The sequence below is a fragment of the Astyanax mexicanus genome, chromosome 22 (genome assembly GCF_023375975.1).
Source record: "Astyanax mexicanus isolate ESR-SI-001 chromosome 22, AstMex3_surface, whole genome shotgun sequence".
In the NCBI taxonomy this organism is placed as follows: domain Eukaryota; kingdom Metazoa; phylum Chordata; class Actinopteri; order Characiformes; family Acestrorhamphidae; genus Astyanax; species Astyanax mexicanus.
In genome coordinates, this window is record NC_064429.1 from 17,737,365 (window position 1) to 17,881,543 (window position 144,179).

General features: G+C 37.9%; 1 protein-coding gene across 2 annotated transcripts; it reads right to left on the minus strand.

Annotated features, from left to right (window-relative positions):
- Positions 1-5,016: 5,016 nt before the first annotated feature.
- gc (GC vitamin D binding protein) lies at positions 5,017-100,755 on the minus strand. Of its 2 annotated transcripts, XM_007257701.4 has the most exons (12): positions 100,542-100,754; positions 99,373-99,442; positions 96,120-96,252; positions 73,965-74,176; positions 37,378-37,510; positions 31,196-31,284; positions 30,273-30,399; positions 28,402-28,604; positions 19,016-19,148; positions 11,410-11,504; positions 7,732-7,843; positions 5,017-5,207 (listed from the first exon to the last, which is right to left on the minus strand). In XM_007257701.4, exons 1-12 carry the CDS (start codon positions 100,609-100,611, stop codon positions 5,166-5,168), a joined length of 1,419 nt encoding a protein of 472 aa, XP_007257763.3. In that variant the 5' UTR covers positions 100,612-100,754; the 3' UTR covers positions 5,017-5,165. The 2 variants fall into 2 exon arrangements, with proteins under 2 accessions (XP_007257763.3, XP_022520586.2); XM_022664865.2 differs by lacking the exon at positions 11,410-11,504 and having other exon boundaries at positions 100,542-100,755.
- Positions 100,756-144,179: the final 43,424 nt, after the last annotated feature.

Consider the following 144,179-nt stretch of genomic DNA (forward strand, 5'->3'; position numbering starts at 1 on the left):
GATTTGTTCTCTCTTGAACTGGAACTGTCTACATCAGGGGTGTCAAACTCATTTTGGCCGAGGGCCACATTGGCATATTGGCTGTCCTCCGAGGGCCAGATGTAACTTATAAATGTAATAAAATGTAACCAAATGTAATATATGTAAATGAATGTAATTACTCCTTAATGTTAAATAACTCTCAATATATTATTTATTCAATCAAATATTACAGTAGCATGGAAAAAATGTTTGCTTGTTGCTCTATTAACATAAATCCTTTTAATTTGTCATGTCATGAAATCCAAAAACTCCATCAATCAAGAACCAAACTATTCAAGTGAATAGAAATGACATGACATCAAGTTATATTAACTTTGAAATTATTAACTGAAATAAGGCTTAATAAATATAAAATCAAATTGTGAGCTGTTAAGAACATAGCATTTCCTCAGATTTAGCAGTTCCTCATCCAACCACTAGTGGGAGCTGCAGCAGCAGCACCACAAGTCCGCAGTCTTTACTGAGTCAGAGCTACAGCCCAGCCACGGGTTACAGGGCTCAGCTCAGCCAGTCTGGAGCGTTTTTAAAAATTTTAAGTTCTTCTGTGTATGAAATAAAGATTTTTGTAACCGAATAATACAGCTCTCTACAGTTCATCTTTCAGCCCAATCACCTAACAGCAGCCGTTTAGAGCATGAGTCACTGCTGGGATTACATTATAAACAGGTCAGTTAGCGCGCTGCTAACCTCAGGATGTTTATAACTACGGAGTTTAGTGGACACACCACGGCTGCAAGGTTAGACTGTTGAAGGCGACTGAAGACTATTAAAGGCTATTGGAGGTTATTGAAAGGGTTATTGAGGGCAGAAATTAGTAAAGGCTGGTTAGATAAGTGATTCACGTCCTCGTACTTTGCTGCGGTGAAACTGCGACTAGCGCTGTCCCAGTGATGTTTATTAACGTCATTAAAACAGATTTTGTCAGCTATTGTTTTATAAATATTTACACAGAACTTATATCTCTCCTAAAAAGCGTTTATTTTGGTCAGTAACACTCTTCGTAACACAAAAGGCATACCGGTCTTTCGCCTTGAAGCACAGCCGTCCGTCTGCATCAACTTCTCTTTTTCTGGATATTATGGGATAAACATGTCTCAATTCCACCCGCGAAGTTACACCTTCCCTCCGGCAGGGTTTCCACATCAATGACTACACTGCCGTGTAGTGGCAGTAAGCCGTAACTTTGCGGGTAATACAATCGACAAGCATTGTGGGAAATGTATTTTTTGGTCAAAGAACGCTTCTGACTTATTTATTATAGACACTAAGATCTTACAAGCTCTCGCGGGCCACATAAAAAGACGTGGCGGGCCACATTTGGCCCGCGGGCCTTGTGTTTGACACATGTGGTCTACATGTTTCAGAACAGAGCAGAGCAGATATACACTTGCTTACGCAGCCTTGCTAATTTATTTCTTTAGGTGTGCAATTACTCTCATTACACAATAGCTCATTTTATGTCTGAAAGAAAACTGTTCTACAAATCATAGTAAAAATATAAATCACAATTATTGTTTATAAGTGATGCAACCGTGCCCTCTAGTGTTCAAAGATCAGTACTGCATATATTTAGAATAACACGATCACATTTGTTGATTTTTTTAGGACTGAAATTTTAAACATATCCTGTGTCACTAGATGCAGCTCCAATGCAACTTACTGTGTGGGAAACTGGATATTGCCAACTAATTTTATACAAAAACCTCACATATGCTTTACAATTAGAATTCATATAAAGTCAGTTTAAAGTCAGATACTTTGATTTAAAAACAGTGCCATTAACTATTATTATAACGATTAATGACAAATTACACCAAGTAGTTATAATTACTATACAGCTCTGGAAAAAAAATAAGAGATTGATTCAGAGTTTCTGAATCAGTTTCTCTGATTTTCGTATATGTTTGAGTAAAATGAACATTGTTGTTTTATTCTATAGACTACTGACAACACTTCTCCCAAATTCCAAATGAAATATTTTTTTTTATTAAGAGCATTTATTTGCAGAAAATGAGAAATGGCTGAAATAACAACTAAGATGCAGAGCTTTCAGACCTCAAATAATGCCCAAAAATTCAGAAATCAATATTTGGTGGAATAACCCAGGTTTTAATAACAGTTTTCATACATCTTGGCATGCTTTTGGATAACTTTATGCCACTCCTGATGCAGAATTTCAAACAGTTCAGTTTGGTTTGATGGCTCGTGATCATCCATTTTCCTCTTGATTATATTCCAGAGGTTTTTTATAATAATAAAAAATATGGCTGAGGAAGACGTAGGTACAGGCACTGGACAGTTACTGATTAGTCAACTTTATACTGTAATATTTGCTGATATTTCTAGTGTGGAAACTAAAATCTTTTCAGCAGATCTAAAGATGATAAGAAAATTAGTTATTACCACTCTAGAAGTATAAAACTGTGCAATTATCTCAGCATAAAAAGTTCTTTACGTCACTTCCAGATCATTCAGTTCATTTCCTAGAAACTCAGACACATAACTGTCTGAAAACCTTTAGACGTTTTCAGACAGGTGCTTTAAAGATGAATAACTGCTGAAGCGCACGAAATATTCTAGACAAGGGCACTGTCTGAAAGGATCTGACAGAGAAGCTGAAGAATATTTTTTTAAAAGGACGCTATGGCAGGGGAAAGGTCAGGAGCACTTTCTTACATTTAGCCATATGATACTGAGAAAAAGAAAAACTAGGGCTGTAATAGCTACCCAAAATGCTTAATCTAATATTTCACTAATAACTGTAATAACTCCACAGTCTTTCAAAGCTCACTCAATGTCAAATACAGCTTGTATGAGAGGCATGTGAGTCAAATGAAGAAGCTGCAGGCTAACCCACCTCGTGGCCTGTCTGATCACATTAGGGGTTGTCATAAATCAATCATTAAATAAATAAATAAATACTTCAGTTTTTTCATGCAACCATATAAAAAAGGTTTTAGTTATAATGTTCTTCATTGCACATTAAAAACTCACAGAATGAGAGCTGAAGTAAAAAAGTGAAAACAGAAGCTTTTAATCAACTGGATAATAGTAATATTGGATAAAAGTACTTTTTAATAAATTCTTCAAATTTAGTTTAAATAACACACTTATATTTTTTAAGTTTTAAATAAAGTTTTGTTCATAATTCAAGAATTTCAAGTGATTTCTAGTGACATTAGCAGCGAGCTAGCTTTTAGCACTAGCTAAAATGACCCAATGTTGTTGTCAATACTACACCTTACAGCTAAAGCTAATTTAAACTAAATGTATTACTTTATATGTGTATTACTAAATGTATTACTTTAGGCTATATAACAACATTTTACCACAAACATAAAGTTTATAAGCTATTTCTGCTGCTAATAGTATTTTAATGTTTGGGAAAGCCAGCTAGCATAGGTAGGTAGTATTAGCTAGGTTAGCTAATGGTGCCTGTTTAAATAACACACTTACAATTTTTACGTTTAGGTTTGTTTATAATTTAAGCAATCTATTTAAACATATTTTTATTAAAGCTTCAGTAAAAATAGACTTATTGTTGAAATTATCAGCAATACAGCTCAATTCACACACAAACACAAAATCACACCTTATTATTACCTTATTCTGATGATTTACACTGAATAATATCAGCCAGATTTTGCATAGTCTGGACAGTAGCTGCTATTGAATTATTTTCATGTGGGAAACTGATTTACATAAGTAGGTTGATCCACAAAATGCTGTCAGATTTGGCACATTTTCTCATGTTTGGATACTTTTTTTCAGCCAGCAAGTTCCAAAACTGTCCAGCAGATTTAAATGTTACTTTGCAGAACTAAAATTTCATCTTCCAGAGCAGATGGTTCCATGTGATATAATTTCTTGTTCTTCACTATAGCACGACTCACCTGGAATTTTGCTTTTGAGCTGGGCTTTGTGAAGATACACTGCTGAGCACTTAGCTCTGATTTTAGCTCTTTCACTTTTCTCCCCAGAGCTCGCTTTTGGGTGGAAATTAGTTGCTGTACTTTGTGTGAACTGTTCGAAGTGCGATGGATACCTGGCAAATCAAGCAGATGCATTTGGAGATTGAGATCATAAAAAAATAGTCCTCTTTCCACTTAACATGAAAATGGTAATCAATAAACTTCTATTTTCTGGTCTATTTTTTAATAAATAAGGCACACCAGATTATGAGGCGGATTTTATCAGCAATAGTAAGGAACAGGGGTGTCGCTATTTTTTTTCCTTCTAATTCAGCAGGTCTTGCCGCTGAGGGGAAAGCACCTAAATAAGCAAAACTGTATTTAAAAAAAAACATTTCTTCATTTTTTTTCAAAGTCAAACGAGCGAGTGATGTTAATTCACACAGATTTCTCTCCTGAAAACTGTTAATTTGGGTGAGTAAAGCGCTTCCGTTTATTTACAGTAAGCTTAGATTTGCAATATTTTCAACAGCATGGTTAGCAGCAGCACTAGCCGTGGTTAGCAGCAGCGCTACACTGAGGAACCCTGAGTGTTCCGGTAAGCCAGGGCAATATTAGCTAGCTGTTCATACCATGTAGCTTGTTTTACCACTGTAAACATGCAGATTACAGTCCAATATACTCACCTCTGAATGGTGAAAGACCTAGTGCTGTGGTTAGCGGCTAATGCTAATACTGGCTAATGCTAAAACTTCAATAAAACTCCTGTATAATGCTGTACTTCAGCGGAGTGGCTTTACTGCTCCTTACAACCTGACTGGTAGAATTCATATATAAGGAGCACTGATGATTTTTGACAAAATTAAAGGATTTTAAGTACACCTTATAGTGCCAAAAAATCAGTACTTATAATAATAATAAAACTGAGAGAAAAAGTCTCTGTAATGCAAATAGAATGCAAGGCTCTTCACTAGGTAAACAACCTCTGTGGCAACATAAATGCAGCTGTTTTTGGAAGCACCGCCTTCTGCAGACGACAAGAACAACACTCGGAAACCAAGCACACATGCTTACTCCAGTTTATTCAGAGACTGCAGGAACAATTAAGTTCGCTAGAAGCCCGTTTTCTATTTAAGGAGGAATAATTAAACGCTTTGTGTTCATGATGCTCATTTGATTACGCCCAGGATCTCTGATGGCTCTGATGAATGTTCAAGCAGCAGCGTCATCCTCGTGCTTAATGATCGCCTCTGTCTGTGAAAGGCAAACAAAAACGCAAATGAGTGGACATGGAGAAACAGCCCTCTATTAGCTGCTGCGGTGATTTGGGAGCCGTGTTGACATTTACTTAATTGCGGTTGAATTTATTGGTGGCTGTGGATGAGCTGATTCCAGATGTGTTTTGAGAACAAACATTAAAGTGGTGACTAATATTCTGGCTTTGTGGCTTAAGAATATGGGCCAGATTTAAGCTATCTGTAGGCAAGCCGTCAACCGCACACCGAGCAGCTTGATTTAGGCTGTCAGTGTGTCTTCGCTATCGTAATGACGGGAAAAGTACACCGTCGTTGCGTAGCTCAAAACACACAGAATGCATATAACATGCAATAAACCAATCAGCGTGTCATTTGCCTAACATTCCCTTTATGAGCCAGATGAACTCTGACTTTGGCGTATTCCTGTTTAATTTTTGCCTGTGCTGACAATTCACTGCCAAGATAGCAATAAACGTCTTACTGTTGACATCTGCTTATGTTGTTTTCAGTCAGTTGTGCTCCCGTATTTTCAGTTGCCAAAAAATCAATGTCATAAATTCAGGTTTCATACACATTTTAACTAATAAATTATTTTTCTTTTCCTTTCCATGTCTTCAAGGCAAAAGTTCATGACTATACGATTTTTAAAGCATCAGTGCAGACATGGACAATAAAACCAAAAGTCAACTAAAACTATAATTTAAATTGATTATAATAGGTTTAAAATAAATCTGATAAAAATGTTGACACCCAAATGTTTAATAATAAAATGTGTGACAGATCCTGAGAGCTCTGTTGTGTAGGGCTAAATTACTGAATTAACTCTGAGCTGACGTATATGTTAGCTCAAAATAGATCTTCTTTATTGATAAACTGAAACACAAAGATTTGTAGACCAAATTTCCAGGACTTTTCCGAAACTTTCTAGGTGTTTTTATTTTTCCAAAACTTATCCAGACCTAGAAATTGCTATTTTCAAATTCGATAACTTTTAATTCAAAGTTCCAAATTGTCTTCTTGTTAGTGATTATGATTATGATTGGCTGCAGCAGAAAGCTTCTCTATGTTTAAATGCAATGTATTCTTTATCATTCATTGCTTTGACCTTTGAATATGAAACAAGTACTTGTCTACCCTTATACTATGAGATTATACGATTTAACTTCAAACACTCTGTGCTGAACCTTGTGATTCAACCTTGCTGCCAGAGTTTGAGCTGGCAGTGAAAGAAGAGTATCCTGAACTAGTGAACCTTACAATTGATGTACTTTTGCCTTTTGCTTTAACTTTGCATCGCTCACATTTTCTAATGGTGAAAAATTATTTAGGACTGTGTCTATAACTAATACAGACAATAGGTCATCAAGTTTCCAACAGAATTTTACTAAAAACTCTTTGTATATTTTTACCCCCTATGTAAAGTGGTGTGAAAACGTGTTTGCATCCTTCATGATTTTGTTTTTTTTTTGCATGCTATTATCCCCAAATGGTGAGAATGTGAAACAGTGGTAAACCTTCCCTGGAGTGGCCGGCTGACCAAAATTACACCAAGAGTGCAGTGACAACTCATCCATGAGGTCACAGAAGAGATCACAGGCCTCACTTGCCTCAGTTAAGGTCAGCGTTCATGACTCCACCATAAGAAAAAGATCATAAGAAAAGAGTGCCAGGAAAAAAACACTGCTGACCAAAAACAACATTAAGGCTTGTTTCAATTTTGGCAGAAAACATCTTGATGATCTCCAAGACTTTTGGAAAAATACTCTGTGGACTGACGAGACAAAACTTAACGTGTGTGTTCCATCAAATCTGGTGTACAATTAACACAGCATTTCAGAAAAAGAACATCGCACCTCTAGTAAAATATAGTGGCGGTTGTGTGATGGTCTCGAGCTGTTTTACTGCTCCAAGACCTGAAAGACTTGCTTTTGAAGAATGTCCAGTCATCTGTTTGTAACCTCAAGCTATAACAATCTTGGGTTCTACAACAGGACAATGACCCAAAACACACCAGCAAGTCCACCTCTGAATGGCTGAAGAAAAACAAAGTAAAGGCTTTGGAGTCTTGACCAGAATCCTATTGAGATGCTGAGCTTAGAAAGACGGTTCATGCTCTAAAACCCTCAAATGAAGGAGCCCGACCAAGTTTGTGTTTTCTTGTGTTGTCTTTGACTAATATTTAAATTTGATGATCTGAAAAATTTAAGAGTAACAAACATGCAAAAAAACAAGAAATCATGAAAGGAGCAATCACTTTTTTACACCACTGTATAATTTTCCTCACCAAATTACCATTAAATGCTGTGCAGTGAAGGTTCAAATCATGAGCTAACCCTTTCCTTGTCACTCCTTAACCTTTCTGTAATTGTTACTAAACGTTTTACCAGTTGCTTGTTAACCCTTCATCAATCATTAACGTTCTACCCTGTGAAAACAAAAAAAAATTCTCTCTGCTGACACTCAGCCTAAATAATGTCATTGTTGCTTTGAGGAAGCTCCAAAGCAGGAGGTTCCTGACTCACCAGCTTTTGGCACAGCTGTGCAGGAGAGTGCTGGGAACAGCAGGCGGTGGCCAGCTCCACCCACGCCTGGCCTCGACTCTCGGCCCCCTCCCCTTGGACCTCCTGTTGGACCCTGGAACACACAGAGCACATGAGCCTTTCATGCAGAGGCAGTTTTAGCGTCACTGCTGAAATGTTAAGCAAAAAAATCACATATTTGTTCTTTTTTCTCTTCATCTCAAATGTAGATGATCAGCCAAGACATGCTTAGACTTCTTTTTTGATACTTTTTTCCAATTCAGATTTATTTTCCAAAATTAGGACTCCCTCCATCATACAGTTCTGCATTAATGAGAAGATGGCAGCGGAGGGGTGAAGGTTAAACACGCTTGGAGGAGAATACTAATAGCCAATTCAGTTACGTCGACTAACAGATTGGTCAACACTTAATCTGTAGTCTGTAGATTACATCACTTTCATCTCCTCAAAATCCCTTCTCCTCAGTGCTCCACTACTCCATCACCCTACCCCATCTTCTGTACGCCTTATTGCTCCATCCCATCTCAACACTACTTAACCTCACCTCATCTCTTCAACATTCCATTACTCAACACATCACAATCTCATCAATTCTCCATTACTCCACCTCATATCCTCAATGCTCCATTACTTAACCCCATGTCCTCAATGCTCCGTTACTCCATCCCTCTTTCCTCCTCATCACTCTATTACTCCACCTTATTTCGTCAACTTACTCCAAATTACAACAAATTACTCCAGCCCATTCCTTTAACTCCTTATTACTCCATTATGGCTTCTTAAAATGTCATTACTCCATTGATCCTCAACACTCCATTACTCAACCATAATTTCAATGCTCAATTTTCCATTCCCTCTACATTCCTTTTCTCCACCCTATCATCTCAAAACCACATTACTCCACCCCATCTCCTCAACACTCCATTTCTCTACCTCACCTCCTCAGTGCTCTATTACTCCACCTCATCTCCTTCTCCATCTCCTACTCCATCTCCTCAACACTCCATATTACTCCACCATGGTTCTTCAACACTTCATTACTCCACGCATCTTCAACACTCCCTTACTCAACCATAATTTTCATCTTCATCTCCTCAACACCCCATTACTTCACCCCAACTCTTCAACTCCTTATTACTCCAACACATCTCCTTAACAAACCATTACTCCACCACATCTTCTTAACTCCTTATTAGTCCAGCCCATCTCCTTAACACTCCATTACTCCACCCCATCTCCTTAACAACATAACACTTCACTCCCCTATTGCTTTCCTCAATCTTCTTAATGTCCCCATCTTAATGTCTCATTACTCTCTCCCATCTACAAGCAAAGTAATGCTTTGGTGATCCTCCTTTAGATAAATATATGTAAAACTGCTTTGCTGCCGCTAACGATACTAGCTAACACACACAGGTATCACACACAGTGATAAACACAAGGGAGCTCATTACAAAGAACTATCAGACCGTGAATACACTCAACTAATCTCACTGCAGCAAATGGATACGATCTGAATTCTAAGCATTTACAGCTTTATAATTTCTCTATCAATAAGCTAAATTTTTGTATTGGGCAGCAAAACAAAGCAGAGTAAATTTCTAACACTATCATACCTCTCAAACACAGAAGTTTAATGAATGTTCTGGCTAAAACCCACCTGCTATACCAAGAACAGTTTGTAAAGTATGGCGTGATAAGGTGATAAAAGTTTTGAAAGAGGTGTGTTTTGTGGTCTACACTCATTATCAAAGAAATGATGAAATGGTTGCACCCAGAAGGGAAATATTGTATTACAGTGCTAAAAAGAGGATAAAGGTAACCAGGAACAATAAATGATTAAAGAATGTAGACTGACATAGGCAACCCTGGGTCATACTAATTGTGCTACACATACAGAAGTATGTAATACAAGTATGTAACATAAGTGTAACACAACATACAGTACCAGCCGTCTGAGCATGAAGTTCCTAATGGTGTCTTGCAATAATCTATCCCATGCAGCTTAAATTTCCATGCAGTTCCTGCAGATTTTGCAGTAGGGGTGGAGTGTTGATAGCCTGTGCAATGTCTCTCTGTTACTATATCTTTATGGCAAGCTCTTAAGCTGACAGCAGTATGAGGATGAGAATTGTCCTTACTTTATTAATATAAAATTGGGATTCCATTACATTACAGTGTCTGTAATTAAAACAAAAGGTGATCTGATATCATATGGATGTGTGATGCATGACAACAAACTGTTAAACAAACCATTGCAAAGACCACAGTGTCTCAACGTATATGTTGGTTATCTCCACCAAGTCTAAAGTGGGACTTGTTACAGAAGATGATCTGCTGCCATTCTGAGGAACTCCATGATGGTCTGGAACAACTACCCACCAAGTTTCATTCCTGTCAGTTGATTCTTTCAGGGTGCAACTATTTTTTTTTACAATTAGTGTATGTAATAAATGGAAGTGGGAATCAAAAGGAGTTTAAATTGCTCCAGTCTTATTGTGTTTAGGCTAGGTTTCTACAGCTCTGGAAAAAAATATTAGACCTCTCCTAAAAATGATAAGTTTCTTTGATTTTATCAAATTGGAAGGTGGATGATCACAACCCATTAAACCAAGCTGAACTGCTTGATGTTTTGCACCAGGAGTGGCATAAAGTTATCCAAAAGCAGTGTGTAAGACTGGTGGAGGAGAACATAATGCCAAGATGCATGAAAACTGTGATTAAAAACCAGGGTTATTCCACCAAATATTGATTTCTGAACTCTTAGAACTTTATGAATATGAACTTTTCTGTGCATTATTTGAAGTCTGAAAGCTCTGCATCTTTTGTGGTATTTTAGCCATTACTTTTTTTTCTGCAAATAAATGCTCTAAATGATTATTTTTATTAGGAATTTGGGAGAAATGTTCATTTTACTCAACCATATATCTATTAATAGCAAAATCAGAGAAACTGATTCAGAAACTGAAGTGGTGTCTTAATTTTTTTTAAAGCTGTATATAGTGCTGCAGATAATTGTTCACAAATCATCTTTTAAACCTACTTTTTGTTATTTTTTTGAAAACGCATGTTATGCATGCAAAAAAAAAAAAACAATATGGCTGCTATTTTCCAAGATGAAGAGAGAGGGTGTGGAATGGCTGTGGATCAGAGCTTAGGGACCTTTCCTGAAGGAGTGCATGCAGTTTGCCAGGTGAAAGAAAGACTAGGGTTTGGTAAGGGTGAAAAAGAATGGGAGTCAATGGGAGGAATGAGAGATTGATAAATAGCCATCATCTTGGATTTATTTAGGTGGTTAACATGCTTTTCTGATAATGTAGGTTCAAGACATTATTCATGTCAAATATGGTGCTTGTAGCACAAAGTGAACGATTCTTCTGGAATATAAACTTAATCCGCAGCACTAATAGGATTTCAGAAGTAATTTCAGAAGTGCAAGAAGTGTATGAAGCTTATTTATACACAGCACAAATATGTCTTTTTGTCTAAATGTCTCTCCTCGGGGCATAAGAGAGGAGGAAGATGTAGGTGGAGGGAGCAGACTGCACCGTGGGCATACCACTAAAAAGATATCCATATTCATTTATTTGAGGCTTGACATTCAAAGTAAATGGAAAGGTAATTGTGGGTCTCATGATGAATATTCATAAATGGTCTCACATTGTTTTGAAGGAAGGCAACTCGAGCTTGAAGTACTGCGAGCAGAAGGCGTCTGTCTTGGACAGTAGAGCAGCTGTCTTCTCCAACTTACTCTCCTGCAGGATGAAATAGTCAAGAGAATAAAGTCATTCTCTGGCATTCTGACAGGCCTGCATTAGAAATGTCAAAAGGAAAATGATATGATATGATATCTCTTCAGAGGAGAAGTCACTGGTACTGAGCGCTGACGAAGTGATTAGAGGGGGCAAAATTGGCCCTGACACTCTCGTGTAGTGACTGAAGAAAGTAAGAGTAGTAAGTTGAATTCTGATTCAGTGTACTGCACTCATTCTTAACAACTGTGGGAATGTTTATGGGATGTGCTCGTCCCTTTATGGACTGCATCTTTTGAGGGATTCAGTTTGTAAAAAAATACTTTTCATATGTATTCTGCAGTCCTCTTTCTCCCCTCAAATACATGTCTGCATCACTTTCTGAGTGTCTGCCAAACTGAATGTTCATAAACATCGATCTTTATGTAGGTTGTTGCTCAGCATCATTCATTTATTTTGCTTCAGGGATACTAGAGTCTAAATAAACAATATTGAATACTCAGTGTCATCCAACTTTTCCACATCTTGTTACCCAACAAACAATGTTTGGGTGGTAGACTTTTGTTTCCTGAACAAACTGTTTTTGGAACATTCAGTTCATCAGGTATTTAAGTATTTATTCTCACAATTGAATAAATGCTTTTCACATTTGTAAGCCCTTTTTCAGGTAAGCAGTAAGTATGTCTTATTAATAAAAAAAATTATGAAAGGTAATGAAAAGTCATCATCTCAATGCTTTTATTCCCTTGTGAAAAAAGTAAACTTAAATTATGCTGAAATAGGTCTGTACTTTTTATTTTTATAGTTATGTTTTATTAGAACTACTACTTTGTACTTAATTACTACTTGTTTTAATTAAAATGATATAAATTTGCACTACATTTATACTGAGTACTAGTCGTATGTTATTTTCATCACTATTTAATGCAATTTAAATATATTTGTGAGAGCTGTCCAACGGAACATTAAAAAAAAATAAAAGTGTGATTAAAGTATAGATTTAACCTAACATTCATTTTGAGGAGGGTATATAAACTGGTAAAAAAGCAAGATTTCTCATTGGTGCAGAATTAGCTGTTAAAGTTATTTTAACTAAACTAAACTAACTAAATTAAACTTTTTAAGTGTAATTTAAGCCATAAAAAAATAATCAGCACAGTTTAATTAGTATGAACAATACAAAATTAATGTTTTGCTATCAAATTTGACTGAAGTACAGTTTTATTGCAGAAAGGACACATTAGGACACATTTCCTAAAAGTATAGTTTTATCATAAAAAAGCACAGTTTTATAAAATAATACCAAGTATATATATTTTTAATAAGTACCTCACCAGTGCAAAATTAGCGCAGCCAACTAAAGTATACTTTTTCAAAGTATATTTAAATACTGCTTAATTAGGTATAAGAAGAAAAAGTATACTTTAATTTTTGTGTAAAACTTTTCACAAGGGTTATCAGTGTAATTAAAAAAAAAATATTGCATCCTATTGTAACACCTGGCCCTGAATGCGCTTTTATTTCTTAAACACTTGTGTCTATTAGTGGTGTCCCAGCTCCAGATTCTATTGCTCAGAATGCACCACATGTTGACCTGAATCACCTGAATATTTACTTCACCTGTTTTACTCACTATATATATATACCCCTTCACTTTACTTGATTGGTTCCGTCTGTCATTACAAAGTGTTTCTCTTGTCTGTGTTTTTGTTACATTATGGGTATGACCCCTTTTCCCTTTTTGCCCTTTTCCCTTTTTGCCTTGCCCTCTGATACTGCCTTTTTGTGTTTTTATCTGGACTATCTAATTCTCCTTGGTATGTCCACTACCTTATGTTTTTGATCTTTTGGTTTTGACCCTGCCTGTTCCTGACCACAATTTTGAATAGTCCCTTTTGAATAAAGTCTCTTTATTTTATCTACGCTTGTCACATTCCTGCGCCTGGCTCTGACACACATATGTTTAAATAAATACGCAAATTTTGCAAAACATTTTCTGTCATATTTAATATGGTGTATGAGTTTTTCATTTTTATTCTTCCATAACATGTTTTTTTCTAATTGATAATGTTGTGTAAGAAGTGATTTAATAACTTTGTAATGCACAACATAATTACATCACACGTTTTTAGAATGTTCTTGGAACATTATTTTTGTAACATCACAATCTAAACAATCTAAAAGCAAATTGTACTTTTTGGAATAATGTAGATTAATAGTTTTCTTAAAAGACAGTAGTCCCATGTGAAGATTAAATATCTTACACAATTATGTTACAAACTCATGATAAATGGTTCAAATGATACATTATAAAGTATTGGGACAGCTGTTTTTTCATTGTTTCTTCTGAAATTAAATTGTATTAAAATGTACTTTAGAGAATTCTGTTGGCAATAGCTATATGTACTGCAGTGGCGATTGCTCTAAGACTGCAAGGGAAGCTCAGCTTCCCCTAAAATGTAAAAAAAATAAGTGATTAAATATATACTGTTGTGTGTACATGTCACTGATTAAATACGCGCTACACCTCGCTGAAATTAGTTCAGAATCAGCTTCTTATCACTGGTAACGCTGCGGCTTTCCTCTCACTCATTCCCGCAGCTTCACAGTGCTTTAAACAGTGCGGACGCTGAGCGTCCACAGATTTCAATAGCAGAGCAAAGCGCGCAGCAAAACGAGACGAGTCATTGGATAAATGCTGGGCTTTATCCCGCCCATCGGACGCTCAGCGTCTCTGGGGGTCTATGGAGCAGTGGGCGGGCCTCGGCCGGCCCGGACGCTCAGCTTCTGCATGATGATTGGATGATCTGTCTGAGGCGGAGTCCCTTTTTGATTGACAGCGAAATAAGCGAATCAGCTATCTTTTAGTGTAAAACTCTGTGATGGGAGTATTTTCATTCTGTTCTGAGTTGAACCTGAGACTTTTCTAATCCTTATAGCGGCATTTTCTTTATTAAAAACTACTAGCGACAAATCCAGCTTCTATTTCTGGTGCTTTTCTGATTAATTTGGTGTAAAAGGTGGGGAAAAGTAACAGGTATTTTTTAGCTGTCCTGGTATGATAAAGTGAGCTGGCTGACTGGAAGTGCTGCAATAAATAAAATGTACTGATGGCCATTCCTCTTGATGAAACTATCTCAGGACATAAATGAACAGGGGCCAGTAGTAAGTATTGTGTTATCATTAAAAATAATTTAAATCATTTTAATTAATAAAGGGATTATTCAAGGAAATTAAAATTGTCCAAAAAGGAACTAAATTTACCTGCATTTTTTCCTTTACCAACTTTAAAGGTTTTGCAAAATGTTTTTTTTTTTGTCATAGCGTCTTTTTTACGTAAGTGTTTAATGTAAAGAATGGGTATTTTTGTTGTCTAGTGAAAACTTGAAAATAATGCCTTTTGTTTACAAAAAAAAAAACACTTCTCAGCGAGAGTAGAATTTTTGTATAAATAAAACAACATATGTTAAGATGTAGGCCGAAATTGAGCTTCCCCTCCTTGAAAGACCAGCATCCGCCACTGATGTACTGTATGCATTTGTCTTTGTCAACAATATGTGCAACATAAAGTAAATGAATGCATTAATTAGAAAGGGTGTCCCCAAACATTTGGACATATAGTGTAGATAATGTTAGATTGTACAAGCTAAATATGGAATAATGTGTTGCGATTTTATGAATTTAAGTTTAAGTTAAATATTTATTTGCTCTTTATTAGACATCCTTATATACCTGCATGTGGACGAGCCTCCTGCAAATAGACATTAATGAGATATGAACTAATGGCTCCCAGTGCTGTGAAGCTGCAGCTCCAGCCAACATTTGGCATAAAAGTGGAGGTAACTGGGGAAATTTTAGGTGAGATGAATATATAATCACGGTTAAAGTTGTAGTTTCTGTTGCTTTCTTTTGGAAGTGGTGCTGCTTTCAGAAAATGCATTGTCATGCAGACGTATGCCTCATTAAAATACACATGCTGATCATTTCAGGAGCTGTCAACTTAACTGCAAATTATAGGGAAGCCATATGATGTAAACAACCTTACAATAACAGACAGGTCTTCACTATCAGAGAAATCATCACAGAATAAGAAGAAAGTATACAAGCAAGTGGTGATTGCTGGGGTCCAAGAGCATATTAGTGTAATGAGGCCCGATACATCAGAATAAGACCCTTCCTGAGACAGAAGTAATGGTATATTGTGTAATTTGTGTAACGTAAGAGAACGGTATTACGTACACTTCAGTATTCCGTACAGTTGAGCATTTAAACAATAAAATACTAAATAATAAACTATTGTTATGTTTGAAATATAGTCTGGGGTCATTGTCAATCCTTCCGCTTTCCATTAAAACAGGTCAGTGACCATCCACGTTGTGTGTTCTCTTGAAATTCCGCTAGGTAGGGAGGAACCGTCCGCGTCGCCGAAAACGGGTGGGTGGGGAAGGGTTAACAACGTTGAGGCTAGGGGGTGGGGAAAACTTTATCGACTAGTTCACGTAAGGTTTTACCCACTTTTAACATCACATTTCACCCAAAATGCAACGTTAAACATCCAACTAACAGCATCCTTTGTAATATTTGATTGAGGAATTAATAATCATAGTTTATAACTTACTTTAAAAACGAGCTTACTCCAGCTCCACTTCACCACTCACAGACAGCTGAGATTTTGTGCTGCAGCTTCAGCACATTTTTTTTTCAATTCATAGACAACTTATCAAATCCATTTGACAAACACTTTACTAAGCTTCTACGTCAGTCTAAGCTCATATGTTAAAGGTGGTGAACTTTTGTAAAATACAGCCACCACGAGTGGAAATCTGAGGTGTACGGAACACCGTTGCCTGTTTGTTGGCAGGTGTACGGAATACTGATGCACACTGGTGACAGGACTGAGGTCAGTTTTTTGGGGTTTTCTTTAAAACTATTGGTCCAAAAGTAACCAATCAAAATTTATTTTGGTTGCTAGGCAGATATTCCATAGTTTAGCCAATCACTGCAGCCTATTTGAACTCGGGTATTTTCGTAATATCCACTCAAACGCGGAAAATACCGAAAATGTGTACGGAATACCGTTCTCTTACGTTACATACAGCATTAAAACTTTGGTCCCTGATTCTCCACCAGTCAGTGTGAAGATAGTTAAGAGGAGAAGATGGTATTGCTGCTTGTTAGGGGACCTCCTGCTGCAGGAATGTGACAGTATTGTTTGGGTGGAGCTACTGCATTTTTCGCACTATAATGTGATTTTTTAAGGAGCACTATCAATAAACATCTATTTTCTGGTCTATTTTTATACACAAGGTGCACTGGATTATAAGGCACATTATGTGACACTAGTAAGGCACAGGGGTATCGCCATTTGTGTGAAGCTAAGCTAAGCTAAATTAAGTAAACAAACCTGTAAACAAGCGCTGGATGTAAATGTACACAGATTTCTCTCCTGAAAACTGTTTATCTGGTGAGTAAAGTAAAGCAAGTAATGCTAATGCTGCTCCAGCAGTGCTAGCCGGGGTTTGCAGCAGGCTACAGTTTGATAATACTCACCTTTGAACAGCGAAAGAGGTAGCACTTAGCGTGGTTAGTGGCTAATGCTAATGCTGCTCCAGCAGTGCTAGCCAGGGTTAGCAGCAGGCTACTGTTTGATAATACTCACCTCTGAACAACGAAAGAGCTAGAGCTTAACGTGGTTAGCAGCTAATGCTAATGCTGCTCCAGTAGTGCTAGCCGGGGTTAGCAGCAGGCTACAGTTTGATAATACTCACCTCTAAATGGACGAAAGAGCTAGCGTTTAGCGGCTAATGCTAATGCTGCTCCAGCTGTGCTGGTTGGGTTAGCCGCAGGCTACAGTCTGATAATGAGAACCTCTGAACAGCAAAATAGCTAGCACTTAGTGCTGTTAGCAGAACCAAATTTTCGTCTCAAAAAATATTGGGACCCGAAAAAATTTCGCCACCAAAAAAATTTGGGACTAGAAAAAACTTTGTCACCAAAAAAAAATTGAAACCCTAAAAAACTTTGTTACCAAAAAAATTTGGTACCTGAAAAATTTTTATCTCAAAAAATTTTGGGATCCCAAAAAAAAATTGTCTCAAAAAATTTTGGTACCTGAAAAAACGTCTTCACCAAAAAAAATTTGGGACCCGAAAAATTTTCATCTCAAAAAATTTTGGGACCCAAAAAAACTGTCACCAAAAAATTTTGGGACCTAAAAAAATTTTATCTGCAAAAATTTTGGGACCTAAAAAATGCTATCTCCAAAAATTTTGGTACCCGAAAAAATTCCGTTACTAAAAAAATTTGGGACCCAAAAAAATTCCGTCACTAAAATAATTTGGGACCCAAAAAAACTTCGTCACCAAAAAATTTTGAAACCTGAAAAATTTTAATCTCAAAAAAAATTTGGTACCCGAAAAAAATTTGTCTCAAAAAATTTTGGTAACTGAAAAAACTGTGACCAAAAAATTTTTATCTCAAAAAAATTGGGACCCGAAAAATTTTCTTCTCAAAAAAATTTGGGACCCAAAAAACTGTCACCAAAAAATTTTGGGACCCGGAAAAACTCCAACACTCGAAATTTTTTCAGCTCAAAAAAATGTGGTACCCGAAAAAATTCCGTCACTAAAAAAATTTGGGACCCAAAAAAACTTCGTCACCAAAAAAGTTTGAAACCTGAAAAATTTTCATCTCAAAAATGTTGGGATCCTGAAAATTTTTTGTCTCAAAAAATTTTGGGACCTGAAAATCTTCGTCACCAAAACTAAACTTAAAACTCCTGTATAAGGCTGTACTTCAGTGCAGTGCCTTTACTGCTCCTTAATATCTGACTAATAAAATTCATACATAGGGCACACCGGATTAAAAGGCTCATTGATGATTTTTGGAAAACATTTTAGAATTTTAAGAGTGCATTATAGTGCGAAAAACACAGTATTAAAGATGACACAGAGATACATTAAATGTCTAAATATTTGTTGACACCACTATACAAAATGTATACATTCAGCCTCTGCTGACACAGATGTGCAAATGCACACACACAGCTCATAAAATGTCAATAACGACTGACACCAAGCCTAAAGCCAGATGTGGATTAGTGGGGTATTACAGTCTGTGCAATATTTAACCATAATATTAATATTTCAAGCAGCCTAAACCACTACACAAAAGTGTCTTCATATTCCAAGTGGCTGTCAAAATTGTTAATGAAAAATAGTAGTAACTGAAAAAGCTTGACATGTGATGCGTAAAAGTGAATCTGTCTGTCCAAAACCATTTCTCTCATTATCATACACATCACTTTTTCAGTGGCAAGCTTGTGTTTTAAGTTTTTAACCATTTGTTCCACCCGAGGACAAATGAATGTCCAACCCAATCCATCACCAAACAGTTCTAACCACTGAGAACTGCACAGAAGCCGTAATGACATCCACTGTGGAATCTGTTTAAGGCGGACCGTGTAAATAAGACCATTCATCACTGTGCTGACACGCTGGATGATGGAGTTCTACCTTTTCCTTCAGACAGACTGTGGAGTCGGCAGCTGAGCAGCAGGCAGATACTGTGCTCCTTATCTCCTCTTGTATGGTCGTCAGCACCGGGAGCGAGACTGATGCATGCTTCACTCCAATCTGGAACAAATATCTGGACACACACACCCACACACACACACACACATACACACACATACACACACACACACACACACACACACACACACACACACAGAAAACAAAGTTTACTATCCTATTTTTAGAATTTAGGCAGTCACATTGACGTCACTGTTACTGTAGCAAAAAATAAATAATTAAAATAAAATCACAGACTATTACTCGGGTAGAAGTACAGATACTATGGTTTAAAATACTCACCCCCCTCCTAAAAAAACAAACACATTTTTCTAAAAGCCATAATGAATATAATGTTATATTAAAATGTTAGTGTTGATCATTTTGGGATGCACTAGGCTCTCTGTTTTAGCGGCATAAATGCACTTGAAAATGAATGTATTTTAGTACAATGTAAATATATTAAAGACATTTAGGATGGAGAGATTTATCTGGATAGGTTTTTTAACAATGAGAAGCCAGAATGAAAACAAGCCGAAATTAAGCTTTTTGAGCTGCTGTGCATTGATATCAGCTGATGTTCAGCATATCAACAGTATTAAAGGGTTTATTCCAACATGATCTTAAATAAAATATCTTATCTTAAATATCAGTAATTACAAAAACAACATGTAAAATGATTTCATCAGCATGTTTTTATTATAAATGTTTTTTGTGTATTGTCTGATGGGGCACACAAACCAATGCAATGTAATTACAGTAAAAAAAGTAATTACAGTACATAAAAATAAGCTTGCAAGCAATGAAAGAATTAACTACTCATACATAATAACAAACACAAACACTGTTCATTCAAACTTCCATCAGCAGGACTAGCTTTGTCTCTGCAAGCTTAGCGTTAGCTATCTACAACACTGATAAGTTACATTTCCAAAGTCTTAACACTTAGTTGTTTATTCCACCCATCAAAACACAGTCAGAATTTACTCCATGATCAGCTCAGAGCTGTACTAACCTTAATTCAGAGCTCAGCTTGTGTGTTTATTGAGGGTTATTGTATTTTTCGCACTTTAAGGTGCACCGGAATATAAAGCGCATTATGCGACACTAGTAAGGAACAGGGGTGTTGCATAGTGGTGGGTAACTAAGTTAAGTAAAGCTAAGTAAGCTAAGTAAACAGAACAGAATTGCTGGATGTTAATCTACACAGATGTCTTTGCTGAAAACTGTTCATTTGGGTGAGTAAAGAGCTTCCATTTATTTACAGTAAGCTTAGATTTTCAGATTTATGCTGAGTGCAGCAGCATTAGCGTTAGCAGCTAACAGTAAATGCTGCCCGACAATGCTACACTGAGGAACCCTGAGTGTTCCGGTAAGCCAGGGCGCTATCAGCTAGCGGTTTGTTCCCATGTATCTTGTTTTAACAAGATAAACATGCAGCCTACAGTCCAATATACTCACCTCTGAACATTGAAACAGCTAGCGCTTAGCATTGTTAGCGGCTAATGCTAATACTGCTTTAGCCTTAGTGCTGAATACACTAACCTGAAACTCCTGTATAACTCTGTACTTCAGCGGAGTGACTTTACTGCTCCTCACAACCTGACTTACTCAGTGAACTACATACAGTACTCTCTCTCTCTATATAGCGCAACACTAATTAGGGAGTAGGGAGCTGTTTCAATCACAGCCCTGGTCTCCACAAAGAGCTGGTAACACAGCGCACAGCCACACCAGCTGAATGACTCACGAAGTTCATGTGCTATTTTGAATCTGTTGCTCGCATTTGCAGGCAGTTTGCATGGCCTTTAACTGGAGGCTGTGAGAGATAAACATGATTAGCGTTAACTGTCTCAAACAGGTTTGTATCAACAACTCACCCATGAGGTTATAAACCCCGCAGTCTCGATTAGCATTTTAGCCACGCTTCGTGATGACGGGGAGAAAAGCACCATGGCGTGAATAATTGAACTGGGATTGGGTTCATTTTACAGTACTTTTGGGATCACAATGGGTTAATTTAGCCATCGACCACTAGGTGGCAGAGTTGAACAGCAAATCTGCAGAACACGTCTTCCCCCGAAAAATAGTGTGAAAGGATACAGTATGTAATAGTCATTGCAGTTAAATCCAAATCTAGTTGACTTCTAAAAATCACATGAAGTAAACACATGAACACCATTGCACTCTTTCCAAAATATATCCTCTAGTTCTTTTGTAAGCCCACACAGGAACCCAATTATGATTTTGATCTCCACACAGTACATCAATGTGCTTGGTGCTACTTAGGGAACACTTATATAATCTCAGACCTGGTCTGATACATAGGAATAATAGCAAAGGTTTCAACAAAATCAGAGGCTCAAGCTGCTTCTCTCTTCCCACTATAGAAGGTAAGCCATGTAGAGAGGCCCATCTAATTACAGGCTGGGATAAATTAATCATGGCCTCTGCATGAGCCCGTCAGACTCTCAGCATGATCTCCTCCTTTCTTGTCCACCCAGGCACGCAAGTGGCTTTATCAGCCACACACAGCACATCATATCCCACTGTGTGTATTTGCACTAAATATTGTGTGCCAGGCTTACGTGCTGGACAGACACCAGCAACCAGCAAATGTCTTATACTGGTTGTTGACCATTGTAGTAGAGATCAGTCTGGTTTGGTATTAGCGTACATACCAGGATTAGAGCTTTACGGCAGATGTAGTGGAATATTATGAAGAAAGTTACTTTTAAAGTAGCAATAAATAGGCTATTATGGACAATTTGCAGTAATTTCCCCATTACTTACTTACTAAAATCTGTTTGTGTTTTAGAACCCAACCACTGCTGGCTATTCCCCAGTCCTATTTCCACATCCCGGGTTGCCAGGTATGAAAAACTATAGCATGGTGCAACACAACACAGCATGCTACAGTCTGCCCAGTTGGCACACAGTTATTGTTTTAATGCTGTTTTAATGTTTAATGTTAAATGGCTGGGCAAACGTTGAAATTCTAACGTTGAATCAACATAAAGTCCATAACTTTCTTCCTTTAAAATAGCATTTTAAATTTTATCACCATACAATTTCAAAAAATGGTTGAATGGAGGGAGAAAAATGGGGTTTTACTTACATTAGCAGTAATTGCTTTTTAATTTGGCACCAGTTCTTCACCATACCTGAGGTAATGTTCATTTGTTTTTTCTGTTGCGTTTTTGAGATCAGATCTTGAATCAGATTGGTAGTGGTGGGTAACTTTCTTTATACTCAGCTTTACTACAGTGATGTAAGATTATTGTTTACACTCTGTTAACCATAGGATTTTCTAGTTTTAGCTACTTGTTTGTAGTTGTACAGTTCCTTCTTTTAAGATATGTACTGTATATTCAGACAGAGAGAGAATTAAAATAAAATTCTAAAATTTTCCTCTTCCATACAATTCTAAGCTATGGTTTATTAAAGATTGAACGTACGATATTGAAACAACATTGCCATATCAACGTTGTTTCACTTTTCAAAATCAATACCACATCCAACATTGATTCAACCATAGCATCAACGTTGACTAAACATTGAAACCCGAGCTTGGTGGGTATCCTTTGAATCCTTCTTAAACAAGCTTCTTGAAGCTCTTGTGGGTTGCCAGATTGTTAAGACACTGAACCTACAAGCCTATAAACAAACAAGAGCAGGACCAGTTTCGTAATGGCAGTGTATGGCAATCACTTTCATTGCTAAGCTGAGTCAACATAGAGTTTTCTGTCATATATTTTTCCATCACACTGGTTGCTGCAGAAGTAGCCAGTTAACAGATGTGACCCATCTGCTCCTCCATTGTGACTGACAGCAGATCATGTTAGCACGTTGTTTCGTTACACATTACAGCGTTAGCCAGCAACAGTCTGGGTCACTTTACATATTTACAAGGGTAAGAGGTGAGTAAATATTAGCAATGTTGATAGATTAAAGGAGAAATCCAGTGTGAAATGGACTTGAAATATGAAATATGATAACGAGCATGAACTTTTGTTGAATATCTCACCTCCCTTTGCCCCCAGCATTCTGAAATACATCGCTCATAATATGCTCACAATGCAAACAATAAGGGCATAATACTGCCCATGCAAGGAAATAACATATTATTACATCATTAACAAGCTTAAAATAGCTCCACACGTCATTGGTAGAATTCTGAGGGCTTTTACAATGAGCTCTCCAAACCATCATTGACCATCAGTAAAGGTTGTATTTCATTTGGAAATCAAGTGACCAGAGTCTGGAGGAAGAGTGGAGAGACACACAGTCCAAACTGCTTGAGGTCTAGTGTGAAGTTTCCACAATCAGTGATGGTTTGGAGAGTCATGTCATCTGCTGGTGTTGCTCCACTGTGTTAGATCAAACCAAAAAGGTCAGTGCAGTGTTTTCCCGGAAAATCTTACAGCACTTTATGCTTCCCTTTGCTGACAACTTTTACTGCCCACCCTGCCAAAAGTACCAATTGATCTTAAGCCCTATCCAGGTGGGATTACTGTAGTTTCTTAGGGGGAAGTCTGTGAAAAATATTTCACACTTCTACTCGGTGATAAAACTCTTGCATCCGGACTGCACTTGAAAAAACAAGAAGACCAGTGAGTTTATTGGCTTTCACGGTCATGTGACATTGTGTTCAGTAGCTCCTCCAATTCCACTCTGTTTACGTGGATCTCTGTGGAAACGCGCACGCAAAGTCAAATAGTTATTTTATTAAACACAAGGTGACGAAACACAGAGATGTATGTCCGGACCAGGCTAAAATTACCGGAGGACCACAGAGTTCAGCGAAAAACAGTAGATAATTCAGCCTGTAATTTTCTCAGAAGACATACATTGTCGTTCTGGACGGGAATAAAATCACAAAGGACCAAAAATGCCTTCATTTTCTGAGACACTGATTTTTGGGTTTCCATTAACAGTAAGCTATAATGATTAAAATAATAATAATAAGAATAGTAATAATAATGCTTAAAATAGATCACTCTGCGTGTAATACATCTATCTAATATATGAAATTCAGTGTCTTTAGAGTCTGGCAACCCACAAGAGCTTTGTGTTTAGAGAGTAGTGCTCTTTCCAGTGTTGCAGTAGATATTTTACAAGCTTGCAGTCATTTAGTACATAGTGTTGAAAGTTGACTGAACCAGTAGTTCACTGTGCAGTTTTGGGCATTTTGAGCTGGGCTGAGAATGTATTCTATTTATTTATTTATTTGATTAAAATGTGCAAATAATGAATAAATAAACAGGCTGTGTGCCAGCATTTCAGTTGGCTGTATGTGCGAAATGAATTGGAAGGTGGTGAATATAATGCTGCTTTTGCAGATTAGTTGCAAACCTGAATGGAAGCTTTAGGTTAATCTGGTTTATTTGAATATTCAGCATGTGTGAGTATATATGGACAGAAATATGTAATTTTTGGAAGGAGGGATAAAGGTTAAAACCACCGCAGGGGATTAGTAAGGTGACATTTATGTAAATCAAATGAAATGTGTAAATGAAGCGTGTTGCTAATACAGTCAGACTCAAACAGTATCTTACAAAAGTGAGTATACTCTTTACATTTTTGCAGATATTTTATTATACGTTGTCTTGGGACAAAGATATGACAACCATTAATGTGAAAACTGTACTTTCCTGATTAAAAGTGGACAAATTGTGCCAGAACTTCCTTAAATTCACTAGGACTTAAAAGGTTGCCACTGAAATCTTCGTCCACTTCTCCATGATGACTTCACAGAGCGGGCGGTGGATGTTACAGACCTTCTGCTTCTCCACCTTCTGTTTAATGATGCTCTTGCCCTTAGCTGTCTCTGTAAGGCAGTTGTCATCTTGGCGGTGTGTTTGGTGTCATTTTCATGTTGAAAAACTTCTATGGGGCCCAGTTTCCAAATATGGAGGGTCATGCTCTGCTTTAGAATGTCATAGTGCATGTTAGAATTTATCTCTTTATTCCCTGGAAGCACTTATACACCTCCAGAGCATGCTTGACTGTAGCAAGGGACAGTTGCCTTGGTACTTGGTACTACATAATGGACACCCTCTGAGACATACAGTAAAAGTGTATCTTGGTCTCATTAGACCACAGTACATGTTTCCAGTAATCCATGCTCTTGGACTGCTTGTATTAGGCAAACTGTTTGCAGGCTTTCTTGTGCATCAGCTTCAGAAGAGGATACCTTCTAGGAAAGTGCCATGCAGACAAAGTTGATGCAGTTGATGTGTGTTGTTCTGAGTATGTTCTCAGCACTGCTAGATGATCTCACTCTTCTTCAAGCTTTGCAGCAATGCTGGCAGCACCCATGAATCTATTTTATGAAGCTAACATATTTGTAGAGAGCAACAATTCTGTTTCTCACATCCTCACAAAATATTGTGAGATATTGTAAGTATTTGTACAGTGATGTAAATTTGGAACATTACTTCAGCAGATTAGTAATGGAAGTAATTAACATTTGATTAAGGTGTATACTTTCAGCCTTCTGCTATTATGGACCATGATCAATAGGAGAGGTTTGGAAGGATTGGTGGGGCTAAACTCTACAGTCTATTTGGCTGGGGTTCAGGCTGCTTGTGGAGTGTCCATAAGGCCTGGCCCCCTGTAGCTTAGAGAAAAGATGACACAGGAGGAAAGAGATGGAGTGGTGGTGGATGCGTTGGAAGTTGTGTGTCATGAGGTTGAGAAATAACTAGTATATTACTATATAACTATAGTATATAGTGCTGTCAGTGTTAACATGTTATTGCATGCACTTAAGCTGGAAACATTAACAAGCTATTATTTTATTTTACCAAGTTTGCACTCAACCCCCTACCATAATTAATTCCTTTTATAGAGCCTGGTGACAAACTCAGCAGTCTATCTGGATGGGGTTCAAGACAGCTTGTGGAGTGTCCATAAGGCCTTCTCCATTTCTAAGGTTGTGCAGACATTCAATATTCCTTGTTCCACAGTGTAATGTTTTGTACTAAAATGTACTAACAGCCACTAGTTGTGTGTCCCATTACTTTTGACTTATTGCTGTAAACTGACAGCACTGCTGCTCCTCTGTGAAATCACGTAATCCCATTGGCTGCTGATTTCTTGAGAAGTATCCTTCTGCCCCCTTAGCTGTGAAACCATAAACCACTTATACCTCAAATGAAACCATTTTCCTTTTACAGTTCCCAAATCAACTGTTCCACAATATGACCCACAATTAAACAATATGAAGACAACAGGCAGCGGTGGTCTGGCTTCAGTTCATTTGTGCTCTGTTTAGAGGGGTATTTTGATGTGTTCACACATGCAGACAATCTATGACTTTGAGGTGTGTAATCACTTAATAGCTGAAATAGGCAAGTTTGAACACACAAGTGAACTTATGAAGGAAACTTGGTCCTCCCTAGTTTTGGTTCTTCTCTAGTCTTGGTTCCTCTCTTGTCTGGGTTCTTATCTAGTCTTGGTTCCTCTCTAGTCTTGACTCTTCTTTAGTCTTGTTTCCTATCTAGTCTTGGTTCTTTTCTAGTCTTGACTCTTCTCTAGTCTTGGTTCCTCTCTAGTTTTGGTTCCTCTCTAGTTTTGGTTCCTCTCTAGTTTTGGTTCCTCTCTAATCTTGATTGTTCTCTAGTCTCGATTGTTCTCTAGTCTTGATTGTTCTCTAGTATTTGTTCCTCTATAGTCTTGGTTCCTCTCTAGTCTTGGTTCCTCTTTAGTCTTGATTATTCTCTAGTCTTGATACTTCTCTAGTCTTGTTTTTTCTTTAGTCTTAATTCTTCTTTAGTCTTGGTTTTTCTCTATTCTTGATTCTTCTTTAGTTTTGGTTCCTCTCTAGTCTTGATTTTTCTCTAGTCTTGATTGTTCTCTTGTCTTGTTTGTTCTCTAGTCTTGATTGTTCTCTAGTCTTGATTGTTCTCTAGTATTTGTTCCTCTCTAGTCTTGGTTCCTCTCTAGTCTTGGTTCCTCTTTAGTCTTGATTATTCTCTAGTCTTGGTTCCTCTCTAGTCTTGATACTTCTCTAGTCTTGTTTTTTCTTTAGTCTTAATTCTTCTTTAGTCTTGGTTTTTCTCTATTCTTGATTCTTCTCCAGTCTTGGTTCCTTTCTAGTCTTGATTCTTCTCTAGTCTTGGTTAATCTCTAGTCTTGATTCTTCTTTAGTCTTGATTCCTCTGTAGTTTTGTTTCCTCTATAGTCTTGGTTCCTCTTTAGTATTGATTCTTCTCTAGTCTTTGTTTTTCTCTTGTTTTGGTTTTTCTCTAGTGTTGATTCTTCTTGGTGTAAATGTATTTTGAAATACAGTTGTGTACACTGCCACAGCAAGTGGCTTAAATGTGTTGGAAGGTGCTTTCACACCTAACTTGTTAGTTCTGGACTTTTAGACTATTCACTTCGGTCCGAACCAAAATAGCAGGTGTGAAAGATTCTGGGAACTACAATCCGGACCAAAGGGACAACATTTGGTCTAAACAAAAGAAGCAATCTCTAACAAAACCAACTGAACCATGGTTCAGACCATTAGCAGTATAAAAAACTTTTCTAGATGAACCAGTTACAGAAGGTTAATACAGGCTTTTGTCATCCGTTAAGCAATAGAAGAAGACAAAAGTATTTTCATACTGGTATTTTGCTAAAATCCTGCATGTGCATTTATTTCATGCAGACGTTTGGGCATAAACCTTAAGCTTGTGATTCCTGCATCTACTGTAACTGTAGATTAACCCTTATTTATAAATCCAAGAGGAAATCCACAAAATAAAAGGGTTAATCCCAGGTTAATTCTTATTCTGCTGCATGACACACATGCACACAAAGAGAGTTGGATTTCAGTACAACACCAGTTCTTTTTCTTATTCTATTATGGTATTGAACAGGTGATGAAAGCCTGAAACCTGAAAAGGCAACAGTCAACTCACATCATTCTACAAACCAATCAGTGTCAGATATAGGTAGGCACGGCTTATATAGATGATGATGATAATGATGATGATGATGATGATGATGATGACAGGTAATAGGATGTATTATTGGATGTACTACCTAAAATAATGTGAAACTTAAACTAACCAGACTTAATGTTATACAGTGTAACAAACACGTCAAGCTCAGATCACCACATGTAGTTTTAGTAATTTAGATTTGTATCTGTTTTAAATTCATTTAAACCTTAAACTGTTTAAACCTTTACCTTTTTATATGGCCTTGCCTTATCCAAAAATAATTCTGATACTTAAGATGGACAAAGCATCCAGGTGTGAACTGGATCAAAGTTCTATTCCACAGTGAATGTAAAAACTTTGGTTGTTCTTTTTCATGAAACATGTTGAACTGGGCACCTGTCAGTGTTGTTTGGCTGGTTCTTCTCGCAGAGCTGCGCTGTAGTGACTTCGGTCATGTCCAGAGATGTCCGAGGTTCTCTTTTCAGATTGTCCACGCAGGTGAGGGTGTCTAGAGGGGCCTTGCTGCAGCACTTCTGGAATTCCTCAGACATGGTGCCAAGTATCGATTCCTTGCAGAGGATCTTTTGGAAGCTGGTGAACTGCCAAAGATCAGGAGAGCATATAGGGAATCAGTCTGGACCTAATGTCATGAATAAATCATTTAATGAAGCCTCCAGTCACTGATCTGAAGGAGAGGAACCTGCCACAGCCCCTATCCTGCTGATCTGATTATGGAGCACTTCTCTGTTTGAGAAAATTGCCCATTTATTCATAATCCTTTTGCTTCAGACAGATTCACTTGGCTGAACCTGCACTGGAGGCCTGAAATGAAATTTTGACGTGCATGATACATGACATATCTGTCACGACTGTTGCGGGAGTGGGTGTAGCACATTTGAATTATAGAGGATGGTGGTCAAATTTAATGAAAATATAGTATAGCAAGTCTTTTAACACTTTTAGCAACCTATAGAACACCAGTCAGTTTTGCTTTGCACAGCTGAATTTAGGGGCGTGTCCTGTGCCTTTGGTATCCTGAGACGCAAAAAATATGCCTTGCGCTGGTTGAAATGTGAAAAAGACGTGTACTAACTCTCTTAATTAATCATGGGTGTGGCATAATATATATAAAAAAAAAACAATCATTGTGCCAGTAGTCATTCCCTTTAAGAGCCAGTTCACGCTGTAAAGGTTCTAGCAGCTTATTTAAGGGAAGAGCAATGTTATTTTTTTCTTTATTTTGTTTTTTGTTTATGTAAAAGCTGGGTTTGCAACCCCAACTAACTGACATTAGTTTCACTTTTAAATAATGGAAACAGCACACCAAAACCTCAATCTATCCATTAAATTTGACAATAGTTGATTAACTTTACAGGTCCTTACTCATCTTAAGCTTATATATTATATTTGTAACCTGATTTCGCCTGATTTTGTCTTGGTTAAATAATATAACATTTGAGTAAAGATGGTGGTTATATTGTGTTTTTCAAATATAAAAAATCTAAAAGTGAATTTCAGTTAAATAATAGTGAAGTGAAATAAAATAAATTCATGTTCAGTCAAAGTGCTTCTGTCTTTTTATTTTTTTTTCCAAAAACTGCAGGATGTGAGAGAAAATGAGTGTAAATGAGCATCTGTCAAATTCTTATATCTATAGGAATGCCTATATCTGCTACATTAAGCTACAATTATTAAGTCAATAAACTGAACATTATTATAAATCTCTATAAATTTCAGAAAAAAATATAACTAATAATAAGAAGTGATGGTATGTGGCAATTGCGTGGCTGACTGTAGACTGTTGTCAGGGTCTTAATCAGTCAGTGGCGCACTTGTGTTTCCCATTGCCAAGATAGAAACACGCCAGAAATGAACCTGAACACATTTCACTTCCAGACCACCATGCGTAAATACTGTATATTTCTAAACTACAACGCTACTTTAACGATGCATGCACAAGGCATGAAAATAGCTAGTTGACGGGGTATAAGATTGCAACGGGCATTGCGACACGCCTCGCACAGTGTGCATGATAGGGCCCTTAAACTCTCCAGGGAATAGGTAGGCTATATTATGCCACAGACGAAATGGCAAACATTCCCATTGGCTGTGGACTTGAGGAAACAATTGCAGGGTCCAAGCGAATCTCTGGGGCGGAGTGGCAGAGTTATCCAAAAAACCACAGCTGCTAGAAAGGCAGAATAGGGAACAATATGAATAATGGGTCTGGGAGAGAAATTGTGTGAATCTAAGCCATAGCTCCTTACCTCTTCAATGACACATTCAGGCTGGGGCAGTAAACAGCATTTTGCAAGCCCAGACTGGAAATGCTTCGAAACGACCAGTGCCTCCTCAAAGGGTATTTTCAGGACACCTCCAACATATGCAGTCAATCTGCATTTACAAGACAAGAGACATTTGATGAAGCAATCATTTAATCATGTTGTAAAATTACAATACATGCAACTTAATTCAATTCCACTTTGAATCACTTTTGAATTACAACAGAATAAATCTAGATTTGGATGAAGTGATGGAATAAACTTATAAAAGTTAAAAACATATATGTATGCACACTGAAATGAGATTATAGTAAGTGAACACTGCAATAGATTTAAAAGGAGAACTCTGGTGTAAAATTAACTTTGGGTGTAGTAAAACATGCTAAAAAGCACTTTTTAAGTTATTTATGTCTCGTTTTAATTGTCAGGGCTCTTCGGATTCTAGCAAGGAGGTGTGGAGCTACTTTAAGCCTGAATAATGGTGTAAAAATCAATTTATTGGGGCAAATTATGCCCCGATACGGCTGTTGTACTGAGTGCTGAGCAAAAAGCACAAAATTATTGGATCTCAGAAAGCTGTGGGAATACGGGGCTTTACTATTCAACAAAGGTAAGTCATTTTTATCATGTTTTAGTACACCAAAAGTCATTTTACACCCGAGTTTTCCTTTAAGTCAATGTATATTGCAGAATAAGCAGGTTTGTATCTGTTTTAAATGCATCTTGGGTGCGTTCACTCTTGCAACTTTGATATTCTGATGTGGTTCCAGATATAATCCTGATCCTCAATACCAGGTGTAAACTGGGTCTAATAGAATAAGACCTTCAGCAGACTGAAGGGTCGTTGATTGCACAGTGATTTCTCTAGAGAATTGAAAGTGACAGGGGTGTTAAAGCAAGCAATTTACCCAGTTTGGTAGGATTTGAGGTTCACTTGGTTGTTACAGACATTGGAGAGGAATCTCAGGAAGATGGTAGAACTTCTCTGCTGAAATCTCTGTGGACAGAAAAAAACACATTAAGCCATTTTCCATCAGTGTCTATCTGTTTTTTTTTTTACTATCCACTAGTATACCACAGCTACACTAACACACAAACACACTAACCCTGACATTCAAGTATAATTCATGTGCAGTTCAAAATCATTATTTAGGGTGTGTTTATAAGTTGGCAGCTTTTTTATTCATAATGCATTGTGCTGATCGATATCATCCTTTGGACTGATGTGGGGAGAGAGCACCGTCTGCCCACCCAGAGAGAGCAAGGCCAATTGTGCTCTCTCAGGGCTTCTCAGGATTCGAACTGGCAAGCTCACGATCATAGTGGCTGCACCTTAGTCTGCTGGACCACTCGAGGCACAACATTTAGATTTTCTTAAATGATTACATTACCTAGATATTTTAACAAGACGAAGGGGACAGCTTAATCTTTACCTCAGCCAAGTATGGAAAGAATATAAAAACTATTAAGTGAAATTACTATAAATATTTGATGAACATGTAGCAGGTTTCTTCACTCCCTTGAAAATAGCATGAAAATTTGAGTGAAAGTTGTGATATCACTGATATTAAGATGACGGTTATCTTAAGATGACAGGGTGAAAAGAAAATTTCTTCTGTCGTGTTCTACTGTCTTGGACAGCTGAGAGAAGAACAAGCTGGTTTCTGCAATGGCCGCTTTTATAGTGACCAGATTTTCTTGCTTAGGAACATTGTTGAGCAGTCCATGGAATGGAACTCATCTATCTACATCAACTATGTTGACTTTGAGAAGGCGTTTGTCAGCATTCATCATCCCTCCCTGTGGCAGAAACTGAAAAGCTATAGACTACCTTCCAACCTTCCAAGGTCATCAAGATCATTTAGGATATGTATGCTGACAACAGTTGCTTTGTTGGTCAGGAGGGCAGGCACAATTAGTGGTTCAATGAGAGGACAGGAGTTGAGGCAAGGTTACATTATCTCCTTTTATTCCTTATTGATATTGATTGGGTAATGAAGAGAGCCACAGCCAAAGGACCACAAGGACCAGTGTGGGGCTTGACTAAGCGACTGGAAGACAGGAACTTCGCTGATGATATTACCCTACTGGTCACACATAAAGACATCCAAGAGAAAACAGATAGAGTGGACTGAACAGCTTGCACAGTAGGCCTGAGGATCCATTCTGCAAAGATCAAGCTGAAGAAGTCAAAAACCAAGACCAAACACTCAGTCAATGTAGGAGGGGAGCAACAGGAAGTAGCTGATAGTAACATCAAGAAGCAGGTTTCCTTCAGAATGGGGCAGGCAGCACAAGCTACCTCCATCCATACCAAAATAAAACTGACCATCTGCCGTCTATCTGTTTTGCTGTATGCAGAACAAACTGTTGGAGAACCAACAAACCAAAAATTGGGAGTAGGTTGAGAGGGTTTTGTAGTAGATGCCTAAGGAGGATTCTTTAAATCTGGTGGAAGCAGAAGGTCACCAACAAGGAGGTCTAAGAACAGTTGAGAAATCAGGTTTAAATAAGCAATATGTCCTGGAGGTAAAAAAAAAAGCACAGGACTTTGCTAGGCCATGTCCCACGCATGAAGGAGGACCATTTACCACATCAAGCATGGACCGCCACATGGTAAGCAGAGCAAATGCAGATATCTCAGAACATGGAGAAGAATGGTGGGTAAGTAGATGGGAGAAGCCGGGAAGACATGGAACAATTCGGAATTCAGATTCGATGGCATGCCCAGGACAGAGTGGAGACTCTTTGTTGGTGCCTTATGCTCAAGCCAGTGTAAAGAGGATTGATGATGATGATATTTGCAAATAATGTGTTCATTCAGAGTAAACCTTTAAAAAAACTTAACTGTATGAAAGTTAAACATTTTTAAACAGTTTTGCAGACATAAACCAATAAACCTCATTCCCTTAAGAGCCAGGTGTGCGCTGACTTGGGTAGATTGGTATTTTAACAGCACAGCATTGGCCTGCTCACCTATGTTGCCAAGATAGCAATGAACACATGACTGACAACTGTTATCTAGGCTTTTTTCAGTCATTGGCGCACCTGTGTTTTCCTTTAAATAGACTTTTGGCTGGGGTTCAAGATAGCCATGAGCATCACAACGTGCCTTGCACAGGCATTTTATATTAATCTTAACCCTAGTGCAACCATTTTTACAATTCTCATTCTGAAGTAATCTGTCTGAAAGGCAGGGTTAATCTTTGTATCTGGTGTAACTAAACTACAAACATCTGATCTGTGTGTGATTAAGGCATTTGGAACAGGACGCAGCAGTGGGACCACGCTTGGTTCCAGGCAGCAGATGGAGAAGGGCCTCAAAAAGCTTTGCTCTGTGTACAACACTGTGGATCAGTGACAATCAACGGTAACTTCTGCCATGTGAGGCCAGGGCAGAGAAACATGATTATCTTGTTTTAATTCAGTCTCAACATTGCTTGTATTATCTCTATTGTTATATTGTCAGATTAGATGTTGTTCAAATTGTCTTTTGTTTTGTTCTTTTTTTGTTTCTTAGATAGCTGACGCTGAGCTGATTGAATCACTTCTTCACAAAGCATCTTATTTTTCGAGCTTCATTTAACGTAGTGGATCAATACCATGGTCACCAATGGTTCAGGGGTGCTAAAAGATGGCTGAACGAAAGTAAAGATTGAGGTAAAACTTCAAAAAACAAAAAATCTTGCAGTTTGTGTGAATCATTGATAAAATACTCAATGTAATTATATAATTATAATTTTTAGCTATAGAATGCTGTACTGACTTCATGGGCCCTATTTTAGTGCTATATAGGCCATCTGTTAACCACACACAGAGCAGCTTGGGTTAGGGTGTGTCAGTTTGTCTTTGCTATCATAATGACAGCAAAAAGTATGCCTTGCGCAGATCACAATGCACAAAAGGCAAATTCTCTTAATTAATAATGACTTTTAATGTTTTGAGCGTAGTGTGCAATAAACCAATAAGCCACATTCCCTTAAGAGCTAGATGCTCTGACTTGGATAGATTGTTATTTTATCAGCAAAGAACTTCTACAGAGGAAACAGACCTACTCGCTGGTGTTGCCAAGACAGCAATGAATACTACTAAACTCTTCGACTTGGTGATTCAGAGCTTGGGCAGTTTCACCACGGCGAAGCCCCAAAGTCTACTCTATATCACAAAATCTTACCTGAACATCGCCCGCTTTGACCGCTGTTCTGTTGAGTTGAGCTGCCCTGTCCAATCATGCTTCCCTATTGTAAACTTAGATTTGCTTACACAAGGTAGCTAATGCTAACTAGCTCTGTAAACAGAAACAGAGCTGTTAGCTCTACCTTAGCTATAGCGCCTAATGCTGTAGCCTGGGTTCAGCCCCACCTGTGGGTGGTCCTGAGCTGACGTGGACGAGGCCATGTAGTCACTGGTTGATGTAGACACCCTAACGTCTCTCTGATCAACTCGTATTTCTGAGGATTTTCTTTTACTAGCTACTGCAGACAATGGAGGATGAGGAACAGTTTCATATGCAGCATCCATATACCACTCAGAGAGACCTATTGTATTTCACAATGAAATATGAATTTTAGCAGAATGAGACCTTTAATACATGAAATGAAGCTAAGCAAACAAAAAGTGAGATATTTTAGGTTCAATTGGAACTAAAGATAACGTACTTATTATTTACCATTTTTGTCTGATTCATTTCTGATTTTGGGTTGTACATACATTTAGAAACAAAGTGTTTTATAAGTATAATTACATCTAATAACTTTAACATTTTTTCTTTAATCTGCTCGTGGAAAGCAGCGGATTCTCATCATCTCCCTTTACAGCTCTGCTTGGTACTAATTCCAACATGAGAGAAAACAATATTAACATAAGCAACGCATACACCATTAACGTAAGCTCATTATAGAAATAAAATGTGAGAATCCCCTGGGATTAAACTCCTGGGGTTCAACTACCGACTTACAGCAAGTAATGATTTCATTTTAGCCAGGAGGTTAATTGCTCCTCTCAGTTTTGTACAGCCTGTCGGCTTTTTGGGAAAAAGAATGGAAAAAAGAAAAGAAAATAGACTATTTTCATATCCACAGCCAGCGTAGAGTATGGCTCATTAATCTGCATCATGTTGTGTGGGAGGCTACACATCCCACCCCCGCTCTATAACTACAGTTGCAAATGCAGTATGTGTGAATACGACAGCAGCCAGGGCTGCAAATGCCCTCCTCAGGGTGGAAATCCATCTGTCGAAACAGTAATTCTTCCCCCACCCCCCGAGAAATGACCACTGCTGCATTTGTTACTGAGAAATCAGTTCGCTAACACTTGTGAGATCAAAATGTACTATGATGTGGGCTTCATCTTCTGTGACACAACAAGTGTTTCATGAATAACATGCCATTTACGCCATTGACAGAAACTACATCAAAAAGTTAATGCCTTACATTTGCATTATGAGACATTCTTTACAGTATTTTGCATGTTGTTTTGTTTTGGTTATTCAAATTACCAATTAAATTATTTAAAGGGGACATATTATACAAAACTCACTTTTTGTGTGGTTTAGTATTTCTACTTAGGTCTCAACTTCCCTTATAAACACTCACTTTTCTGTAAATATGTTGAAATTTTGACGTCACAATAAGGAAACCTGCACAGAACCACCCTTGCACCAAGCCAACTCTTTTTACATCAGTTGAAGAAACACTGGTTCCACGAAACTCAGACAGTACACAGCAGAATTAGCCAGCAGACTTCGTCTGAGGGAGGGATCAGTCAGCAGATGAGGGAGATGTTAGTAATTTTAAATCATTTGTTTTGTGCTTCTATCTCAGTTGAGCATGGACTAGCTTGTTCATGTTTTGCCATTTACACAAGCTAACACTAACATGTGGTAAACAATTAGCATATACAGCGCCCTCTATAATAATTGTCACCACTAGTTAAAACACTAGCTGAAACATACAGTAATACCCTGAACAAAATGAAACTCAAAGGAATATACAGGTGTTGGACAATGAAACTGAAACACCTGTCATTATAGTGTGGGAGGTTTCATGGCTAAATTGGAGCAGCCTGGTGGCCAATCTTCATTAATTGCACATTGCACCAGTAAGAGCAGAGTGTGAAGGTTCAATTAGCAGGGTAAGAGCACAGTTTTGCTCAAAATATTGCAATGCACACAACATTATGGGTGACATACCAGAGTTCAAAAGAGCACAAATTGTTGGTGCATGTTGTGCTGGCGCCTCTGTGACCAAGACAGCAAGTCTTTGTGATGCATCAAGAGCCACGGTATCCAGGATAATGTCAGCATACCACCAAGAAGGACCAACCACATCCAACAGGATTAACTGTGGACGCAGGAGGAAGCTGTCTGAAAGGGATGTTCGGGTGCTAACCTCAACTCTCCTGTTTCCACCAGAACTGTCCGTAGGGACAATAAATTATTGTGGTCTAAAACCAGGTGTTTCAGTTTCATTGTCCAACCCCTGTAGATAACGCCTGATGGTTGTTTGGGAGACCTCGTAACCCCAAGATGCTCCCATTTGATTTAATTCTCTTACAGTGAGCTTTGGAGAACTTCTACCTAAGATTAATCCTTATCAGAGATGGGTCACAGTGACCTGCAATTTGAATGTAACCGACGATATGGATGGCTCTAACACAATCTTTGTTCTGTATCTTTGCTCATTCTGCAGCAAAAAAGTCTATATTGCAATAATCTGTTCTGCATATTTTTGTTCTGATTGTGTATGTGCTTCGAAGGTTTATACTATGAAATGCTGATTAAAAAGCACAATAGTCTTCATTCTCTGAAGAAGTAAAATCTAGATTTCTTCTTTCCCTTCATGCAACGTGAATTCAACGCATTGACTATTCTGATTTTCAGTTTACTGCAGAGAATAGTGCTAGTATCTCATTCTTTGGAATAATGGTCCCCTATAGCTCGTGAGCATTTAGCCGCCATACAGAAACCACTTACAACCTTTTACTGCTTATTATCTTAGCCATGTCCATTTACCCCTTTGTGAGGATTTCCACAAAGGTAATCAAGGTAATCCAGGAAAGCGTGCAGTGGATCAGCCCTTCTTTACCGTACCTCTTTAAAGAAGCAGGGCGTAGAAGCTGCTGGACTGCAGCATTTCTCTGCCGTCTGCACGTGATTTTGAGTTGTGTTGAGGATAAAACCTGCTGGTATACTCCGGTGTCTCCGGGCAGACTCGTACACATACCTGTGGAGCACAGAAGATGAATCACCACATAGAAGACATATCTGTTACCAGAGGGTCTACCACAGCGTTTAAAAAAAAAAAAAAAAAACTGAAAGGAAAAAAAGACCTTTTTGTTCTTTCTAATTCCATACAGCACTGCCTGTATGTAAAACTCTTCAAGAATTACAATAATACTCATAATTTATCAATCATTTATTTGATTTGAATTCTTCAATTCTCTCTTTAAATCTTTGCCATTGTTTTAATTTCATTATAAACAAATTATAATAATTTGAAATAATTCATTTAATCATAAACAAAATCAATTTTATATACAGAAAAAAAAACAAATCACAAATAAAATGAAAGGCAGCAGAAAGAAGAAAAAAATCTTACAATATCTGCCCCTTTTATCCCGAAAATAATTTAAAACAATAGTAATTTTCCAAAAAAACAAAACAAACAAAAAGAAAAATTAACAAAAACATCAAATCCTTCTCGAACAACAGTTTACATACATAGTTACACATTATACTATTTCATATTTTTTAGTTCCAAATGTCGGCTTTACAAACATCTCTATCTCCTAAAGATTATAACAACTCTTTCTCTTAACAAAATTTAATTGGATGTTTGTGGGTATTGTGTTTTATGAGCCTTATTCATAAACCATAAAATATTAAAGTAAACTAAATCATAGAATTTCAAAAATTTCAACTAATAAAACAGTGTGTTTGATAAACTGTATTTGATAGACTGTAATGTTTTCTAGTGATAATTCAAAACAGCCCTTTTCTGTGAAAAAACAAAACAAAAAAACGCTTTCACCCAGACTTCAGTAGATCAAGTGTGAACAAGTTAGAACAATTATGGCATTATAAAATATATACAGAGCTTTATCACTGAATAATTCCCTTACTTTGTACAGCAATACAATAGACGTAGTGATTTTTGTTCTTAATTGATTTATGTGAGGTTTCCATGTCAGCTCTTAATCAATGATGGAAATAAATTACCAAGCTGTTGTTTAAGAACCTTACTGAAGCTCAGTGATTACTTGTTCAGCAGAAACATGGCCAGCTTGCCTGTTTCCATGGTTGCAGCACACTGGTTGCATACTGTTGTCTATAACTGGCAAACCTGAGGATGGAAATGGAAGTGGGGAATGGTGGTGGGCAGATTCAGAGGTTACAACCCACAGATTTCTGTGACGTACCACACAGTTCAAATAAGAAAATACTGAGTGAAGCTCTATTGACACCAGCGGTCAGTGCTTAAACTCAGCATATTTCTTTAATATCTGATGACACATCCTGATCATGTTATGCGTTACTACAGAAAATATAATATTCTGCATCAGCGTCTGCTGCTATATAACAAAACTCTGTTCCATCACTCTCCTACACACATTGTATTATCATATATTTTGTTGCTGATTGTGCTCTGCACTATAAAGCAATTAAACACTTACCAAAAGGTGCAGCATCTTGTTATTGTCTAGGCTTTTTTCTGAACCCCCTGAGTATCATTGAAACTCAAAAGTCTTTCTACCTTGAAACAATTCTGATTGAGATGCCGTCCACCTCATGAAGAGACTCACACACAATTATCACCCTTACCTGCATTTAAATAGCTATTATTTTTGGGGCAGAGAAAAAAAAATTATGCTCCTTTAAGACAAACACAATCAGTGGAAATACTTTCCCACATCAAATCAAAACTAGGCAGTGAAATTGCCCTTTCTTGGCCTTTTGAAAGAAAATATATTTGTTTTTTGAATAAACTTAACCTGCATTTACCTAAGAAAGTCTGAGACTCTCTGCAGTACAAAGCAAAATAAGGGACACATAAACGAGATGTGAGAAAATAAGAGCAAAAGTGTATTTGTACAATATTATTTTTCCAGATTGGCACACAGTGGCAAGCGAAGACGAGTTTTACTCTGTAGCTGATCAGTAAGTATACAGCTCTAAAAAAAGACCACTTAATAATGATGAGTTTCTTTGATTTTACCAGATTGAAAATTTCTGGAATATAATCAGGAGGATGATGGATGATCACAAGCCATCAAATCAAACTGAACTGCTTGAATTTTTGCACCAGGAGTGGCATAAAGTTATCCAAAATCAGTGTGTAAGACTGGTGGAGGAGAACATGATGCCAAGATGCATGAACACTGTGATTAAAAACCAGGGTTATTCCACCAAATATAGATTTATGAACACTTAAAACTTTATGAATATGAACTTGTTTGGTCTGAAATCTCTGCATCTTTTTTGCTATTTCAGCCCTTTCTCATTTTCTGCAAAAAAAAAGCTTTAAATTACAATATGTTGTCTGTAGTTTATAGAATAAAACAACAATGATCATTTTACTCAAACATCTACCTATAAATAATAAAATCAGAGAAACTAATTCAGAAACTGAAGTGATCTCCAAAAGCCTAAGGGACTCTTCTCAGAACAAAGCAAAATGACACACAAACAAGATATGAGAAAATAAGAGCAAAAGTGTATGTGTACAATATTATTTTGTAGAGAAATAAAATTTAATGGTGCAAAATGTAAAATAATAGAATGTGAACATACTACAGAATGTAGTAGGATGCAGAGTACAGTATAATGTAAGGAGAGTAGAATATAAAAGAAGTTGGAGTGATGACTTAAGCTTGCTGTTAAAGCGACATGAACAAATGTAGACCGATTGCTGCTTATAAAAACATCAATAACAGTCAATACTGCTTCCAGCTCATTGAGGTGGGCTGCAGGTCAACCTCTCCTCACAGGCGTGCAACACAGAACAGCCACCAAGAACCTCAGTCATGCTGCGGACAAACAGTCAGGGTGGCTGCGGGGGGATCCGTGGGGGAGCGACCTTTGCACACAAGCTGTAGACAAATCAGTCCCTGGCTGGAAGGAGTCTACTGATCTAAAACCTGAAGATCCTGACCTGCTGACCCCTGGCTCATCACTAATGATGTGTCCAATTCCCAACACCTGGTTTCATAAAAAACTGACAGTCAGTTTAAAGCCTGAACTCACATGGAGGCAGCATGCCTTCTTTTGCTCAGCTAATATAGATAATTGTGTGCAGTGTTAATTATGTTAATGAAAACTGTGACAAAAAAATCTTAGTTGACGACCTATTTTTCATGACAAAAACGAGACGAAAACTAAATAAAAATAAATACTTGAAAGCGAAAACTATGACCAAATTTATTACAGATTACACATCAAATAATAAAAACTACAAGAAAATGTCAAAGACTAAAGAATGGGGAAATTATATGTAATAAATGTTATTACTGAGCAGTAATCGGAACACAGCCACTTCACACAGCATCCTTATGACCGGTGTTGTGCCGAATTCAGCACCCCCGCCAGGAAAAGCACCCCCTCATGGGAGAGGCTGCAGGTGACATGATTATTTTTCGTTATTTTTTTACGAGTCAGTGTAGCTAAGAACAGTATCTTGGATATTTTTTAAATTTATTTTCTAAGTAAAGTCAAAGCCAAACAGACTTGCTGTGTGGTGTGTGCGGTGCTTTTCCTGGAATTCTGCACAACATCGGTTTTCCCCGTGCCCCTCACTCTGAACCGCACACAGCGGATTCACTCAGGGCCAATAGCGGAGGTCTGATAGCGGGTTGGAAAGTGAAGTCTATCTTAAAGACGAACTCCCACCTCCGTTCTCCCACAGCATTCTGAGATCCAGAAATTTTATTAGTATGTCCAAACACCCTTCAGATTGGATGACATGGGGCATAATTTGCTAAATTTGATAAATCGCTTTTTTCACCGTTATCCAGACTCAAAGTAGCTTCACACTTTACTTCAAATTAACAACTTAAAAAGTGCCCAAGAAGCTTATTAAAAAACACTGTTTACATCCTATAACGCCTACATAGTCGACAAGTCTACATAGGAGCTGAAGCTCACATTATGGATGTAAAGATATTTTTAATAAGCTTCTTAGTGCACTTTTTAAGTTATTAATGCCTTGTTTTAAATGTCAGAGCTCTCCATGTTCTATCAAGGAAGTGTGGAGCTACTTTGAGCTGGATAATGGAAGAAAAAGCAATTTATCGGAGCAAATTATGCCCCATGTCACCCAGTCTGAAGGGTGTTTGGACAAACTTTTTAAATTCCTGGATCTCGGAATGCTCTGGGAGAACAGAGGTGTGCTATTTATCAAAGATAAGTACTTTTTTCATCTTTTACTACAACAAAAGTCCATTTTACACCAGAGTTCTCCTTTAAACCACACTTTGAAGAATAGCAGGTGTCTAGAAGATCCAACTGTACTTTTAACTGTGACTGTGGAACATCATAGCGAACAGAGGCCACAGGGCGATTTTTGCTCAACCTAAAAATCTTTCTCCAAAACGATGAGTGTTCTCATTTTTTATGAGTCATTCCTTTATCAGTCTTATCAGTATTTACTCTACACGTCTGGGTTTATCTGGGTAATGTAATAAGTGGAGAATGTGGACAATGTCATGTCCTTTAACATCAGAAAATACAGTGTCTTTATCTATTACATCATCACAATCAGTTGATCAGACATCCTCCCTTTCTACTCATAACATGATGTTGTTGAACAAACAATGACAGCTGTCTATTATGACTTCTTTTAGACTTTTATGTGTGAGAATATTTAGCTTTTAAGCTAAATGTTGCTTGACACTGTCCTGCTGTGCCAGAGAGCCTACAGACATTTTACATTCAAGCCATACTCTGCATGCCTTTACTAACACAGTCATGTTCTGTTTGAAGTGTGTGATGATATAATTGCTGTGAAGGGGTTGATGGAAAAGTCATTTTTGAAAGGCGCGAGTCCTTTTCGAGAATAATCTTTTGATTTGGGGCTGGGCCTCTCAATCTCAATCCTCTACCCTTCTGTCGGGAAGTTCATTGTGGTTTCATGCAAGTCAGTATTATAAACTGTACGAATAAATCCCTACAGTTAAAACCCTACTTAATTAAAAAGTTGGCACACTGTAAAATGTAAAAAATAGAAGTAAAAACCAAACAAAATGATTTCAAATTAAATACTCACAATAGAACATAGAACGCATATCAGATGTTGAAAGTAAGACATTTTACCATTTTATATATAAACTAGGGCTGTCCACATTAAAGTGTTAATGCATGGGTTAATTTGGAATCAGTTACGCGTTATTATTTTTTTAATGCAAGCTCCGATCTTGGTTGAGACTATAGTGAGCTTTGGGGCAGGTGAAACACGAAGCACATGGAGCAGATAGAAAACTGGGCCTCGTATGGGCGGTACTACACTTTTTATTTATTAGTTCATACGTGGGCTAATGCAGCACCACAGAACATTTATAGCATTACTTACAGAATATTTGAGTAAAAGTAACATTGTTGTTTTATTCTATAAACTATAGACAACATTTCTCCCAAATTCCCCCCAAAAATATTGTCATTTATAGCATTTATTCACAGAAAATGAAAAATGTCTGAAATAAAAAGATGCAGAGCTTTCAGACCTCAAATAATGCAAAGAAAACAAGTTTATATTATAAAGTATTAGGAGTTCAGAAATCAATATTTGGTGAAATAACCCTGGTTTTTAATCACAGTTCTCATGCATCATGGCATGTTCTCCTCCACCTGTCTTACACACTGCTTTTGGGCAACTTTATGCTTGGTTTGAAGGCTTGTGATCATCCACCTTCCTCTTGATTATATTCTAGAGGTTTTCAATTTGGTAAAATCAAAGAAAGTGGTCTCTTATTTTGTTCCAGAGCTGTATGTTCTATGTTCTCTTGTGAATAAAATATAGGTCTATGAGATTTAGAAATCACTGTGTTCAGTTTTTATTGACGCTTATTTACATGTTACACAACTCTTTTGGAGTTATGGTTGTACATACAGTAAATACGTACAGTGAATATAGTTTGTTACATACAAGGTCGCGTTCATCCATAGCACTCAAACAGTTGTGCTTAACCATAGTAAAATGAAAAGTAAAGTTGTAGTCAAACAGTTGTTTAACTTCAGAGATAATACCTGCACACAAAGTGCTGTGAAAATGTTTGCCCCATCATAATTCCTACATAAAAATAAAAATAATAATAATGCTTTGAAGGGACCCTGATGGAACAAAAACACAACACAACAATGTGAAAATGTGAAAAATGTTTTTATGTATTTAACAAGAAAATGCGCCCCATTCTCTTTGACAGCTACTTAGAAATAACTGCAAAGAGTAGTTATTAGCGCCTCAACGCTGCTAAACTGCTTTATCTCACAGGCATTTATAGGCCTTTGTGCACAAACTGTGTTTTTCAGCTTCTTCTTCAACATTTCAATGGGGTTTAAACTATTTTTTTTATTATTTTTTTACGATTTTAAATAATGTTTTCATTTAGAACACAGTAAATAAAATAAAGCAATAAAAGGCCCACTATTATTTAAATAATTTGTTTAACCACAATCATTATTATATTCAGCACCTTGGAAAGACAAAATATGACTTGTAAAGTCGATTTAAAAGTGTTTTACATCAGTAAAAAAGGATGCCATATCTCACCCTAAACTAAATACAACTTTTATCGTTAATCCAAAAATAATTAATTATGGGGTAGGACGACTTGGCAACTTAAGTAAGACTAAGACTATAAAGGGTCTGGTCAAAACAGTCAGAAATGCAAAAAAACTAAACTTATGATTTGCCAAACACAGCCATAATAGAATTAAGCTTACATTAGCACTGCTGGAGCAGAATTAGCCGCTAACCGCTAAACACTAGCTCTTTCGCCATTCAGAGGCGAGTATATCAGACTGTATCCAGCATATTTATCATGTTAAAACTAGCTATGTGAGATAATCTGCTAGCTAATATCGCCTTGGCTTACCGGAGCGCTGTCATGTGGCTTCCTCACTAGCAGGTAGTGGCTAATGCTAATGCTACAGCCTTATTGCTGGAGGAATTCAGGAACATAAGCTTACTGTACATAAACTGAAGCGCTTTACACACCCAAATAGATTCAGGAGAGAAATCTGTGTAGATTAACATCCAGCGCTCATTTTTTTAAAGAATTACAGTTTTGTTTATTTAGCTTAGTTTTACTTAACTTAGTTTACCTAACCCCCCCTTCCAACACCACCACCCAGCGGTGAGACTTGCTGAATTAGAAGGAAAACATGACAACACCCCTGTTCTATACTAGTGTCATATACTGTTAACAGGGTTCAGACAGTCATGAAAAAACTGGAAAAGTCATGAAATTTGAAAATAGCAATTTCCAGGACTGTATAAGTTTTTGAAAAATAAAAATACCCAAAAAGTAAAAAAAAAAAAAATGCAAATTTTGTCTACAAATCTTTGCATCTCCATTTATCGATGGAGAAAATCTATTTTGAGCTAACAAAATACGTCAGCTCTGAATTAATTCAGTAATTTAGCCCTACACAATGGAGCTCTCAGCATCTGACACACATTTCATTATTAAAGATTGTGTGTCATCATAATCAGATTCATTTTAGGCTCACTATAATCCATTTTTATTGATTTTTTTTAATCATGTGGTCATAAAAATTTGCCTTGAAGGCACGAAAAAGTCATGAAAATATCAGGGAAATATATTGGTTAAAAAGTGTCTGAACCCTGTGTTAATGTGTAACTGACTATAGGATCACAGTCATGACCTACAAAGTCACTATATGAGAAAACCCTAAACTCAGACAAGCTCTCTTTATTTCAACTGCCTTTTCCACCTCCTCTCCAGAGATTGTTGATTTTTTACAGAGTTATCTGGAGAAACCTCAGCCATGATGAAAAGGTCAGTGGTCCTGTAATTAAATGCAGTGCTCCCAGACATGGCTGAGCGGCGAATGACGGATGTGAGGTGCTCAGACTACCTTTTCTATTTTTTCCATTCCAATTGTTTGGTCAGAAGCTTTTTTTCCCGTCTAATTTGTATATGCAAGATTAGAGATTAGTCTATGTGGACGCAGAACCGCAGGTGTGGTAATGTATGGAAATGTCACTGCACATGCACAAAGCTAAAGGCTGGAGGGAGGCAGCATGCCCCTTTAACAGATGTCCTACAAAAGCCGTGAATGTCATATTCTTACATTTAAAATTACCTTCTGGAGGTTCATTCCATTTCAAAGCTTTCAGCACTCGCATTCAGAACTCTTGGAGACAATGTATAAGATGTTCAAAGCAGTAAAGGTGCTGTTTGAATATTTCAAATGTGTGTCCATCAAAATACAGCAAAGAGAGGTAGAGTGCAAAAGAATAAGGCATTAAAAATACAATTTCACACATTTACAAAGTCTTGATATAAAGGATTCTCATTTGCCTGTCCTCAATTCACTTGATCCAGGCATTCCTGACCAAGAGTTAATTTTTAAATGTCAACGAAACAAAGGGAAACCCAGTGTCCACAATATAAATAAAAATGAGATTAGATTAGAATTAACTTTGTCATTGTGCGGAGTACAGGTACAGAGCCAATGAAATGCGCTTAGCATCTGTACATAATTGCAATATGCAATTATTTACATAAAGTGCTGTAGTAACAATGATGCATGGTGCAGTGAGCAGTATATACAGCTCTGGGAAAAATTAAGAGACTACTTCAGTTTCTGAATCAGTTTCTCTGATTTTGCTATTTACAGATATATGTTTGAGTAAAATTAACATTGCTGTTATTCTATTCTATAAACTACAAACAACATTTCTCCCGAATTCCGAATATAAAAATATTGGGTAACACTTTGCTTGGATGGTCCATTTGATGGTTTCTTTGATGCTCAACTGACATTCAACTAACATTCAACTACATGTCTATTACATGCGAATGAACTAAAAGGTGAAAGTAAATGATTCTCTATTGAATAAAACCCTACACTCAACTCTAATCCAAACGCTTATCTTAATATTTTAGTGTTGGGTTTAGGGTTAGATCTTAGGTTAGGTTAAGGTTAGGGTTAGGTGTAGGGTTCGATTTTATGGTTGATTAAGGGTTAGGGTTAGGGTTAGGTGTAGGGTTAGATTTTAGGGTTGATTAAAGGTTAAGGTTAGGGTTAGGTGTAGGGTTAGATTTTAGGGTTGATTAAAGGTTAAGGTTAGGGTTAGGTGTAGGGTTAGATTTTAGGGTTGATTAAAGGTTAAGGTTAGGGTTAGGTGTAGGGTTAGATTTTAGGGTTGATTAAAGGTTAAGGTTAGGGTTAGGTGTAGGGTTATATTTTATGGTTAATTAAAGGTTAGGATTAGGTGTAGGGTTATATTTTATGGTTAATTAAAGGTTAGGGTTAGGTGTAGGGTTAGCTTTTAGGGTTGATTAAAGGTTAGGGTTAGGTGTAGGGTTAGCTTTTAGGGTTGATTAAAGGTTAGGGTTAGGTGTAGGGTTAGCTTTTAGGGTTGATTAAAGGTTAGGGTAAGGTGTAGGGTTAGCTTTTAGGGTTGATTAAAGGTTAGGGTAAGGTGTAGGGTTATATTTTTTGGTTAATTAAAGGTTAGGGTTAGGTGTAGGGTTAGCTTTTAGGGTTGATTAAAGGTTAGGGTTAGGTGTAGGGTTAGCTTTTAGGGTTGATTAAAGGTTAGGGTTAGGTGTAGGGTTAGCTTTTAGGGTTGATTAAAGGTTAGGGTAAGGTGTAGGGTTATATTTTTTGGTTAATTAAAGGTTAGGGTTAGGTGTAGGGTTAGCTTTTAGGGTTGATTAAAGGTTAGGGTAAGGTGTAGGGTTATATGTTTTGGTTAATTAAAGGTTAGGGTTAGGTGTAGGGTTAGCTTTTAGGGTTGATTAAAGGTTAGGGTTAGGTGTAGGGTTAGCTTTTAGGGTTGATTAAAGGTTAGGGTTAGGTGTAGGGTTAGCTTTTAGGGTTGATTAAAGGTTAGGGTTAGGTGTAGGGTTAGCTTTTAGGGTTGATTAAAGGTTAGGGTAAGGTGTAGGGTTATATTTTAGGGTTGATTAAAGGTTAGGGTTAGGTGTAGGGTTATATTTTATGGTTGATTAAAGGTTAGGGTTAGGTGTAGGGTTAGCTTTTAGGGTTGATTAAAGGTTAGGGTTAGGTGTAGGGTTAGCTTTTAGGGTTGATTAAAGGTTAGGGTAAGGTGTAGGGTTATATTTTAGGGTTGATTAAAGGTTAGGGTTAGGTGTAGGGTTATATTTTATGGTTGATTAAAGGTTAGGGTTAGGTGTAGGGTTAGCTTTTAGGGTTGATTAAAGGTTAGGGTTAGGTGTAAGGTTAGCTTTTAGGGTTGATTAAAGGTTAGGGTTAGGTGTAGGGTTAGCTTTTAGGGTTGATTAAAGGTTAGGGTTAGGTGTAGGGTTAGCTTTTAGGGTTTATTAAAGGTTAGGGTTAGGTGTAGGGTTAGCTTTTAGGGTTAAGTAAAGGTTAGGGTTAGGTGTAGGGTAATATTTTATGGTTGATTAAAGGTTAGGGTTAGGTGTAGGGTTAGCTTTTAGGGTTGATTAAAGGTTAGGGTAAGGTGTAGGGTTATATTTTAGGGTTAATTAAAGGTTAGGGTTAGGTGTAGGGTTATATTTTAGGGTTGATTAAAGGTTAGGGTTAGGTGTAGGGTTAGCTTTTAGGGTTGATTAAATGTTAGGGTAAGGTGTAGGGTTATATTTTAGGGTTAATTAAAGGTTAGGGTTAGGTGTAGGGTTATATTTTAGGGTTGATTAAAGGTTAGGGTTAGGTGTAGGGTTAGCTTTTAGGGTTGATTAAAGGTTAGGGTTAGGTGTAGGGTTAGCTTTTAGGGTTGATTAAAGGTTAGGGTAAGGTGTAGGGTTATATTTTAGGGTTAATTAAAGGTTAGGGTTAGGTGTAGGGTTATATTTTAGGGTTGATTAAAGGTTAGGGTTAGGTGTAGGGTTAGCTTTTAGGGTTGATTAAATGTTAGGGTAAGGTGTAGGGTTATATTTTAGGGTTAATTAAAGGTTAGGGTTAGGTGTAGGGTTATATTTTAGGGTTGATTAAAGGTTAGGGTTAGGTGTAGGGTTAGCTTTTAGGGTTGATTAAAGGTTAGGGTTAGGTGTAGGGTTAGCTTTTAGGGTTGATTAAAGGTTAGGCGAAGGTGTAGGGTTATATTTTAGGGTTGATTAAAGGTTAGGGTTAGGTGTAGGGTTAGCTTTTAGGGTTGATTAAATGTTAGGGTTAGGTGTAGGGTTAGCTTTTAGGGTTGATTAAAGGTTAGGGTTAGGTGTAGGGTTATATTTTAGGGTTGATTAAAGGTTAGGGTTAGGTGTAGGGTTAGCTTTTAGGGTTGATTAAAGGTTAGGGTTAGGTGTAGGGTTAGCTTTTAGGGTTGATTAAAGGTTAGGGTAAGGTGTAGGGTTATATTTTAGGGTTAATTAAAGGTTAGGGTTAGGTGTAGGGTTATATTTTAGGGTTGATTAAAGGTTAGGGTTAGGTGTAGGGTTAGCTTTTAGGGTTGATTAAATGTTAGGGTAAGGTGTAGGGTTATATTTTAGGGTTAATTAAAGGTTAGGGTTAGGTGTAGGGTTATATTTTAGGGTTGATTAAAGGTTAGGGTTAGGTGTAGGGTTAGCTTTTAGGGTTGATTAAAGGTTAGGGTTAGGTGTAGGGTTAGCTTTTAGGGTTGATTAAAGGTTAGGCGAAGGTGTAGGGTTATATTTTAGGGTTGATTAAAGGTTAGGGTTAGGTGTAGGGTTAGCTTTTAGGGTTGATTAAATGTTAGGGTTAGGTGTAGGGTTAGCTTTTAGGGTTGATTAAAGGTTAGGGTTAGGTGTAGGTGTAGGGTTATATTTTAGGGTTGATTAAAGGTTAGGGTTAGGGTTAGGGTTAGATTTTATTATCCATCTTAGAATAATACAATTTAAAACATGGGTAATTATACGCTACGCCTATATAATATTAATAATAATATTAATAATAATAATAATAATAATAATAATAATAATAATAATAATAATTATTATTATTATTATTATTATTATTATTATATATTATTATTATTATTATTATTATTATTATTATTATTATTATTATTATAACATTATACTCTGCGTAATTGAGGGAGGAGTCATGGCAGGTTTGATGTTTTCTTGAATTTACGCTTGATTCCATGTTGATTGCGATGTACTTAGAGAAAGTATCTGGGATTCTGCCTACGCACGGTTTGATAAATCCGGATTTTTTTGTGCGTACGGAACTTTTCAGGTCTGAGCGTACGGAACATTTTAGTAGGAAGTCCACGCAAGTCTTAGTACATGAGGCCCCTGGTTCTTAAAGGGAATGACAAGTGACAGACTGATTGGTTTATTTCACGTTATGCCCAAAAAACACCCATGATTACTTAAGAGAATTAGTACATGTCTTTTGCCCGTTTCAAACCTGTCAAGTTGCGAGTGATTTATTAAACAACACAAACAAACAAAATAACCAAAAACTGAGAAACTGAGTACACGGGTATAGAACAAACCAAAGGACCACATAACCTGACCAACGTTAGCATGTACAACCCCGGACAGGAGAAAACAGGTACAAGGGGACTATTTATACAAATGGACAAGGACAGAAAACAGGAAACACCTGGGACCAGGGGGCGGAGCTACAAATGAACAGGTGAGCAACAGGAGAGGAGACACAGGATAAACACAGGGCATGTGCAAAGGGTAAATAAACACAGGGACAGACAAGAGAGACGGAAAACCAGGAAGAGACTGTGACACAGCTGCACAAGGTATACTTTTTGTGCTCTCAGGATACCAAAGACACACTGACAAGCCTTAAACCAGATTCATTGGCCATACTGTTTTATATTTTTATTTAAGTCCTGAGCACCTGAATAAGGACAACCTTTTTTAGTTATGTGGTCTCCACAGAAAACAGATTTTTCTTCTTTTTTTTTTTTTGCGTAACCAGAGCATTAGCTTAATTAATCGTTAACAGGTTGTAAAAGTGGCTTGTTGGAACTGTGTCCAATCCTTACTGTTTATCAGAATCTCACAGTATTTGCAAAACAGTACCTTTTTTGTTTCTGTTTTGAGACTGACTTGGATTTATGAATAAAGCACAGGTAGGAAAGGGTTACACTTATGAATAATGCAGCAGATTTAAACCTTCTTTGGGAACATCAATAGATCAAAGCATTTAGCCTGAGGTGACAGATTCAGCAGCAGTGTTTCTGGGACCACCATGATGAACCTGCCCCATTTGCAAGCTTGACTTTATGAGTCTCCTTCGTTTTTCCGTTAGATGTTGACCTTAATGGGGTCATCCATTCTCACATAACACTATTTATTCCCAGTGAATGGTTAAAAGTGAATGAGATGCCTCTGGAGACTAATATTTCATTCAGTTTGAGCTCTGTCTCAGGTGTTTGACTGTTTTGAGTGACAGCTTCTGCAAGGTGAGACATAGTCGATACTGCTAGTACAGTCTTTCATGGAATGCATGAAACGAGTGGAGAAATAGAATATTTTCACTCATTTCAACTCTTAAATCCGGAAAAAAATTAAATAGTTGCGATAAAGATCTAAATCTGTGTATACTGTATTTGAACATCTAAGAAACAGATGCATCTTAAAAAAAAGAATATTACTTTATTTCAGTATTCAGATATTCAAATGTTATATAGATGTTATTACACACAGATTAATCTATTTTAAACATTTATGTCTTTTATTGTTCATGATTATATGATTTACAGCCAATGAAAACCCAAAAATCAGTGTCTTAGAAAATTAGAATATTATATAAGATCAGTTGGTACAGTTTTTTGGCAGTGTGGGCAGTGTGCCAAGTCCTGCTGGAAAATGAAGTCCGCATATCCATAAAAGTATTTGTAGTTTGATTTTGAGCAGAGTAGATTTTTCGGCGAAAACACTGCACTGACTTTGGACTTAATATATCATCACAGTGGACCAACATCAGCAGATGACATAGCTGTCTTCAACTTACTGTATGTTTTAAAGTCCTGTGTGTTTTTGGGAGCAGCAACCAGAATGGAAACCCAGAAAAAAACACATATGACAGCTTTGATTTATTTATTACTTATCCGTCTGACCTGTTGACCTGCCCAGTGGCTAGCTCCTCGTTCTACGCTTCAGAAATGTGTCTTCATGTTTCTCCATAGTGAAACAGCTGCCGTTGCCATCGCTGATTAGCGTTGAGCTGAAACTGAAATCAGCTCTGCTAATGTCAAGTGAAGAACTGGACCACAACAATAGCCAATGGAGAATCAGCCATTGGAGGTTTATTCTTCTCTCTGATGATGAGGCTGATGTGAAATGTTAGCATTGTTGGGAAAAGGCTTGTCGAGGCTGTTTTCCAGCTAGCAGTTAGCCAACAAACAAGTAATTATGGGAGAGTAGGTTCAGCTGAACTGCAGTGAGCATTCCTGTTGGCAGGGAATGTGCTAATCAACAGGCTATTCACAATGGCGGAGCTGGCTTTAGCTTCAGCTACAGTTACGACTCTGCTGTGGCTATCATTTATACTCTGGCCAGGTTTGAAATGATGCGTAGTGGATGTGTGAAAGTTATTTTTTCGGCATGGAAATAAATATCAAAAATAAACTTTAGGCATTAGAAGCAATAGCGGAAACATCCCACATTTGTCTCATAATTGCATTCGTTCCAGACTTACTCATCGTGATTTTGATTTAACAAAGGGGGTGGGTTGTATTTTCGGAAATGTTCAGTTTTGGAATGCTGACAGATGCTGACAGGCCGTGATGCAGAATCCATTGTTACATAATGGGGGACTGGAAGCCTAGGGCATGATGACATAGGTGCTATGCCAGGCTTTTGGCAGGAACTTTGCAGAAACAGCTGCATATTAAATTTGGTGTGACAGATTCTGTGCATGCTGGGTGAGTGGGCTTGTTCACAACCAAAGCTAAATTGTTCCTCTAAGAAGACACAATTTTTTGTTTAGTTTTCTTCCAAGAACACTTTACCATGCCCTTGACTGTGGAAACAAGCCAGTATTGAGACGATTTGCCAAAGTCTGAGTGCCTCCTAGCAATAAGAACACCTATTGCTAGAAGAGCACCCGTAGACCAGTAGAGGTGATACATGTTAAGGTTGATTTGAAGAGTGGATGGTATGCTTGGGCTTACAAATCAAAATGAACCCATTGCTACCATTGCTATCACTAGAGGACAAAATGTTCACATTCTACATAAATGAGCTCAGCAGCTTAGCACAGTTGCTGGGCAAAAAGAACCCTAGTCATTTTTCATAGACTATAAATAACTAGCTGACTAGCTTTCCAGCTTGATAGAAATGTGCTTTACAGATACATGCTTTGTGGTTTTTGACAAATTAACATTGTTAGGTAACATCTACCTAGAAAACAGGACTCCCCAGAATTTGTCATCTCAATTTAATACTTTCAATTTGTTTCAAAAAGCTTAGATTTTGTAGAATAGCAAGGCTGAAAGCATTATTGCAGCACTTGAACTGTAGAATGCTAACTACAAAGGACAGGTCACAGTCCTAGCTGAGCTTTGTTTTTTATATATATATATATATATATATATATATATATATATATATATATATATATATATATTGGTATGAATCAAATTCACATTATATGCACTTTATAAAAGTTCTGTTGATATTAACGGGTGAAACAGGTTTACTAGCAATATAGCAATGCTGAACACAGGTCTATCTTTTGTCAACTTAATATTAAAGCACCATTAAGGATAAAACTTTCTGTAGTAATTCATTACATGATCAGAATATATCATCAGATATTATAGAAAATATGCTAAGTTAAAGCACAGACAGCTCTTGTCAGTAGCTTGTGTCAGCCAGTATGTTCTTATTTCCCAGAAATCTGTGGGGGTTCTAGCTTCGAAAACTGCCCACGTCATTCCCCCAGGCCCATTTTCACACCCCGGGTTGCCAGGTGTAGACAACAGCATGCAAACAGTGTGCTGCAGCCATGGAAATGGGCAAACTGTCTATTTTTCTGCTAAACAGGTAATCACTGGGCTTTAGTAAGGTTGTTGACCATAGCTAGGTAAATTACCACCACCACTAGCATAGTATAGATGGGAATTATGGATAATGAAACGTATATATTTACTGATTAACTACAGAGTAAGACTTATCATCGCTTGCCACTGTGTGTTAATCTGTTCGCGGTGTTGCATTTTTGGCATGTATCAGTGGGGCTGGTTAGCACAGAAGCTAATCTAGCAAGCTACATATCAAGCCTTCATTAATGCTTCTTTACTCTTCATACTGCCCCTTTATTTGAGCAAAAATGCATCATATAAAAGAGGAAAGGAATCGTCAACGGCTTTAATTGCCTCTGTTGTGTTCAGAACCAAACTGCTAGGTTTTTTTTTTACAAAGTATAATATAACATACTGCTGCTGTCTATTTTTTTTATAGTTTTATCATTTCTGGTAGCATTTATTAAAGAATATTACTGTAGTCAAATAAATATACCTAAAGAACTCTAAATGAAACGCCTTTTTGACCCAATGAAATATCTCTACCTTTAATGGAAAATATTGTACAACATGTAGTGATATCCTAATTTGCCCAATGCCTAAATCTACTGTCTAAACTGTGATTTTAGGTGTTTAAGCTAGTTATAAAAGTTCTCCCTGATGCCTCCAGCCCTCATTTAATGTTCTCCCCAGAGGCTAGACTGCAGCTGAGTAAGGCTGTATTTTTCTGTCATTGCTTTTAGCAAGATCCTTCATTCCTGAGAAACTGAAGGACGTGACCTGCGTGTCCTTCAAGACATTCTGTGACCACAAACTTTCTCTCATGGTGCAAATCCTTTTAAAAACGGTGGAAACAGCCGGGAGGAGCGGCATACTGCAGTGTGAGAAGTTTTAAGGAAAATGTGCTCTATGTAATGGAGCGTAAATTTTAATCTAACATTTTTAAAGGTAGGATTTATACGTGCCGCACTGCTTACGTCAGATAGCCATGATGTGTCAGTACAGCATGCTTAGACCGTTTCAAATGTGCTTATATGAGTCCTGAGGAGGAGCTTTTGCATATCAGTACCAAGGTCTGTCCTTCTCAGACTGCAGCCAGAGACCAAATTCCATTCCATTCCACCTGTTTTTTTTTCCCCTATCACTAGTGATGCCACAACACAAGGAGGGTGAAGGCTAGCACATGCCTCCTCCGATACATGTGAGGTTAGACACCATCGCTTTTCAAACTGCTGCTGATGTAGCAGTGCTAAGTAGCATCACAGAGCTCTCGTAGGAACTCGGTTATGATACATCAGCTCACAGATGCCTTGTGCTGATCAACATCACCCTAGGGGAAAGAACGCCACGTACCCACCCAGAGAATTGTGCTCTCTTGGGGCTCTGGCAGCTGATGACAAAGCTGCATGGCCAGGATTCGAATTAGCGATCTTAGTGGGAGCGCTTAACCCACTGCACGACTCGGAACCCGCTCACCTGATTTTTACATGCTGAAGCACTGGTAACCAAACCAGGTAATGAATGATAACTAATAACTAATAGTAATAGTAATCTACATAAATTACCACTACTTCCTGCAGAGGAGAATGTTATTTGTTATTAAAATTAAAAGCTTACTGGTCAAGGAACATTTTTTGCATATATTTTCATATAAACAGGTTTGCCTGTTTCACACTACACACACACACACACACACACACACACACACACAGTCTGTAGGCTTGCTTATGTAAGACTCTCTGTAGGATACACTCGATTTGTAGCTCAGAGCTCAGGTCAAACAGTTTCTATTTAATCTATTTGAATGTATCACAGACCCTTTTAAAGCTGTGTTCATTTCCTTACAGCACTTTAACTGTCCTTTACTTTAACTCACAAAGTTCCTACATGACATGCTGAACATCCTGAGAGCATCATTACATGACAGTGTGTGAATCTGTGTTCATTCATCTGACCTTATTTAACTACAGAATGTAGCTGTGCTGGAGATAAATCTAAATTACAGCTCTGGAAAAATAAACACAAACAGAATATTATACAAAAAGTTTTCCTTAAAACATCTCCTAATCTATCCTTATCTGAGTTTAATAGAGTTATTTCTAGTTCTCATCATATCAACACCCGGTTTGGTAAATTTGGTAAATCAGGTGAGCTGCTGACGGAACTGAACATATACACATGCTGACTGAGGAGCATCCAGGAGAAATCTGGAGCTACACTTTGTTTTTCAGCTTGGCTCACAGGATATAACATACTTAGTTAAAAATGTGAATTCCTTGTTACGTTTTACAGTATTTACATTTATTTTCATCTGTTTAAATCATACGTGGTGCTTTTTTCAGGTAAAACACTCATATTGCTGAGATAAATGGATTAGTGTAATTTGCTTTGGTGCCTCAAACTTTTGCACAGTACTGTAGAACTCACTTAGTAAACTTTTGACTTCCTCATCAATATTTTTGTGTTTTGTTATTGATATTGCAGGCTTTTTGAAGGGTAATCTTCTTATGTTTTGGTAATTTGTATCTCGTAGGCGTGGATTCTGGTTACTGTATGCCAATATTTTCAGATCTTCAAAAAAATGGCTTAAGCTTAGACCATTTATCATATTTATTTAGGACTTCAGACAACAGAGAAATCCTATCTTTCCAGATTAATCAATGTATTTTTTACATTTTATTTCCTGTCACGCATGCATCCCCCCGTCACGGTAAGCTGCACAACAAGGTAGACAATTGTAGCAAAAATTGGCATTTAATGAAAACATGGCTTATCTAGAGTCTCGTAAAGCATAGAAAAGCAAAGGACAGCTGTCAGCAGAACTTCTCTCTTTTTCTCAAATACATGTTTCGTTTTAGAGCAAAATAACAGGATTATACATAAGATTTTCAACCTGAATCTGAGATATGTATTTACTATTCAAAAAAAGGCACCTATAATGCAAAAAAAAAAAAAAAAAAAAACATACAAAACAATAATTACACCATCAACAATACAATATGCATACAATACATACAATATATTAACTGAATATTAAGCAATGCGTTTTCTTTAAAAAGTAGAAGTAGTATTTTTTTTCTTTTTCATTTACAGATTCCAACCTCTAAATATTCGTATTAGTGGTGTCAATCGATTAAAAAAAATCTATCCAGTTAATCACAACACTATTCTGTGATTAACTGCGCTTAATCGCACTTGTTCTTCTTAAGCACATTACGTTTTTATAGTAAGTATTTAAATGTTAGCTAAAAGAATGAATGTAAAAAATGTAGAATGCAATTATATTTATATTAGTGGTGTCTAGTATTAAAATACTAATAAATACTTGTATGTTTGAGGGAAGATAAAGCCAATGTGGGGTGCTGGAATAAAGAATGCATGATTAATTATTAGTATATTAGTTATTATTAGTATAAAAGAGTGTAGTTTTTACACCTGTAGTTGGTTTCTATGACCCAGATCAGTTGATGATCTCCCTCTGTTTGGTTTGGTTTCACACAGGCATAAACCTAAACGCACCAAAATGCGCACCAATAAACCACGCGAGCACATTGTCTCCTCTGATTGGTCAAAGCTATCTGGCGCAGTAAATACAGCGAGAAGATTCTGTGTTCCAGCGCGTATAGCAGTACAGTGTGAAGCTGCTTTAACAGAGAACACTGAAAATCCGCTGCTGTGCTTTCAAACAGTGTTTTCAATTGGACGTGCAGCGCAGATGTGAGCAGTGAACGCAGCACATACTGCGTGTGTAAACAGGATGGAGCAGCAGAAACAGTGTTTGTTCTTTGTAGTAAATTATCTAGCTAATATATCAGATTAAACTGCGCCAAATCAGCAGCTTAGCTTAATTAAAAAGGAGTATATTTGATAGCTGGGTCAAATAGTTTGCATAAACCTGATATAGAGAAAATAAAGCCCCGAATATTTGCCAGAGTGTGTCCAGTCTCTCAGTTCCTTCAATCACAACGCAGAGGGTATCAACACTCAAGGGAAGAGACAGAGACACACACACACACACACACACACACAAGCCGGCTACACTAACAACCCTAACAATGTGACATTTGTTATGTCATTATATTATCATATAATCAGTGCCATAAATGGCCTTGAAATCACAATAATGTAATGTATTACAATTATTTCTGGGACAGTATATCATTCAAACAAAGATAGGTCAAAATCGTGATAGGCCAGTTTCCAACAATATCAATAATTCTCAAAAGTGCTACACACACTTGGTTTAATGCTAATTGATACACGTCCAGCATAACAGACATTTGAAGCCCCGAGTAACAGTTTTACTGTCTGTCTGAGCTGCACTAATACAGTCCTCTCCGCGCCTCGTGTTCAGCATCCCAATGTGAAAGTAATGTCCTCTGGACTCCAGTGTCACAGAGGCTGTAAGTGGCTGCTAGTTATCTCCACCCAGAGTATAAGCAGCCACTAGTTTTAAATGTTTCCTCTGGTGTCACTTTTAATGTTGTTTCTGTTGAGGAAGTGTGAAGAGGAGTAGAAATCTTGTTGCATTCTGATACACTGAAGTTGCATAATCCTGTCCAGAGGCAAAGTTATTTTTCCCACACAAACACAAGATGGTGGGAGGTATCGGGAGAGGAAGAAGTCTAGAGGAAGAACAGTACCCCACAAACACACACACACAAAAACACACACACATGAAAAGATCTGCCTGTACTGTCTAACTGTTTGTAAGCACAGTGAGAATGCAGTCATTGTCCCTGTATTTACGCTGTTTGTCTGGTTTTGACAGTAGCTGCCTCTCGCCGTCTAACCATTGATTTTCAGACTCAGAGTAGGTGCTTCAGGCCTACAGGTGTTAGCATTTGTGTCACAGGGGCTTTTTTTAGAACAATAAGGTGTTTTGTTCTTTGTTCAGTGCAGGCTTTTTTTGTTGTTATTGTTACATTTTTACCAGCTTCTGATTTTTAATAGCTGCTTTTCTGCACAAAGTCCAACTGAGTAGGTTTCCCTTGTGAAAAAACTAAACAAAAAAACAATATGCCTACATTAATTTACCTACATTAAAAGTTAAAAAGCTTATTGGCAATTTTATCAGAAGTGCAAATTGTTGTTTAAATGTTGTTTAGTCGTTTCTATGCAGAAGCACGTTTTCAGTTTATAAATACTGACTGACTCAGGCATAAAGATTCAGACTGAAAAAAAAAAAAAAAAGATAAGTACTGTTGTCTAATTGCTTGCAATTTATAAAGAAGAATCCATTTCTGCAAGCATGCCATTCACAGCAAGGCAGTATCACAGGGCAGAAAACGAGAGAACGAGGTAAAAAACGAGGGAGCTAACAGAGGCAATGAGATAACGCTTTGTACGTAAATAAATCTGTCAATACACGAGAAGGAGTGATTGGCATGAGGGTGTATTTATATCGAAGAGAGCAGGTGTTTTTAATATTCTGGTGATTGATGTCTTGCAGGTGCTGTGTGCAGTGACATGTGATCATGAATAGGTGTGATGTCAGTGTGTGGCGCATTCTGGGAAGTGTGGTCTGGAGGGTGGAGATTGCATTGAGAGCTGAGTGTGGGAGAGACAGGAGCGCTTTTAGCACCAGGTGTGACACCTACAGTTTTGTGAAAAAGTATTTGAACCCCCTACAGATTTCTATTATTTCTATTGTTCTTACATTTTTCTAATTAACATACACTTTTAATTTTAACTGAGTAAATTTGAATGTGAAGTATTTGTCCCCCAAAACTAATAACTTAGTTGTGCCACCCTGGGCTGCAACAACTGCAAGTAACCTCAAGTGTTACAGATAAGGGGCAATGAGTCTTTCACATCTCTGTAGAGGAATTTTGGTTTACTCTTCTTTACAGAATTGTTTTAATTGTGACACTTTGGAGGGTTTTTGAGTATGAACCCCCAGTTTAAGATCATGCCAAAGCATCTCCATCAGACTTTGACTAGGCTTGTTCTTAAAACGTTGTTCGGTCTTCTGTAGTGACCTTCTGGATGAGTTGTCCATGCCCTTTTTAAGTAATTTTGGTGAGCGGTGAGTTAACCCTTTTTTATGAACAGAAAATAAAAAACAGAATTTGCAGGTAATCTGTTATGCACATTCTGCAGTGTGAGATACACGCCTGTGATGGGGAGTCAAATTTTGGTATAGTGGAAACCCTGGAATACCTGAAAAATACACTCTCGTGGCACCATGATGGCACATTGCGCTTGGGCCCATATCACCATTTGCAAAGGGGGATCCAGATAATTGTGTTAAATGAGTTATACATCTGTTTCAGATGGAAACTAAGCATAAGCTCTATCCAGATGGGATTAGTTTCTCAGGGGGACATGTGCAAAAATATTTCACAATACTCAGTGATAAACTCATCCGGACTGCAATTTAAAAAACAGGAGGACCAGTGAGTTTTTTTGCTTTCTTGGTCACATGACAGCTTGTTCAGTAGCTCCTCCATTTCGCTGTGTTGTGTTTACATGGAGCTCCGTGGAAACGCCGCGCCCAAAGTGTAATTTACAGTGCGTGACAGTGGACAGATAGCTATTTTATTAAACGAGTGACGAAAATCAAAGATGTGCGTCCAGACGGGACTGCAATTCTGTTTAGTGAAAAACAGAAGAGGACGTCTGAGAAAAGCACATACTTGGTTGTTCCAGACAGGAATAAAATCACAGAGGACCCCCCCCCCCCCTTAAAAGAGAAAATTACCCCAGGACCCCCTGAGAAACTAATACCATCCAGATTGGGCTAAAGACAGATTGTCTTGGTTTCTTACAATGGCATTACCATATACCATATTTGCATACCGAATGTAAACCATTCCCACAAAGCCAGTGATTAAGAACAATGTAATATACAGCATTACAATTAAATGGAATATTGCTTTAATTGTTTTGATTCATTTTGTTGGGATTAATTATGTTACTTGTATTTGGCCTTCCCCTGTTTGGAGGAAAGCAGGGATTCTTCTCTACAAAACATCAAAATGTGCTTTGAATTTATTGGCAAAAAGTGGATTCCATGTGTTTTTTCATGCTGTCCAGACTATCAAAAATCAATCCCATAAATAGATTTGAGCTAGGAGTCTGAACATTGCCTTATTCAGACTTTGTTCTAGTCAATGTAGTATGCCTACTGAGGCATGCCCGAACGCTTGAGACAGAGGAAAATAACAGGAGTGTGAGATGATGTAGTGAACTATGGGGCTACCTAACATCCTATTGAACCCTAGATTAATAATTTAGCTGCTATCATGATGCGGAAACTTTTGGAAGCTGTGGAGCTTTACAGTACGGCCTATGATGACAAGACAAGACAAGACAAGACAAGACACAGCAAGACTAGACAAACCATATTCACTATGGATGCACAGATGAAATTTAGCTTGGTAAGTAAATATAGCTAATAGTTAAAAATATGGGCTAGCATATAATGTTTATATGGTTAAGCATTTAAACAAAAATCAATCTACTATTAATGCAAATTACAGATGAAAACTTTAATAATTTTCTGAGGTAATCTAACATACTAGCTTGAGATGCTTCACATTCCACCAGTGGTATATGTTACCCGGTTCAGGAACCATTGGTTATTTAGATTTACTTCCTGTCCGAAAACTCACACTGGTGATTTAGATAGATAGATAGATAGATAGATAGATAGATACTTCTATCTATCTATCTATCTATCTATCTATCTATCTATCTATCTATCTATCTATCTATCTATCTATCTATCTATCTATCTATCTAAATCACTAGTGTGAGTTTTTGGACAGGAAGTAAATCTAAATAACCAATGGTTCCTGAACCGGGTAACATACACCACTGGTGGAATGTGAAGCATCTCAAAGTAGTATGTTAGATTACCTCAGAAAATAATCATTTAAAAAATATGAGGGAAGAACCACTGTAACTTTTAGCACTGTAAGAGCATCAGCAACTACATGCCAAACAAAGTTAACACAGAAAACTTCTAGAAACTAATTTAAAGGTAAAATGTAATGGTTTTATTAAAACCCCTAGGTAACATTTAACGCATCTATCTTGCAAAACAATTATTTTTAAGCGATTGTTAAGAATAATAAATTAATATGACTTCATTTATTCTACCAGGCCCAAAACAACTAGCTTTTATCAGTGGACCTATAAATTAATTCTGGACTGTAGCAGAAATGCTAGGGGATCTGAAGCAGTTGTGCGAAAACTTTAAATAACTTATGTTGATGCCCACCAGCCAAAGTGAATGTCTATAAGAGGTGTATGGTCTGTAGAGTGCAGTATGCCTTAGATTAGCAATCGCCACATTCTCTGTGCCAAAATGTATCTGTGCTTTAGAGCTGAATGTAGTCTGAGAAAATTGGTTGTTGTCAGTCATGTGTGTTTACCATGCATTACATCACCAAAGCACCATTTACAGTGACGTATTTGTATTTGCATTTATGTCATACTTACATTTTTCAGATTATCAAATCTTTATTAACTAAATGGCTAAATTGGAGCAGCCTGGTGGCCAATCTTCATTAACTACACATTGCACCAGTAAGAGCAGAGTGTGAAGGTTCAATTAGCAGGGTAAGAGCACAGTTTTACTCAAAATATTGCAATGCACACAACATTGTTTAAAAGAGGACAAATTGTTGGTGCACGTCTTGCTGGCACATCTGTGACCAAGACTTTTTTTCTTTGTGATGTATCAAGAGCCAAAGGTAAAGTCACCAAGTACGACCAACCACATCCAACATGATTAACTATGGACGCAAGAGGAAGCTGTCTGAAAGGGATGTTCGGGTGTTAACCCGGATTGTATCCAAAAAACATAAGACTGGTTGACCCTTGACCCTCTTTTGGCAGGAATAACCTCAACCAAAATTTTTTTGTTTGTTTTCCTTACTATAGATTTGTCAACAAAAATGTTAGCATGTGCCAGAGATTTCTATAAGTATTCAGCTGACACTCTAGGATTCTTCCTCACCTCATTGATCACCTCATTCTGTGCTGTGCTCTTGCAGTCATCTTTACAGGATGACCACGCCTAGGAAGAGTAGCAACAGTGTTGAGCTTTCTCTGTTTGTAGACTGTCTGTCTTACCGTGGACACATGCAAAGATACTTTTGTAACCCTTTCCAGCTTCATGCAAGTCTTCTGATAGCTACTTTGTGCGAGGCATGATTCACATCAAGCAATGCTTCTTAAGAACAGCAAACTCAAAACTGGTGTGTGTTTTTGTAGGGCAGGGCAGCAATAACCAACACATTTAATCTCATCACATCCTGGATCCTGGGGGTTCATATACTTTTTCCCCTCTCACTGTGAATGTCGAAATCGAAATTTGCCAAAAAATGAAACAGATTTCATAGGGCTCTAGAAGAAAATTAAAGAAAGGTAAAAAAAAAAGGCTGACTGTTGTAGAATAAAACAGTGACACAATTAACACAAATATATTTTTCTTCTGTCATCTGTCAGTGACCGATTGATGCAAAAAGTTATCACATTCTGTTGGCTTGCCAGTTTATAAGCTACACAATTGACCCTTTTTTAGCATTTCTGCCCTACTGGTACACTATGTAGGTTTTTAATTACTGTTAATGTTGCCCACATCTTTAGCTACACAACTTCCCTGCCTCCCTGTCACTCATCCATTAATGAAAATGGACTTCAGGGGGCCCTTTAGTGCCTCCAGAACGTTCTTCAGCTCCATTAAATAAATATACATCATTATTTTAAGTACGTTTTCTGTTCACTCAGCAGCGCCATCACGTCTCCGAAGTCATAATACACAGAAAGCGCAGGGGGCGAGAACCTGCTGCTGCTCTAATCTAGGTCTGCTCTGTGAGGCATGACTCAGAGTATTGTGCAGTCGCGCCTTGACTCCTACTGCTGAAGTGCAGCTGGGCCATCATTAACCAGTTAATTACATTTAAAGTAAAGTTCTAGAGGAGTCGGGTGAAATATTCTTTCTGCTTTTTGTTTCACCTGGAGTTCTGATACTTCAGTAACTTCAGAGCACTTCAAATAAAACATTTGTACAAAAGAGCTTCAACTCTGGTATCTGGTGGATTTTCTTCCATTTTCTGCTCATGAACTCTCCTTTCACAAAGTTTCTATTGGATTAGGACTGGTCAGGACTTTCAAAGGATTTGGCCATTACAAAACAATAACTTTATCCAACTTTAACCATTCCTTGGTAGGACCACATACAGCTCTGGAAAAAACTGAGAGACTATTTCAGTCTGATTTTGCTATTTATAGGTAAATGTTTGAGTAAAATGATCCATGCTGTTTTATTCTATAAACTACGGGCAACAAAGTGCATTTATGTGGAAAAAAATGATAAATTGCTGAAATGAGTTTTCAAACCTCAAATAATGCAAAGAAAACATATTCATAATAATGAGTTTTAAGATTTTAGAAATCATTTTTTGGTGGAATAACCCTGGTTTTTAATCACAGTTCTCATGCATCTTGGCATGTTCTCCTCCACCAGTCTTACACACAGCTTTTCAGCTTGGTTTGATGACTTGTGATCATCCATCTTCCTTTCCATTATATTCCAGAGGTTTTCAATTTGGTAAAATCAAGGAAAAACATCATCATTAAATGGTCTCTTATTTGTTTTCCAGAGCTGTATGTAAAATTAATTTACTTTTTTCTGTATTAAGTCTGTAATGTCCAAAAGAGTAACCTCTTAGTCTAACCACTCAATGTGTATTCAGTGCAATTCCACAGTGCAAGTTCCACTGTCTTTATAAATCATCAAAATCGATGAGTCTTGTTTTGCACCTGAGGCAGACAGAGCGGAGAGAAAGCTGTGAGAAGACAATCAAAAAAGTGCCAGACAAGGTGAACGAGGGGAGTTCTCATTAGGATTGTGAGACAAATGCAGAAAGAGAAAATAACGACGGTGCTGATGTTGCATTCAAATGACTTCTTTCTGGCATTAATCAGGGCTAATATGTGAAGATTTTATTCACATCTTACTGAGATTAGCAGTTCGTCTTCCAGCATTTAAATACGTTTAAGCAATTACAACAGTGTATAGAGTCACTGTGTGATTGGAGAAAAGAAAAGAAAATAGCAGAAGATCACGGACCTCGAAATAAACCTGAACTTTAAATGAACCTCAAGCCAGAAACCAAGCCTGGCCATTCTGTCATCGTACCTGTCAGAAGCAGAGAGGCTAAGAAAACTTTAGGCTGGCTTTATTTTAATTTGACATTTAAAGGGAAGGGAGAATGTTCCTTCGATATAGTGGGAAATAAATGCATATATGCATTAAACATGGGCGTATTTCCCCAAAGTGCAGCTAAATCACATTTGACCTTTTTGAGTCCTGAAAAAAAAAAACAGTACCCCTAAAGGCAACAAAAATGTCATCCGTGCTATTCTTGCAGCTTTTAACTGCCTTTGTCTGAATGTCTGGAATTGTCTTCTCCAGTGTGTTTGTCTATGTTTATGGTTGGTATGGACATACCAGAGATTGGGAACTTAGGAAAGTATTAATCAGTGGTATTAATCAATTAAATCATTAAATTTAGATTACAAATAAAAATATTCAGAGATTAATTGATTGGAATTAATAACATGCATTTCTTATTAAGACTGAAACTTTAAAAAATATCAATGTTAGATGTCAAAATTTAAATATATATTATATTAAGTGTTTGCAATCGCTTAAAGTGAACATATATTCTACACCTAGATTCTAGAAGTCCTTTGCACAAAATAACTCTCATAAAGTAATAACTGTCATAAAGAGACCCCTCATCAGCTCTATTCCTGCCAGTTTTAGTCACTTTCAGAATGGGTCGTTTAAGGGCTCTGTCACTTTTATGCAAATAAGCTGTCGCTGGCCAGGCACTATGTATACGCTGCACATTTACCACAGGTTAGTGTTAGCTAGTCCATGCTTAATTGTGTTAGAAGCTCACAACTCATTGTTTAAAATACTTACTGTACATTTACCACATCTGCTACAGGCAGTAGGTACAGATCCCTCCCTCAGACGAAGTCTGCTGGCTAAAAGCAGTAGTCCGAAATGAAGTTCTTAGCAATATTATTTTCACATAAAGAGATCTAACCAGCTCTATTCCTGCCAGTTTCAGTTCAGAATGAGCCGTTTAAGGGCTCTGTCACTTTTATGCAAATAAGCTGTTTCTGGTCACGTCCCATGTACATGCTAAGTGTTTACTACAAGTAGTGTTAGATTGTGCTAAATGGCAAAACACAAACAAGCTAGTTCATGCTTAACTATGATAGAAGCATAAATCTTATTATTTTAAAGTACTTACTGCACATCTACCACAGCTGCTGACTTGTCACAGACAGTAGGTACAGATCCCTCTTTCAGACAAAGTCTGCTAGCTAAATTCATTAACTTCTTTGCATAAAATCACTCTCACGTAGAGATATTTTAGCAGCTCTAATCTTGCCAGTTTCAGTCCCTTTCAGAATGAGCCGTTTAAGGGCTTTTTCACTTTTATGAAAATAAGCTGTTGTTGGCCATGCCCCATGTACACTAAGCATTTACTACATGTTAGCGTTAGCTTGTGCAAAATGGCAAAACGCAAACAAGCTAGTTCATGCTTAACTGTGATAGAAGCACAAAACTCATCATTTGAAAGTCTGAACATCTGAACATCTGCTAAATTGCCACGGACAGTAGGTACAGATCCCTTCTTTAGACGAAGTCTGCTGGCTAAAACCAGCAAATTGAAATGGCGTTTCTTCAACTAATCTTGTGGGTGGGGCTTTGGTGGGGGTTGATGGGTGAGGGGTGGAGCCATCAAAATGTCTCATAGAAGCATATGATTCCTGGAACCAAATGTTTTCAACTGATTCGTAGATGGATGTTTGTTTTTGTTTTTTCACAGGTGGAGTGTTCATAGGGGCAATCGAGACCCAAGTGAAAATACATAAGCATGCAAAAAGTAATTTTTTGCGTATTTCGATTAATCTCCAGAATATTCTGTGAATAATTACAATAAGAAACGTTTAATGCATCAAACTTGAGAAGCTTTTAATATTAGTGTATTTTACTATTAAGCTTAAGAATTGCCAGATCAAATCCCGGGTCATTCTGCTTACCACTAGCAGAGAGATCCCACACACATATCCCACAGGTTAGCTTCCTATAGACATGGCAAAAGTCACGGGACACAATCCTAGTTCTTGTTCTAGACGATAATTAATATGTGTCCTCAGGCCTGTTGGAATAGCTCTCCTCAGGAGGCTCCTCATGAAGCTGCTTTGGAGAATGTCAATAATTTGTGAAGCTAATGATCCCTTAACACTTTGATCTAAATATCTCCATTCAGAATCCGTTCTGCATTTTTGAAGATGCTACAGGGCATGGTAGGATATTAATTGCGTACTTGTATCATACAGTATTCCTGAACAGAAGACTCTGCACTCTGGGTTTTTCCATTTAGTTGTTCATTTTTGCCGTCTGTAGAAGACAGGTTTGATTTGTTTAACACGTTTTGGTCACTCCATCTGTGACCATCTGTGAATTCCATCTGCTGCTTTGTATGTCTTTACTGTCATTCTAAATTGACGCTGTATATTAATGATGTCCAATGGTGAGCCAAAACATTTTGACCACCAGGAAGGATCTGCTGTAGATTGGACTTGAGGTTCCATGATATCCCACAGGTGCTTTATCGATGCTCAATCCAATGGTACTGTATCAAGAACTATCATTTAACAAGACCTGATAGAACCACATGGGAAAGGTTTTACTTTGGCAAATCATTGCCAAGCTCTAGAATACAGAGTTACATTCACACACAGCACTTACAACTTTACAGAGAAAAACCAAAGCCTGTTATCCATGTCCAGAAGCGGTATTGACTAGTCTCAGTGACAACTGGGATGGACAGTAGGTACAGATTCCTCCTTTAGACAAAGTCTGCTAGCCAAAACCAGTAGAGCAAAAAGGTGTTTCTTTAACAATTCTAGTGAGTGGGGCTCTGCTGGGGCCCCCTAGCCCCGCCTATTGAGTGTTCTCACCTGTGTCATTTTTTTAGCCAGCCCTCTCATTAAGTTCCCCAGTTGTTCATTGTCTGTCCCTGTGTATATGTACCCCGTGTTCCTGCAGTCTTTGTCAGGAAAAGTGCTTAAACAAAACTGCAATTCTTAAAAAAAAACAAAAGTCAAAGTTAAAGTCAAATGAGCGCTTGGCCAGCCAGGGCACTATCAGATAATGGTTCGTCCCGCTTGTTTTAACATGGTAAACACGCAGGTTACAATAATAATAATACTCACCTCTGAAAGACGAAAGAGCTAGCACTTAGCACGGTTAGCGAGTAATGCTAATACTACTCCAGTCTTGGTGCTGGAGAATTAAACTGAAACTCCTGTATAACGTTGTACTTATGGCTTTACTGTTTCTTAATACCTGACTGGTAAATTTCATATATAGAAGGGGCGCCGGATTAAAAGGCGCACTGACGATTTTTGGGAAAATTAAAGAATTTTAAGTGCATCTTATAGTGCGAACAATACTATATTCACTGTATACAACTCTACCTCTTCACAACAAAACTGATGCTCTCAAACTCTTGACAAGTTCAGCACAGCTGTTAACTGAAAGCCATGCCAGGTGACTCTACCTCATAAAGCTGACTAATAAAATGCAGATATGTGTAAAGCTGCCATCTAAGCAAGAGGTGCTACTTTGAAACTATAATATAAAATATATTATAGTTTGTTCGACACTTTTTGTTTACTAAATAACTCCATATGTTTTTAACAATAATAAAAAAAACATTTCATTTAAGGTGTGTCTAAACTGCTACTGCATTACTGTATCGTTAGACTGAGAAATTCTAAATGTGTTTATTAAACGACATTGTGGATAATGAAGTGTCAACTGCTTAGGACGTGATGCTGAATACATTTCCTTTTTGCACTTTTTATCATCACAAATTTCACGCCTGAACCTGAGAGTGCTATTGTAACAGTTATAAATGCAGTGAATGTGTTATGAAACACCTGGAAAAGCAATCAGCTGTTCTGAAGATGTGTTTACCATGGCAGCTGTGTTCTTAGGAGTTGAGGAAAAGACAATAGCAGGCACAGATAAGCGTCTCTTCAAAGCCTCAAGTGTCTGTAAAAAAAATCCTGTATGCTGTGGCTGCATGCAGAAGATGCCTAATGTAGTTGTTATGAGTGAATTAATTAAATTGCAAGAAATGGTGTACATTCAAGTACCTAAGATGCATATTGATGTGTCACTGTGGTGGACACTTTAAATTTAGATCAAATTTAAGTTTCATTTTTGTATTTTTTGGGGGAGGAGCTTATTTTTGCTGGTTTGTTTTCACACACAATAACTTTTTACTGAAGCGTGCATCAATTATGCAATTTACACATCACTTGCTCAAAAGTTTCATTATTATTTTTACTGGATACAGACAAATAAGCCCTATATGGACGGGATTAGTTTCTAAGAGGGTACTCGGGTAATTTTCTCTTTTATGGGGGGTCCTCTGTGATTTTATTCCTGTCCAGGTGACCATGTATGTGTTTTTCTCAGACGTCCTCTGAGAAAATTACAGGCTGAATTATCTACTGTTCTTTATTGAACTCTGTGATCCTCCGGTAATTTTAGTCCCGTCTAGACGCACATCTCTGAGTTTCGTCACCTCACGTTTAATACAATAGATGTTTTGTCCACTGCAATGCAACATAATTCCACTTTGGGCACGAGTTACCATGAAGATCCACGTAAACACAACAGTGAGTGGAAATGGAGGAGCTACTGAACTCCTAAAAGCCTAAAACTCTCTGCTCCTCTTGTTTTTTCAATTGCAGTCCAAATGCAAGAGTTTTATCACTGAGTAGAAGTGTAAAATATTTTTCACAGACATCCCCTGAGAAACTAATCTGCATGTTCTTGCATCAGACCATTTTTATTCATGCAGACTAGTGCAAGATGGGCGTTTACCACAAAAGTGTGGGTTTATTAGGTATTAGGTATTGTTAACTGATGAGAAGGAAAGTAATGCGATAAGTGGAAGGGTTACGTTACAAAGTGAACCAATTACATCACTGCACACAGACAGTAGCACCAGGACCAGATAGCTTTGTAGCAAAACCCAGAACACTTATTTCAAGAGAACCCAATAATGTATTCTAGACCACTCCCAGGCTCAAAACAGCTTTCACACTTGACCAGGCGTACCAATCACACACAGAAAAAAAGGCTTTTAGACTGTATACAGTTTAACAATGCTCCTCAATGACAGTCCTGAAGGGACAGCAAGCAGCACATTTTAGAGGTTTTCCTGCTCAAACACATCCGGTTCAACTTTAATCCAGATCAAGACCAGCTTTTGGTATTTGGTTTTAGATTGTCTAAGCTAATTTACATTGTTTAAAGGTGTTTCCTGATGAAAAAGTACCCTATGCTAATTATGGTCTAGAAAAGCACTGTGTATATACTGTATTTTTTGCACTATAAGGCACTTAAAATCCTTTAACTTCCCAAAAATTGTCAGTGCGCATTAAAACCTGGTGCAACTTATGCATGAATTTTACCAGTCAGGTTGTAAAGAGCAGTAAAGCCACTCTGCTGAAATGCAGCGTTATACAGGAGTTTCAGCATTAGGTGAGTATTATCCACTTGTAGCCTGCTGCTAACCACAGCTAGCACCGCTAACCACGCTAGCTCTTTCGCTGTTCAGAGGTAAGTAGCCTGTGTGTTTATCATATTAAAACAAGCTAGATGGGACGAAGTGCTAGATAATATTACCCTGGCTTACCTGAACACTCAGGGTTCCTCAGTGTAGCATTTTCGGGTGACATTATTGGAAATTTGCAAATCTAAGCTTACTATAAATAAACGTAAGCCTTTTATTCACCCAAACAAACAGACTTTAGGAGAGAAATCTGTGTAGATTAACATTCAGCGCTTTTTTTAAGAATTACAGTTTCCTTTCCTTAGCTTAGCGCCACTCAGCAGCGACACCATCATTCCTTACTAGTGTTGCATAATGCGCCTTATAATTCACTCTGCCTCGTGTATGAAAATAGACAAAAAAAAAACGTTTGCACCTTATAGTGCGAAAAATATGGTACAATGACTGTCAAAAAAAAGTTACATCAAGAAGGAAGTATCAGATCACAATGCTGTTTGGAAGAAATCTAAAAGCTACCAGGAAAAATACATTTTTAATGATAAATGGTTAAAATTTAGACTGATTTGGGTAACTTTTTTGAGCTACACATACAGAAATTCTGTATAACCCAGAGCATGGAGTTGTAGAGGTTCTTAATGGTGTCCTGTCATAATCTATCCCATACAGCTTTAATATTCACACAGTTCCTGCAGATTTTTATGTTGTTTGAGTGTTGATAGCAGATATGGAAACAAATCTTTGACACAAGTTGACACTCAAGTCCAGAGTCAAGTCACCATATGTACTGCCCATCCACAGCTGACTGCAGATTAGCATTGATGGATAAAATTCTCTACCTTTAACAAGAAGTTTTCTCTAACATCTTTGAAATGTTAAGTAAGAAAAATGTCTTCTGTATTTTGACTCTTATATTTTCTGTCAGAGTTTCTGAGACACGTCCTGCTACCTGGTCATTTCTTGTGTCTTTTTCTTGTTTTTTGCAACTACAGATTTTCTCAGAATGAGCCGGATTATCTTTAATAAAGCTGCTCTGCAAGTTTATCCTGGTACTTGAGACACCAGACATAATTTTCATAACCATTTTATGTAACAGCTGTAAGAGACCTCATGTAGGCATTGAATGAAAGCTAGTGGTCCTCATGCCAGACACCAAATATGAGCAGAGAATATGAGCAAGTGAACACTGCAGACAAATATATGAATACACTTGCTGGTTGAAATCAAGGACATTATGTAACAACAAAAAAACAACAACCATTATCTCATAATAGGAGTACATCTCCTAGCAGCAGAACTTCTGTGACAAAGGATATACATGTATGTAACGAATATGATATATATATATATATATATATATATATATATATATATATATATATATATATATATATACTGTAGATATAAGAATAGAGAATAGATTACATTAGACTGAAAAAATGTTTATTGTTGAAATCTGTACAATTGAACACCTTTATACAAAATGAGATATAGTACTGCATGGAGGCATGCATATTTCATATGGCATTCTGCAACCAGTTTGCCCAAAGTGCGAAAAAAGTATGGTGTGCAAAATAATTCAGACCCTCTGAATTATTTTGGGGCTTACTCTGGGGCTGCTTCTCTTCAGCAGGGACAGGGAAGTTGGTCAGACTTGATGGGAAGATGGCTGAACACTTTTGCACACCACATTTTTCAGTTTTATATTTATAAAAAAATGTTTTGAATCATGCATAATTTTCTTTCCACTTCACTATTGTATACCACTTTGTGTTGGTCTTCCACATTAAATTCCAATTAAATATACTTATGTTTGTGGTTGTAATGTGACAAAATATGGAAAAGTTCAAAGGTTATGAACATTTTTCCAAGCCACTGTAAATGCTTAATTGGAGATCTAATTGGCGAAGAAAGTGTTGCAATTGGGCAGAGACATTCCAGAGAATCCCTTGCTGTGTGATTGGATTAAGGTCAGGATTTTGACTCCGCCATTCTAGCACATTAAATGTATTCTTCTTTAACCATTATTTGGTAAAAAGACTCGTCTGCTTAGGGTCATTGTCTTGCTACATGACCCACCTTCTCTTGAGATTCAGTTCATAGACACATGTTCTAACATTTTCCTTTAGAAATCTCTGTTTCAGAATGTATTGTTCCATCAATAAAGGCAAGCTGTCCTGGCCATAATTCAGCAAGACAGGCACAAACCATGATACTACCACCACCATGTTTTACAGATGGGATCATTTTCTTATGCTGGAATGCAGTGATTTCCTTTTTTCAAACATAATGCGTTTTATTTAAACCAAAAAGTTAAATTACACATCTATAACAGTATTATCACATGCCTAGCTCTTGAAGTGATCTTTGTTGGTTGACCCCTTCCTGGGGAGGGTAACAATGTTTTTGAATTCCTTTTAGTTTTTAGAGATGCTTTTGTAAACTTTTTCAAGCCCAATGAGGATCAACAACTCTTTTTCTGAGGTCCTTAATAGTCTCCTTTGTTCATGCCATGATATACTTCCACAAACGTGTGTTGTGAAGAGCAGGAGCAGACTCTCACCTGATTGTCATCCTATTGGTTTGCCTTTAAACTAACTGCTAATCCTAGAGGTGCAAATACTGTTACCCTCACAAATATGTAATATTGGATCATTTTCCTCTTTATCTACTTTTAGGTCATATTTATGCAGCATTTTCTGTTCTATCCAATTCAGTTTCTAAAGCCACGTTGGAAAGGAAAGCAGGAAAAATGTATGCTGTGTTTCTAAGATATCATCAGAAACTTTATTCTGCTGGAAAGTGCTAATACTCCTCTATCTACGAGGTAGCTTTTAGAGGCAATAAACATTAAGGACATCTGGTTCCTATTATCAGCACTGTGAACATATCGGACTCAGTAAGTTTCAGCAGAACAGACCATTTTTCATTAAACCACTTCTGACACACTAATGGCTTTAATCCATAAACCTATATTGCAGCTTTTACAGGAATAAGGGGACGACCCTGTGATGAGACTAAATGAGTTTATTCCAGGCTCATACTATACTAACAAGCAGATTGCTTGTTTGGAAAGCAGACAGACTGCAAAGCAGATGGGATACCCTCCCAAAATCCCTGCCCCATTGCGTACATCATCCACACAGTCTGTCTCTGAGTAAAAGTCTCATTATCTGAGTCCAAAAATTCCCAAAGCGTTGAGGAAAAACATCAGCATTACTGGGGTGACATGTTTGGAAAGTTACTATCCAATCCCATGGTCTTCTAGAGGCATGAAGAGAATGGTTCTGCCTTGTTTAGGGACACTTTACCACAGATTGCTTGTCTTGGCCAATCAGATTTTAGAACCAGACCTGTCCAGCTTAACTAGCACTGACTGGATAAAGCTCCCTAGCCTTGGCTATATAAAATCTTGGGATGCTTCAAAAAAGTGTGCTATTTTGTAATATGAGGTTCTGATTTACCATATTTACTATAGTCCAATATACTTGCCTCTAAAGGGCATAAAGACTAGCACTCAGCGTGGTTAGTGGCTAATGCTAATGCTGCTCCAGCAGTGCTAGTCTGTATAACACTGTAGTTCAGCTGAGGGACTTTACTGCTCCTTACAATCTGACTACAAGGTTCACTGTCGATTTTTAGGAAAATGAAAGTTTTTTTTAGTGTGAAAAACACGGTAAATGTCATGTTACTGTGGATAAGAGCATCAGCGTATAAACATCATAAACACTTCTCTTTCATAAGTATCACATATAAAGATTCTTACATTGTGAATGCAGTATTCATGGGTGGCCAGAAGCTAAAACCCAAAACTGAAACTCCAACATAAACTTCACACTGCAAATAATCAGCCTAAACCCCGGCCAATGCCTGCTGCTGAAATTGCTTCTCCACGAGTTGAAGTCATGAGCGTGTCCTACCTCATGGCGTAGCCGCTGGGGTCCTTTGTGTACTGAGTGCAGATCTCCTCAGGCATGGGCTCCATCATTGAGGGCAGCTCGTCTGAAGAGTAGCGCAGAGTAGCCAGGCACAGTCTTCTCTCATGGCCTTGGACGGTGCAGCACTGCTCGATGCCAGGGTGCTTAGGGAATGGAGAGTCTTTCCCACATGACTTGTCTGAGATCTGTGTAGCCTGGAAAAGATGGACGTAATTAATTAAACACTATCATTTGAATGTTCAAAATCGATGCCATGAAAAAAGTATTTGCCCCAAACAGATTTTCTGTTTTTGCTTTTTTGTCATACTTTAATTTTTCAGATTATCTGATATGATCATTTTAATTTATTAATAGAAAAAAGCAATCCAAACCAACCCGGTCCTGTGTAAAAAAAAAAATAATAATTGCGTCCATGAATTGTGTGAATTGATGTGATTATCTACACTTTTTGGAAATCTGAGTAACTAGCCACAACTAGGCCTGGTTTCAAACCTGTAGAATAAAGAAATCACTTAAATAGAAGCTTTCTGACAACAAAAAGAAGCTAAAAGTTCTCAAAAAGCAACACATCATGCTGTGATATTAAGTAATTCAAAAACAGAGCTATTATTTAAAAATGAAGATAACACTTGGTGTGGTGAACCTTCCCAGGAGTGACTGGCCCACTGAAATGACTCCAAAAGGGCATGGACAACTCATCCAGGAGGTCCCAAAAGAACCAAGAACAGCATCTAAAGAACTGCAGGTCTGGCTTGCCTCAGTTAAGGTCAGTCTTACTGATTTAATAATGAGAAGGAGACTGGTCAAAAATGGTATCCATTGGAGATATCCAAGGAGAAACCCTGAAAAAACACAAAAGCCTGTCTCTCGTTTGCCAGCTAACATCTTGATGATCCCCAGAACTTTGGGAAAATATTTTGTGGGCTGCAGAGAGGAAAGTGGAACTTTTAAGACACAATTTCAGAAATAGTACTGAATCGTACTGAATGTAAAACATGGTGGTGGTAGTGTGATGGTCTGGGGTTGCTTTGTTGCTTCAGGATCTGAACAACTTGCTGTAATTGATGGAACCACGAAATCTGCTGTCTATCAGACAATCCTGAATGAGAGTGTCCGGCCATCAGTTCGTAACCTTAAGCTCAGGCATACTTGGGTTCTGCAGCAGGACAATGATCCTGCTAGTCAAAGTCTGATTGAGATGCTGTGGATGATCTTAAACAGGAGGTTCATGCTGGAAAACCCTCCAATGTGGCTGAATTAAAACATTTATGTAAAGAAGAGTGAAACAAAATTCCTCCACAGTGCTGTGAAAGACTCATTGCCAGTTATCGCAAATATGCTTGATTGCTGTTTTTGCTGCCAAGAATAGCACAACCAAGTTATTACATTTTTATTAACTACTTTTTTCACACAGGGCCAGGTTGGTTTAAATAGATTATTTCCCTTAATAAATAAAATGATCATTTAAATATTATCAACAAGTTTTAAACAAGTATGTACTTGTTAATCTGAAAAAAAAGCACTGTATCTGTTTTTTAAGCCTTGGTTTCAGACTCAGCACTGTGGTTGGAGGAGCTTATTTCTTTAAAATCATATTACAGTAATGGCACATGTGAGGCTCAGTGCTATTCTGCCTAATGTGAGACTTCTGCACTCTCACAGCTTGACATGGATCTCACAAGATGGAACAAATGAAGACTGTGAACACCTTCAGCTGAAGTGAGGTGAGGACAGTCTGGAGGTAATTATTTTTTAATTATGAGATTGTAAGCTGTCTCGGTGGGACAGCCGCTAACACAGGCATAGTACCATTAGCTGGAACTTCTGAGGCAAGCTCTATCATTGTTATTCTTTTTCATCCAGTGCTAACCACACACTAAAAGAAAAGTCTTTGGAAAGACTTTCACAGTGCAGCATGGAAAAAGTATGTGAATCTTTGGATTTAATAACTGGTTGACCCTTCTTTGGCAGCAAAAACCTCAACCAAATGTTTCCTGTAGTTGCAGATCAGACCTGCACAACAGTCAGGAGGAGTTTTGGACCATTCCTCTTCACAAAACTGTTTCAGTTCAGCTGAATATTCTTGGGATATCTGGTGTGAATCGCTCTCTTGAGGTCATGATGCCACAGCATCTCAATTGGGTTGAGGTCAGGACTGGGTCACTCCAGAAGGCGTATTTTCTTCTCTTGAATCCATTCGATTGTTGATTTACTTCTATGTTTTGGGTCTTTGTCCTGTTGAATCATCCATCCTCTGTTGCGCTTCAGATGGCAAAAAGATGGTCTCAAGTTTTCCTGCAAAATGTCTTGGTAAACTTGGGAACTCATATTTCCGTTGATGACGGCAATCCGTCTAGGCCATGAGGCGGCAAAGCAGCTTTAAACCATGATACCACCTCCACCATGTTTCACAGTTGGGATGAGGTTTTGATGATGGTGTGCTCTGCCTTTTTCTCCACACATAGCATTGTGTGTTCCTTCCAAACAGCTCAATTTGGTTTAATCTGTCCACAGTATATTTAGCCAGTACTGCTGTGGAACATCTAGGGGCTCTTTTGCAAACTTCAAACGTGCAGCAATGCTTTTTTTTGACAGCAGTTGCTTCCTCCGTGGTGTCCTTCCATGAACTCCTTTATTGTTTTTTGTTTTCCTTATTGAAGATTTGTCAACACAAATGTTAGCATGTGCCAGAGATTTCTGTAAGTCTTCAGCTGACACTCTAGGATTCTTCCTCACCTCATTGATCATTCTATCAGAACACATTTAATTACCAATTTATGCAGAAATCCAAGTAATTCCAAAGGGTTGCAACTGTATATAAATTTGATTTAATTTGATTTGAAGAATTATAGTTTTGTTTTCTTAGCTTAGTGTTAGTTAATTAAGGATAACAGGAGAGTTAAAACAATATTTTGAACTTTCATACCTAAGCTTAGGGCATAATTGGATTGTTTTTTATTGGTAATGTTCAGGCTTTGCATCATTCACACTTGCAGCCCTTAAGGTGCATTGTGTGTTTTCTTACTTGCCATAAATTTGCGAGAAAAAAAAAACAGGATGCAACACTGCCAGCATGAACAGCCAACAGCTCCTACCTTTCTGAATCATGTAGAGAAACATACTCCCACAAAACCACTTCCTCCTGCTGAAACTGAAACTGTGAGGATTATCCGTTCAGACACAGAGTGTAGATAATAACTGTTAAAGGAGCATTAGTTCGTTTTTGCATCCTTTTCTTATTAATTAAAAACTAAAAAATATTATCATGTTATTTTAGTTAGGGCATTAGAAAATGTCTGTCAATAGTCTGAGAGAACATGTTTAAGAAACAAAGCACCACTTTATACTTTATATCTCCTCTCAGTCTATATGGATATAAGTGGATAAAATATGCATAGAATGTATGATATGTATATGTACACTACCAGTCAAAAGTCTTAGAACACCAACATTTTTTCCTTTATTTTTAAGGGTAATTTTAGATCTTCAGATCCAGTCAATAACCAGAAATGGTAAAACACAATTTAGTGTACAAAATTAAAGTAAACTGCCAAGGCCTTGACAAATGAACAAAAACTGAAAAAAGTAATTTTAGTATTGAAAAAAAAAAAAAAACAGTCTATTGAAAAAGAATTTTGTAAACCATACATCATATATTTTTCAATAAAGAAGCCATGATTTTTAGCAAACAATTCACTGATTACAGCTTACAGCGGGTACTGTAAGTAGTAATGGAAATAAACTGAGCTTTGGAAATGGATTTAAAAAATGTCTGTAGTACAGCAGTGCTGGAACAGATCATGTTACTGCACTCTCTACTGCAGCATTTACACACTTACACACTGCACATTCATCATACACACACTTTTATCAAAATAACTAGAAAAATACACAAAAACACTGATAACTTGTGGTGTATTAAAATGGTAAAACACTGTATTCCATATGAAAATCTATTAAGGAGTCTGTCCATACACGTAGAATGCTGGGTCATTGGGTTTGCCTGTAGAGTGAGGGGTCTTGGGGTTCATTGGGCCGGGGGCCGAGAAATTAGAACACCCCACATCTGTTTCTACTTTAAATTGTTGGACTCACGCCTGAAAACATACATGTCCGTTTATGGTAAAGAAATGTGATATGCGTTGATCTTAGCGTATAAAAACTCTGGGAGAACAAAGAGAGAGAGAGAGAGCTATGGATCAGATTGGGGAAACCTCTCTCCAAGCAAAACCGGTTTGCTTGTTAATGATGCTGTTATCTTTTGTACTAATTATTCTTTTTTCTGTAATAAATTTCTTATATACAAAGAACAGTATCAGCGAAGACTTATTTCATGCATCTACATGGCATCACAGCTCAAGATACTACAAACTCTAACTTTTAAAGGTATGAAAAGTCTTTTCTTTAGAGAAATCACAGATGAAGCCAGAGAGCGGTGAGCACTGTTTCCTACACTTTGAAAAAAGATTCTTGGAAACTGAAGAAAACTGTTACAGAGAGATGTCTGGCTGACGCACATGGCAACAGCAGTAGCTCTTAAATGGGCTATACAGGACTGCTACTGGACAATTAAACAGTAGAGGTGTTCTAAAACTTTTGACTGGTAGTGTGTATGTAGTGTTCATATATGAGAAGGGCTTGAGTGATTTGAGTCTGAAAATAATAATGTTATTAAATTAAGCTAAAACATGAATAATTATATCCGTTTTATTAAAGAATTATCTTCTAGTTTTTATATTTTCCTATGTTTTAATCCTTTATTCAGTAAATTCAGCTGCATTAAGGTGCACACCTTGCTGACCCAGGTGTTCAGACACACACACACACACACACACTTTGGACAGGCTGCACATGAGCCCAAGGTCACTGTGCCCCAGGGAAGAGGAGCAGGGGGATTGCATCCTCTGGAGTGCCCGTACCTTTGGGATATTTTGAAACAGCGTTTCTGATCCAGAAATAATAATTTAACATTAGTACTTGACCCCACTAATGCTCCTGTGGCTTTAGCGAAATACAATCCTTAATGTTAAACATCTAGTGTAAAGCCCTCCTAGAAGAACAGAGATACTTACTGGGGCAAAGGTGACAAACTGTTTTTAATCAATTTAATTTGGTGAGAAATATTAAATGACCAATGCCCTATCATACACCCTGCGCAAGGCACGTCCTTGCTATCTTACACCTTGTCAAAAGTCTGTTTTCAAAACTTGTGCCCACACCATTAAAATAGCATCAGAGTTTAAAAATAAATCTACACTGATGGGCGTGCTGGTCTGAAAATGAGGTGTGTTCAGGTCAATATCTGGCGTGTTTCTATCTTGGTGGCAGAAAACACAGGTGCTCCACTGACTGATTAAAACCCTGACAACAGTCACCACTCCCTAAAACAGCAGCCCAATCCTATCTTAGTCATGCACACAAATAAAAACACTGCACATCCAGTTTATACATAAACAATAAACAGAATAAAGAATAAAATAACATTGCTGTTTCCTTACATGAGCTGCTGGCATACCTTCACAGTGTAAACAAGCAGGTCAGTTTCCTCTGCAGAGATGCGAAAAAGATCTGCACTGTAAAGATACCAACGGGCCAAAGTCAGAGTGCAGCTACCTTTTAAAGGGTATGACAACTAGCACACTGATTGGTTATTAATTAAGAGAACAAGTACATGCCTTTTGCGCATTGCGAGTCACATAAGGTGTAATTTTTGCACCCTTTAAGATATCAAAGACACGCCGACGCGCTCTAAATCCAGCTGTGTGGTGCGCAATTGACCAGTGCGCTATAGATTGCCAAAATAGTAATTGATTGTATTTGTTTTGGTGGAGCCAACCAACAAATCTGTATTGAGACACTGATCAGTGCAAAGGACAGCAGTTTGATTTTAGATGCCACAAATCCAGAAGGCAGGACAATCCTCGTCCACATACTTCTGCTGTCTCAAGAGCTTACCTTTAAGACACAGATGCTAAGCCATAGCCAAACACCAAACAACCAAATACATCCCATACTGAATATGTATGGGATGCTATTGGACGCAGCATTAGGAACCTCTACAACTCCATACCCAGATGCCTGGCATGTTGTGTCACACATGCTTTACACACTACTTCTGTACATGTAGCTCATTAAATATTGCCCATCAACAATCAACAGAAAGAACAAGTGTGAACAAGCAGATCAGTTTCCTTTGCTGAGAGATAGTGGACACATCCAGGTAGCTGCACTGTTAAAATAGCAATGTGCCAAAGTCAGAGCACATCTGGCTCTTAAAAGGAAGGTCTGTGAGGCAAGAGACACATTGAGTGGTTTATTGAATGTTACGCACAAAACACACCCATAATTTATTAAGAGAATTAGTGCAGGCCTTTGTGTGTTTCGAGCTGCGCAAAGTGTACTTTTCCCATGGTTTTGATAGCAAAGACACATTGACATGCCCTAAATCAAGCTATGCAGTGCACGGTTGATGGCTCGCTTATAGATTGCTAATATTGGGCCTTATATGTAATGATAAAATCATTAATTGTTTCTGGTTTTATTTATCTTCCTTTCAAATAGCATTACAATCCAACACTTCCATTAGATATTTATATCCAACCAGATGTCTTCCTGTTTGGATTTTTAGTCGTGGAGGGAGTGTTGCTGAGTATAAAAATAAGTAGACCTTTGAACTGAGGCATTCTGCCATGCCAGATTTCTCAGCTTGCCGTGTGGGCGTGTCTCTGATGTTTTGAATGCAAATGAAGCAACAAAGCAGAGTCTTCTAGCAGGCATTCCTAGTTTTAAGGTATTTATTTTATCCTGTCTCATTTTTATCTTACTTGTGCTGTCATTAATTAATCAAAATTCCTTGCATTTAACCACATTGATCATTAAAGTATTTTAAATGTACAATTTAATTAAATTACAGCTGAAGAGCAAATAAATAAATGGATAGCTAGTATCGACTTTAAAGCTAACAGTAATGAACATCAGTCAGTGCCAGATGTTGTAAATACTGTATATCTCTTACAACACTGGACCAATTTATTATAGCTTCACCTTTATTAGCTTAAAAAATCCAAATACTTACAGAAGATGCTTACACACGCCAGAAGACATTTCCAGGACATTTTAGGCTACCTGAATTTGGCAAATAAAAGATCTTTTTTATATTAATAGCTAAAATATGTAGCTTTGTAATAATAAGATATACCATTCTAGCTTAAAAAAATAAGATGCAAATATTAACAGTATTTATATATATATATATATATATATATTTTTTTTTTTTTTTTTTTTTTTTTTTGATTAACAGTTTACTTAGTAAAGTGCAAAAAATTTGGATGTCCTTTATTGTTTAGTTTAGTACCTTTTAATAAGAATTACCATCGGGCTTTTATTATGAAGATCAAAATGATGATAATGGCATTTTAACAGCTATAAATTATATATAAATTAATATATTTCCAAGCTGAATTAATGGCTGGTGTTTGGTAACAGATGAATGGCACTGTGCTGGTTAGATTAGTAGATTCTGTGAATTAATATGACATGTGGATTATGGTAAAAGTTCACTCCAGTCTTTAGTTATTGACCTCAGATCACACTAGAATGCAGCTGATGGTACAGTTGATGTACTGTGAAATTTTGCATGAACTCCACAATTTTGCAAGCTCAACAACTGTTAATTAGCTGCTGAGATTAGAGTGAATACTTAATAAATGGTGTCACCTAAATCAGCATCAGAAATAATTTCATCCTTCACATTCTGATATCTCACTATCTTTTAGCCTGCAGCTAATTATATAAAAAAAAAATAATAATAATGTTCTGTATAATTCTGCCAGTGTCTTAGACTTTCAAGTAAGGAAGACCAGGAAAATCAGTTCAGGAAAAAAAAAATCTGCTGCCAACATGAGATTCTCAATCAATAGCCCAATTGCAGTAGATTGCTTCACCCATGTTGGCTACCAGCTTCCTCGGAAGATAAATAAACGCAGTCGCAACACATGGCAGCTAATTCCATGCCCTGAAAAAAAACCCCGACTGTGATCCTTATTTTAGGTCATAGGTACTCTTAGTTGAGAATATTTACAGTAATTCTGCTTTACTGTTTAATAGTTAGGAGAAAGCAGAGCACAATTCTCTGTAGAATCAACAATTCTCATCTAAAATGTTCTTTCTGTAATTCTTCCCATATAAGGCTCTAGACCAGGGGTGTCCAAACTATGGCCCGCGGGCAGCTCCAAAAAAGGAAACGGGCTGCAAATTTTAGAGATTTTAGAGAGGGTATTTTAGAGATAGAATCAAAGTTGGCCCGCTGTTAAGCAAGTTTTTATAATGTGAGATTCAAAGTTTAAAGGGCCAAAGAGTCAAAAAGCGGCGAGTGTGAAGTTGTAGCGCAGAAAAAACGGGCCAAAGAGTCTAAAAGCGGAGAGAGTGTTCACTTGTAGCACAAAAAAACGGGCCAAAGAGTCTAAAAGTGGAGAGGGTGCGCAGTTGTAGCGCAGAAAAACGGGCCAAAGAGTCTGAAAGCAGAGAGGGTGCGCAGTTGTAGCGCAGAAAAACGGGCCAAAGAGTCTAAAAGCGAAGAAAAACGGGCCAAAGAGTCTAAAAGCGGAGAGGGTGTTCAGTTGTAGTGCGGAAACACGGGCCAAAGAGTCTAAAAGACTCAAACCTACTATCTGGGCTCTGAGTAGTACAGAATACTAAGGCGATGCCACTATGATTTGAAACCTGGGTCATGCTTCTTGCCATCAGCAGCCAGAGTCTGAGAGAGGACAATTGGCCTTGCTTTCTCTGGGTAAGTAGATGATGGTTTCTCATCTTGTCACTACTATGGTGATGCTGTTCAACACAAGTGTCTGTTAGATGATGTATTAGAGCTGGGTCCATATGGCTGACTGAAGGCATCTACTAATCTTGTTGGGGGCTTTAGTAGTTATAGAGGCAGTTTAATGAGTGAAAAAAAAGAAAATTAGGTCATATTTTACTTGCCTAACACTTCACAATAGCAAAGATTTTGCCTACATCAAACACATAAGCAAAACTACTTTGCAGGAAAGCAAAACCAGTGAGTGTAACTTTGACTGCTTCCTGTACATAATTTCCTTGGAACAAATAAGCATTTTAGGTAATGACACATCCATAAGAAGATGTGTTCCAGACCAAATGTTTATTTGCAGTAAAGCTGATGCAAACACATCCTGTCTCAAAATCAAAGCGAGGTTTTAATATCAGTGCAAGATGTTCTGCACCATTTGCATAATGTTGCATCAACATTACAGCACGGCTGGTCTAGACAGCGCAAGACTGCCGCACCCCAACTGATGATCTATTCACAGCAGTTTTGCCAACTCTCAAATTATGTGTATACACATCAAATGTAATCAAGGTAGGGGATTCAAAGAGCAGATGTGCGAGATATAATAGCTTCCATCAGAGGTTTTGTATTGTGGTGCAGACATGCCAGATGGTAATGGAATGCACAAGTCATTAAGAAAGCAATCAGAGGTGAGAGAACTCTGGTGTGACAGAAAGCGACAGCCAAACATCTACATTCCCATTTCACTCACACCTTTTTTGTGCCCCCTTTGCCCCCCAAAGGAGGCTGACGAGCATGTTTTGGTGTGTTATAAAAAAAAAAAAAACATCTCAATTTGTCTCCCATTTTATTCATGGAAATAACTACCTTTGTTAAAGCTGGTTTATTGGGGTCATATCCTCATTACCTTAACCCTTTTATGTCCTCAACAAGGAAGAAAACAATTATATATTAGATACATCTTGTGTGACCTATTTTTGGCCTGGCAGTGAATGTAAACAGGCCTGGAAAAAATAAGGGACCACGTTAGTTTCTCTATCTGATTTTGCTGTTCATAGGTATATGTTTGAGTAAAATGAACTTTGTGTTGTTTTATTCTATAAACTACAGACATTTCTCCCAAATTCCAAATAGAAATATTGTCATTTAGAGCATTTATTTGCAGAAAATGAGAAATGGCTGAAATAACAAAAAAGATGCGTTCAGAAATCAATATTTGGTTGAATGTACATCTTGGCATGTTCTTCTCCACCAGTCTTACACACTGCTTTTGGATAACTTTATGCCACTCCTGGTGCACGAATTCAAGCAGTTCAGTTTGGTTTGATGGCTTGTGATCATCTATCTTCCTCTTTATTATATTCCAGAGGTTTTCAATTTGGTAAAATTAAAGAAATACATTGTTGGTCTCTTATGGTCTCTTATGTTATATATATTTATATATATATATATATATATATATATATATACACTCTTTAAGGCATATTTGAATAACCGCTGGCACGTGTGACCTTCTCCTAATAGTCTTTATAATTTAAGTGAATAAAGGTGCATCAAAATTGGTCTTGGTTCATGGAGGACAATCCATAAGATATTGAGGTATAAGATGTTCGGTTTGAAGCCCTTAAAACACTTGCACTTTTACATTTTATTTTTATTTCATTTATCGTTGAGAGATTTAAGCTGAAATTTAAGACCAGTAAAGCACTTTTTAAAACACATTTTTTCTAGAATTGTGCTTCAAATAAAGAACTTTATGCTGACCAGATTGTTAGTTAATCATTTACAAGTCAATATTACCTAGATGGAGAGCACTAAAAAAGTTAACCTGCAAAACTGCAGTGTTAAACGCAGTGCAGTTGAAAATTTTGGTGCACCTTACATTTGTGCTGGTGCACCTAAGAGAAGTAGTTAGGAACACTGGTTAGTCTAGAGCGCTGTATGGGAAGAATTACAGAAAGCACATTTTAGATGAGAATTGTTGATTCTACAGAGAATTGTGCTCTGCTTTCTCCTAATTATTAAACAGTAAAGCAGAATAACTGTAAATACTCTCAACTGAGAGTACTTATGACCTAAAATAAGGATCACAGTCTGTTTTTTTTTCAGGGCATGGAATTAGCTGCCATGTGTTTCGACTGCGTTTATTTATCTTCCGAGGAAGCTGGTAGCCAACGTGGGTGAAGCAATCTACTGCAATTGGGCTATTGATTGAGAATCTCATGTTGGCAGCAGGTTTTTTTTTCCTGAACTGATTTTCCTGGTCGTTCTTACTTGAAAGTCTAAGACACTGGCAGAATTATACAGAACATTATTTTTTATTTTATTTTTTTATCATTAGCTGCAGGCTAAAAGATAGTGAGGTATCAGAATGTGAAGGATGAAATTATTTCTGATGCTGATTTAGGTGACACCACTTATTAAGTATTCACTCTAATCTCAGCAGCTAATTAATAGTTGTTAAGCTTGCAAAATTGTGGAGTGCATGCAAAATTAGCCCTGCGCCATTTATAACCCGAGGGAAACGACACCCGTTCTTGACTATATAATTACTACTAACATCTGATGGTTGTTACGCCCTCCCTATGTTTTCCTGTGTTTTCCCCGTTTCCTAGTGTGTTTCTCTAGTACTTTTCCATCACGTGTGTCTAATTTGTAGCTCCGCCCCTCGTTACCTGTTTCCCCAGGTGTTCAGTGTTTCATGTTACTATAAATAGCCCTCCTCTGCCACCTTGTCCTCTGTCGGTCTTTGCACCTTCCTATGTCGTTTGTCTCGCCACGTTTGCTATTGTTTACTACGTCACGTTATTGCTCTTTCTATGTTCTTGTATTTACACGCTATTGTTTATTTCTAGTCACGTTTATTTCCTGTTTGTTTCTTAGTTTATTTTGTATATATTTACGTATTTATCCCTGTTTATATTCCCTAGCCCTGTTTATTTATCTGTTTAGTTTAGCCACTTATCTGTTTAGCTTAGCTCTTTGTTGGTTTTCCCTGTTTGTTTATGTTTATATATTTATTCGTTATTCCCCTGTTTGTTTATTTGTTTATTTGTTATTTATTAAAGTATTGTTCTTACCCGCTTATAAATCCGCCTCCCGTCTCATCCCAGCGTTACAATGGTCTGATGGGGAGCTCTTTATGTGTGTTTTTTACTTAGGGTCCTTAACCCTTAAAGGAAGACATTTGACATGTCTAGAGATTGAAAAAGATGGAAACAAAGTAAGGCAGCAGCAAGGAAGCTTTGAAATGTCATGGTGGAAGATTTTGTCTATAAATGAACAGTAAAGGCTATTTTTTTGCTGAAACAGTATATGTAGAAGGAAAATAATGGCCCAGTCTAGAGCTCATTGCAAGCTTGGTGAAGCACTTGCCAAAATGTGCTGAGAAGTTGCCCTTTTAAGTAAATAAAGTCTTTATGTTGCTTCTTTTTATGCTTTTCTGTAACATACTGGGCCCTATTGTAGTGACCTATGGTGCACTGGTGAATTGTGTATAACGCAGCTGCATTTAGAGCGTTTCGGTGTGTCTTTGGTATCTTATGGGTGCAAAAAAAATATGCCATGCGCATCTCGAAACGCACAAAATGCATATACCAATCAGTGTGTCAGTTGTCATTCCCCTTAAGAGCCAGATGTGTACAAAAAACAGTACTGCCAGCATTGCTGCAGAGCTTGAAGAAGTGGGAGGTAAGCCGTCTCTGACTCCATAGCACTATTCTAGAAGGAGGCCTCTTCTGAAGCTGATGCACAAGAAAGCCTGCAAACGGATTGCTAAAGACACCCATTACAAAAGCATGGATTAAGGATTACTGGAACAATGTCCTGTGGTCTGGCTCAGATGATGTCCATCATGTGTGGTAATGAGTAGCAAGACAGCTGTCCCTTGCTTACAGTTACGCATGGTGGTGGTAGCATCATGATGTTGGGCTGTTTCAATTGGCTTCCTGGCACTGGGAGAGCTGAATTCCAACATGTATTGTGTCATTCTAAAGCAGAGCATGATCCATTACCTCCAGGAACTGGGCCACAAAGATAAAGGTGATGGACTGGCCAAGCATGTCTCTAGATCTAAATATAATAGAGCATCTGTGGGGCATCCTCAAATGGAAGGTGGAGGAGCACAAGGTATCTAACATCCACCACCAGCTCTTTGATGAAGCAGTAGAAGAGGATTCCAGTGGCAACCTGTGATGCACTAGTGAACTCCATGCCTAAATAGTGAACGCCATACCCTGGAGAGTTAAGGCAGTGCTGAAAATAATGGTGGCCACACCAAATATTGACACTTTTGGCACAGTTTAGCCATTTCTTTTATGTCTTTATATTTTCTTTAGGAATAAAGACTGATTCCAGATCTGCCATGTTTATGTGCTCCTGGGTTTCTTTTAAATATGAATACAGACTGAGCATTTTTTGTGATGACCCCAGAGCAGCCACCTGCTTTGCAGTAACTGCAGTGAAGTCAAGGGTTAATCCACTCTTTACACAGCTGTGCTCTCACACTCAAGGACTTTGATATGCTGTTAGATATGCTGGAGTTCTGTATAATCATAAAAGTAGTATTTTAGGGTATACTCACACTGGGCACCCTTTACCAATCCAGGACCAGGTCTACTTACATCATCACAACAAAACTTTTGTTTTAAAGAAAAGCACAATGGAATTTAAAAGTGTTTATGCTTTTACTAATGTTGGCATCCTTATGGGCATGTGAATACATGCACAATAACAGATTTGTTGATGATGCAACCCAGCGATTTTCCGCTCAATGTGCTGTCAGCACCTGCACTCACTCCACAGAGGTGAGCTTACTACAGTCCTCTAACAATGTGGTTTTATTAGGCATTATATATTATTATACTGCCAATACTGATATCAGTATCATGCCAGATACTCCAGTACCTAGTGCACATTGCTGGGCTAAGAAACAAACAACTTCATCAAGTCCAAATCATATATTGTGTTAAACTGTAACCCAAAAAAAACCCAAAAAAACAAATAAAAACACTATAATTATTCTCACACAGCGTATTTATTTAACCCTCTAAACAGGCCAGTATTTTTGTCAACTGTCTGCCTGATATTACAACAATAAATCTTGAGGATTTCTATTCAAGCATTACATAAACAACGTTCATGTTTGATAAGGAACGTTACTGAAAAGCATAATTGTAATTATATAAGTTAATTAAATTATATAAGTGGTGCCAATCACTTAAAAATGAATTAATATCATGATTCTTTTTTTAATGCTGCTAGTTTCCTGTATTTTTTCATTTTCTCTTCAATTTACATGGCCAATTATCCAACCCACTCATTAGGTCTTCCCCTATTACTAGTGATGCCCCAACACACCAGAAGGGTGAGGCCTCCTCCAATACATGTGAAGTCAGCCACCGCCTCTTTTCAAGCTGCTGTTGATGCAGCATTGCTGAGTAGCCTCACAGTGCGCTCAGAGGAAAGTGCAGCGACTTGCTTCCGATACATCAGTTCACAGACGCCTTATGCTGATCGACATCACCCTTTGGACTGAAGTGGGGGGAGAGCGCCATCTACCCACCCAAAAAGAGAGCAAGGCCAAATGTGCACTCTTAGGGCTCCGGTAGCTGATGGCAAGCTACATGAACAGGATTCGGACTAGAACTTTTTTACTGTATTATAATATCTCAGGCGAGAGAGGGAGGGTGCCTGAGATATTAGCAAGGTGGTGGTGTTATCCACTGCACCACACCAACCACTACTTAAGTACTTTAGTATAGTAGTGAAGTAGTTCTACTTGGTTACTATACTGTACAGCTCTGTTAATGGACTGGTTTTATTTTTATTTAGTTTTATTTCCTACAGTGGTCACTGTGCCTCAAAAGTTAAAGGTGATTATTAAAACAGAACTGATCTTCAGTCAGTGTCTGAGTCTATCTAAACTACAACAACAAGTTTAGCATGTTTGTATATGTTGTTTATTTGGAAAGCATTAATCATTTCCAAATTGACTGCCAAATTGCATGTATTTAATATAAACATTTTTCAGGGAGTGCGCCTGGGGGTGTTGAATGACACCCCCCTGCTACCACACCTGACAATTACTAATTATGGCTAATTGCAAATATGTCTCAAAACTACACTGATGTGATAGCAGGCCCATTTGCATTCAAGTTCAATATTAAAAACATAGATCTTAAAAACAGAGTTTAAAAGTTTAAAGAAAAGATTTGCATACATTACAGACGTTTGACCAAACTAAGAACATAGGCATAGATATCTGTGTATAGGATCAGGCCAGACAAAATATACTGTTGTCAGACAAGACCTACAGTGGCTTGCAAAATTATTCATACCCCATGAACTTTATTATTTTGTCACCTTACAAATACAAACTTTTTAGTATAGGTTTTAAGTGATAGACCAACACAAAGTAGCACATAATTGTGAAGTGAAGTGAAAATTACACATGGTTTTCCACATTTTAATCAAACAAAATTCTAAAAAATGTGACATGCAAAAGTATTCAGCCTTCCTATATCGATACTTAGCAGAGCCACCTTTCACTGCAATTACAACAGCAACAACTTTTGGTCTTTTCCAACTGTGTGCATCTGGAGACTGAGATTCCTTCCTCATCTCTTTGATTTCACTGTAGCTCTGGCTGTATGTTTAGGGTCATTGTCTTGCTGGAAGGTGAATCTCCTTCCAAGTCTCAAGTCCCAAGACTCCTCCAACAGGTTTTATTTCAGGAAGAGTTGCTCTGTATTTAGCTCCATCCATCTTTCCATCAACTCTGACCAACTTCCCTGTCTCTGCTGAAGAAAAGCATCCTCACAGCATGATGCTGACACCACTATGTTTCACAATAGGGATGGTGTGTTCAGAATTGTGAGTTTCCACCACACAATGAGCTTTGCATTTAGGCCAAAAAGTTCAACTTTGGTCTCATCTGACCACACAGCACCTTCCTCCACAGGTTCACTGTGTTTTTACATGGCTTGTGGCTACAAACAGCAAACACTTCTTACATCTTCTTACATCTTTCGTTCAATAATGATTTCTTCTGCCACCTTTCTAAAATGGATAGATTTGTGCACTCCATTACTCCATGACCAGTTCTCCAGTAGACAGATTCTCCTACCTGAGCTGTGGATTTCTGCAGCTCCTCCAGAGTGACCATGGGCTTTTTGGCTGCTTCTCTGATCAGTGCTCTCCTTGCTGGATCAGTCAATTTGGGTGGACCATGGCCATATATTGGTAGATTTGCAGTTGTTGAATACTTTTTCGTTCATTTTCGAGTGATGGATTGAACAGTGCTCCTTGGGATGTTCAAAGCTTGGAATATGTTTTTATAACTTAATGCTGATTAAACGTCTTCTCCACAACTTTATCTCTGACCTGTCTGGTGTGTTCCTTGGTCTTCATGATGCTGTTTATTCACTAGTGTTCTCTAACAAACCAATGAGGCCTTCACATAACACACCACTGGTGTTTATTTGAGTTTATTTGATAAAGATTTTGTAAACCATGTATAATTTTTGTTCCAATTATGTGCTACTTTATGTTGTTGTCACTTAAAAACTCAATAAAATACATTTAAATTCAATGGGGTATGAATACGTTTGCAAGCCACTGTAAATGGCTCAACATTAAATTATATGTTATTTTAGAAACATGGTTCTTTTTGGAAAAGCGGTTCTTCTGTGGCATCACTTAAAGAACCCATTGTAGAACTTTTTAATTTTTAAAGACTGTGTAGTAAATAGCCAAACAAACAGCCCTCAGTTGTACTTGCTTTATGACACGAATTCCTGGTAAATATGTACACTGTCATGGCCAAAACTAAAAACTAAAATGCATCTGAACCTTACTTTAACTGATTAGAAACATCATCTTCCCTACTATCTTAAAACTCTACTAAAACAGAGGTTGCCACGATCAGGAAGTGAAAAAGGAGGAATCAGTTGAGCGTATTTGATATTTAATCAATTCTCTGTGTGCACTGCAGTGACTAACAGGCCCTGCTGATCTCTGCAAGAAGATGAATGAGCATCGCTGGGCTGCTTCATTTCATGCTGACATGCAGTATCAAAAAAATAAATAAAATATCCAATGTGCAGGAACTAGCATCATCCCCCTCTGTTACTTCCACTGGCACACGGGTTGCCACACCTCGCAAATAGCTGCCTATAATGGGTGTTAGACCATGTAGTGCCACTGCTCCTTAACTCTGAACCACACACCCACGTGGACAAAATTTGTTGGTACAGTTACAGGAATCGTTTGATTGCAGTGATCGTCTCAAAATGTTGTGTAACAAAATATTAAGAAAAGGGTACGATAATTTCTGTCCAGGCCTGTTTCATGACTTTTTTTTTTAAATAACTCTGTTGAAGCATGGTTAAAAAAACAATGTCAGATTTTTATTTGTTCATTTTCACAGCATTTTTATTTATTATTATTTATTGTATTTCTGTGACCATTGTGGGTTTTTCTTGCAATTAATCAAGCACTAATCAAGGGGTAAGAAAGATTTTGTCCATGTGTGTATACAGAGGCTTGCAAAACTATTAATTCCACTTGAACTACATTTTTTCACCTTAAAACCACAAACCTAAATGTATTTTATTGATTATTTATAATTGTAAAGTGAAATTATACATTATTTAATTTTTTTTATAAAGTAAAAAAAAAAATGTGATTTGCAAAAGTATTCAAATAAAATTCAGTGTAGTCAACTGCCTTCAGAAGTCACTGAATAAGTTAATAGAGTGCAGCTGTGTGTAATTTACTCTCAGTATAAGTACACCTGTTTTGTGAAGGCCTCAGTGTGTGTTAGAGAACATAGTGAACAAACAGCTTTATGAAGACCAAGGATCTCACCAGACAGATCAGAGATAAAGTTGAGGAGAAGAAGTTTAAAGCAGGGTTAGGTTATAAAAACATATTCCAAGCTTTAAGCATTCAGACCGGAGGAGATGCGACGGATGCAGTCCGGAGGAGATGTGGATCCAGACTGGAGGAGATGCGAATCCAGACCGAAGGAGGTGCGATTGATCCAGGCTGGAGGAGATGTGAATCCAGACCGGGAGAGTTTTGGATCCAGGCCTGAGGAGATGCAGATCCAGACCGGAGAAGATGTGACGGATCCAGACCGGAGGAGATGCGACGGATCCAGACCGGAGGAGATGCGACGGATCCAGGCCGGAGGAGATGTGATGGATCCAGGTCGGAGGAGATGCGACGGATGCAGGCCGGAGGAGATGTGATGGATCCAGGTCGGAGGAGATGCGACGGATGCAGGCCGGAGGAGATGTGATGGATCCAGGTCGGAGGAGATGCGACGGATCCAGGCCGGAGGAGATGTGACGGATCCAGGCCGGAGGAGATGTGGATCCAGACCGGAGGAGATGTGGATCCAGGTTGGAGGAGATGTGATGGATTCAGGTCGGAGGAGATGCGACGGATCCAGGCCGGAGGAGATGCGACGGATCCAGGCCGGAGGAGATGTGACGGATCCAGGCCGGAGGAGATGTGGATCCAGACCGGAGGAGATGTGGATCCAGGTTGGAGGAGATGTGATGGATTCAGGTCGGAGGAGATGTGACGGATCCAGGCCGGAGGAGATGTGGATCCAGACCGGAGGAGATGTGGATCCAGGTTGGAGGAGATGTGATAGATTCAGGTCGGAGGAGATGCGACGGATCCAGGCCGGAGGAGAGGCGGATCCAGGTTGGAGGAGATGCGATGGATCCAAGCCTTTTCTTCAGCAGGGATAGGGAATTTGGTCAGAGATGATGGAATGATGATGGACAAGCCTGAAAAAAACCTGTTGGAGGCTGTAAAAGACTTTAAACATACAGCCAGAGCTACAGCTGTCATCTAAGCAAAAGGTGCCTACTCTGAAGAATGTACAATATAAAACATTCTGGTTTGTTTTACACTTTTTTTGTTTCTAAATAGTTCCATATTATTTTCTTCATAGTTTACTATAAATAATTAGATACATTTGACTGACTGACCACACATACTGAACACTCAAGAAACACACACTAATAGTGTTTATAGTTTATTCCACCAGAGAGTATTTGAGGGCTTGAAAAAGCTGTTAATTAGATGTGTGTGTGTGTGTGTGTGTGTAGAGTTTGCATGCAGCGTTTGCATTTTCCAGAAGTATAAGACATTTGGCAGCTTTTTTTCCTGTACTGCTTCTTTGCTCCACCCAACGGGATCCCAATTACCAGCAGCACCCTACTGAGCAGCGGTGCCCCTCAAGGCTCTGTGCTCAATCCACTGCTGTTTACTCTGTTGACTCATGACTCTGCTGCAAAGGACAGCTCAAAACTCATCACCATGATCACTGATGACTCGACTGTGGTGAGTATCATCAGCAGAAACGACGAGTCAGCGTGCGGAGAGGAGCGGCAGAGACTGAAAGGTGACAAACTGCAGCTGAAAATGAAGGAATGGCTCTACTGTGGAAATCATTAAGAACAACACATTTGTCTGTGTTAACACTGAAGAAAACCTCGTCTGGTTCGTCAACACCATAGCATCTCATAACTAAGAGAGCCTAACAGTGGCCCTACTTTTAGTGGAGCTTTTTTCCCACCTCTCATCCTCACTATGTTCTACAGAGGCACTGTAGAGAGCATCCTCATCAGCTGTCTGCTGGGACAGTAGTGCAGTAGGAATTGCCTTATTATTTCACATAAAAGAGAAGATCATTTGGCGTCTCTCTTCCTTCAAACACGGACATCTACACCACACGCTACATCTGCAAAGCCACCTGGCACCTGACTATCTGGTGCGAAAAGTGGACTGGAGCATAAAAGCCATGACTGCCGGACTCTGCACCAGTTTCTTCCTCCAGGTTATTAGACTACTCAACACACAGGGACTGAACTGTAACCTGGGGTGTGCCGATCTGACCAAATACTGACCAAAATTTAAATATCAACAGTCGTAAAGAAACTAAATGTAATCTGATATGAGCCTTCACTATCATGTAAATACCTAACTCTAGCATGCAAGCCTACATGTGTTTAAGCTTACATACCAGTGACATGTGTTCAACAGGCCTGACCTCAATCCATCTGGAAAATGGTTGCAAAGTCATTTCTAAGGCTTTGGGATTCCAGCAGACCAAAGTAAAAGCTATTGTTCACAAGTGAAGAAAACATAGAACACAGGTGACCAGCCTAACTACATTACTCCAAAAGGACATGGACATCTCATCCAGGAGGTCACAAAAGAAGCCAGAACAACATTTAAAGAACTGCAGGTCTCCCCAAGAATGGATCAAGGATAGTCTGAGCAAAGAAAATTTAAAATATTAGCTAAATTGCTAAATTAATTGGCGTCTCTGCGCGAAATTGAACATAATCATTTTGAAACAAATTCAGAAACATTAAGTAAGAGCCTGAATCGCATATTTGCAATTTGCTTGCCTGGCAATTTGTAGGTTCCTACAAAGTCAATGAGCCATTCCATTTTAATAAGGGGCTCAAAAGCATGTCTAGGCCCTGGGGTCAAAGTCCCTAATAGTGAGAGGATCCTTAAAATGGAGGGCCCTCTGAAATAAAAATGTATTGTATCATAAATGTTGATAGGCATCACAATTTTTTTGGGCCAGGGGCCCCCTGACCTCAAGGGCCCCTGGGCGCTGGCCCCACTGGCCCGGTCAGTAATCCAGCCATGGGTCTCACTTACCTCAGTTAAGGTCAGTGTTCATTATTCAATAATAAGCAAGAAACTAACAAGGCAAAGAAAACTAAACACTGCTGACCAAAAAAAAACACAAAAGCCCATCTCACATTTGCCAACAAACATCTTGATGATCTCCAGGAAAGAACATTGTACTGAATGTAAAACATGGTGGTGGTAGTGTGATGGTCTGGGGCTGCTTTGCTGCTTTAGAACATGGACAACTAGCTGTACTAGATGGAACCATGAATTCTGCTCTCTGCCTGAAAATCCTGATGTAGAATATCCAGCCATCCAGTCCTCATCTTTAGCTCAGGTGTACTTGGGTTCTGCAGCAGGACAATGACTCAAAACACACCAACAAGTCCACCTCTGATAGCTCAAAATAAAAAACAAATGAAGGTTTTAGAGTGGCCTAGTAAAAGTTTAATTGAGATCCTGTGGCAAGACCTTAAACAGGCAGTTCTCATGCTGGAAAACCAATATGGCTTATTTAAAACTATTCTGCAAAAAAGAGTGGAACAAAAATCCTCCACCGAGATTTTAAATACTTAATTCCAGTTATCCCAAATGCTTGATTGCAGTTTTTGGAGCCAAGGGTAGCACAACCAAGTTATTCGGTTTAGGGAGCAAATATTTTTCACACAGGGCCATGTTGGATTGGAGAGATTTTTTCTAAGGTCTCATTTTATCGTTTTTTAAATCAGTCGTGGTCTCTAATATGAAGGAATGCCATGAGAGCCGCATTTTGTGAAAAAAAAGTGCTGTTGTTTCTATTTAGCCCTACTTTAGTCACTGTTTGACGTAGATTCTCTGATCAACTTGTATTTCTGAGGATTTTCTTTTACTAATATGCAGCATGCATTTACAACTGAAAGAGACTTTCACAAAGAACAAGAAAAACCCTCCTGTTATGTTCCGGGTCAATTTGACCTGTTGTAAAGTTTGAAGATCCAGGAAAAATAGTTAAAATTATTTTTTTTCAGTATGAAACTTCTTCTGCTTGCCTTAATTAGTGTAATCAACATATAATATGAAAACGGTTCATCTCCAATATTTGCAATCACCCCCTGCAAAAACTAAACTAAAACAAAATTGCAACGTTATGTTTCAATGTTATGTAAAACTACTGTTTTATTTTGGTCTTTTAAAAGTAATTAAAAAAGTTGATGAAAAGTTTTATGAAAAACGAGTGAATTATCCTAATTGAAGCATTACCTGTTAGAGGTAAGGAAGTTAGCAAAAAAAAATTCACACTGTTTGTAAGGTTTTTTTTTAATAATTAACCATGCACTAGTTCAAAATGACCCTGGAACACCATTGCTTTTCCTGACAAATGAACATAATAGGTTAATAAATAATAAATAAAATCATAATTTACAAGCTGCTTTTTACATTTTCTCATGTTATGATACTACTGATACTAAAATGTGTTTTTTTTATCTGAAAAATGCAAGTATGATAAAAAAAAAAAGCAAAAACAGAAGAAATCTGTATGGGTTAAATACTTTTTCACAGTATTGTATATACACAGTATACATTTTTATATATTTGAATGTGGTGAAAGTCCTCTCTGCCCATCTTTTATTAGTACACAAAAACAAATGCACATATTGGATTCACAGCTCACAGCTTACCCCCTTGTCGTAGCAGTCTGGACTTGCGTTGTCTTGGCAGCATTCTTCTGCTAGTTTGGTCATTTCATCAGCCACACTGCTCACCTCCTCAAGCGTTCCGTTTGGAAACTTCTGGCTGTACAGCGCTATGACTCTGAAAGTTGGCAAACATACAAACCATTAGCATTTTTTCCATATGGTTTTCCATTGGGAAATATGCCTGGCAGTAAATGTATGCTGCATGTACGATAAACCCTCTCTATATCTCATGGAGGCATCTGTTTTTCTGTTAATAAACAAGTATCACTGGCTTTTTAATACATGTGCTGCTATAGCTGTTCTCCATCACTTTAGCTTCAGGGTTGTGAGCTGGTTTTCCCAGTTTAGCAGTTGTGTTTAGAGAAAATCACTAAACTGTGTTAAACATTAGCCCTCCAGGACCATCGTTAGTCTATAGGGAAATGTGCCGTGTTTTAACTAATCGGAATTAAATCTGTATACTGCTTGAGTTCATCGTTGGTGAACGTGTGACTAGATAAATGAGCTAGGGCTGGACAAAAATTCAATATCAAAATACAGCTCAAAAAATAAGGAGGCAATATTAAAATTACTATTACTAGGTATATGTATGAGTACAATTAACATTAATGTGTATTTCTATAAACTAACACAAATATTGACATTTAGAACATTTATTTGAAGATAGAAAATAACTATAAAAAAAGATGCTGTTCTTTCAGACCTGAAATAATACAAAGAAAAAACAGTTCATATTCAAAGAACTTACATTTCATATATCTATTTTTAGTGTTGATTGTGTTGTATGATTATACACTCAAGAATAAGTGGGCTGCATAAGCTTTTGTGTTGAGTTGTGTGGGCTGAGTGCTGGGAGGCTGGGAACCACCTGCTGTAGCAGATGTAGCACAAAAAAACTTTTCCAATGAATATGCAATCAGCATTTCAGCTTAAGTCATGGTAATACAGCGGCTAACTTCACTGTTTGAGTTCTGCTCCATCCTGTGTTTGAAAGAGCTTATTTCATGGGGGGAAAAAAACAACATCTGGGAGTTTGAAAGCATAGTACTTAAACCCCAACAGTCAGTGAGATTTGCTGTTCATAGAGTCGAGTCACTGTCTAAAACCCGGGCTGATAACACTCCTGGCACAGCAGAAACTTTTCTATCCCTCTATGCCAAATCATATTAGGCTGCTGGCTGGAGAGCTTCTCTGTGTGAAGTAAGGAGGAAATGATCAGTTTTCCTTCATCTGATGCGAGGAGCGAGAGATTGATATCTCTAGGGTTTTTCTCTCTGTTGTTTGGACATCAGGTCTTATCTGACTCTCCTTCAGGATATTAAATTGCCCTTTTAAAGAAAGTTTTAAAGCCTGGTGCTGGAAGACGCTTGCCTTTCACCTGTTCAGAATTAGCCAGCAAGGATGCTTAATCATTAAAAAAGTGTATATAATTTTATTTAAAGAAGATTTGATTGACATTTTAGGAAATGTTTTAAAATTTGTTAGATAAATGCATTATTTCCTCTATAAATCTTACCACCAGTTGATAAAGAAGAAGAAAAAATCTATACAAATATCTTTGTAGGGCTCAGAATGGAAATTTTCACACCTGAAAGTTCACACCAAGGGCTACCGTATTTTTTGCACTATAAGGCGCACTTAAAATCCTTTAATTTTACCAAAAAATCATCAGTGCACTTTATAATCCGGTGCACCTTATTTATGAATTTTACCAGTCAGGTTGTAAAGAGCAGTAAAGCCACTCAGGAGTTTCCTGAGTTTCCTTAGCCTGATAAGGCTAACCCCGGCTAGCACTGCTGGAGCAGTATTAGCATAAGACTTGTTTAAACAAGCTACGTGGAATGAACCCCTAGCTAATTTCTCCCTGGCTTACCAGAACACTTAGGGTTCCTCAGTGTAGCGCTGTAAGGCAGCATTAGTCGCTAAACGTGGCTAGCACTAGCGGTTAGCTGCTAATGCTAATGCTGAATTAGTGGAAATCTGGAAATTAGTGGAAATCTGGAAATCTAAGCTTACTGTAGATAAACTGAAGCGCTTTACTCTCCCAAATAAACAGTTTTCAGGAGAAAAATCTGTGTAGATTAACATCCGGCACTCGTTTGACTTGTCGGCGCGTCCGACAGAAAGACTAGCATGTTAGAATTTTTTGTATTTTATCTTCTAGTTTGACATTCTCCGCAACGTGCTTCCTGCCTCTGACCAATAGGAAGACGGAGCGTTCTAAGGCGCACAGAAGTAAACGCGGGAAAAGAAAGCGGGGCGGTGCTCCTGCAGTTCGCTGGACCAGAGAAACGGAAGAATAATCTAATAATCATCTAATAATCTACTTCATCCATGAAATATTCTGTTTACAGGCACTAAAAACTAGGTAGCTACATTACCATACCTTACGTTCTCTCTGGAGTACAAAAAGCATGTAATGTCCATTTGGGTCACCCAAAAAACGAGCCCACAGTCGCTTCCCAACTTTTTTTTTAGTTTCTTCAGCACAAGAGCGCTTCCATCACGCAAAGGGCTTCTGCAGCCGTGATTCTCAGATTCTATGCTTCTCTCCCGCGATGACCTACGAACTCACGCAAGGACGCGGACGATGATTGGTCGGTGACTAACGTGTAGTGTTGCCAGTCCCCCGAGAACGACGCAAAACGAAGATAACTGCTTAATCTGACATAGTGAACATCGTGAGGGACAAAAATGTAGTGTAGCTTGGCATTAGGCCCAAAACACACCCATAATTAATTAAAAGAAATGAATTCATGCCTTTTGCATGTTTTGAGCTGCGTAAGGCATACTTTTTTTAAAATAGGGCCCTGAGTCATTATATTTGTGGACCCAAAAAGGGTTAATGGCTATTCTAACTGTAAATAAAAAAAAACAATACAGAGTGTTTGTTTAAAGTGGTGTAAAGACACTATACTGAGTGCTGCTTTTACCCTCCAGCCCTCGTCATAGCTTGGTCAGCTTTATCATTATCAGTTCTATCTAGAGTAGATGTGACCTTTAAAGCCCTCTCTAGCCAGTTCAGCGTTTAAAAAAAAACTGTAAATAGTAATACTTTAATACTTATTTCTAGCACCTTTCACATTCACAAGGAAACAAAGAAATGAAGGGATCATAACCAGCCAACTAACTAATTAATTTACTAATAAAAACAGCTAGGGATAAGACTAATTGATGATAATGCGTGGGGTCTTTGTTGATGAAAAGCCTTTTAAATATGTATGTGCTTACGTACACCATTTTGAAGTTCTTGGCACCAACGTTGCGGAGTCCTCCACACACTTTCTCTTTTTCATAATTCTTGCCTGTGAAGATAGGACATCAGAAGCTGTTTGTCTCGAGAAAGGCTTTTCTCTGCAGGTTTGCTCTTTTAACTGTATTTTAAAATGAAAAGGCACTGTAGAGTTAGACACAGTTAGAGTCCTTTGTAATTTTCTTTTTTTTTGCCTGCCATAAAAGAACTGGAGTGTTTCCAGCTTTGAAACTGGAAGCACAAAGCACTTCTATAGGTCTTGTTGACTGAGTGTTTTAAATTGCTATTATATATATGGATGCACTTTCTCATTTTATATTTGTCTGTTTTTCCTACTTTGTAAATGAATACTGAAGTCATCCAGAGTTAAAGGTGCTCTTATCTGGGGTTCTGTTAACTTGTGGTTTCTGAAGCTGGTAACTCTGATGAACTTATCCTGTACAACAGAGGTATCTTTTTTGGGGTGGTCCTGATGAGAGCCAGTTTCATCAAAATGTTTTTGATGGTGGTCTTTGCGAGTGCATTTGAGGATACTTTCAACAGTCTTGAAAAATTTAGGATTGACTGACCTTCATTTCTTATTTTTTTCCTTTACTTAGTTGAGTAGTTTTTGTCATAATATGGATTAGAAAATTGCTCAAATAGAGCTATTCACTGCATACCTGTAACTCTACCTCTTCACAACTTTACAACTGATGCTCTCAAACACATTAAGAGACAAGAAATCCAAGTAATGAACTCTTGACGAGATCAGCACAGCTGTTAACTGAAAGCCAGAATTCCAGGTGACTCTACCTCATAAAGCTGACTGAGAAAATCCAGCAGAGAAATCTGTCATCTAAGTAAGAGGTGCTACTTTGAAGAATCTAAAATATAAAACAAATTTGACAGCTTTTTTGTTCAGTAAATAATTCCATATGCTTTTCTTCATAGTTGGATGACTTTAGTATTAATCTACAATGCAGAACATTTTCAAATAATGAAAAACAAAACACAGAATTTAAGATATGTTCAAACATTTGACAGGTACTGTATATAATATATAAAATGATTTAAATGTTCAAAGTGATAGATGTAAAATAGTTTTTTTCTGCTGTACATAAAACCTATTAAACCACCACATCAACATCATTTTTTATATATTTCCCTACCTGCGTCTGCTGTCAGATTTGGAATGATGATGATGGTAGCTATAAAAGCCGCAGTCCTCATTTTTAACATGTTCTTGTTTTAGGCAGAATCCAACAGTTTTCTTAACACATTCAATCAGATGAGTGTCTACAACTCTGTGTGCTGGGGAGGAAGGTACGTCTGTACTGTCAAAAATTAACTTGAGTAAAAGCAGACAGTTGAGCAACTAAAAACATAGCTCCAGACAGTTCATGCTGACATTGGCAGAGGTGGAACTACTGGTATTTTGGACTTTTGGGAAGGTGTTGAATAACACAGAGCATCACATCATGATTTGTGGACGAGTCCTTCTCTGCCCTGCCCACCCTCTCTCAGTCCTGACATTGTCAGTTTGCCTGCCATGAACTCTATTACACAGACTAAAGACTCTAACTCCCAGCATGCACCCACACAAGACCTTCCAGACATTGCTGATCATGTGACACTTCGGCGTTCTAACTCGCCAATCTTCTGATTACTCACAACTGGTCCTGTTAGTATAAACACTGGGGGTGTCACGATTTCGATATTTCATCGAAATCGATCGAAATTATATCATGGTCTCAAAGCAATAAGTACAAATTTGTACCATTTAACCAGCCAAAAGGTACATTCAGTATTCTGTCTCACTGTACTAATAAACAATATATATTTTAATTGCACATTTTTATTTGAAAGCCAGACAATTTTGGATCATCAAATTTTTGAGCCATATTCAGTTGATGATAATGTTTATAATCTTTACTGGCACAAAAACCATGGGTACAAAAAAGGACTTTCACTGAAAGGTACTTTTTTGTACCTCAATATAAGGTACAGCCCCAGCGACAAGCTTTGTACTCTTTTAAGTACAAATCTGTACTTACTTTTCTTAGAGTGTAAGCAATATAAAAGTAACATATTTTCTTGGAAAAAAAAATTATTCTTTGCGAAAGTGTGAGTGTGTGCGTCTAAACCATGGTTTACAGTAGCTGCATACGAAGAAGCTGCTCGCGCTTCTCATGCAGAGACTGAAAATGAGAAAGAAATTAGTTTTTCAGCTCAATAAACATAATTTAACCATGTCTAATCAACAGATATACACCAGAAACACAACAGCTTTCTATCTGTACAACAGTGTAACATTCTAAAAATACAGACCTTTCTCTAATTAACAATAAAATATATCTGTTTTTCAGGTTAAGTCAACTATGTGTATTCTCCCCACAATAAAGCATACTTAATATCCTCAAATGTTCCCAAAATCGTCAGTGCGACTTTTAATCCAGTGCACTTTATGTATAAATTTTACCAGTCAGGTTGTTAAAAAAAAAGCAGTAAAGTCACTCTGCTGAAGTACAGAGTTATACAGGAGTTTCTGTTTAGTTCTCCAGCACAGGAGCTGAAGTGGCATTAGCCGCTAATTGCTATTTCCCTGTTCAGATATATGTATTATTGGACTGTAGTCTGCATGTTTACCGTGTTAAACAACCTATGTGGGACAAAACGCTAGCTAGTATCGCCCTGGCTTAGTGGCACACTCAGGATTCCTCAGTGTAGCCATGTCGGGTGACATTAGCCGCTAACAGTTAGCTGCTAATGTTAATGCTCCAGCCTTAGTGCTGAAAAAAATTGGTAATCTAAGCTCACTGTGAATAAACGGAAGTGCTTTAATCACCCACATAACTGTTTTCAGGAGAGAAATCTGTGTAGAATAACATCCAGCACTCATTTGATTTTAAAAGAAAGTCTTTTTATTACAGTTTTGTTTACTTGGCTTAGCTTTACTTAACTAAGCTAGCTCTCCGAGTGGCGCCACGCATAGTTACATTTCCAGGGTAAGTGGCAATGCATAGGCTGCACCGTAGGCTCGACGTAGAAGCATAAATTGGGCTAGAAGTTCCTTATAGTGTCTCCTAAAATGCCTTATAATACAGTGCACATTATGCATAAAAATAGACCAGAAAATACACCTTTATTGACACTTCCCCTTATAATTAATCCGGAGTGCCTTATAGTGCAAAATTGTCTCAAGTGTTATCAAATGAAACCACTTAAATCTTAAAAAATCCTATTCATTATAGTATTAATAATCAGTATTCAAGTAAAAATGTTAATTAAGAGATGTTGGAAATGTAGGAAAATTTGGTTGCATGTAAACAAGAGCTTGGACTCCTATAATATATAAAATTATTAAATACATGAAGAACGCTTATCATACTAATAAATATAAAAGTTATAAATTATATTTTCATATTCAAGTAATGGGTGGTCAAACTTAGGAAAGGTATGTTTTTTGCATAAACCGTAATTGGACATACTGAATTATTGTGTGGGGACATTTGTGCTCAGTAGTGTTGTAGTCAAGACCGCTAGAGCCGAATCTGAGTCAAGACCAAGACCAGGACATGTCGAGTTCGAGTCAAGACCAAGACTTTTCAGTAGTCGAGTCCAAGTGAGGAAAAAAAACGAGACCAAGACTGAGACCAGATTAAGGTTCTGCTGCTTGCAACATCTAACATATAAAATGAATGTGGATCATTGTGATGCAAAAATGTTTTTTTATTCAAAAAGTAAAAAGGAAAAAATAAAATAAGGATGTTTGATGGTTAAAAATTAGTTAATTGAGAAATGCATTGAAAATTGACAGATTCAATGAATGTATCGCGAAGATATAGAAAATTAAACTCATTTTTGACCCATGTTGCGCATTAAAGGCTTAACTGGAGAGCCGCTCATATGTCGTATTGTTGCTATTCAGACAGACTCTGCTTCCGCTGAACATTCTCTCGCCTTTCACAGGGTAATTTAGAAGCGATGGCATGTCTGTCGGCAGCGTATGCAGATTGACAGCTGTCAGCACTATTTTGAGGCAGCCTGCTGCTGCAGTGCGGAGCGGCGGATTCTCCGGCGCACGTGGCGTTTAATCAAGAGGGAAATGAGCTATCTGAGGAAATTACATGAAGCATGGAGGAAGGCTGTCATGCACGACTGCAGCTCTGGTCTGAAGAGAGTAAACACGTTTCGGAGGAGAAGGATGCCCTTTAGTATTTGCTCTGGCTCTTTCCTGGAAGCACTGTTAAAAATAGGACACGACTGTTTGGGTCCAGTGACCTTTCGCTGAGCCTGTGAAAACAGGACTGCAAATAATTGTGGTTCATTGTTGGAATGCTGGGACTGTAGTTCCAAGACATTGAGTGGACAGCGTAATCCCCGGCTGAAGAAGCACGCACCGTAAGTATGCCCAAAAGTGTGCGCAATCATTCTGCCAGCAGGCAGATTCTGCTCAGAAAGAGAAATTACGAAATGGAGTGAATTTTGTGCCAAAAGTTTTCCACAAAAAAATTAAATCTGCAATCAAAATTTACAAAAAAAATTGTATGTTGCAAATTCAAAAGAGAAAAAATATATAGCAAATATATATTTTTAAATATACTAGGTTACTTTATTATCCTTTGCAGTTATTTGAAAATTATTTCAGTTTTGCCATTTTTTTCTTTTTATTTGTGTGTTTTTGTGAATTTTCTGTGAATTATTTTGGATTTTTCTGCTTCTGGAATCTCTCCTTTGCTTCTACTTCAGTTTTTTGCTTCTGAGTTTTGGCACAGTTTTTACAGGTGGGCGTGGCTTGAAAGAAGGCGTTCCCCTTGAATCTCCATTAGTCAGCTAGTCCCTCTTCTGAGACTGACCACACCAGTTTCAAGCGTTCTTAATCCAAGCATGGAGTAAACAGCTTCCAGTGCACAGCAGCAGCAGATCCTTTTCCCAATTAAATTTCATACAGACGTTATGTTTAATGTTATATTTATTCTCTAAGCAAGTCTTTCACTTCGTTAAAAAGCGAGGTGTGCTAAATATTCATGCACAAAGTAGGAAACTCACTAGTTCACTGACTAGGTAACCAGTTAACTCACTAAGGTGAAACACTTGCTTAGAGAATAAATATAACATTAAACATAATGTTTGTATGAAATTTAATTGGGAAAAGGATCTGCTGCTGTTGTGCACTGGAAGCTGTTCACTCCGCATTCGGATTAAGAACGCTTGAAACTGGCATGGTGGGCGTGGTCAGTCTCAGACGAGGGTTCAGCTGACCAATGGAGATTCAAGGGGAACGCCTTCTTCTAAGCCCCGCCCACCCGTGAAAAGTGTGCCAAAACTCAGAAGCAAAAAACTGAAGCAGAAGCAAAGGAGAAATTCTAGGAACAGAAAAATCCAAAATAATTCACAGAAAATTTAAATAAAAGCACAAAAAAACACAAATAAAAGCAATGACTGGCAAAAGCCAAACTGAAATAATTTTCAAATAACTGCAAAGGATAATAAAGTAACCTGGTATATTTACAAATATATGTTTGCTTTATTTTTTTTCTCTTTTCAATTTGCAACATATAATTTTTGATTTTTGATTTTTTAAAATTTTGATTGCAGATTTAATTTTTTTTTTATGGTGTAAAACTGGTGGCAAAAAATTCACTCCATACTACGAGTTATCATTAACTGGCCATCAGAATAACAGACAAAGCACTTCATCCAGAGGCAGGGACACAGGGGTGCAGTAATTCAGGGGAAGCAAGTTCAAGAAGAGGTGCCCCTTTTTCCTTCCAGCTGACGCGAGCAGACATTCATCTGTCGTTCCTCATTTCTTTCTTAGTGAAGGAATGTTGGGTTAACCTGGTGCTTTTAGACCTTAGGCTCCTTTTTAATTCCAATTAAATTGACAGAGTGTAATTGAATTTACATGGATTTATTTAATTAAAAAAGCACCACAGAACAAATCAGGTCTGTCTCTTAAACTGTCTCCTCAGAAGCACAAGGAAGCCTTTTATTCCACAGGATGAGTCCATACGAAGGATTAAGTATGGACATCCTTCAAGGCTACGGATTTACCTATGAAATAAACTATGCTTTCCTTTGATACAAAGGTCATTGTTTTTTGTCACTATTGTTTTCTTGAGATGTCAAGTCAACACCATTATATCTGAGGGGTGCCCTTTACATTTTAGAATTAATCTCCCAAACATTTAACATAAAATATTTATATTATGGTAATTATATATACAAGGAAACAGGAGAGTTGAGGTGCACATTGAATTCTGCCGTGATTTGGGCAGCCGTGGTTTTATGTTTTTTGGATACAATCCGGGTTAGCACCCGAAAAACATCCCTTTCAGACAGCTTCCTCTTGCGTCCACAGTTAATCCTGTTGGATGTGGTTGGTCCTTCTTGGTGGTATGCTGACATTATCCTGGATACCGTGGCTCTTGATACATCACAAAGACTTGTCTTGGTCACAGATGCGCCAGCAAGACGTGCACCAACAATTTGTCCTCTTTTGAACTCTGGTATGTCTCCCATAATGTTGTGTGCATTACAATATTTTGAGCAGAACTGTGCTCTTACCCTGCTAATTGAACCTTCACACTCTGCTCTTACTGGTGCAATGTGCAATTAATGAAGATTGACCACCAGGCTGCTCCAATTTAGCCATGAACCCTCTAAACTCTCCTCATCTGAGTTTAATGGAGTTATTTCATATCAACAACAGATTTAGTAAATTTGTAAATGTGGTAAATCAGGTGAGCTGCTGACGGAACTAAACATAAACACATGCTGGCTGAGGAGCATCCAGGAGAAATCTGGAACTACACTTTGTTCTTCAGGCTAACAGGATATAACATACTTAATTAAAAACGAGAATTCCTTGTTACGTTTTTCTGTATGTACGTTTATTTGCATCTGTTCAAATCATATTTGGTGCTTTTTTCAGGTTAGAACACTCATATTGCTGAGATAAATTGATTAGTGTAATTTGCTTAGGTGTTTAAACTTTTGCACAGCACTGTTATTAAATATTAAATAGTCATTAAATTAAGCCACTTTTGTAGGTAAAATTAGGTGTATAACAACCTGTTAAAAATACACTAGAAGGCAGTAACTCAAATTAATTAAAAATATGCTGTGCTCAAGGTAGCGATGAGCCCCTGTAGGCTTGCCCTATGAAGACATTTTTTACACATTTTTTTATGTTTTAGGGGTATTTGTGAATGTACAGTAACTCTGTATTGTAGTGCATAACAGTTCTGAGGAATCAGAGATCACAGGTGTTCAGCTTAGGCTTGAGCTCTTTTTGTTTGAATCGTTTAATGATATTTCTGTATGTACTGTGTAGGAAGAAATGTGCTAATCTTTCCTAGGCTTTATTTGCATTTCACATGCAACGGAAGATCTTTTGCTATTCTTTGCTCCCCAACAGACTCAGCTTTACTTGAAAACTGCTTTTCTATTTGCAAAGTAATGATTATAATCCCCTGATGACATTACCTGTTTTGATCATATGTGGGAATAGATGAATTATAATAAATTAAATTAAGTCGAGCAAAAAAAAAAAAAACGAGAGCTTGAATTCATACACAAAGAAAATGTAAAAAACACACTGCATGTCACAAAGGGGGTGACCCAGGCAGGGAGACGAGGAGGCGGACACAAGTGCAGGTAGGGTGAAAATAAATAAAAATTTAATAAATAAATAACAAGAAACAAGTAAACACGTAACAAGGATAATAAACCAAAATAAACGAGGGAGACTAGAGAACATAAACAAACAAGAGATAATAAGAATAAACAAACAGGGAATAACAACAAGGAACTAAACTCGATAAAATAATAACTAACAAACAAACCGTGAGTAAATAAACAAAGAAGCAAGCGAGAGACTTAATACATACAAAACAAAACAGGGCAGGGATAAATACACAAATAACCAATAACCAAAACAAATCAGAGAACCTAAACTAAACCAACTAGAGAATAAAATAATAAATAAACAGGGAATATATATAAGGGAAGAAACTAGAAATAAACAAGGAAAATAACTATAAACGAGAAAACAAGAAATAAACAAGAAACAAGGAACTAAGTCTATGAGAGAACAAGGAAACACTGAGAAAAGCTATTAAACACTGAGAGAGACAAACGACAGGTGAAGGTGCAAAGACCGACGGAGACAAAGTGGCAGAGGAGGGCTATTTAAAGAAACAGGAAACACACTATAATTAGAAACACCTGGGGAAGGGGCGGAGCTACAAATGAGACACAGGTGGAAAAGTACTGAGACGGGAGACACAGGGGAGCACAGGTCACGTGGGGAAGACACACAGAGACACGAGACGAGGCCAAGACGTGACACTGCACATTTTTTATTTGCACTTTCCATGCTGTGCCAACTTTTTCTGACATGCTGTTGTACGTAACATTGATTTAAATGCTACTATGGAACACACTCTACTACTGAACAGTTGCCCGCAGTTGACCTAAACTCTTTCCACTGATTTGCTGCTTTGATGCTAATCAATATGCAATATACTTGATGCATGTGCTTATTGAATTGTTTCCCTGGTTGTCCTGTTTAGTTAGTGTTATTGTATTGACTGTCCTGTGTGTTTATTGTCCTCTGTGTACTGTTGCATCATGTCATCCTGATACCCGGACTTTTGATTGGTATGCATTTTTAATTAGCAAGGATTAGCAGGACCTAACAAACATAAAAAATAAAAAACAAATCTATGTCTTTGTACAGTAATTTATATTTGCAAAAAAAATAAAAATCAAATATGGGCACAGTACTTATTATTTTTTTATTGTAACATTGTGTTATCCCTACAGGGTTCGTATGGTCATGAAGAAAAACGGGAAGGAATTTTAAAATAGAATTTTTCAGGCGTGGATAAGTTGTGGGAATTTTTTTTTTTTTTAATCTATCGACTGAGAAAGTCTCTTTTGAGTTAAAAAATACATCAGCTCAGAGTTAATTGAGTAATTTAGCCCTACTTGATGGAATGGAACTCTCAAGATTTAACACACATTTTATTATTGAAGATAATTGTGAGTCAACATTGCTAATTTTTTTTTTTATCAAATTTATTTTAGTTGTATTTTAATTTTATTGCCAGTGTCTGCACTGATGACTTAACAATCGTATGATCATAAAAATGTGCCTTAAAGACATGGATAAGCCACGGTTAAAAACTGTATGAACCCTGTTCCTATTTTTGGTAAAATATATTTTGCTAGAGATCTTATTTTATGTAGATAAACTAGATTAAAAAAACATAATATTTGATGAGAATTTTGACCCATTTTGGCCCACGCTTCTGTCTGGACTGGCTATAAAAACTTTTGATTGGGATTCCTGCCCTCTTGTTTTCAGTCAATAGCATGTAATATTTTCATGTCACCACTAGATGGTTGTGCAGTGTCTCCATATGAGACTAAAAAAATGCAGTTTTTTCAGGTTGCAGAGACTCAAGAGGATATAGCTCTGCATTCTGTTCAGTCCTGTATTGTGTATGTACCCCTATATTGTGCTGTATGACAGTACTAAACAACATTTCTCTCCAATGTATTCAGGTTATATTAAGTAAGGCTAGAATAAATAAATAAATAAATAAATAAATTCATTAATACAGTCCTTAGTTGTGGTCTCAGTTTTTATCCCTTGCTTTATGGTCACTATAGTGATAAACTGACCGCAAAATTTTGACCAGTGATAATTAGTAATTAACCCTAGCTAAAGTTAAGGTTTCATTCTCCAAATGTCATGCGGACCAAACCAAGGACAGCAAGTCACACGCAGATACCACAAAAAAATCGTATCAAATGGGTAGTCAGAGACAGGCAGGGTCAGAATCAGAATGGCAGCAATAATAAACAACATGCTAGAGTGTTAAAGGCAAAAAAAGATCATACACTGGAAATCCAGAAGGTAACGGTAAACAAGTGATAGAAAGGGCAAGGCAAAAGTGTAGTCAAAAAAACACAAAAACGTGTCGGAAACAAATGAAAAACAAACAAAAGGAACACTTAGTAGAAGAGCTAATAAACTAGATACAGGAGGGTATTTATACAAACACAGACAGGTGTGGGCAATCAGAAGCTTGGAGAGCGTGAACGCCTTAGCGTCACGTGATAAGCAGAGTCCAGAAGGTCCGGTGTGAGTGCATGCTGGGAATTGGAGTCTTTAATGTGTGTATCAGAGTTCAGAGCAGGACACACCAAAAACGATTAAACATATTTTTCCTGTATTTTTTCAAGTTTAAAGTGGGTCAGTTTGCTCTGCAACACAACAGGGGGGGTTAAGAATGCTTTTCAACTATTGCATAATTCTTTATCTGTGAGTGAACCTTTGAGCCCTATGCTGATTGAGCAACTCAGGCCACTCCTGGCTCTGAATGTTTTATAAAAAAAAAAAAGTAATTTTTTTTTTTTCACAAATTAATAAAAATTTCATTTAGAAAGCTGGAGATTTATTAGAGAAAATGCTGTTTATTTAACACTGTAATAATGTGATAATAGAAAAGAAATGTAACATTTAAAGAAAGGATACGAATCCATGGCTCTCGATACATTAGCCATCCTTTGGCGCATTGAAGACGTCCGTAACGGACATGGAGCAGATGTAGAGTAAAACCACTATAAGCTTAAATTGCCTTCTGTGCATTAGAATGGAGTCCACTTGCATTATCCCGCTGCGCTCTTGAAGAAGAAGGATGAGAAAGACAGAGAGTGCATTTCCTTTCAGATGCAGGGAAAGATCAAATATGCGTTAATCACACATTTGGTCGCGGAATTCAGCGCGAGATCAAAGCCCTCCACTATAAGAATATTGATATAACATAATCATCATAGAAAACCATATCCATCTGCTGCAGACAGCAGCACAGCACCTCACTGCCTCACTGCAGCCCTGAGATATGTTTAGAATATGTTCAAATTCAGTTCAAAATCTGACTGCTAGTCAAAGCCCTGAACCAAATCAATAAAAACTAGTGGTGTCAATGCATTAAAAAAAAATTAATCAGCTTGATCACGACAATATTCACACTTGTTCTGCTTAAGATGCAAGTTTTTATAGTGGACTTACTAAGAATGAATGTAAGAAATGTAAAATGCAATTATATTTATATTAGTGGTGTCTAGTATTAAAATACTAGTATATACTTGTATGTTTGAAGGAAAAGTTAAAACCAACGTGAGGTGCAGAAATAAAGAACGTATGATAAATTGAATAGAGGAAAGTTTTTTTTACGTATTGTAAACATCTCAGCTCGGTTGTGAGGATTTCTGAAATAGAACTTAATTTGTGAGTTTTAAAATCTCAGGTTGTGTTTGATGGTCAGGAATGCAGCAGGGAGGACGCGAGGTGAACGCAAATGCAGGTAAAAGGAGAAATATTTACTAAACATAGAAACAAACAAAGAAACAACCGAAGAAAAAACAAAACAAACACCGGGAAACATAAACCAACAGGGAGGCTAACAAAACAACCAAGAAACTAAAACTAAACTCAAAACAAGAAACAAACAAGAAATAAATAAGGGAATTAAGCAGGGAAGTAGAGCGAGAGTAAACGAAAAAAATGAGATAGCAACTATTATGAACAAAGACAGGCAAAGGAAACGCGGAAACACTGGAAGAGGAAATTGGGAGACACCTGGGGAAACAGGTAACAACAGATAGTCACATGGGAAAACACAGGTGAAAATACTCAGACAGACATGGAGAAACACAAGGAAAAAAACAAACAGGAGGGCCGAAATAACAAAGACAGACTAGAAAAAACACAGAACAAGACAAGAATGCGCAACCCGCGCAACCCCCCCTAAACACGTAACTCCCTGGGCACGTGAGACCGAACCCCAGGGGCCGGGAGAGGGGAGGAGCCAGGACAGAAACAAGACGGGAACAGGGACTGGGCAGGAGATAAGGCTTGAACACAGGACACGATCGGGGACTGGACAAGGGACTGGATAGAGAACGGGGACAGAGACAGGACAGGGAACTGGACAGAGAATGGAGACTGGACCGGGGACCGGACAAAAGACTGGACAGGGGATGGGAACATAGACTGGACGGGAAATTGGACAGGGGACGGAGACAGGACACCGGACACGGACTGGACAGGAAGCTAACACATGGACGGACAGGGGGCTGTACGTTGAACAAGACTGAAGATTGGACAGGGACCTGAGCAACAGACTGGGACTGGACAAGACTGGACGAGGGAACCGGGACAAACACATTAACAGGGACAGACACAAACACAGTGAAAGGGACAGGCACTGAGAAACTACCACAGACAGGAACAGGACCAGAACGTGACATTGATATTGCACACATGCTCACAATGACCATTGGGGGATGACCATTTAAATGGCCTGGGGAAAAAAAATTAACGGCCATGATTCAGTAATGTGTACACTGTCTCTTTAAGAGCCTGTTACAGTAAGTGCACTGTCTTGTGTGTAGCATATAGAACCAGCATATGTGTGCTGGGCTGCATTAGCTCATGTATATATGTAACTAATACAGTAAATAAGCAAGTGGAATACTGCCATAGCTAGACCGAGTGTCCTATCTGCTCCATGTGCTTCGTATTGCACCTGCACCAAAGCTCACTATCTGGGTCGGAGCTGAAAATCTGAACGGAGAGATCGGCTTCAGATTACAGTGGAAGTTGAGGTCAAACTTGGTGACACAATTTGCGCTAAAAAAATAATAACGTGTCACTGTTTCCAAATTAATCACGCACATTAACGATTTAACCTTAACAGCCTAAATAAAAACGTAGCTGAAGTAGCTGAAGGAAGGAATTTACGATTTAAGGAATCCCATATTAATCCACATACTGATCTTCCAGTATGGAAGCAGAAGTTAAACGAGGATAAGACGACTTGTTTTTGGAAGAACCAGCAACTAAAAGAGTCAGCGCCTGCCAGGACCTGAAAGTCAGCTGTGTTATTTATAATTGTCGTCCAGAACAATGACAGGTTATTCCGAAAGCCCTGAAAACACCTGTAATGAGAGGATCCTGTCTCCACCGAGCCGAGCAGCAAAGCAACGCCATGAATCATAGCCTGCAGATACAGTCCAACCCACCTGTGTGGATTAATGAACTACTGTTGGTTCACGTGTTGAAGTGTTCTGGTCTGTGTTTTCATATTCGGGGAACACCTGAACGTAATGAGCTTTTAATGAATCTAATCAACTTTTAACGAGGCTTTTTCTGCGCAACAGAATTATGATTAATCAAGGAATTAAAATCATCACCACATCTTGAGAATAACAATGATTTTGGACGCCTTTCTCTCTGTAGAAATGAAATAATATTTTGGTAACACTTTCTTTGAATGTCGTGTCTGTTAGTGCATGCATAAAGCATAATAAACATTGCTATAATGTGTTATACACTTTTATACATATTTATATTCCATGTTTATTATGCATTATGAATTGTGATCATAATGCATTATCAGCTATGTTCATAAGCCACCCATGAATTAGACTTAGGATACATATTATAACAGCTTATATTCATTTATAATGCATTATAATGTAAATTGACAGATTACCATTATAGGAGTATATTGATAGTCATGGTTATAATACCTTGTGAATGCATTATAATGTGTTATGAGTATGCTTATAGAGTCTACTAAACATGCCATTCATAAAAAGTGTTATCAATATTGTTAAACTATTAAGGTCATTTTTGTACATTAAAGGGGAAATATTATGCAAAACTCACTTTTTGGGGGGGGTTCTTGTGTCATAACTGCCCCTATAAACCCATCCATCTGTTTTTCTGTGAATCAAATGAAAGAGTTTGGTGTCATATGGAATCATATGCATCTATGAGTCATTTGATTGGCTCCCTTATCGTGACGTCACAATAACAAAACCAACATAGAAGCACCCTGACACCACCCATCACCCGTCCACAACCACTAGATCAGTTAAAGATCTGCCATTTCAATCAGCTGTTTTACCAGCACCATGCTTCGTCTGAAGGAGGGATCTATACCTACTGCCCGTGGCAAGTCAGCAGATGATAGAAATGAGATATTATTTCAAATAATGAGTTCTGTACTTCAATCTTAAGCATAAATTAGCTTGTTTGTGTTTTGCCAAGCATGTAAACTGGGTGTGGCTATTAACAGCATATTTGCATAAAAGTGACAGAGCCCTTAAACAGGATGCATGCCGGCTGATAATCAGTTATTCATGGTTTAGGGTAAAATTCTCAAAGTTGTTAGTTGTTTGTAGTTGTGGTAAATGGGACATGATGAGGTTCTCAAAGCTTGAAAAACTGTAGTTATAAATACACTTGTTGATTTTTTGAGATATTGCTGTACTGGAATTCTGTGAAGATCTTTGCCTGAGACATTTTTAAATCCATTTTTGGTTGCATGCATGCTGGTCGATGCAGGGTTTTATAAGGCAAAATATGCCCTCAAAAACATATTATTTTAAGTTTTCTTCATATAATTTTGATCCACATTACATATTTAACACTGAAGAAATGTGTACAGTATATGGCCTGGTTGTTATCATTCGTAAATTATATTGCTATTTTGTGTTGGGGAATTTGAAACGGTAAAGCATTAACCACTTTGCAATGCTGCTATTATGTAAAAGATGTTTTGACACTGAGAATACCAAGTAATTAAGTGTTTTAGTTCTGTCCTGATGCTGTCAGTCTGCCTGCTCAAGACTCTGAACTGTGCTATAAAGTTGCTACTTCCCTGCAGGCACCCACACCGGACTTCCCTGACTCCACTGATCACATGATGCTACCGTGTTCCCACTCTCCATGTTACTAATTGGCTGCACCTGCCCTCCCTAATATATGTGCCCCTCAGTTTGCTTGGTTCAGTGCTGAGTATACCCTTTTTATATTTTGTTTTTTTGAACAGAAAAATGCAACAATGCAGGAGGAATGTGCATATGTAGACTTTGTCTTTTGATTTTGGTGTTATATTGTCCTAAAACTGCAGCAATGTCCCGTTTTTATTTTCCAAATTCTCCACAAATTCTCTATTGAGGATAGGTCAGGACTTTTGCAGGCAGGCCAGTCCAGTATCCATACCCTTTTTTTTCTGTAGCCATGCCCTTGTTATGTGTGTATCATGTGGTTTTGCATTGTCCTGTTGAAAAATGCATGCTTTCTGAAAAAGATGTGGTTTTGAAGACGTGCATCACATCACTTTAATGTAAGGATAATAAATGGGACATTTGATAGGTTTTCTCTCAGATGTCACCACTTTATGACTCCTGGCTGACAGACATTAAACACTTTCTTCCACAAAATAGAACCATCTTCTCTTCTGATGGTTCCAATTCCGCTCAAATCGCCCTTAAATACCTCCGTGCTGTCTGGTGATGGGGGTTCATTCTTCTTCAGAGATGGCTAATGAAGGCCCGGGCTCTCACCATGGTGTGAGCTCAATCTGGAGCATTTTCTGCTCATCTTTTAACATTGGCTTTTGTTCTAGCGATGAAAACAACAGCCTCGATGAAGATTTCTCGTCATTATTTTTGTGCACCAAAAATATCGAATCAGTTTTCCCACACACACACACACGCCAGTTACAGCGGCTGCTTCTATTGAACCAATCAATCAAATCAACTTTTTTTGTCGGGTCTGTGCTTAATACTTCAATTGTTCAGCTTTGTAGCTCAGGCTTATGGCAAACTTCGTTTACAGGATTTACAGGACTTCATGATGATGCCATTTCTAACTCTTCTGCAGACTCACCATGGCTGAACCCTGAACCTCCACCCACGCGACTGTCTGCTGAGTTTATTGGAGAGCGAGCACAGACTGCAAACAGACGGGGTTCAATACCAGAACCCAAAGCTTGCTCTAATGTTAGAAACTCTGAGGTCAAGGCTCAAGGTTTTCTGTTTTTTTTTTCCTGTAAAAAAAACTCAACAACTTCAACTGAGACAGTATTAAAATCAGGCATGTTAAAAATGTGGAACCCTGGCACTGGTTGACTAATGCAGACCATTCTCCCAAATGGACAAGGGCAGGATGGTCAGATTAGACATAGAAGCTGTGAGTCACGTAAGAGCTCAGTGGGTTTCTGCAGCTATCTAAAACACTTTGTCTAGACAGAACATGAAAGGTCTGCTCTCAAGTCTGTCACCGAAACTGGGCAGCTCTTTAAAAATCCATTTATTCAGTGGTACAACAATAGTGGAGGGGTGTTGTAAGGCAGAGATTTTTCGCCACACATTTCTAAATTATATAATTATGGTTTAGGATTGTATTTTCATGGTGTATTTTTAATTTACAGTACTGTGCAAAGGTTTTAGGCACCTAAGCAAATGACACTAATTCATTTATATTAAAGAGTAACAAGAATTTTTCATTTTTAAGTAAGTAGGTTGTATCCTGAGCCAATGTGAAGTTCCAGATTTGTATATGTTCAGTTCCGTCAGCAGCTCACCTGATTTACCAAATTTACCAATTTACCAAACCAGCTGTTGATATGATGAGAACTAGAAATAACTCTATTAAACTCAAATAAGGAGAGATGAGAAGATGTTTTAAAGAAGAGTAAAACCTCTGCTTTTGTAAAATTGCTGTTTGTATTTATTATAAACACTAATAAACACTTACTGCCCAGATAAGAAGCTTTTTCTTCACTGAAATTCCCACAGGTGCCTAACACAGGGTTGTCCAAACTTTTATTTTAGACTCTTTGGCCCATTTTCTGTGCTACAACTGTGCACTCTCGCCGCTATTAGACTCTTTGGCCCATTTTCTGCGTTATAACTGCGCACTCTTGCCGCTTTTAGACTCTTTGGCCCGTTTTCTGGGCTGTATCTGAACATTCTTGCTGCTTTTAGACTCTTTGGACCAGTTTCTGGGCTACAAATGAACATTTTTGCTGCTTTTAGACTCTTTGGCCCATTTTCTGTGTTATAACTGAGAACTCTTGCCGCTCTTAGACTCTTTGGCCCGTTTTTCTGCACTACAACTGCACACTTTCGCTGCTTTTAGACTCTGGACCGTTTTCTGCACTACAACTGCACACTTTCACTGCTTTTAGACTCTTTGGCCTGTTTTCTGCACTACAGCTGTGCACTTTCACTGCTTTTAGACTCTTTGGCCTGTTTTCTGCACTACAGCTGTGCACTTTCACTGCTTTTAGACTCTTTGGCCTGTTTTCTGCACTACAGCTGTGCACTTTCGCTGCTTTTAGACTCTTTGGCCCGCTTTCTGCGCTACAACTGAACATTCTCGCTGCTTTTAGACTCTTTGGCCCGCTTCCTGCGCTACAACTGTCATTTTATTTCTAAAATACCTCATGGGCAACTCCAAACAACTAAACGAGCCACAAATGGCCCGCGGGCCATAGTTTGGACACCCCTGGCCTAAAACATTTGCACAGTACTGTAGTTCAAATTCTTACACAACAGTTACGGGTTTTTGGAATTGGCCTCCTTCACAGCTCTGTTTTGGTTTACAGTGGTGCTGGAAGAATGTTTTGAAGAAGGATGAGACCAAAACTATTTTTTTTTTTACTCACTACGTCCAGGTATGTTGTTTATATTTGCTGCCATATTGTTACTGACCATGCCTGTCCTTTACTACTCCTGTAAGCCTAGCCCCTTTGTTAATAAAGTGTGTGATTGTTTTCTGCAAGTGTCTGTCATGTGTCTGGCCAACAAAGAATGTATGAATCCAACATTTCTTAATCCAATAGAAATGATGTGGATGGAGCTGAAAGTGAGCAGTTAAAGGAGAACACAGGTGTAAAATGGGCTGTTGTTGTAGTAAAACATGATAAAAGTACTTACCTTTGATAAATACCACTCCTCTCCGTTCTCCCACAGCGTTCCGAGATCCAGAAATTTTAATTTAGGTGTTTGTCTACACATCCCTCAGACCGGAATGACACTAAAAAGCTTCTTGTGCACTTTTTAAGTTATTAATGCCTCATTTTTAAATGTCAGGGCTCTCCGGATTCTAGCAAGGAGGTGTGGAGCTACTTTGAGCCTGAATAACAGTGGAAAAAGCGATTTACAAGCACAGAGCAGAGGTGTTCTATTCATCAAAGGAAAGTACGTTTTATTATGTTTTACTACACCAAAAGTCCATTTTACACCAGAGTTCTCCTTTAATGTGAAAAAAATCAACCAACATCTTAGAGTTGAAGCTGTTCTTTATGGAGAAATGGGCTAAAATTCCTCCAAGCTGCTCTGCAGGACTAATCAACAGTTACTGAAAATGTAATTAATTAATTGCAGTTATTGCTGCAAAGGTTGGAAATCACATCAGATACTGAAAGCAAGGCTTTACATAATTTTGCCACTCACAAATATGTCATATTGAATCATTTTCTTTAATAAATAAATGACCAAATATTATTTTTTTGTCTTATTTGTTTACCTAGATTATTTTTATCTACTTTTAGGAAAATCTGTGAAAATCTGAAGATGTTTTATGTAAGATTTATGCAGAAATAAAAAAAAAATTGAAAGAGTTTCCAAACTTTCAAGCACCACTCCATGATATATTTTCTTTTGAGGGCGAATAATTTTTTTTTTTAGTTTTTCATTTCCATGTACTGAACTCTCATTATTCAACTCTGCCTGGGTAAATACGGTTTTCTATTCTAGGGCCTATTGAAGGCTGCTGTAGATGAAATAAATATACTAAAATAAAGGCCAGCTGAACTGAGTATGAACTGTTTCGTATAAAAGCGAGAAAGTGACAGGGATTTTTGGGTAGATACAGTTTGCTGCTGCAGCACTTTCACTTTTGGACACTATCACCATGTGGTGTCTAATAGAGAGATCTCACCCCAGGGGCCCACTTTCTCCGTATCGAGAAAAATGTCAACTTAAGCATTTCTTCCGTGGATCATGTTAAGCCGCCTGAGGATTTTCATTTTGATGGCTGATCTAAACGGCACCAAATCAAAATCAGAACTAATCTCTTTAATCATTGCCTCTAATGGAGTGCATGCGAAAGTGTCATGCTTAATTAGGGATGTGGCATGAGGCAATCAGCCATGCCAAATGTGTAGTGTCTTAGATCGCAAATCACATCATCTGACTTGCTGATTCAGTGCTTAGAGTAGTGGAGTAACGCTCCAGACATGGAGGAGTGTTTTGTTCTTGCCTCCACACATCTCATTTCACTCATCATCCAATTATTAAGTCATAATGACTTCTGGAATTGGGCGAGTTAGCGCTGAGAAAACAAAGCGCTCTGTTCTACGGGCGTCCGTGGATGGATTTTGACAACGTACATAAAGTTAGACCGGTCCCACCTCCTTCAGGATTTTCTTTTTTCAGCCGCTTGCAATTCCTGCACACTTGGAGTGCACTTGACCAGCTGTCAGCTAATGGTGCAAAGTGCACTCGGCGCGTGTGATTGCGGAGGCTGGGAAAAAAAAATCCACTACTGCAACGACATCCAAAGATAGAGCCATCATGTCCGAGGACTAATGAGCTCAGATGTTCCCCCTGTAATTACTGTAGGTGAGCTTCTTGGCCCTTATCGTTTGGCACTGTAGCAGCTGCATGTCCATATGTGCGTAACAAGCAGGAATGTATGCATGTGTTGAGAATTCACTGCCAACATTGCAATGAACGTCTGACTGTGGTTTTTATGATGCATTTACACTGCTCCGTCGCATCAACGCACCCCAATGTTTCCCATTTATTTTCAATAGGAAGCGTCAGCTCCATCAGACATAGCCGGGCGGTGTATCATTGGTTGTATCATTGGGATATGTTGCAATGAAAAGTTGAGTATGATAACATTTTAGTTCCGCTTTCAAGCGCTCATTTTTTGGGATCACTTGGATTTCTGCATAAATTGGTCATTAAATGTGTTCTGATCTTCATCTAAGTCACAATAATAGACAAACACAGTCTGCTTAAACATGTTTGGTTGAGTTTTTTGCTGCAAAATGAGGGTCAACCAGTTATTAAATCCAAAGGTTCAAATACTTTTTTCCACCCTCACTGAATGTTAACATGTTGTGTTCAAAAAAATCATACAAACATTATTTTTTGTGTGGTATGAAGATCAGAACACATTTAATTACCAATTTATGCAGAAATCCAAGTTATCCCAAATGGTTCGCATACCTTTTCTTGCAACTATATATCTTTAGATCTTTAGAATGTTAGCATTAGATTTGAAGATTCAAGAAATTTGAAAGCTTTTAGCTTTTAATTTTATTGACACTTACTAATTACAATAGCTTGATTTGCTAATCGAGCTCTTGCTATGTGCTGTTTACCCAAGGTGGGTAATCCTCTGCTTTTAGCTCACACTGGACATAAAAATATTATTTATCTCTCTGATTTAATACCATAAATCAATAAATCACAATGTACTTTTCTACTTTTTTATTTTTCACCTTAATTCTGTTGGTATTAGAGACCATCTGAGTTGTTTTTGAATGTCTTGTCAAATCTTTTGAAAAGATCACAGCTTGTCACTCAGAAACACTTCAGTCTTCTCCCACCCTTTTATGCAAGGTGTGCCTCAAAGATCAGTATTTGATCCTGAGAGAGCACAATTAGCCTTGCTCTCTCTGGGTGGGTAGATGGCGCTCTTTTCCCTCATCACTCCAAAGGGTGATGTGGATCAGCACAAGGCGTCTGTGAACTGATGTATTGGAACTGTGCTAGTCTTCACACTGAAGACTGTTTTAGGATAATTATCTTAATCATTCTTGCTTAGAATTTGTACCTTATTTTAAGTAATTTGAACTCAAAATAAGCACAATCAAGCAGCAATCAAGTTATTCTGATTCTTGTGTCCATAAACAGTGACTTTTTTGCTTGTTTTAGGTGTTACTTTGCTCATTTTGAGACTTTGCCTTTGCTTTTTGTAAGAAATCTTTTTCGCTTACCGCATTGGCACATTTTTTTGCTTAATATACATACATTTGTCTTAATTTGCATATATTTTGTCTAGTTTTTGCCAATGGATTTTTTGCTGTGCACCCTCCTGATGTTGGAGCATCACTACTGATAGTGGGTAATTAGCCTTGTAAATGGGAAAAGAAAAAATAGGATAAAAATTAGAAATACATTTAATAACAAACAAAAATAGTTCAATTATACACTATATGCACGTGTGACTCCACTACAATATTTGATATCACTTCTACTGCTATCACTCTTAGCAGTGTTAATAGCATCTATATCAGGATTTGTATGACTGATAATACTTTGTTAGTAGGTCCTAAAACGTAGGATCTTCAAACTTTGTTTGTTTTGTTGTCTTTAATAATTATACACTCCTCCACATCCCATAAATCACCTCTCACTTAATCTGCTTTCTCTCACCTCTGCAGCATTGCTGGCCTTCACCCCATCTGAATATCAATGAAGCGCAGTCTCTCGTTAATGCCTTAATTAGCTCTCACATTGATTATGCTAATTCCCTGTTTACCAAGCCTCTAGCTTTCATTTGAACAGACTTTCGTACGTTTAAATCACGGGTTTAAGAGATTGTGGCTTAATCACCTCTGCTGTATGTGTCTTGTGTTGGCTAGACGTTATAGTTTAGTAACAGGGAGTCTAGCGCACTATTATCAATGTTGAGATGATATGACTCACTATTTATTATTTCAGCTACATGTTTAAAATATGGATTTGAATCATATTGGGCTCAGCAGTGCTCTAATCATTTCTTAAATTATTGATCATCCACAAGAGTTTTGATCTGGCTGCTCAAATTGTGATCAATGCGTTCACGAACTCATCTTGACCTCCACAGTTCCCCTGAACTTATATTTCTCTGTAACTTTCTTTACTGTAGAAATGGTAAAAAATATATTTTTATCCCTCACCTCCCTTATGGGCATTATTTCCTTTCATGCTTATATCTTTAGATAGATGAATGTTAGCACAAGATTTAAAGAGTCAAGAAATGTAAAAGCTTTTAGCCTTTAATTTTACTGACAATTTCTAATTATAGTAGCTTGATTTGCTTGAATACCCACGGTGAGTAATCTTCTGCTTTCAGTTGACACTGGGCGTAAAAATATTATTATTTTCTCTGATATAAAACAATAAGTCAATAATTCTCGGTTTGTTATAGAAGCAATGCACTCTGTCATAGTTGCATACAAAGTAAGATACATAGAGTCAGTCATCAGTTTTATTGGAAAATATGTCAGATTTTAAGTCTTGTATTTTTCATGTCATACAAGTTTTAAGAACATTGTATTCTTAAATTAAGTAAAGTTATCTTGAATTTCTTATTTTATAGCAGAGAGCCTCATTTTTTTTTGTAAAAACAGTAAAATTTCTTATTTCATTTTAGGAAGTCCTTAGATTATTAGAAATTAGAAAGACAATCTTAATACGATAATCATAAACACGGTTTCTGAAAACTAGAACATTTATCTTACACATACAAATCTAGTCAAGTAAATTATTCTTAAATGAAAAAAAAAACAAGACCTATTATTTTCAAGATTTTTTTGCTTTTTAAAATTTCATTTTTGCAGTGAATAAATCACAAATTACTTGTTTACTTTTTTATTTTCCATCTTTCTTCTGTTGCTATTAGAGACTTTGTTTTTGACTGCCTTGTCATGATATTTTGGGTGGCCACCATTATTTTTCAGCACTGCCTTAACTCTCTTGGGCATGGAGTTCACTAAATCTTCACAGGTTAGAGCCACTGGAATCCTCTTCCACTCCTCTATGAGGACATCACAGATCTGGTGGTGGATGTTAGAGACCTTGTGCTCCTCCACCTTCCATTTCAGGATGCCCCACAGATGCTCAATAGGATATGCAGGCACAGGTCTTTGTGTCTTGGCTTTGGACTGGATGTGTTTTTTAGGTGGCAGATCTTTAATGCACTGCATCTTGGTAAACTCACAGTATTTAGAATGTGTTACATCACAACAAGCTGCAGATTTATTTGCCATATATTGAGGGTTTTATAGATTATTTTATAAATGACTCCATATACAGTATATACTGTATTAAACACCACTAAATAACACTGTGCAAACTGCAAGCATATATCAGAATATTAGTCAGGACTAGCCGTAATGTTAGTTTTGCTCAGCAGTGGTTTTTGTCTTGTTTCGTTTTTTTGCCCAGTCTGTTTCTTATGATCGAGTCACGAATGTTGACCTTAACTGAGGCAAGTGAGGCCTGTAGTTCTTTGGGATGTTGTTAAGGGGTCTTTTGTGACCTCTTGGATGAGTTGTTGCTGCACTCTTAGGGTAACTTTGGTCGACCGGCCACTCCTGGGAAGGTTCACTACTGTTCCACGTGGCTCTCACTGTAGTCCCAAAACTTTACAACCTTTTTCAGACTGACAGATCTCAATTACATTCTCATTTGATCCTGAATTTCTTTGGATGGTTGATTGATGTCTAGTTTTAATTATATTTTGGTCTACTTTGCTTTATCTAGCAGGTTCTATTTATGTGATTTCTTGATTGAGCACATGTGTGGCAGTAATCAGGCCTGGGTGTGGCTAGAGAAACCACAGTTAAGTTATGTTTAAGCTGGTTGGCAAACACTTTTTCACACATGGTAAATGAAAATGGTTCATGGTTAGTTTTCTTTTCAATTCCACTTACAGTATTTGTACTGTACTACAAAGTACTACAAAACTGAGTACACCCATCTCATTTTTGTTTTATTATATATATATATATATATATATATATATATATATATATATTTTTTTTTTTTTTTTTTTTTTTTAATGGGACAACACTAAAGATATGACAGTTTCATATAATGTCAAGTAGTCAGTGTACAGCTTGTATAACAGTGTAAACTTGCCATTCCTTCAAAATACCTCGACTCACAGCCATTAATGTCTGTGAAAATGGACAAATTGTGCCAAAAGTGTGTGCACTGCCTTAAACAGCCACCAAACCCTAAACCATATTTTTTCCATTTATAGCTGAAATGTGTTCTTTTGAAGTAATAAAACATACCATTCCTGTTACAATTTTTATAAACATTTCCTAACCTTTAAAAAAACACTTTTATTGTGGTAATTTTCTGCCTCTGCAGCGCCCCCACAGGTTCAACTGTGCTATAGGCGAGGATGATCATCACATTATACAGATCAGTCATTCAATAATACTGCCCCCCTGCTCAAGTCCAACCATCTGCTTCTCTCTCACCGCTGTCAGAGGCACACTGCTGCTGCTTCAGCTCAACCATAGACCATGTTTATAGCTGGACAGAGCATTGTCTCTCAAAAGTAAAGCCACCACAGGTCAGGCGCCCCCTGCTGTTCGGTTTCAGAAAGCTGTGTAACCCCACCCATCCCCATAGGTTTCAATGGCAAAACAGACAACTTTCAATCACGTTTTTTTCCAATATACTGTAATTCTACCTCCTTTATTTAAATGCAACAGCTAGTGTTATATCTCCAGAATCCTTTTTTTAAAACGTTTTTAAAAAGGTGTGGTTATTGTAAAAGGGCTGGGCTACACCTAGCCGGGGTGGGACCAATGACTGTATGGGTGGGACTATAGACTGTGTATAGCTCTGTGGAGGCAGCCCTCAGGGGCGGGGTTATTTAAATGAGTAGGCTGTCTCTCCACAGTCTTTCTCCCTCCTCTGGTCTCTACTGCGCAGACTCGGTTTTCAGGATCGCCAACATGGCGGAAGATTTTGGCTTCATTTTCATTGAATGAATGGGAACGGTGACACGCCGTCCATCTTTTTAACAGTCTCTACTTGATCTTTTTGCAATATGGTGTAAACTTGGTTCCCCTGCTGACCTATTACAAAAAGGCTCTCAGTGCTCCTCCTCGTGAGAGATCTCCTAGACTGCTAGACATGCCTGTACGACACACTAAAAGACATTTTGCCCAGTTGACGAAGTTTGAGAGGGGCACTTAATTGGACTGAGAGAAAAAGAACAGACACCCCCAAAATGTCTTAATTATATTATATATATGGGACTCGTTTTGAGTAGACCATTAAATTTCACTTAGTTAAAGTTGTTAAAAATGCTCGACATTATGTCTTTGGTATTTTTGCTATCCAGTGATGGTTGAGTTCTAATTTGTTTTTGTTTTTTTGTTTGTTTGTTTTTGCTTTGGAGCATCACACTATCTCAACTAATGGTGTGATGATTTGTAGAGTCATCACATATGACAGTTGGTCACCCCTAGTAGTGATGCAAGGGACAGCAGTACAGTAATAAGCACAAGACAACTGTTGGCATTTTTCAGCAGGATAAGCTCACCCACATACAGCACAGGTTTCCCAGGAACTGACCCTATTAAAGGTGCTCATATGCATCACATGAATGGATTTTGTCATCTAATGCCCTTTTTATCTACTGTATATTAGATGTTTTATTGTCTATTGACCAGTCCCTGGAGGGTCTGGAGGGTTTAATGTATCTATGCTTTCAGCATACGCTGTCAGACCTCAAATGCCATGTCACTTTGTTTATGTATTTATAATCAGTTTGGGAAAGACAGCTCTCTCTTAGCCGTTGACATGCCGGCACATTCTCACTCTCGATCTGTCACATCCGTCAAAAATCTAAAGCCAGAGAGCCATTATTTAATCCACTCGTGGTACCTCTGACATCTTCCACATTTCAAGGTCATATGACATGTTAAGATCACCCCCCGTACGCTGCTGTCAGATCACTGGAAATGAACGACTCAATTCAAATCCATAAAGGAGTCATTGGGGAGCCTATATAATTGCTGTGTTATGTTGAAAAGGAAATACATATAGACATTCTCAGGTCCTCAGAAAGGCTTTGATGATGATGATGATGATAATAATGATGATAAAAGGAAAGAGATGCTTGAATAAAAATAGATATGCAGGGAGCACTTAAAATGTTCATTCTTTAAACTTATAACTACACAACTTGCATATTTATCATGAATAAAGGAGATAAAGGACAACCAGAACACTGAAACCTCTGGCAAAATCATCATACCACACTATTGCATGTTTTTATCCACTAAGAAGGTACCCTACCCTATATTGCATTGCTTGTCACTTTCATAGACTAATATATATTGGTGTACAGTGTTTATTGATAAATATATCGTATTTATGAGTATAGCAAGTTTATTGATTTTGCTTAAACACTAATATCTCATAGTGTATAGTGTTTATAGCTGTATATTTTTAACATGTGTGACATACTTCATCATAGTGTTTTGTTATTAATGCAAAGGGAAGAATATGTAAATAAAATGTACATTAAAAGTGTTAAGTTTAATTAGGTTTACAGATTAGTCAGAAGTGCAAGGGATATTCTGTACTGTACCTTTTCAACTATAGTTCTTTATAGAGAGCACATTGAGCTGCAATAATATTTAGATTAAATTGTGTTTTCTGTTTCTTAAAAATAATTTGCAGATAACAACAAAGTAGCAGTGAGGAAGGTTTGGGGTACATGGTACAAACAGTATAGAATTTCCTGGAATGAATACACACATCTGACTGTTAAGCATGGGGTAGATTGATATTTCTTTGAAAACCTAATATAATTCCCCTTTAAGCAATGCAGGCGTGATTAGCATTACAGTAGTCTCACTGATTGGGCAGCAGAAGCCTAGATTGGTAAAGAGGCCCGCCAGAGAAAATGTGCTGAATGTACTGATACGATCAGATATAAGTTATGCTGGAAATTTGCTAGAGTTTGCATTTGCTTCCACTGCTCCAACTGTGCTCCTACTATCCATATTTCTTTGGACTGTTTTTCTTTTTCACTTTGGCTTATAGAAGATGAGGTAGTCTCAGAGGTGTGAGGTAGAGCTTTGATGTTATTAAAGGAAAACTGGCATGCACCAGATGTTGCACCAATTAAAATTCAAGCATTCTATATGAAACATGCTTCATTGCCATTGGGACTTTAATTAGTAGCATGTAACTGTGCTGTTCTGCTCTTAGTATGAAGAACAAAAGTTCATGTTCATGCTGCGTCTGTGAAAAGTTTGTGGTAATTTAATGAATTGTTTTAATGCAAAGGCTCACTAATCATTAGTAGCTCTGAGCTCTATATACATGTGTATATATGTGGTATGTGTGGATATGTGAATGCACACCAGTGATATAATATATATATATATATAATAATAAAAAAAAAAACGATAGAAAGTAAACCAGTCCTATTTGTACATGAATAAAAATAGAAATACTGCAGTACAATGGAATTCCATCTCTGCATTTTTACATTACATCACATTACATTTGGCAGATGCTTTTGTCAATAGTGAAGTGCAAAAGTAATAGAAGGTAAAAACATCTTTAGATAGGGCCTAAAGGAGGTCAAAGGGAGATAATGGGATAGAGGAGTGAGGGAGGGGAAGAAGGAAATGAGGTTAGAAGTAGTTAGTTAGTTAGAGGTCTTTGAAGAGCTCTGTCTTTAGGAGTTTATTAAAGACAGTGAGAGATTCTCCTGATCTGGTGGTGGAAGGTAGTTTGTTCCACCATTGGGAAACTCTGTATGAGATCAGTCTGGAGTCTGGATTGCTTTGGTAAATCGAGGCGACGTTCATTGGAGGAGCGCAGCGGCCGGGAGGTAACGTAAGCCTTCAGGAGCGAGTGCAGGTAGGAAGGAGCCTGTTCTATCATCACCTTGGTGGCGATTGTAAGAGCTTTGAATTTGATACGAGCAGCAACTGGTAGCCAATGGCGCTCAATGAGCAGCGGGGTGACATGTGCCCGTCTTGGCTGGTTGAAGACCATACGTGCTGCTGCATTCTGAATCATCTGGAGAGGTTTTACTGCACAGGCCGGGAGGCCAGTTAGTAGGGCATTGCAGTAGTCGAGGCGTGAGGTGAACACTGCTTGTACCAGGAGTAGGGTAGCCTGTTGCGTCAGAAACGGTGGAATTTTTCTGATGTTATAAAGCGCAAAGCGGCAGGATCGAGCAACTGAGGCCACAAGGTGCATTTTTTTTTTTATCCACGTCTGTGGTAGCGATCGCACTCAAGCTAAGTCTAGTCAAAAGAGAAAGAGACAACTCACTCTTGGAGTAGAAAGAGTAGAGAGTATGCTTTCGATCTTTCAATGGTTAAGTATCTTGCTCAAATGCACCTCAGTCATGATGAATAAGAGGAGAAACAGCACACTTACTCCATTCACCCAACTTCTGCTGGTCCAGGGGATCAAACCGACAACCTTCTGGTCTCAACTGAACACAGTCATGAGATGACTAATTTGCTAACACAAGCAAACTTTACTGCAGTTGTCCACATATTTTATTGGAGAACAGAGGTCCAACAAAAGAATCTTCCCAAATATTGTTTCAGTTTTGGCAGTTAGAGCAAATCTACACATTAGAATACCCTTCTAGCACTCCTGTCTGAAATCTCATGGGTCATAAGCAGTGACGTCAGTAACGCATTACTCAGTGCTAATCTGCAATTTTTTTTTCAGTAAAGAGTAATGAGTTACTACACCCAATCGAGTAATCAGAGTTCAGTAATAAAGTCGTCCAAGTGACTGTGATTTAGTTCTTGTCATTTCCTTAACACAACCACGGCAAAATAACAACAGGATAGCAAGCTAACAGTCTTAAACTAGCACTTGGGCTGAACACACACACACTCACACAATCACTCACAATCAGAGCAGAGGCGTCAGCTGTTGTGTGAAGACCCTCTCGTGCGAAGACCAACTCGGGTAAAGACCTGCGAGTCCACCGGTCAAGGCCACCGACAAGGCAGCCAGTCCTACTGCCTCCTAAAATGTGCTTTCACCACATTTCCACTACTACCTCATTCTCCATTAGGCTATGGAACTGCCAGTCAGCTGTTAACAAAGCTGATTTTATCGCCTCTTATGCCAGTCACCTATCATGACAACTTCTGGCTTCTCAACACTGCTACTCTGGCGGCACCATAAAGTGTGACCTGTGGTTCTTTATACTTGGTATAGGTGAAGACAAGGTCAATCTTGCACCTTGTAAAATTTATCTCGCTAATAAGTTATTGTTCATTACACGTAAATGTATCCTAATTAAATGGCTTGATGACAAGGCACCCACAATTAGCCTTTGGCATAACGAAATGTTTTAAATCTTTCCCTTTGAGCGCTTGTGTGCCAGAATTAAAGGCAATGATGCACGCACCTGGTCCCCTTTCCTTACCAGTCTCCCACATCATATACACAGTATTGTTGAATGCACTCAGATAAGGCCAAAAAGTACTGGTCTATGAAGAAAAAAGTCAATAAACAGCACTGGGTTTTAATCACAGTTTTCACGCATCTTGGCATGTTCTCCTCCACCAGTCTTACACACTGCTTTTGGATGACATTATGCCGCTCCTGGTGCGAACATTCAAGCAGTTCAGCTTGGTTTGATGGCTTGTGATCATCCATCTCTCTCTTGATTATATTCCAGAGGTGCTACCTATGACTTTGTGTGTTTGCGTGTGTGTGTGTGTGTGTGTGTTACTAATAAAGTAACTTGTAATCTAATTTAGTTATTTTTAAAATCAAGTAATCCATAAAGTAAATAAGTTACTTTTTAAAGGTGTAATCAGTAATCAGATTACTTTTTTAAAGGGACAATGCCATCACTCGTCATAAGCCTGTATTCTGTGCTACAGTCAACATGCTGTATGTGTATGTTGTGCATTTATTTTTGGTTAAAGTGATAGAAAATGTTCAAGTTAGGTAAATAAAATACAGTCCTTTATTCTGTTTGTGTTTAATATCTGCTTTTTTGTTCTGCTGTAAAAAAAAAATTAAATTAAACAAATTTTCACTGACAATAACAACAGGCTTGTCATGGCCAGACAGGGATCAGACGTGCGGATTCAAGAAAGAGGCTTTATTAGACAAGGGCAATGTAAAATCTTAAAGAGACACAGGCAAGGTCGGCAACAGAAGGCAAAAAAACAAAAGGGGCTAGACATACCAGATTAAACTAAGCAGTCCAGGGCTGTTTGGTTTCATTGAAAAATTGAAAGCCTTCAATTATTTATTATTAATTTAGATATTATGAAAAAATATGAATAGTAAAACGCTGAAAGTTTGCCGCTGCACTTTCAAACACTTTACCATTAAGCTGCCGGCGCTCAGAGGGAGCACAATTGGCCCTGCTCCGTCCGGGTGGGTAGATGGCGCTCTCTCCACACATCACTCCTAGGGTGATGTCCACAGCACAGGGTGTCTGTGAGCTGATGTAACGGAACCGAGTCGCTGTACTTTCCTCCAAGCTCGCTGTGATGCTGCTGGGCAATGCTGCATCAGCAGCAGCTCAAAAAAAAGGGGTGGCTGAATTCACATGTATCAGAGGAAGCATGTGTTAGTCTTCACCCTCCTGGTGTGTTGGGGCATCACTAGTGATAGAGGGAGTCCTAATGCATGGGTTGGGTAATTGGCCAACACCATCACTCTGCCTATTAGCAACCACTAATACAACACCACAAAACAATAGAATAAGCTTAATGTCGCTAGTCATCGCCAAGAAATTATCCTCATAAACTGGAAAACAAAAAATAGCTAACATCATTCACTGGATAAATCTACTAACAGACTATCTCTCTTTAAACACACTCTCGGAACACACCAAAAACGCCGATTCAGACCCAATTTGGAAACATCTAATTCAAACATTACAGTAAATCACAATAATCCAACACAAGATAAACCTTAGCAAAATCATTAGTTAAAATCGAACATAAGTTCATGATTCTGATTTCTGTTTAGCCATATTTTGGTATATTTTTCTTTCTTTCTCTTTTTTCTTTGTTTGTTTTTATTTGTTTGTTTTTATTTGTTTGTATGTTTTCTCCCCTTGTACCCCCTTTTGCATCTCACTCCCTCCAACCCTGAACAGCCCAACTCTCTATGCTTTCAATATATATATATATATATATATATATATATATATATATATATATATATATATATATATATATATATATGTGTCTATAAATTTAGGAGGGTGGTGGCAGGCAAAAAAAAAAAAAAAGAAAACTCCCAAATCAACCCCGTTTTCATTAATATTTGTTATAGTAATATATATAGTAATATATATATATATAATATATATTAGTTATACAGCTATTCATGACATAGTGGAAAAATGCATGACACTAAAAATGTATAAATTTGAGAAATATGGTTAAATATGACATATTCAAAATAAGGGCCTTTTGAGGGGCTAAAGGCACAGTATACTGATAATGACAACTTCATATAAACTTAATTTTTTTTGGTTTATTTTTTTACATTCAGAATAACAGAACCAAAAACAAGAAATTGACCTTTTTTCCCATTTTTCAATCATGTTTTTAAAATGAAAATTGAATGACCCAATGTACACAGACCATCTTTTCATACTTCAAGTAGATCTGCAATTATGTCAATTATGCAATTATTATATACCGTACTTACAATATGTTAATCAAATCCTGTTTGTCACTTTTTCAGAAGTAGCTCAATTTTCTATTCTAGTTTTCTGCCGTTTCTTTCTTACACAAAGCCGTTGGTATAGTAGCTGTAATGAAACACGCGATGTAAAGAGGGTGGAATTCAATAAGCCCTGATTGGAGCTTTGCTTCCCACAGGCAGGTATGAATAAGAATCGTGTTCAGGTTCTTATAGAGGAACTAATTACTCGGTTATGCACACGAGCTCGTTTTGAACCCCCTGTAGTAACTATAGATCTGTAGTTTTCTAATTGGCGGCAGAGGCCTGGTCCTCCGGTTAATGATGGCTGTTTTCTTGGGAGCAAATGAGCGTACATGTCCATCAGGACAGAATGAGAGCTGTGTTCACATGGTCCTGTTTTTATTTGTAGTTTTTTTACAGTGGAACTCAATTCAAACTTGATTCAAAAAAGTTATATTCTAAGGAGTAATTAACTAATTCTGGGGTGCGTTTCCCCGAAAGTGAGTCTAAGAAATCTTAGAGAATGAAAAACAAATTAATGCATGACATGGGAAAAAAACAGCCAGTTCTCCCCCTAAAACAGCACCTTCAGAGTGATTCATCTCTGCCATATATGCAGTATTTATTCACTATAATGCCAAAAAAAAAAGAGAAATGGTTTGGAATCAATATAATCATACATATTCTGAAATTTAAAAAAGGAACAGACGTACTTAGGCATTGTGATACACTGTTAAACACACATATGACCTGCCATGTGGGTCAGCCAGACCTGACTCTTCCTGTAGTAGCTTTCTCCAAAAAAAAAATAGTTTGCCCCCTATATGATTTCTTATTTTTTTGCATGTTTGTCACTCTTAAAAGTTTCAGATCATCAAACTAATTTAAATATTAGCCAAAGACAACACAAGTAAACACAACATGCAGTTTGTGAATGAAGGCTTTCATTATTAAGCATACATAACTCCACCATAAGAAAACTGGGCAAAAATGGGCAAAAATATGTATGCCAAGACAGAACCCACTGCTGAGCAAAAAGAACATAAAGGCTTGTTTCAATTTTGTCAGAAAACATCCTGATGATCCCAAAAGTCTTTTGGAAAATGTTCCTGTACACTGACGAGACAAGCGCTGAACTTTTTGGAAGGTGTGTATCCCATTAAATCTGGTATAAAAGTAACGGTGCATTTCAGAAAAAGAACATAATACCTACAGTAAAACATGGTGGTGGTAGTCTGATGGTCTGGGGCTGCTTTGCTGCTTCATGACCTGGACGACTTGCTGTGATAAACAGAACCATGAATTCTGCTGTCTAAAAAAAACAACCTGAAGGAGAAAGTCCAGTCATATTTTTGTGACCTCAAGCTGAAACGAACTTGGGTCCTGCAGCAGGACAATGATCCAAAACACACCAGCAACAAAGTCCTCCTCTGAATGGCTGAAGAAAAACCTTGTAAAGGCCTGAGAAGTTCTATAGTTCAGGAGCTGTAGCAAGACCTCAAAATGACGGTTCATGCTTGAAAACTTCGGAATTACAGCAATGCTGTATATAATAAAAACCTTAATTTAAAAACTGCAATATATGTTAACTTGTGTAAGAAATAATTAAGGGGTAAACTCTTTTTTTTTTACACCACTCTATGTATATGTATGTGAAGACATTAAATGAGAAGAGGTGTGTCCAAACTTTTGATTGGTACTGTTTGTTAATGCTGACTGATGGGAAACAGTAAAGATAAAGTAAAGATAAGCATATAGAAAGATCAGGTTTGAAAATCTAAATAAATGTGAAATCACAGAGATTTGGTGGCACAAAACAAAAGTGTAAAAGTGATCTGCTTGCTGCATTCTTGTAGGGGAAAAGGGTGCTCCTTCTTGGAATCAATCATGATGAGGTGCCCCCCTAGAATAATTATGAATAATTTGATAATGTGTCTTAATGGCGGCCCATCTATGGGTGCACCCTTCTGTCTTTCAAATAGAAAACAGTGCCTTCAAGTGCCTTTTAGGACACACTCTACAATGTCCCAAAGGATGGCGTGGGGATGCAGTACTCCTGAGTTCTCCTACAGCTGAGAAAACGTTAAGAAGTCACTGCCTGGTTTATTGTCCAACCCCTGTAAGTGATAGACAAACACAAAAGTGTGAAATGGAACGAAAATGATACATGTTTTTTTTAAACATTTATCAAATAAAAATGTGAAAAGTGTTCAGCCCCCTATATCAATACTTAGTAGAGTCATCATTCGCTACAATCACAACTCAATTACAAAGTCATTTGGGTTGCGTCTCTTTGTGAAGCGCATGAATTATGATAGTTGTCCTGTATACAGATTCTCTCACCTGAGCTGTGGATTTCTGCAGCTCCTCCAGAGTGACCATGGGCCTCTTGGCTGCTTGTCTGACCAGTGCTCTCCTTGCTTGATCTGTCAGTTTGGGTGAATGGCCATGATTTGGTAGATTTGCAGGTGTAGAATAGTTTTTCCATTTTTGTATGATGGAAATTTTTCTCCACAACTTTATCTCTTACCTGTCTGGTGAGTTCCTTGGTCTTCATGATGCTGTTTGTTCACTAGTGTTCTCTAACAAACCACTGAGGCCTTCACAGAACAGGTGTATTTATACTGAGACTAAATTACACACAGCTGGACTGTATTGACTAATTAAGTTAAGACTTCAGAAGGCAGTTGATTGCACTGGATTTTATTTAGGGGTTTTAGAGTAAAAGGGGCTGAATACCTTTGCTCTTCACACTTTTCAAAATTTTATTTGATTAAAAAAAACTATTATTTTCGCTCGACTCATCACACTTATGCAATACTTTGTGTTTGTCTGTCATACATTTATACACTAAAGTTTGTGGTTGTAAGATGATACAATGTGGAAATGTTCAAGGGGTATGAATACTTTTGCGAGCCACTACAGTATATATTGATCTGTATATTAATACAAATATATTCGTAAATTTACCAAAGAATTTGCTTATCAGAACACAATTTCACAGACTTTATAATTAATTTATGCTCCAGTTGAGGCAGATGGCGAGGGAAAAAGCTTCATGTCCAGGAAACTAATTGCCTAAAGAGCAGCTTATAGAGTTGAAAAGATGTTCACTAGAGCACAACATTAACAGAGTTGAGACAAAGATCAATTATGCTCCTTTGGCAGGACACTCTAATCTTTACACATCAGCAGTTTAATGGGGCTCTATCCATGCACAAAGAAACTGGTCTGAACAAGTCATCAACATATTCTAAGTGCTGCATAATCTAAGCACAAGCAGAAAAAGGTCTATATGTTATCAGCAAGATCTGTTTCTTGTCCTCTTCTGCCAATAAGATTCTGGCATCGAGACAGACTACAAATTTGTAGCAATTCTGTACGTCTCGAGTCACAGGGCATCGCTTTCTGATTAGTATCTCTGTGGCCGGTTGCATTAACATGCTAAACAAGTGATTTTTTAGGGTTGTCCGTAAGTTTTGGGATTTAGGGCCCTCTCTGGTGAGAATGGGTGATTGCACAGAGAATGCGGAAAAATCATTTTAAACTGGCAGGTGTGATGCGGTCTCCTTTCAGAAGGGATGAATCCGATTCCAGGTTATGTTCAGTCAGAGAGAGAGAGAGAGAGAGAAAGAGAAAGAGAGAGCGCTCAGTCAGAAACTTCACTTCAACTACAAACTTTGGTTTTACTCTGGGTGAATGAGCTACTGAGCTCTGAGTTTCCCCTTCTGAAGTCTCCATTGCTCCACCAGCTGCTTGCGTTCAGTAAAACTGAGCCGGATCTCCTTTCAGAGGCTGTACGCGTGACGTAAGTACGTAAAGACGCAAAAAATTTAAAGAACGTAAAGAACTGCCGCAAAAAGCGGCCCGACACCGCAGTTTTTAAAATAATAAAAAATTATGCTTAGCAGGGATGGTCGTTCCAGCACACTGGTACCATTAAACACAATATTTTGTTCCTTGCCACTCATTCTGCTTTCAGTTTAAAAACAAAATAATATGGACTGCCACTTTCAACAAGCCTTCAATGTGTTGCAGGAAAAAAAAACGTGATGTAAGGAATTTTTTAAAACCTTTAACTTCTCCTCGACTGGTTGGTACACCACATTTGAGGCACTTTATCTAACTGAAGAAGGTGTTGATCCTAACTCTACCAATCTGTCAGGAGATGGTAAACAAAATCTTCACTTGATGTTGTTGTGTCTTTTTTCCCGTAAGTTTACCTATATATTTCCAAACCTCTGTAAATGCTTCCAAAATAGTGGGGCACTATTTTAGCAATCTATAGGCCATAGACATAGAGGTGTAAGCCGTGCACCATTCACTTTGATTAAGGGTGTGTCAGTGTGTCTTTGCTTTCGTAACGGCGGGAAAAGTATGCTCAGAACGTGCATTCTCAAAATGTTGCAAGGCTCAAAATGTGCAAAAAGGCATGTACTAATTAATTAATCATCTCTTAATTAATCATGGGTGTGTTTTGGGTGTAACATGCAATAAAGCAACCAGCACTTTATTTGCCTCACATTCCCTTTAAGAGCCAGGTGTATTGTGACTTTTGCTATTTCAGTGGTGCGGCTACTTGTTCATTCTGTCTATTGTTGTTGATGTAAAAATTTGCATTGCTGCCGACAGCATGCACTTTGGGTTTGTGCACTGCTGTGTGTCCATGTGTGCATAACAAGCAGGGGTGTATGTATATTGGGGTATATTTGGCCCCTGTTCTGACAATTCACTGCCAATTTCAAATGAACCCAGATCACCATTATTCTTTATTACAGGCACCTTAAAAGACCAACATTACGTTAATAAGGTCCTAAAACCTGGCACCCCACCTTTTCTTTTCCAACAGGACAATGTTCATCCACATACTGCTGAAATCACAATAGATTCTATAGGTTATATGTCATGGCCAGATGTACTGTCAGGCCTATTCCTGATAAAAAATGTGTGGGATGCTATAGAATGAGATAACATTCCACATCTATTGCAAAATACTGTATGCAGGATCTATGTGGGAATATTAAACAGCATGGGATGAATTACTGCAGGACCCCCTAAGGAACCTCTACAACTCCACGCTGAGACATCTGGAATGTTGTGTTACATATGTACTGCTTTACATATTGCACTACATTACATTTAGCGGATGCTTTTATCTCAAGCAACTTACAATAATGAGGTACATTAGCAACAGAGGACCTAGAGGTCCAAGGCAAAAAGATTTTTAGGCAGGGCCTGAAGGAGGCCAAAGAAGAGGAGAAAAGAAGGGGGAGCAGAAAAAGAGGTTAGAAGTAGTTAGTTTGCTAGAGGTGTTAGGAGAGTAAGTGCTCTTTGAAGAGCTCTGTCTTAAGTTTCTTAATGTAGCATGGGACCTGCATGTGTGTTACATACTACTTCTGTATGTGTAGCTCAAAAATGAGTTTCCTGTCGTCGCTGTCCAATAAAAAACACTTATCTCCAAAACAGCAACTTTACAGGAGAAAGAAAAAACCTTGTAAACTTTCAATGATAGTCAATGTAAAAAGTGTTTATTTCAGGTAATTTTGAAGATTTTCTATTGGTCCGTTCATCAAGAAATTTTGGCACAGTGTAAGAGACAGTTTGTCTGTTCAAATTATGTAGTAAACTAAAAATAGACAAAAATGGAGATAAATGATTTTCATTGGACAGCGACGATATACTGCCTCTGGGTGCAATTATTTTGCAACAATTATTTTGACAATAAATGTACTTCAGGAAAAAACATTTGGTGCCCTTTCACACACCCTACGCAAGGCTTGCAATGATGCTGTCTGCTATCTTACACCCCGTCAATAGTCTATTTGCATGCCTTGCACTCGGTCGATAAAATAGCGACAGAGTTTAGGAATAAATCTACACTGATTGGCCTGGTGGTCTGGAAGTGAGGTGTGTTCATGTAAATTCCTGGCGTATTTCTATTTTGGAGGTCCACTGACTGAAATTAATCTAGACAACAGTCAATCATCAGGGTCCATTCCTATAAGTTTACCCAGTGCGCTGAGTACACTCCCACTTGTTAAACACACGCAGACTCTGTAGATCGCAAACTAGGGCTGTGAATCTTTGGGAATCTCAAAATTCGATTCAGAATCGATTCTTGGGGTCATGATTCGATTTTTTCCCGATTTTTGTCCTGTTGCTCACCTACTCACCTACTGTCACACGGAGCATTTTAACTGTCTCGCGGAGCTCAGCTACTGTCACGTGGAGATTTTTAACTGTCTGACGCAGTTCATCTACTGTCCTGCGGAGCTCAGCTACTGTCTTGTGGAGCTCTTTAACAGTTAAAGGGCAGACAGGTTAAGAGCTCCGCGGGCGCTGAGACTCTGCTGAATCATGAAAAGCACCACACTGTTAAAATACGGACACGCCAAAGTCAAAGCTCACCAGGCTCTTAAAGAGAGTGACAACTGACACAATCACTGTTGTAACGCCCAAAACACACTGATTATTAAGAGAATTAGCACATGCCTTGTGTGTGTTTTGATATGCTATTGATCGCTAACATTGGGGTTTTATGCTACAAGACACCAACAAATTACCCAACACTACCTCTTTTTTCATCTTCAAACTTCAAACCACTCTTTCAGAAGTTCAGAAATTCCTGCAAAAACATACTTTCCATGATCTGCTCTCCAACCTTCCCTATGTGGCTTCAACAGGCAGCTGCAAGTTCTCCAAAGTCTCTCTAATGCCAGCTGGACACCAGAAAACCTGTGGTGTTGAAGCCTTCCATGCTGGACAATCAAGAACTTGATGAATCACTCAAAATCTGGCAGACACACTGAGAAGCTAAGGGCTTCCCCTGGTTAATGGCGCCATCAACCCTCCGCCAACCACTTTCTGTCCTGATTAAAAGCACATCCATTCAGGAGAATGTAGCTGGCTCTCAGATACAGTATAACCTTGTACTAACTTGTGTATTAATCAACAAGTTGTGAAAAGCTTTATTCATTGAAACATTTTAAGGACAGCGTGCTCTTAAGTGAACTGCAACAACTGAAATAATGAACGTGGCAAAAATGAGCAATTTTGCAAAAAACCCTGTACACCTATTCATTCATGCAATTATCTAATCAGCCAATTGTGTGGCAGCAGTGCCATGAATACAGATCATGCAGGTTTGGGGCAGCAGCTTCAGCTAATGTTTCACATGTCCAACACTGTTTCTCAACAATGGAAGAATGGAAGAAAATGTGACCTTAGTGATTTTGAGTGTGGCATGATTGTTGGGGTGATTGTTGGATTTGCTGCTGATTACCTGGACTTGTCAGCATGACAGCCTCTAGTGTTTTCTCAGACTGGTGTTTTAAAGAATAAATTGGTAGTCTGCAAATAGAAATACACTGTGGTCAACTGAAAATGGCCAGAAATGTTTGGAGCTGATTGAAAGGCTACAGTAAAGCTGCGGTTGGAGGGATAATCAAGCATATTGTGGCGTGGAAGAGGAAGGAGGACTCGTGAGACTCATTGCAAGTACTCAACAGCTCTTTATTAACAGACTTGCCACTCACTTATAACCTTTAACAAGGCTAGGAGAGCGAAACCCAACTGCTCCCACAGCACAAACAGCCCTGAGGCCACCAACCCAGCTATCCAGCACAGAGATGGTAGGTCCCTTTAACCCACCCAAAACATACCCCCATAATGCCCCGCTGGCCCCGGATTACCATGACCCGCCCCCACAGGCACACTACAAGCTGGCACACACACACACAGACGCCACAATATGTTGGGTGCCTAATTGCAGTTCAGACAATTTGCAGCATATGACTCTAAAAATCTTGTTGTGTACCCAAGCTATAACTCGAATAACCCCTGTCGGCAACTGAGGAGAACAGAAAAGCTTTGTTCTCAAGCCCTCCCCTGAGGTACCAATTTATAATCAATTTACATACTGCTGTCCAATAACTTCTGGCAAGTCAGTAGAGTATATGAGTTTTGATTTTTCTGTAACACATAAATGGGAGGGGGAAAACTTTTCAAGATGGGTGGTGACCATGGTGATCATTTTGAAGTCAGACACTTTGGATCCAACTTTAGTTTTTTTCAATGGGAAGAGGGTCATGAGACACATCAAACGTAGGATGAACGCTAGGTTATAATCTCACATTACAAAAAACCTAGTTAACAGCGTGGAAACTTTCATTCTATTTCTATTTTTTTTTAAATTAGGTTAGTTTTGTATAGAATTTTGTCAAATTGGGTTCATTTATGGATGGTGTTTGGTTTGGGTCCAAGTTCAAGTTCATGAGGGTTTATTGCTGTTTTAACCATCAACAAAAACACAGTGCAGCCATCTATCACTCCTTCAGAACCATGAACAAACACAACACTTCCTGACATTACATAACAGTAAACAGTATAACAATACTATTAACCTGTATTATTCCAGTTATTTGTATCACTTCATTTTTTTTGTTTCCTTTTTTGATTTTACTTTTTTATTGGGTCTAAATAATATATAATTTTTAAATATTTTTTGAGGTATGTTTATATATTTATTAATATATACAAATTAATCATTTTGCCAATTGTCCAATTTTTCTAGCGATGCAAATATTTCTGTGAACAATCTGAAAAATCTTCCCCAGTTTTTTTAATCATCACAATACATTTGCACAATAGTGTTTGTGTGTATATATATATATATATATATATATATATATATATATATATATATATAGAGTACAGGCCAAATGTTTGGACACACGTCTTTTTCAATGTGTTTTCTTTATTTTCATTACTATTTTGTAGATACTATGTATACCATATATATATATATATATATATATATATATATATATATATATATATATATATATAGTCTGTATTATATTGTGTTTGTGTTTAAACATTACTGGGTGCGTAGGCTGCGCTGCTGTAGAATGTTCGTACGAGTGTTCTAAAGGTGATGATGTCATCAGCAATTCGATTGGCTGAGTGTAATTCTGAACCAGCATTCTGACAGAATGCATTAATAGCTGCACGCTGGAGTTTTTGGTCTGTTGGGTGTTCGGTGTTGGAGAGAGCAGTTCGAAAGAATAGTGCTACCCATAGCTACAGACAACTAGACATGGTGCAGATGCTGAAAGCATTAATCGTTCCAGGTGTGCTGGCCGTCGCCGGCTGCTGCTGGTGGTGGTATAGCTCCCGGAAGAAAACTCCAGGTACCAGCCTGGACAGTGAGGAGAAGGAGGATGAGCTTTCTTGCTCTAGTGGAGAAGAGCAGTGTGCTCAGTCTGAGACTAGAGCACCTCTCTCAAGCCCAGAGGAGCTCCCCCTTCTGGACTGTGTGGACAGAAAGCTAGCAGAAAGCAGCGAGCAGGAAATGCAGCTTGAGGAGCCAATCATCATCATCATAGAGGATCCTCAGACTAAAGACACAACAGTGTCTGCTGTAGAGCTTCCAGAGCTCAAAGTAATTGATGACCTTTCTTCTTCTTCTTCTGAAGATGGACAGTGTGCTCAGTCAAGCCCAGAGGAGCTCCCCCTTCAGGACTGTGCGGGCGACAGTGAGCCAGCAGAGAGCAGTGAGGGGAAAAGCCAGCTTGAGGAACCATCCACCACAATAGAGGATCCTCAGGCTGAATACACTCCAGTGACTGCTGTAGAGCTACCAGAGCTGAGTGTCGTCGATGACCTGTCTTCCTGTTCTGAAGATAGACAGTGTGCTCAGTCTGAGACTGTCTCAAGCCCAGAGGAGCTCCCCCTTCAGGACAGTGTGGACGGCAGCCAGCCAGCAAAGAGCAGTGAGGGGAAAAGGCAGCTTGAGGAGCCAATCATCAACAAAGACATACCAGCTTCCTTTCTGGGACGAAGGACAAAACCACGGGTCCTTTCCACCTCCGTGCCTGTGAAGCCCTTTTTCATAAGGCATGAAAAGTACGAGGACACAAGGGAGAGCCTTTCCCAGGTGGCATGGGACTCAGTAATGGATGATTGGTATTAACTTACCAAATAAAAGTTAAAAAAATATGTATATATCAGCTCTGGAGTTATGTGACTTTCTTTTTGTATTAACAAGATAAAGATAAAGATTTCCTTTATTAATCCCACAATGGTGAAAAATTGTACAATTTACAATGTTACAGCAGTACAGAGGAAAGGACAGAGAAACAGGTCAGGAAAAAAAAATATAAACAAATAATAGAAATAAATCTATATATACAAAAACAATTACAGGAAATATATAAAGATAATTTAAAAATCTATATAGTAAAGGAGTGGATAGAGATATGATTATGGTAGGGTGTGACCAGTATTATTCCACAAAGAGTAGCAGCAGCACTGTAAAAAACAAAACTTAAAATTGTTCTGGTTAATGTGATTTTTAAGTCAGCTGAATGAGAAATATTGAATTGCACCCTAAAATATAGCAAACTAATCACCCCAACTTACTTTATTAAGTTTCTTGTTAAAAGTTGGTCCAAATAAATAATCTGTGTTGACAAAATTAACTAATTGTAGTTGAACCCTAGTCGAGGCCATGCCAACTACTCTGCACATGCTCAGTTTGACCATTTATTTGATTGGGGTCTATGGAGCAATGTTAATCACACTATTTGCATATTGGGCGTGTCCTTCCAAGAGATTTCTGGTTGGCACAACTGCATGTTTTTTTTTTTTTTTCAAAATTTAAAAGACTGAGTTGGTCTCAAAACACAAAAATGTAGTGCAGTAAGTTGCCTTAATATTTTGAGTTTTCTTAACTTTTTTATTTTTACAGTGTATAAAAAGCTATTCAGCCATCAGTTTCCACTGTGAGGAACATAGTGAGGAAATGGGAGACCACAGGCACAGTTCTAGTTAAGACCCGAAGTGTCAGGCCAAGAAAAATCTTAGATAAGCAGAGGAGAAGTTAGGTGAGAACAGTCATACCATAATCAACCATAATCAGACCAGCTCCAAAGACCTACAAAATCATCTTACTGCAGATGGAGTCACTGTCTATCGATCAACTGTTTTTTACACAAGGAGAGGCTGTATGGTAGAGAAATGCAGAAGAAGCCTTTTCTGAGCACAGGCAACAAACAGAGTCGCTTGAGGTATGCTAAAGCTAAAGCACATTTGGACAAGCCAGCTTTATTTTGGAATAAGGTGCTGTAGACTGATAAAACTAAAATTTTATTATTTGGAGGACGGTTATTTTTGCATGGAGGAAAAAGAACACAGCTTTCCAAGACAAACACTTTACTGCTGCCCACAGTAAAATTTGGTGGTGGTTCCATCATGCTGTGGAGCTGTGTGATCAGTGCAGGTTCTGGGAATCTTGTTAAAGTTGAGGGTCTCATGGATTTCAGTCAATATCAGCAGATTCTTGAGAACAATGTTCAAGAATCAATGAGAAAGTTGAAGTTGCGCCGGGGCTGGATACTTCAACAAGACAACGACCCTAAACATTCTAAACACTGCTGAAAATCTACTAAAGCTTTCATGCAGAGGAACAAGTACAACGTTTTGGAATGATCATCTCAGTCCCCAGACCTGAATATTATTGAAAATCTGTGGTGTGATTTAAAGTGGACTGTTCATGCTCAGAAACCATCAAACCTAACTAAACTGGAAATGATTTATAAAGAAGAATGGTCCAAAATACCTTCAACCAGAAGTCAGACTCTCATTGGAAGCTATGGGAAGTGTTTAGAGGCTGTTATTTCTGCACAAGGAGGACCTACTAAATACTGATGTATTTTTTTCTGTTGGGGTGCCCAAATTTATGGACCTGCCTAATTATGTTTAAAGAATTATTGCACACTTTCTGTAAATCCTATAAACTTCATTTCACTTCTCACTTATCACTGTGTTCATCTGCTATATGATATATTGAACTGAAATTGCTTGTAGGTTGTATTACAATAACAAATCTACCAAGTATAAGAAATGTGTAAGTACATGTCATTCAGGTAAATATAACAGTATTGTAAAATTGTATTTATATGCTGTCCTGTATTTTTTATTTATGTAAAGCAAGAAGCATTTTTCTTTCAACCAGGCCTATAAATCTGATGACCATATATTAAAAATCCTTTAATTTTTCCCAAAATCGTCAGTGTGTCTTATAATCCGGTGCGCCTTATGTATGAATTTTACCAGTCAGACTGTAAGGCTCAGTAAAGCCACTCTGCTGAAGTACAGCGCTATACAGGAGGTTCAGTAAAGCTCTTTTGCCATTCAGAGGAGAGTATAAAAAACGGAAGCACTTTACTCACCAAAATAAACGGTTTTCAGGAGAGAAATCTGTGTAGATTAACATCCAGCGCTCATTTGACTTTAAAAGAAAATGTCTTTTTAAGAATTGCAGTTTTGTTTACTTAACTTAGTTTAGCTTTACATGTCTCATCACCCAGCGACCAGACCTGCTGAATGCAGAAGAAAAACATGGCGACACCCCTGTTTCTTACTAGTGTTCTTACTGGTGCATAATGCACCTTATAATCCAGTGCACCTCATAGATGAAAATAAACTAGAAAATAGATGTTTATTGATTATGTGCCTTATAATACGGTGCGCCTTATAGTGTGAAAAATACGTTACATTACTGTAGTCACTGTAGTCAAATGTTGAAACTAGTAGGAAATAGTGAACCCAACTTTTGTTACACTGATTTTTCTTTAAAGTAAGTGGTTTTCTGGGGGTGATTTTAAGAATCACTGTTTGTATCCAAATGTTAAGGGTAAGGTATGTAAGGTAAGGGTACAGTGGTAGGGCTGTTGGGAAATGTCCAATGTTCTCCACAAATATGCAAGGAAGTTAGTGAAAACTCTTGAAAAATGTCACTAATTGTGTTGTTTTTAATACATTTGACAGAAATATGAATTATTATTTGGTTATTAAATTCAATTTCATGCGTATTCATCCCTTTACCAACCCGAAAGTGACACATTGCCAAAGCCAGTAATTATGTTTTCATCTATTAAACATGTTTTATTCTGAAGTACAAATAAAAATGTTGTAAGGCACTATCAAATAATTCAGCGGAAGCTGTGAGCATCACAGAACTGCAGGGGATCTCTTTGGCTTTGACAGGTAGGTATTGTATATCTCAGGGGAGGCCCAGAGAAGCTGCTACGGCTTCCCACTGAGTGCCGTCGTGTTTTCCTACAGCGGCAGTCATTCATGCTAGGTGCATTCTCCTTAATCTCACAACCACAGTGCTGGAAAGTGAAAAAATGTTTATAGACTCATTGACAAAGAATTTCTGGAATGGAACATCTAATGATGATGTAAGTGATTACAATATTAGAGCAAAAGGATAGGTGATGAAAACTGTACAACTGAAAGAAGATCTAGTACCCCAAAAAAACTAGCTCGGTTAAGCATACAGGTCCTGTATGGCATCCTGCAGCATTTACACACGCATTTCTTACTGAACTAATTAAGTTAACATGACTTAAATATTACAGAAACTTGGCATC

What these genes read in the sequence shown, in the direction of transcription:
- gc (XM_007257701.4), bottom strand. Translation starts at nt 100,611, where the DNA reads ATGTTAAAAATGAGGACTGCGGCTTTTATAGCTACCATCATCATCATT. An exon ending in CGCCCTGCTTCTTTAAAGAG is followed by an intron (nt 31,285 to 37,377) that starts GTACGGTAAAGA and finishes TTCTGTCCACAG; the next exon opens with AGATTTCAGCAGAGAAGTTC. An exon ending in CAGCCAAACAACACTGACAG is followed by an intron (nt 19,149 to 28,401) that starts GTGCCCAGTTCA and finishes GTGTGTGTCCAG; the next exon opens with ATATTTGTTCCAGATTGGAG.